Source organism: Mesoplodon bidens (genome assembly GCF_964165515.1).
Source record: "Mesoplodon bidens genome assembly, chromosome: 1".
Lineage (NCBI taxonomy): Eukaryota > Metazoa > Chordata > Mammalia > Artiodactyla > Ziphiidae > Mesoplodon > Mesoplodon bidens.
This window is the reverse complement of record NC_138176.1, coordinates 139,874,817-139,998,962: the sequence shown is the minus strand read 5'-3', so window position 1 is coordinate 139,998,962 and position 124,146 is coordinate 139,874,817. Positions and strand designations below refer to the sequence as shown.

At 42.2% G+C, this 124,146-nt stretch overlaps 1 protein-coding gene across 6 annotated transcripts; it reads left to right on the top strand.

The window, feature by feature from the left end:
* Positions 1 to 9,471: 9,471 nt before the first annotated feature.
* DCUN1D4 (defective in cullin neddylation 1 domain containing 4) lies at positions 9,472 to 79,328 on the top strand (the record flags this gene model as incomplete). 6 transcript variants are annotated; one of them, XM_081229733.1, is made up of 13 exons in its annotated part: positions 9,472 to 9,605; positions 23,635 to 23,753; positions 28,154 to 28,209; positions 28,906 to 28,976; positions 29,152 to 29,191; positions 37,710 to 37,824; positions 40,702 to 40,793; positions 48,517 to 48,587; positions 54,421 to 54,512; positions 61,248 to 61,356; positions 73,534 to 73,638; positions 75,799 to 75,901; positions 76,010 to 79,328. In XM_081229733.1, 11 exons carry the CDS (start codon positions 28,194 to 28,196, stop codon positions 76,063 to 76,065), a joined length of 870 nt encoding a protein of 289 aa, XP_081085859.1. In that variant the 3' UTR covers positions 76,066 to 79,328. The 6 variants fall into 6 exon arrangements, with proteins under 6 accessions (XP_081085859.1, XP_081085858.1, XP_081085857.1 ...); XM_081229732.1 differs by having other exon boundaries at positions 23,635 to 23,774; XM_081229731.1 differs by lacking the exons at positions 23,635 to 23,753; positions 28,154 to 28,209.
* Between the last annotated feature and the right edge of the window lie 44,818 nt (positions 79,329 to 124,146).

The following is a 124,146-nucleotide window of genomic DNA, read 5'->3' as shown; positions in this document are numbered from 1 at the left end:
GTTCCTATTGGGGAACAGCGAGGTTTGCCTTCACTCCCTAAGGATGGGCCTTGTCCTGAAAGTGGGAGCAGTCTGTCCAAGAGGGCCATCCACCAGGCACCACAGTGGAAGCTCTGGGAACCTGGGAGCGGGGCTGCAAGAGGGAGAGAAGGCTTCCAAGGGGATATGGCAAGAGGGGGGACAAGTGCACAGTTTGGAGCTGGGTTCAGTGGCAATCCTGTAACAACACTCTGCTACTTTGGGCCCTGCTCTCACACACCCCAACACATAGTCCTGTTGCCGCACCCTTGGATCTGTTACACAAGTAAGAGAATAAAATTCCATACCCTGGGGCTTCCCTGGTGGCGCAGTGGTTGAGAGCCCGCCTGCCGATGCAGGGGACACAGGTTCGTGCCCCGGTCCGGGAAGATCCCACATGCCGCGGAGCGGCTGGGCCCGTGAGCCGTGGCCGCTGAGCCTGCGCGTCCGGAGCCTGTGCTCCACAACGGGAGAGGCCACAACAGCGAGAGGCCCACGTACCGCAAAAAACAACAACAACAACAACAAAAAATTCCATACCCTGGAACTGGGGAAACTGTGTTTCATGTTACCACTAATGATGGACAGAGTGAACACAGGACATTGCCTGGACCCCAAGAACTATGCAAGATGTGACTGCCTACTGGTACTAGAAAAATCGGTACAGCTTCCACATTAGAGGCCCTGGAGTGTGTGCTGGGGGAGGGGAATGGGTGGGTAAGCAGCCCTCTGTAAAATGCTCTACAAAGATGCAATACAGCAGTGACTGAAAATATAGATCCGAAGCCAGTCTGCGAGGGTTTAATTCTCCTGGTCCTGCCACTCACTAGCCGCAAGACTTTGGGCAAGTTACTTTACCTACTTGTGCCTCTGTCCCCTCATCTGTAAGATCGGTTTAACACAAGTTTCTAACTTGTGGCATTGTTGGGAGGGTTAAATGAGTTCATACAGGTGCTAGAACAGTACCTGGTGCCAAGTGAGTGGTACTTAAGTGTTTGCCAATATTTATAGTCCCCCCAAAATTGTCTGTGGGTTTGAAATGTTTCCCAAAGCTGAAGTTATAAACTTTGAATGGAGATTTAGAACAGACTAAGGTTGTGGTGATGGAGCTTGGAAGCCAGAAAAAGTGATTGTGAGGATGGAGGGATGGAGAATAAAATGGAAGCCGTTGTAAGGGCTCGAGGCTGGACTTTCAGGGTAAACCCACCAGACCGCGCGGGGCAGTGGGGGCAGGGTGGCTGGGAGGCCTAGAGCTCAGCAGGGGCTGAAGAGGGCCTGGGGTCCGGGAGGAGGGGAAGAAACAATTAAAGGAGAGACAAGGCACTGGGCGATTGTGGGCAGGGTAGGGCCCAGGGTCTGGGTGTGGCTGGCTGCAGAAAGAGCAGTTTTGACTGCAACCAGTTTGGAACTGGAGGTGAGCAAAATCTGAAAGAAAGGAAGTTTATTTTTGGCATCTCCTCTCCAGAGAACACTGCTCCTCTTTTGCTCTATGTCTGATACCTCCACACTGCCTTGAAAATGCTGCCCTCCAGAGCCAAGCCTCCCCTGTCCCCACCTGAAACTGCTCTCCTCCCCCTCCACTGCCCTCACAAACCTCCCATTATTTGAGCGCAGGCTCCCAAGTCAGCCTGCCTCGAGGAAAGCTAACAGAGTGGAACTCGTCTCTCACTAACAAAATTACTGATAGCCACGGACTAGTCCCTAAGGTGCCTTGATTTTAAAGAGTTCAAACTCGTAAACTAAAATGAATTTCTAATCTAGGAATTCTTAATTTAGGGGGTGATAGGGTGGGCATTGGTAGGTTTCTGGCCTTTGACAGTCTTCATTTTCAATGATTCTTAAAGGGAGTCTGTGATTCCCCAAATGTTAAGGGCATTTGCTTTGACCTGTTTTGGCTGAGGCAGCGGAATAAAGTAAAACGTAAGCATTCAGCTTAGTTGGAAGAAAACAGTTTTCAATTCTGTAAGTTAGTGGTGTGTCTGTGTGTGTGTGTTGTGTGTGTGTGTGCGCATGTGTCTCCAAATGCTTTTCTGTTTTGGAACCACAGATGTTTTCCTTAAGTGCTTGGATTCACTGCTTTCCTCCCACCAACGTGGCTCCGGTGGTAGCTTCAACTGGGGTTCAGGCACGACTGTTGGGAGGTATGGGGTAGCCGAGGCAGGTGTATCTAGGTTGTAGGGCCTGGAATCGGCTTAGTCACGGGTTTTCAACATCCTACATCATCTTCCTTTCTAAAACAGGAAGTTCATACTTCCACAGCATGCTGTCATCACCAAGGAAGTGGGCATGTATTTCCGCAGCGCGCGTGCCCCTCTTCCCTCCCCCATTTCCTATTGCTGTCTGCCACTCCACCCACTCTCCCAGAATGCTTCCCTTTGCCATAATGAGATGCTCGGCAGCCACGACGTCTGGAGATGGATGGGGCCTCCTGTACTGCCCTGAGAGGGATGTTAAAGATACTGTATTCATGGAAGCAGGCTAGAAAAGGCGAGGAGAAACGAAGAGCCTCCTTTCAACAACACACAGGAGCTGATGCTGGAGTAAAATGGTTTTTCCTTCTGCCTATGCCCTGCTAGCTGGGGTAACTGAAGCAATGCTGTACTTATGAAAGTCACTCTAAAGGTCATGGATTGTTTAGATTCTACTGGAAAATTATACCTTCTGAGATTGAATTTAATGCGACATCATTAGGACTTGATTAGCTCAATGCGGTTAAGGTGGAAACACCCAATTCAGGTGTTAATGAATGTTAATGAACATGTGGTAATGAATGAATACATTTTAATTCAAATATTCTGTTAAATCTCTAGACAGGTGTGATTTCCATAAAATAAAAGGCCCTGGATAAAAAAGAGAGGTGTCGGTTTAGGCATCTTATAGTTGTGCTGGAGAAAAGATTAGTTAAAAAAAAAAAAAAGGCTTATTAATGCTACCCAAATAGTCATGTGTCAAGAAATCTTGAAGGTTAGAAATAGTTTCAAAAATAAATGAAATTTTCTCTACATCTAGGCGAGGCAAAAAAAAAAATTCATTGTTAAATGAAATTGAAACACTGATGTCAAATCTCAGTGTAATTGAAAAATTCTTAGCTTTTCTGAGAGATCCCTAAGATGGCTGCTTCATAAAGGAATAAACTAGGATCTTCTAGATATTTAAACATACAGACTCATTTTTACCCGAAATAGTCCCAAGCATAAAAATTAGCCTACTGCATCTCACAAGATTGCATTAGGTTCACACAGAAGTATGTGATGCCATCACATAATTGGTGCTCAAGCAGTCATTCCTGCTCCCCTCCTACTTTTATAAATGCTTTTATATATTTTATCTTATTTATCCCTTGAAGGTATTACTCCCATTTTTTTATAGATGAAGGAACTGAGGCCCAGACAAGTTTAATGCCGGTTCAAGGGTTTAAGTGTACGTAGGGCTTGAGTCTTAATTCAGGCTGGCCCAAGGGTAATACTTAAAGACATTTTGCCTTTGACTCTAGTATAGCAGATTTAAAATCTTTTATACCAGTAACTGTGGCTTTCAGGGAAATGTAGTATTACATCAAAGTACAAGGAAGAGAAATTATTCATTATGGGAACACAATATGTGTCTCTATTCAGGTAGAATCCCCTGTAATTTATTACGATCTGTTTACTCGTTTGGGATACCATCTTTCTATAGTCCCAGGAATTTCCTATATCCATTTGAACTTCCAGTATCAATCAGTTTTCATTAAGCAAGTTTTTAAAGAGTTTGAATGGCGGGCATTGATATTGGGTACTCACTTTTTTTCTTTACTGTATAAAGTCTCACATGTCGGTTCCAAACTAGACTAATTTCACACTGGTGGCATGTCCTAGTGAAGGACGCTCTTGTATGCTAATTCAATGTTCACCGTACTAGAAGGGAGGAAAGAAGCCCAGCTAATAGAACATAGTGACTGCGGAGTCAGGGACTAGCTCAGAGGAAAAGACAGATTTGGGATGACAAGCTGACTGCGAGGGGGAAGAGTATATTCCAGAATGTGCTGAGTTCCGGAGAGTGTCACACCGACCACAGCAGCTATCATTTATTGAGCATTACTATGTGCCAGGCACTTTTAAGAGCTTTACTTGTATTTACTCATTCATTTAATCCTCACAACACTCCTATGAAGTAGGTCCTACTATTTTCACTATTTTGTTGATGAGGAACCAATACAATTTTAATCCAGGCCATCTGGCTCCAGAAAGCCTAAATTCTGCTTCAGAAAAAAATGGCAAAAGCGCTCCAAGGCTAAAAAATGTCCAGTGTAGAGGTGGTTCCAGAAAGTTCCATCTGTTAAGGTTTTTTTATACTGGGACGCATGTTAGAGACCCAGTGGAGGCAGATGAAAAAAATGGAAGTCTCTTGAATGTGCATTATAAGCCCACATGATAGAAGCATATCAATTTTATGAAGTAACCAGTAGTGACTGTTACTTGTTTGTGTTTAATAGTCAGTGTTCTGACCTCTAGTGTAAGAGCAAAGATTGTCCTTTTTGGTAACAATGAGGAAAATGTCTACTTCTATGCTTTTTCCTTTAACCTGATAATTGGGACCTGACTATATGCAGGTGTTGAGAAATGAAACCAACATTTTTATTACCCTAATAGCATCTGGCAAGTGGCTATTTGCAAAACTGTTCTATGTATGTATGTGAAAAGCAACATATGTTATAGTGGCATACGTAATTAAATTAAGAGCTGAAACTGGTTCCCAATAACACAGGCCTCAGTGATTAAAAGGTTAATTTCAGTAGGCTGAAGAGGCTGCCCCCTCTCACTGATATATATTTATTACATTTAGTAGGACCTCATTAGATACTCTGGATAAATAACCTCAATAATAATATACCATGAAGTAGACAGCTGCTTCTGAAATAAGATCAAAAGGATAAAATAGATAAGAAAGGTGTAGTAACCTGGAAATAATCTTTCTGACTCATATTTTTCATAATATATATCTACAAAGGCAGCTTGAGTGGCTAGATATTCAACTCCAGAAAAAGGCCAGGTTTCACACACTATCTTTTAAAAGCACATTCATATCCATATTATTATATCCTTATAAATAAATCTCTTACGTATGTAGGGCATATATTAACCTGATTACGAAGAGCGAGAACTGAAGCCCAGCATGAGAACACTGTAACACAGGGAGTTTGGCTACTTAGGGGGCACTATTACTTACTAGCTGAGTGGCAAGTTATTGAAGTTCTCTAAGCCTCAGTTAACTTATCTGTAATTTGAGGATAATATTAGTACTCCATTGGGGGTGTTGTGAAGTTAGGTGGAATAATTAACAAGCAAAGCACTGTAAGAGTAGAGCTTATCACACTGGAAACACTAAAAAAAGCTGTCATCCTTTGGGTCAGCAAATTGTCAGTTGGTTATGAGTTTGGAGAAATAAACCATCCTGATCTCTATGGATATATTTACTCCTCCCCCCACCCCCCATATCCTGGAAACCCACTTAGCTGGACTTTTTGTAACTAGTGGAGTTCTACACACTCTCTCACTGTAATCTGAGGCTGAATTAATTCCTTCCTTCAGCTTGTTTTCTCATTCTCTTCACATCTCCACGGGGCACATTTATCTATTTGTCTGAGCAGGCCCAACTTTATTTCAGTCCTAAGGACTATGCCATTCTCCATTCTGTAACCCCAACCCTAATACATGCAGGAAAAGCAAGCTATAATGGAATTTGTGGAATTTGGGGAAAAGTTCTAAAATTTTATTAAAGAGCACTGCTATTCTTTCTCACTAGACTCTACCATATCAAATTTCAATCTCGGCTTAAGGTATTTAAAAATATATGATTAAAATTAATGTTGGGCAACAAATAATATGGAAAGATTCCAGTTGAATTAGGTATCAGTTGACACAAAGTAACTTGCTTTAATATTACCTTAAAGCAGCAACTGGGTGAAGCAAAATGGCACAGAGACTGCATTCCCAAATATCTCTACCCACCACAGTCCCAAGACAATTATTAACTTTTTTCTCCAAGGATATGAATATAAATGCACAGAAGCGTAACATTATTATCTCAGTAGATATACCCACAGGGATCGAGTGATTTGGGAATGCTACCAATGAGAAAAAATAGAAATGTATTATATATTTAAAAAATTCCGTACTGAACTTCATAAAAAAGAAGGCAATATTCCAGCTCTGAAGTGCAGAATTTGAAGTAGATTGATATAATAACTTTCAAATGGAAAGGGAGAGTTGTTTACCCACCTTTGGAATTTGAAGCCTTGCTAATTGGACAGTGCGGTGCAGGGGAAAGACCTGGTCTAGGAGTTGGGATACTTGAGTTTAATTAATGCTTTGCTATTAACTAGCTGAGTGACTTCGACTACATGTTCAACTCTTTTGTACCTCAAGTTTCATATTCCTAAAATGAGGAAGTTGGATTTGATAATCTCCAAAGTTCCTCTGAGATCTAAAATTACAGTCAACATTCAGTTCACTTTGAGGAAGAGTTAACTAGTGCCTACTATTTGAAAGCACTGTACTAGATGCTAGGGACATAAAGATAAATACAACAAGCTTCCTACCCTCAAAGGTTTATAATCTTATAGATTATTAAAATGACAGGGTAATATCTGCAGAATATTATGCAGTCAGTTAATTATACCTGTTTTATTACTCATAACACATGTGGGGCAGGGAGGCTTAGCAGACTATGAGCTTTGCCTCTCAATCCTCAGGCTATAGCTGACTCACTAGAAAGATCTGAGTAAATTACTATCTACATCGGTTTTTTTCTTTGAAAATAATCATACTGACCCTGAAAGTGATGCTGGAAAATCACAAAGGTTGTATATTCTATAAATTTTTATGGACCGCATGTGCCAGAGGAGTGTTGGGTGCTGGGGCAAAACAGCTGGCAGGTACCTCATGTAGATTAACCATTATATATATTATTATACAGTTTGCTGAAAATAAATCAATATAGCAAATGACTACCTAAAATTAATTGTGGCCTTATTTTAATTTAGAGGTCTCAAGAAACAAGTCCATTTCTGTGCAAAATAATGTGTCTCAGCCCTTGAAGTACCATGATAAGCAGTAAAAAGCCATACAAATATTACATATACAAAATATTATAAACTTGTGTAAACTATAAATGTTTCCTAGATGTAGAATAGGTTGAAAACACAAATGCGGTAAAGAATGCAGGAGTAGTTTTTCTGCTCAGACTAAGGACAGACATGCTGACAATTAGATCTGCCCCAAAAGATCTAATTTTTTTTTTAAAAAAGGGGTGGAGGGGGGAATCAATGGGTCTCTCTTTTATTTGGCGACAAGCAAGTGCAAGAAAGTTCATCTGTAATTTGTTCAGTTGTCTATCTTTTGCACATCTGCGTTCTGGCCGGAAGGGACTTTGAGGTTTTTCTGCAGCACATGAGCATCAGCGAGTTCTATCCTCTTATAGTAGTTCTTCTTTGTCTCAATAATCTCAAAGCCAAACTTTCTGTAGAAGTCAATTGCAGACTCATTGCTGATCTGGACATGCAGACAGATGTTGTCAAAAGTGCCATCTTAAAAAAAAATAATAAATTAAAAAAAAAAAAGTGCCATCTTTTTCACAGATGTTTAAGACATGATTTAACATTTTAGTTCCTATTCCTAGCCTTCGGTATGGTGCCAGACATCCTAGTGTCATGACGTAAAGCATCTTCTGATTCTGTGAATGATCCACCCTACAGCATACTGCACCTACTGCAATATCATTGAAATAGGCAAGTATTTCAGAGTCCAGTGGTACCTACCCACCTCTGCAGGGCCCAGCTGATGCTCTGTCAGGTTAAAGGTCACCAATGATGAGATGAGATTTTTGTCTTGTCTGAATTGAACCTGAAGTGGATAAATCAGGTTCAATTCTGAGAATCTATGATTAGATGAAGTGATCCATAAGTGTTTGAATGACAGAAACATGATAAATATAAAATTATAAGGATGTAACTTATTAATGAGACATTAGGGATTAAGAGGGATGGAGTATATTACAAGGGGAGTGGTGTGGGACAGAGGAACTGGTTTCATATTGTTCTTTCAAATATGTTGCTTTTAGTCGTAATATTTATGCCCTGATTTGAAACTTAAATTTCAGAACCCTGAAACTCAAAAGCCTTGGCTGTATAAGTCTAAAACAAAAACGACTGTTTTGTTACTGGTCGTTCTTAGTGTCATCCATCCTCTGAGGCAGGAGGGTGGATTGGCCGCGCTGCAGGATGGCGCAGGGCTTCTGCATATAGAGAAGCGGTGTTTGTGTGTTGTGGCTGGGATAGGAGGGGGGCAGTCCTCCGTTAATATCTCAAAATATCATTCCGCTACAATAATATGGTTGAGTGTGATGAGTTGGTTTGAAAGCCTTAAGAAAAAATGGTCGGAACTCATAAAAATGGTGCGTATTCTTGACTTAGGAAACTCAAATGGTCAAAAGTCACCTAAATTAACGCCTTCCTCTGCCAACTAACAGCCAGTTTTGTTTTCTGGGCCGTTTCTTGGCGTTACTGACTTACGCGCTTACGCTAATTGTCCTTTGAGGGCTGGTAACTAGGCCCCTGGATTCGCCGACGTGCCAGACTGAGCCCGAAGCTCAGAGGGTGGCGCTGGGTTTCCTGCACGCTGTCGGGGGGGGGGGCGCACATTGTGTTCACCGACAACGCAGCATTCGAAGCCTTTAGAACAGCCCATCTGTGACGAAGGAGGAAGAAATGTGCTGTCTCTGGAAAAGAAGTGCATTTCGAAAACGAGGAGAGGATGGGTTGTTGTACAAGAAAGAATTTGTTCCTCACCAGAGGGTTTGCTGGAAATGAAGACGCGGCGATGCTTTATCCAGTTTCTAGCTGTACGAAACGGCTAGCAAGAGAAGTCCCAGTTCAAGTTCGGGGCGGACTGGGCTCTTGCAGAGAGCCGCTCGGAGGCGTGGAGACAAGCAGGGGACTCCGACGCGTCGCGCCAGGCGCGAGGGAAGAGCCGATCCCCCTACTCTGTGCAGCGGGATGTAAGCCACCCCAACTGATCTTCCCCTTCTCGGTTCTTCGGGAAACACTTCGCGTGCTTTGTTTCAGACGCCAACCCATCTTTCTCGGTTGGTCTACAGCTCCACCAATCCCGCCCGCCCAGGGCGGGGCTTCAGGGTCAAGGTGGACCAATTCCCCATCCTCGCCCCTACACGCGCTTTCGGACCCCCGGGGCTGAGTGACAGTGGTCGGGTCCAACCTGCTCTCCCAGAACGTGGCCTCCGCCAGGGGCGTTAGGGAACGAGGCGTCGGGACCAATCGCATTGAACCTCGGGGGGCGGGGCCTCTTTGCCAGCTCCAGACCGGCGCTCTCCGCACTCCTTTTGCCAAATGAGAGATGAGGGGGCGGTCGCTCAGTCAAGGTTCAGCCAGTGGAGGAGGAGAGGTGGGCGGGCCGGGAGTGCCTGGCGGCGGGTCCTCAGCTCCTAGCCGAGGTGCGGCGAGCCGGTGGGGGGACCGCGAGGCGAGCGCGGGAGCCTGGGCGGCGAGCGCGGTGTGAGCTACCCGAAAATGCACTCGGATGCCGCCGCTGTCAGTGAGTAACAGAGAGCTAGCCGGCCGGGACCGGGCGGTTGCCAACACTCTCCGCTGATCTCCCACAGTCCCCGCTCTGCGCCTCCTGTCCCAAAACGCACCGGGAGCCTCTGCCCGGGAGCCACCCCTTCCCCTCCCGGGGCCGGGGCGGGCGGTGACGCTGCGGGCGGCGCGGGGCGGGGGCGGGCGTGGGGGGAAGGGGCCGGCCTGCCGGGGGAGGGCGGAGGTGAGGGGGGTGGGGGCTGGCTCCATTTCAGTGTTGGGGGAAGGGGGGGCGGGACGTGCGATGAAGGGCCGGGACCAGAGTGTCCCGGGTGAATGGAGGTGGAGGCGGCGGCGGGCGCTAGCGAGCAGGGCTGGGGGTTGGCACCGGCGGCGGGGGAGAGAGGGAGCGAGCGAGCGGAGCGCAGGGGTGAGGATTTCCTAGGGGCCGAGCGGTGCGGGCGGCTCCGTGAGAAAGGCGGGTGAGTGCTAGGGGAGCGCGGGGGCGGGGACAATGGGAAGAAGGGCTGGATGGCGGGGGTGGGGGGGGGAAACAATGGGGTGGGGGATTGGGGGCAGCGGCCGTGCGGGGCAGGAGGGCGGGCGAGGAGATGAGGGCTGATGTAATGGGAAAGCGAATGGTGGGAGGGATTGGGGTGTGATGGGATAGTTGGGGAGTCCGGCGGGCGGGAGGGCCTTAGGAAGCGTGGAGGGGTAACTGGGAGTGGTGAGAGGAGGCAGACGTCGGGGTAATAGGATGGAGCAGGTGTTGGGAAGGTAGGGTAATTGGGAGTGGAGAGGAAGAAGGTGGAGAGGGTTTGGGGTGACGGGATGGAGGTAGGGTAGAGGAGGTGCAGTGGGGGTGAAGATCTGGTTGGGAGGGAAGGGAGGTTGGGAGGGGCCGGGGCAGGGGTGAAACTGTCTTGTCCAGATTCGGTCCGCGTGGGGCTGGGGGGAAGGTGTCAGACTACGTGTTCGGGGGAGCTGTATCCTCCCCCGGATTAGGGCCTGCCTCCTTGAGGGGGAGCTCTGAGGTTTGGGGTGCTTGGAAAGGAGGGGGCGGGGCTGAGGTGGAGGGGACGGGGAGGTGCCCAGAGGTTGGCGCTGGCCGCGGTTTCCCCCGAGCGGCGGGAAGCGAGGTCAGCGCTGGCGCGGGCTCTGGCTGCGGGAGTGGGAGGCGGGGCAGGGGAGCGGGCTGCGGGTTTTCCGTGGCGGGAGCCGGAGGGGTCGGCCCTGGAGGCCAGGAGCGTGGGGCGGAGGGTGGTCCCTGGCGGTCCGTGGATTTGGCAGTCTGTGACGCAGTTGTCTAATTTCTGGTCGTCAGGTGTGGAGGCTGGTGCCTCGGGACCCGCTTCCCTGCCGGGAGGGCCGGACCACAGGGCCAGCGCAGCGCCCGTGGGAAGCGACCTCTCCCAGCCTTGCGGAGAAGGCGCTTTAGGGGCTTCCTTTAGGGTCTGGCTCCAGTCGCCGGGTGTGAGGGGAAAGGCAGTCCCGCGGAAAGGGGAAAAGCAGTCCTGCGGCATTCTGGGACTTGTAGTCCGGGCCGCGGTTGGGTTGGGTGCACGTGGGTAACTGTGGAAACGAGTCCCAGAATGCAGCGCGCCCCTCGGAGCTTCCCAGCTCTGCTAATTCGTGCTTTATTCCCCGCGGACCAGAGCGCGTTGTAGGGCGGTGCTCCAGTCCCCTGGGACCTTCTCCCTGTGTCAGCGGCTGGGGGAGAACCAAGCCAGACGCAGTCCTTTCACACTTAGGTTCTTGATCCCCGAGTTGACTACTTCCCTCTGCGTTTGGTGGCCTTACTTGTAGAATAAATGCTTGGTTTTGAACCATCTAGTACATAGGTTGTGGAAAAACATTCAAGATGCAACACAATCTAAAGCAGCGTTTAGGATGGTGTATATTTGTGACATCCAGTGTATATAAACACTAGGTTAAAATGTTCCGTCTTAGACAAATCTGGGAATGCAGTGGAGACACACGTAAACCTTGTGAAGATAGTATAAATGATGTGTTTGTAGTTCTTGGGCTGTTTGGATTGCCAAAGGATAAGGGGACTTTTGGAAAAAAGATGGTCTTGAAATGAATTGACTGTTGGAGGAGGCTTAATGGAATTGAGGGTGGCCATGGTCCCATTCCTTTAAACCAGCGTGAAAATGTGAAGATGAGCGAAGGGAATATTTGATGTCTTCAGTTTTCAGAGAAGCATGGGAAGCAAATGAGACTAGAGGAAGGTAAACTCAGTGCAGGACCTTAAGAGGTTTCCATGTTTTTTCGTTTCTGTTCTTTAATATTAGAAACCATCCATTTAGACTGTAGACTCTCCAAACATCACATCCTTTGCCAGATTTCTTTACCATTTATATGCGATGATTCCAAAACCTGTAATGATTAACTCAGAGATGACAGTGTATTTTTATGTGTTGTATAGGGTATTTTGAAACTGTTGGTAGCATGGTCACTAGAAGAGTATTATGATGACCCTAATGATAAAAATTTTACCAAGAACTCCAAAGATTTGGAAACTGTCTGGTATGGTTACAAATAAACTGAACTTGAGTACTTGTGTGATTTTATCAGGAAAAGATTTATATCTATTTTATATTTTACTTAAGCTTATGGTGAAATACCCAGGAAATCTTTTGTGATATGTAACATGGTCATGTTTGTTTGTTTGTTTTAATGTGCATGTATCACTGGAATTTGCTCCTGTAAAGGGTGAAGTGTATGAGGTTGAAAACAAGAGCTGTACAAGATGGTGTTTTTAAAGAAAATATTGGGCTAGTCATTTTTTTCCCCTTTTCTTTTTTTTCAATTTCATCCCAAAGGGCAGGTGCCCTATACACACACACATGACACTCCCACTCCCCCAGCCCCCAAACCCTGGGTTCCTGTACATAATCACCTTATACTTTCTGCTCTGGTTTTTAGGTTCCTCTTTGATTTTTGGCCTTTGGGGGAGGTTCTGTGTTTTCTTATGAACAAAATTTTTTGACTGTTTTAAACAGATGGTTCCAACTTAATGATGGTTCGACTTTCCAATGATGCTAAAGCAATATGCATTTGATAAAAGCTGTACCTCGAATTTTGGATTTTGATCTTTTCCCAGACTGGTGACATATGATAACTCTCGTGATGCTGGGCAGCAAGCGGCATCTAGTCAGACACAGCAGCTCCCAGTCAGACACAATACGCTTATTACCATCTTGTACCCAGACAACCCTCCTGTTTTTCACTTTCAATACAGTTTTCAATAAATTACCTGAGATATTCAACATTTTATTATAAAATAGGCTTTGAGTGAGATGATTTTACCCAAGTATATGCTAAGGTAATAAGAGTTCTGATCATGTTTAAAATAGGGTAGGCTAAGCGGTTATCTGTAGGTTAGGCATATTAAATGCATTTTTGACCTAGGATATTTTCAGTTTGCAGTGGTCTTACTCAGGGTAAGTGGAGGAGGATCTGTACTGGTAAGGATTTTCAGGTTATCTTATCAATAACGTTGCCAGGAAAGAAAGCCCCTCATTTTCTCCACTTCAGAGGATTTCTGTATTTGTACTCTTTTCTTCCTCAGTTCTTGCCTGCAAGAATTACCCCTATTAACACTTGATCACATTTTTTTCAAATGTTATTTATCATCATATCCTTTTCTCTTTTCATCTTTAACTGCTCCCAGAAGGTCTTATTAGCTTATTGCTTGCTTCCTGACAATAATATATGCTTGCATTTTTCTCATCTCGATAATAACAATCTTGCTTAATCAGCAGTGTAAAAATCATGGTTTCAGAAACTGACCTCATGATGACTTTTGTTGTATCAGTTAGGATGCCTCTGGCAAATAACAGTACTCAATCAAAAATGGCTTAAGTAGTAGAACTTATTATTGTTAGCAAGAAGTTTAGCGATAGATGGTTCTAAGGCTGGTGCAGAGTCCTAATGATGTCTTAAGAATCTAGGCTCTGTATACTTTTTTCTTCTCTTCTTAGTATTTGGTTTATCAAGAGCCTCAGGCTCATTGCCTAATGTTTGCAATATGGTTGCTGCAGCACCAGACATCATGCCTATGTAAGAAAAGGAGGGAAGGAACATACTTCCTTACAGTTCCCTCTTAACAGAGTGGAGTCTTTTTCTCACCTTGGTGACTTCCCCTTTAGTCTCACTGGGTAGAATTGACCTCATGCCACTGCTAGTTGTGAGGGAGGTGGAGAAAGTGAAAGTCTGGCATTTTCAGCTTCTGTTGTGGGATGTGGACTTTGCTAGGGTGGAAGAAGGGTGAGGAGAATGCCCTGGTTTGGTAGCCTGCAGTTATTTCCCTGAATCAGCTACTTTGTCCAATTGTCTCTGGGTTGGACTCAGTTTTTTTTATCTGTTGATTTATTTTCTGTTTCATTCTAAAATAGAGGTGACTTACTAAATATAGATAAAATTCTGTCGAGAGAAAGAAAATATAGATTTACAGGCTACACATAAATGCTTGCCATATGTTAGAAATGGGCCATATATTTGGCTCTGAGCTTCCTAGTAGCCAAAATAAAGAGGAAAACAAGACCAATTAATTTTATTCATTTGGTTAATGAAACTGCAGTTCATTTAATAACCCAAGCTGGAAGCTTAGACATTTCTCATCCTCTCTTTCCCTGGTCAGTAGCGAGAGAGAGGCTGTATCTCTTCCCATGCCTGTCCTTTCTTTTCCATACCTATTGCCATTGCCCTAGGTCTGATCCATTCTTTCTTATATTGTAATAACCAGTAATCCTTCTGCCAGGCTCAGCCTCCTTTTTATCCTCTCCATCACCAGTTGAATATCTTTGTCCTTATGATCCCCCTACCCCAAAACCTCAGAGGCTCCTAGTTGCTTACTGAAATAGACTCCTCAGAAGCTGGGGTTGAACCTGTTCTGTAGTTTAAGCTCAGTTTTGAATTCCCCCAGTACTGCTCCCTCCCCACTGCCTTCAGTGCTACTTCTGTGGAAGTTCTGTGTTCCTTGTTCCCTCTCTCAAGGCTCTCCTTCCATTGAATCTCCAAAGACTGTTTACTTCTATTCTCAGTTTTATCTTATTTAATAGTAGCTGCTTGTTCACTTATTTGTCCCCTCCCCAATTAGATGATAAGCCCCCTGAGATCTGGGACTGTGTCTTACTTAGTAACCACTTTATGGTCCAGCAGAATGCCTCGTTAGGACCTCAAATATGTAATGAATTGAACTTAAATGGTCAACTCTTGAGCAGTTAGTGAATTATCTGGAAAATTTTAATGTTTCCCCCTGCTATCCTGCATGCTTCCGAGGTGTCTTTCATTGTCTTTAGATTTTTCTTCCGGGCATACAAACTTCCGCTTATTCATTCTATGCCCTTTTTTGACAAAGTTGTCCTGTGCAAACCAATTTAAGTAATATATATGTTTAAATACATGCAGATACCAGTTTTGAAGAATGACTGTGGCATGGAGCAGTTCTCGGGGAGGGAGCGGAGTGCTGGTGATATGCTGAGGGGCCGAGAGCGTGCGTGACAGTACACAGCGCGTCTGCTTCTGACCTGGTGTGTAACAGGCCGCCGAGGTGGGGAAGGCTTGGGCAGGGCTTGGACTGCCTGGATGTGTCTGTTTTTCCCTTCTTCTTGTTTTATGACCAGATTCTGGTCCAAAGGGCTTATTTCTTAATGTTAACAATACATTGAGGCTCACTAAAGGCTTTCTTTCTTTAGAAAGTGAACTCTGTTAGTTGGAGGTGAAGTTTCTGAGCCTCTGACATTAATGCTAACATCTCTTCATAGGTGGTGAGCTTAAATTAGAGTTAATAGCTCTTCACAGCTTATTCTTTTTTCTTATTCTGAGAATCAAGTTTGGAGAAGTACCTCTTGAGAGTTATTCTTTTAAGCAGAATGTACATTTAAAAATATTTGTGGCTATAAAAGAGGCTATAATTTGTGGCTTATGTTTTAAATAGAAAAAGTATTGAAATACATTTTAAATAGAATCATATATTTTAGTAATCGTTGCATGACTTTCAGATCTAAGGATCTTTTTTCTATCATGTTCAGTATTCTAGTAGACGAAGTATCTGCTACTTTAGATTTTAATTGTTTTTCTTTTAATCAGAAGATGCCGTTAATGAGTTATTTTCAATCTAGGAAGGTAGGCTTGTAGTTTTTGAAACTACTAATTAATATATTGAGTAAAACACTAAATAATGCAGAAAAAAAATCCCCACCCTCCCCAAATAACATTACCTCTGGGTATGATTTTTTTTAGTTCCATCTTTGAGGATTTTTTTCCGTGTGAATATTTTTTGAAAACCTTTCATTACTTGCTGGCTGTATCAGTAGTACTTGCAGAGATGGTGTGTCATCCTTCTGTGTCCGTGATGGCCTTTGCCAGTCTTCGGGGCCCAGGCTCTTCCTCTGATTGGGGAATTCTTACCATCAAAGGCAGAGCTGCCCAGATACACCCACACCAGGGTGTGAATCTGAAGCTGAAGGCAAAACATGGGAAGAAATTGGAAGTGCCTGGGGTCCATTAGAGAGGATAGACAGTGGTGACTGCTGTTTCTAGAGGCCGTGGGAGCTACAGTCCAGGCAGGTCCGGGCTGTGTCAGTGGTGCACTCTGCAGTATGCCCTTAGGCATTGTTTTGGTTGTACAGCTGATGTGCTTGGTCCTCTGGTTTTCCTAGAGATTCTGTGAACTACCCAATAACCTTTTAAAAAAAAAAATCGCTGTTCAAATAGCTAGTTGGTTTCTGATGCTCGCAACTAAGAATTCAGACAAATCCAACATCCAGGCCCGTCATGGGTTGGTACTTGGCTGAGGCCCTTGTGGAGAAGAGCAGTGATCTGCCTTTCTACCCTGGTTGGACTCTGTTCAGAGTCCAAGAGTCCTGGCTCGAGGTGACCCAAAAGGCTAAAGGGGGACACAGGCAGTATCAGTGGGAGCTGCCTTTGCCAGTGGTCAGGCAGGATTCTGAGGCACGTATCAGTCCCCCCACCGATCGCACTCTATGGAGCTCTTACTGCTATCTTTGCCTGATTCCATCTTTGTCCCCCCGCCCCCTCCCCAAAATTCTTGAGAATATTACGTATGGAAATAATATTGGTAGAATATTTATTTTGTTTAGCCAAAATTATATCTAATAGTCCTAATTGCTTTTTAATTGACTTTATTGAGTATAATTTACATTCTATAAAATTGTACCCATTTGATAAATACGTGTGTGTGTAACCACTACTATAATTAATATATAGAATGGTTTCATTACCCCCTAAAGTTCCCTCGTATCCCCTTGCAGCCTGTACTTCTCTACCTCCCACCACAGTTTTTTTTTAAAGATTTTTTTGATGTGGACCATTTTTTTTTAAAGTCTTTATGGAATTTGTTACAGTATTGCTTCTGTTTTATGTTTTGTTTTTTTGGCCACAGAGGCATGTGGGATCTTAGCTCCCCAACCAGGGATCGAACCTGCACCCCCTGCATTGGAAGGTGAAGTCTCAACCCCTGGACCGCCAGGGAAGTCCCCCACCACAATTTTTGGCTTTTAATATATATCATCTTAGGCCTCCTCTGTGTTAGTTGATGATTTGTCATTTTGCTGTTCATGGGGATAGTACAGTATAAAAAGGTGTAATAATCTCTCTGTCTTTTTACTGAACTGTTAAATCCAAAGAAAAACTATCAGTGCTGTATAAATTATAAATCTGGTAATTAATACTTTACCACATAGAATGGGCTTGAATTAGATGACTTGTTCCCTTGAAAGATTTTCTGGTGGCTGGCTTTTCTTGCTCCTCTGTGGGCCAAAGGCATACAATGCTAGGATTTGCTCCTTGGGTACCACGATTTCTTTTAATTGTTATCTGGGTCAGGTTGAGAGGCAGGAAAGCATAGTAATTAAGTGTGGGCCCTGGTTCTGGGTTCTGCCTCTGTTAGTTGTGTGACCGTAGATAAATTACTCAACTACTCTGTATAAGCTTCAGATTCCTCATGCATAAAGAATATCTCCTGTATGGTATGGAGTTGTTTAGTCAACAGTGTTTATTGAACACCTACTACGTACCAGGCCGTCTTCTTCATCTGTCATGAAGTTCCCCTTCCAGTGTGGGGGAAGATGCAGATAATAAGCAAATAAATCATGTATTATGTCAGATGGTGAGCAGTTCATTTGAGAAAACTGAAGCAGGGAAGGGCAGTGCACAGGTGCCCCTGTGTGTGCAGGTGGGAGAGGAGCAAGAGCAGGGACGCTGTAATTGTACAAGGCTGGGTCAGGGAAGGCCTCACTAAGAGGGTTGTCAGACAACCCTCATGGAGGTGAGGGGGCATTCCAGGGAGAGGGGACACAAACTCAGAGACTGAGGAGGGGAGCAAGGCTGTATTTGAGGAACAGCAAAGAGGCTGGTGTGCTAGGAGTGGAGTTGGGGACTGGGCAGAGAGAAAGAAGTAGGAGGCAAGATCAAAAGTGATCCTGGCGTCTGGAGCCTGTGCTCCGCAACGGGAGAGGCCGCAACAGTGAGAGGCCCGCGTACCGTAAAAAAAAAAAAAAGTGATCCTGAGCATTAAATTAGATAGAACACAAAGTATTTAGAGAAATGCTGGCCCTTTTCTAATGATTACTGTGTAATGACAATTCCTTCAATAGGCTTTAAAAAGGAGACCCTTGGGAGGAAAACAGGTTATAAGAAAGAAAAGAAGCAAGTGAAGCGTTCCCTCACTTAGTCACTCACCAAACCTTTTTTCTTGCTGCTGGGTGCTGCTGTAACAGCATGACTGAGCCTGGTCCTCGTGTTTAAGGAGCTTCCTTCCAGCAGGCTTAGTGGTGGATGCAGAGAGGTCCTGGACAGTTGAAGTATGGGACAGGGCAAGGTTATTTGGATGCCCAGGGTGCTTTGGGAACAAATAGGGAGTCATTAAAATTAGACTTCAGGGAAGGGTTAGCTATTGTCATGTGGGTTTAGCTTTTGAAGTTTTATTACGTGAAGAAAAAGATAGGTGTGTGTGCCTGAGGGGTGAGGTGGGAGGGTGCTTTCCAAGCAGAGGGAACAGCCTGGCAATAGCATGGGAGTTGGATAGGTCAGAGCGAAGGGGGGCGAGGTGGAGGGATGGTCAGGAGCCACGTGAGAAGGGCTGAAAAGAGGCACCAGGGAGGGTTTATGAGTGGAAAGGAGGTGAGGGGAGAGAGAGAAGTTAGAGGAGGTGGGGTGTGGGGAGAGAAGAGGAACAAAGTGGGATGGGGAGGGGAGGGACTGACACATGTTTATACACAGTGATTATCCTTGGGCTGCTCTAGCTGCCGTGCCTGTGTTAACTCATGTAATCCTCACCACAGCGCTCTGAAGTACGTTATGTAGGTACTGTTATCCCCATTTTACAGATGAGGAAGCTGAGATACAGAAAGGTTAGCTAACCTTCTCAAGGTCACACAGCTGATAGGTGGTGAACTGAGATTCTAACCCAGGCATTTTGACTCCGGGGTTTAGGTTCCCACCACTGCCTATGAAATAATACTCACTGTTTTATCTGTGCTTTTCATTTAATCCTTATGGTAACCTGGCAGGTATATTGGAATTCCATATTTTGTCACTGTTATCTTTGTTTTGCAGTTGGTTCTTTTCTTCTTGGAATGGGTTCCAACAGGATGAGGTCTAGGATGAATTCCTCCTTTCCCACTGCTCTTCTTCCCCTCATTTCTGCCATCTCACAATGACAGTGGGCATTTAAAAATGGATTCTCGCTGGGCAACTGATTGTTGAGTATTTCCATACTTTTTCTTTACTCACTAATGAAATAGTCATTTTTAGTCTTAGATTTTATTTTAAACAGACATTTGTATTAAGAACTTTTTAAACACATAATTTTTATATGTAGGAGATACCTAACAACATTGCAGAAAAGCCAGAAAGCTTACCTTTCAGTAGAGCTACTAATGTAGCTCACATCTTTGAAATGATTCTTTCCTTTTCCTGTAGTTGAGGGTGAGTTTAAGTCTTTTTCCCCTTTAAGATCTCTTTCTACAGACTCCATTCCCAAAATTATTAGACCGCAGATTACTTGTTCTTAATTAAACAGGAAGCTGAGAAGGAGTGTTGCACATTCAAGTCCAGGCAACTGGCGATTGAAGTGAGAGTTTTAAACAAGAGTTTTCCTCTTGTCATCCCTTCTGCCCCGTCTTTACTTTTTGATCTTCTGGGTTCAGTCTGTCTTAGTCTCTTCTATGTTGAATAATAATAGGGATTAAAATAATAAACCTTCATTAGTGCACAGTATGGGTCAGCGCTGTGCTGAGTGCTTGGCATGCACCGTCTCAGGAGCCCTCACAAGCCCTTGTGAGGAGGGGCCTGCTGTTCTGGTCTAGTGAGGTTGGGTTATAGGCAGGGCCCTCAGCTAGGACGCCGCAGAGCAGGGACTCTAACCCAGGGCTTTCCGAGGCCAGAGCTGCACTCTTTACCCTAAATCTGGCCTCTTCTGACATTAGTGAGATGAGAGGGTGATTTTTACTCTGAGCAATGGAGTGGACGGATCTGTGTTCTTCCGTGGGTAGGGTGGGGTGAAGAGAATGAATCTAGGCCCCTGTGTACCTTGTCACGGTGGGAGAGCAGCCAGACTGGTTGTCCTGAAGTGGCCGACTCCGTTGAGATGGCACCACCAGCAGGCACAGGCTGTGCAGTGGATGACGGGTGCTAGGTGGCATGCCGCCTGTCTTGGGCGGGTGGCTTCTCTCCCAGCCGCTTCTACAGGTCCTGTGAGAGTTAGGAGGAAAAAGCCAGCAGCGGTGGTGTGCTTGGTTGGTTTTAACTTCAGATCTTGTGTTCTGTGAAAGCGCCGAGTCACCTGTGATGACCTGCTCCCATTCCTTGTCAGTTTTCCCCTTTCCATGCTCCCCTTTTTGGCTTTGTGTCTTATAAATAGCAAATATTTATTGATGAGGAGAATGATATTAACACCTTCCTCACTGCTACTTTGCTTCATTTAGTTTTCACCTAGCTTTTCGACCTTGAAAAGCCTGGATCTTGATCTTTTCTTCACGCTGCAGGGCTTGCAGTGAATGAGTTGAACTCTCCTCTGGCCCATGCTGAGATTGTGACGTGGATATGGATTGGCTGCGGCGGGCTGGGGATCGAGGCGAGGGTGGGGACGGAGCTCTCCTCTCTGGTTGCACTGTAGAGTCACCTGGACTGCTTGAGAAGCCTTTGACAACCCCACTCCTATTTTTATTTAGTTGGTCTGGATTGGGGCCTGGGCCCTGGCAATTATTCGCACTGCCCAGGTGACTCTGATGTGCAGCGGCTGGATTAATGCTCAGGAGCTTCCTGGGTGCTTGGGGTTTGGTTTGGGCTGGGGGGCAGAGAACTCCAAAGCTTGCGGCTGCCCGCCTCGGGCCCTGCCCTGGGTGGAGAGCACAGGCCACCCTGCTCGCCATGCAAGTGAAGCAGAGTGCCGCGGAGCCGCCGCTCAGGTGGTGCCTGCCGTGTGCCGGGCACCGTGCTGGGCACCTTGCGGCACGGGTTAGTTTGATCCTTACAGTGTCCTTAGGAGGCAAGCACTATTACCATCCATTTTATAGACCAAGAAATTCCTACTTCTGACAAGTTAGACAGGCACGTGGTATGAAGCTGACCCACAACCTGGCTTTTGGTTTTTTCCTAGCTGTGGAAAACTCGTTTCGGATCTTTGTGTTTTAATAATTTGGCCTCAAATGTGAATATGTTTGTTTTAACGAATGAGACGTGTACTTGTGCCATCTCACATAGCTAAATGACGATCAGTTGGTATGCAGAAGTGTAAATTGGTGTCTGTAATCCCAGTTGAAAATACTACTTTTTATAGCGTCAAAAGTAGACTTCATTTTATGGTAGATTTTGTCTGTCAAGTTATTTTGAGATAAAACTCATTTCTAATGACCTTTTTTACTTAAAATTGCATTTTGTATTTGTCTTTTTTTTTTTTTTTTTTGCTGTATGCGGGCCTCTCACTGTTGAGGCCTCTCCCGTTGCGGAGCACAGGTTCCGGACGCGCAGGCTCAGCGGCCATGGCTCACGGGCCCAGCCGCTCCGCGGCATGTGGGATCTTCCCGGACCGGGGCACGAACCAGTGTCCCCTGCATCGGCAGGCGGACTCTCAACCACTGCGCCACCAGGGAAGCCCGTATTTGTCTTTTAAAATGACTTATACTCTGTATGCTTGAGCTCATGTATAGATCCTCCCTGACTTGTAAGCTGACCCCCTCTTTACACTCTGGCTTCTGTAACCTTCCAGGGTACTAAGCAAATCGAATCTCAGCATTTTAAACGTGCTCCAGTCTCGCCATCGCAAAGCCCAAACTCAGCAGTCCCTCAGTCCCCCACCCGCACCCCAAAAGCCATTACTGATTTAGTTCTTCATTTTCGTTGTCATCAGAATGCATTTATTAGTACATATCTGTGCATAGTGCTTATTAAAAATTTTTATACCCGAGAGCATTGCTCACTGATTGGCCACCTGGAGCTTAGCTAATAATAAAATACTTTTGTGAATCTTTAGTGACAAGAGGAAAGAGGTGTACTTAATAGAAATAATATAGGCGTTATGTATCTTTTCTGAACCATCTTTTCTCCAAAAAAGAAAAAAAAGAAGTTGGTAGGTTGTTTTAGATTTTACCAGTTTTAGTATCTTTTTATTTAATATTAAAGTTCTCTAACTTTGTGTGCTTGCTTATTAACAACCTTGGGTGGGAAATGCTGCTGCTTTTTACCCCTGATGGAGTGTGAAGATACATGGACACTTGCTCCCATCAGAAATAAGCTAGAATGGAGGAAGGGGCTTTGGATTGGGAATTAGAAGATGTGAATTATCCCCAGCTTGGCCACAACTAGTTACCTGACCCTGCTTGGGCTAATTTTCGTAGCTCAAGGAGAATTTTTGAGACTTGGACAAAAGGACATGAAATGTTGAGCTTCCTTCTCAGCACCTGAAAGCAATCTTGTTTTCCTCCCAGTACAATCACATTTTGTGTAGAGGTTAGTTCTAAATTCCACAGGTAAAGTGAAAATCACCTGTATTAAAAATATCACTGGAAATACTTTCAGAAGGTGCCCCTCATCAGAGATTGTCTCCAGCACAGCAGTTCTTTCCTCTAGCATTGGGACAGGTCGCTGGCTCTTCAGGTGAGCACCAGTTGCAGCAGCTGGCTTATGTTTAGGGACTGTGTTTTATAAAGAATACATTTCTTTAAATACTTGACTCATACAAGGTTGTGAGATCCACGTGGCAACTGAGCCGACCCAGTGACTGTCAGATTCCTGTTGCCCAGCTCCCACTCATTAAGTAGAGGCCTTGAGGGCAGTTACTGGGACAATTGACTTTTCTTCTCTCTCCCTCTTCATTTTGCCAAGCAACTGAGTTGAATTTGTGTGAGTTGAATGTGGATGTCCTGCAATCCCGTTGTACTCAGGATGTCTTCCCTCCACTTTTGCTGCCACAGTATACCTTAAGACCCTAATCATTTCCCACCTCAGCCACTTCCAGTAGTCTTCATGAAAGGCCGCTCTAAATACAGGCCACACACTCGCGTAGGGAAGTTTATCTAAAAAACTGATTAAAACACTTTCATGGCACCCAGGCTCACAGCAGTGCTTCTCAGACTTCTCTGCCAGCGTTCTGCTATGGCAGAATTAAGGACTCTTGGGATTCTGGGAGCGTAACTTGGTCTGGTGAAATTTCTTTCAAATTTTGTGCCATAGTCATTTTTTTGTTTTCATGTGAAAACAGTTGTACATGAATTACCTTTGAGTAGGACTGATACTGCTTGAATGTGCCCTGTTTATCTGTTACATTTGCATACCCTCTGATGGTCCAATTGGAAATACAAGTCCTTAGGAGATTAAACTCTTAAGCAGGATTCAGAGCTGCCTTTTTCTGACCTTGCCTGCCTTTTGAGTCTCCTGGTACCATGCTGCTTCTCACATATGAAGATCTAATGGTGTGAATGCACTGAAATACCCTGAACATACTGAATTTAAGTCTTGATGCCTTTGTACCTGCATTCATTTATTTCTTGAGTACTTATCGAGCACCTGATGTTTCCCAGGTATTGCTTTAGGTACGAGGGATACAGCAGTGGACAAGAGCAAGCAAGTTCTCACCTTTGTGAAGCTTACATTCTAATGCGAGAGGAAGATGACACACAAATATGACATATATGAGGAGGTACTAATACCATAAAGAGAGGTAAAGCATGGTAAAGTGATAGTGAAGAATGGGTCCTATTTGTTGGGTCTGGCAAGGTTCTGTAAGAAGGTGATATTTCAGTGGCAACCTGATTAAGTGTGAGAGCAAGCCATGTTATTATTAGAGGAGAGAGTGCTCAATACAACGAGAATAGCACGTGCAAAGACCCTGAGGTAGGAGCATGCTTGGAGTGTTCACAGAATAGCAGGAAGCTCACTGCAACTGAGAAGAGTGAGCAAGGGGAAGATGAGTAAGAGACGAAATTGGGTACATGGGTAGAGGTGGAATGTGCAGAGAGAGCCCTGAGTCCATGATACGGACTTTTCTTTTGCTTTGGATGCCTTGCCCTTCCATGCTTTGGGTGAGGTTGAAATTAATTTTAATTTGTTCCACATGGTAGTTGGTTGCCCCTCTGTTTGCGAAATAATTATCTCTTGCCCATTGATTTGAAAAAAAAAAGGTAAAAGATTTATTCGATCTGAAGAGAAACCAGAGTATTTCATTGATTTGAAATGCCAGTTAATCATATTAATTATATGTGTTTATACATACTTACAGACATGCTTGCAGGCATATATACAGACATACGTTTATTAGCTCTCTTCCATTGATTTGTATTATAATTATTTTTATAATTACCTCTATACCAGGCATTGCCAAACTACAGCCCATGGCCCCAGTCAGGCCCACCACCAAGTTTTTATAAATAAAGTTTTATTGGAACACAGCCACACTCTTTTGCTTGTGTATTGTTTATGGCTGCTTTTGAGTTACAGTGGCAGGGTAGTTATAACAGAGGTCGGATGGCCCACAAAGCCTAAAATATTTAAGATCTGGCCCTCTGCAGAGAATTTACCAACCTCTGCTTTATATTATGTATTGTCTGATAGGGCAAATTCTTCCTCATTCTTCTTTTTCAACAATTTCTTGGCAAGTCAGGCATGTTTGTTCTTTTCAGATGAACTTTAGAATCAATCTGCTAAGCTTGCCTGACTCCCTTCCTTTTCCCCCACTTCTTTTTTGGGGTGGGGAAGTGGGAGGCAGGGAGAATAGGAATTTGACTGCATTTAATTTGTACTTTAGTAAAGGGTGAAGTGATCGCCTTACAATACTGGGTCTTTCCATTCCAGGAATATAATATCTCTGCGTTTTTGTCTTTCAGGAAACTTTCATTGTTTCTTCATTTGGTTGTTGCATGTTTAAGCTTATTCCTACGTGTATTATTGCTTTTCATTGCTGTTGCAATTAAGATCACCTCCCAGCTATATTTAACAAGTGACTATTTATGTCATAAAAGAAAGGTTTGGATTTTTATGTATTTAAATTGTTTCTGACCCTCTTACGGAAGTAAACTCCTTAGGACTGTTAATTCTGAAATTTGATTCTTTTGGTTGATGGTCATTGTCTGAACTTACCAATAATTGTTTTATTCCTAATATTTATGTCTCTGCCTATGTTGTGGGATTCTATACCGAGAGTAGTTTGGGGGAAGTGAATTTTGACTCTCATTGGCGTTCACTTTCTTCTATTATGTAGGTCACAGCAAATGGTAATTATGTAAAAACCCAAACAAACAAACCAAAAAAAACCCTGGAAAACTTTATGCCCAGTCAGCATTTGTTGATCATTTTTAAGAATGCCCAGAAGATAATTTAGGCAGACCATTTATCAAGCAGGCTGTGCCTTTCTGCAGAGCCATTTGTCGCTTTTAATACAGAATGTAGGGTTCGTATGTCACACAGGAGAGTCAAACCCAGTGACTACTGTGGAGGGCCTTTTGATCATGGACTAAAGTTGACTTAACTGAGCATTTATACTTTGGAATTAAAATATGAGCAGAAGGGCTTCCCTGGTGGCGCAGTGGTTGAGTCCGCCTGCCGATGCAGGGGACACGGGTTCGTGCCCCGGTCCAGGAAGATCCCACATGCCATGGAGCAGCTGGGCCCGTGAGCCATGGCCACTGAGCCTGCACATCCGGAGCCTGTGCTCCACAACGGGAGAGGCCACAACAGTGAGAGGCCTGCGTCAGCACAAAAAAAAAAAAAAAAAAAAAAATGAGCAGAAGGAGATTTTATGAATGAGTTAGTACTTTCCTAAATATGTTCTCTATAAAGCATTTGATCTTTATCCTTAACATCTATTCCTTAAGGATGTGAAATCTATTTTAGATTTCAAGGTCTGTTACTTGCCCTGAGCACTGAACAGATGAACCGTAAATTCAATATGTGTTAACCTTTGTGGATTTATCTTTTAATGCCATTTTGGTCTTTTTTTCCTGAATTTGTGTCTACTCCCCAGCTTCTTACCTTGGTGAAACTAAAGAAGAACTATTCTGTTCATGCTGCTGTTCCTTTTCTTTTTCCCTTTCTTTTTGGTGAAGCGATGATAAGGTGGTTATGGTAGTAGACGCTGGATATGGAAATAGAGAATTGCTGACATATACTATGTGACTTGTGAAATGAACCTTGTTGCTTGTGTTGTCTGTAAAGTGAAGCTTCATGTATAGAACCCGATCTTAAATGCTTTTGTATATTTTTTCCACCATCATTGTGAACGTCAGTTGGTGATATGAATATAGATAGAAATGCCATCATACACAGTAGAGATGAATCAGGCCACATGCCTCAGTCACAGAGGGAGCTCCAACTTTGAGATCTTTGATGTGCGGCTTGAGTTGGACCTACAGAAAGTAGAAACCATTGTAGATAGCTGTGTGGTGTGGAAAATGGTATAATCGAATAGAGTGATAATTGATGTCTTTTATTCGGCACTCACTGTGATCCAGGCATTACATTGGCTGTCTGCCACATCCAGGCATTGTAATCTCACTTCACAACTGAGGACATTGAAATTTAGGTTAAATAACTGGTAGGCCTGAGATTCTAATTGACTGTTAGACTCCAGAGTCAGGTTGTAAAGCTCAGTGAGTGGTATTTTGGCGGAAACCGTGTGTGTGTGTGTGTGTGTGTGTGTGTGTGTGTGTGTGTGTGTGTGTGTGTGTGTGTGTGTGTGTGTGTGTGTGTGTGTGTGTGTGTGTGTGTGTGTGTGTGTGTGTGTGTGTGTGTGTGTGTGTGTGTAAGGATTTACCAGTTTAGATTCTCCTGTGTGAATCTTGACAGTTGAATTAACATCAGGGTGGTATGGCATGAGTTCTGGAGACCTCATTGCTTCAATGATCTTTGGCATACCCCTTCTGTGTGGCCTCAGTGAGAGAGAATCTAGACCCTTAAGTTTTCTGGTTTTTTTGGGGGGGGCCCAGGAGTTTAATTAATATTTCAAGATGTTAATGTAGTATATCATTTGTCTTCCAAATTTTAAATTGAGAGAGTACAAAAAGGGGGGTTATGGCTTGGTTGTAGGTGCCAGGGGAGGGGGGCAGTGTAAGATTAAGCTCCCAAAGCCTTTGCAGGTCAGGAGGAGGCTGTTGCTTCTAGTTTTAGAGCCCCCTACCCAGCTTTATGAAACAGAAGCATAAGTAAATAAATACACACACATATACACACTCGGATACCCCAAATGGTTTTTAATCCTTTTCTGTGCAGTCGCACTAATTAAGATGGAAAATCAAGGTCTGTGCACATTATGTCATTTACCTTAAATATGGCTAAACCATTCAGATGCCAAATAATTAATAATGCAAAATAGTTAACACATGTCTATATTTGAAGCCCTGCTCTGGTTGCCTCTCAGCCAAGAACTCTGATTCTTTGGACCATTCTCGGTGGCTGTGCCTGCGGCGTGCATGTGCCAGAGCTGTGCATGTGCGCATGTACACGTGCAGCCCGCTGCTCCCAGCAGCGGCATGTGCATGTCAGGGTCTCCGCTGCCTGCTGGCCCCTCTGCCCTCCAGGCCAGCCTAGACCTGGATTCCTGGCACAATTTAGAAAAGAAGGTGAAGCTTTCTAAATGCTGGCAAGTCCGCTTGCTTTCCAGATTCGGAGCAGCAGCCCAGAGAGTCCAGCCCCAGCAGAGACAATTCGTGTTGTAGTGTCCGTGCTTTGCATCTGATATGTGTCCCACATAAAATTCCAGTGAAGGGAGATTATTTTCTTTTTTATCCGAATGGCATAACTTGGAAAGTTACAGTATCTTTTCAAGGTTATTTTCAGACTAACCTTTACTAGTCTTTATGATAGTAAAGAAAAGGAACTACTGTAAATCTTGATATTTTATGAAAATGCTTCTATTGCTTGTTCAAATATGAAATTATTCATAGACTTTTAACCCATATTCGCATAGCCTAATATGTAGGCAAGCATACTTTATAAAAGACATTTGAAATTGGAGATTCAAAAGCCTAACAGTTTAAAGTTTTATGTTGTGCAGGATTGTATGATGGAGCAACTTAATTCGCCTTGTGTGTATGATTCATTGTGCAGTTACTAGAGACGGCATGTGGAGACAGTCTTTGATTTGGCCATGTTTCTCTGCGAGTGTGAGTTCTGCCTCTGTGTTTCTGGTTCTGTGGCACATTTTACTGTTGCCATGCAGGTAACTATAGACTACATCCCAGAGCCCTGGCCTTTCAGACTGGGAGCTTGCAGGATAGTCCTTTGATCTGTCTGTGTTTGTTAAATTAGGAAGGGGAGGGGCTTAGATTCCATTTCTGCTCTATGTTATATAAGAGCCAACAAAATAAGTATATTGTAAGAAATGCTGAATGGTTGAGATGCTTTCCTATTATTTTCTTGCCAGGAGCTTGATATTGTGCTTGTAATTCTGGGGAAGAGAAAGAGAAAGTGAACAAGTTTCATTTGAGATCTGTCTTCTATTTTTGTGACTTGTTTAATTTGCTAGCATTATTGATATTTTTCTTTTAAGCTCAAGTTTATTGCTGATAGGCTATTGTAACTACTGAAGTATTTTTGTTTTACCTTATAGTTCACATGAAAATTTCATGAACTTTATTTTAACATGCGGTTGGGAATTTAATTTTATTGTCAGATTTTATTTCTAGCAGATAGGTTGGTAGTTGCATGTTGTATCTTATTTAATAAGTATCAAATTAATGGAGATAGAATTCAGTTGTATCAAACCATTTGTTTATCTTCACTTCTGAGCTTTCTTTTTTAGTAGTCTTTTTGCAATATGAGAAGTAAATAACACTGAATTTTCCCCTTTTCTTTTAAAGACTTTCAGCTGAACTCTCATCTCTCAACACTGGCAAATATTCATAAGATCTACCACACCCTTAATAAGCTAGTAAGTCAATCTTTTAAAGACAAAACTACCAGCTGTTTAAAGTAGTAGTTTTAAATGGATTTGATAAAATTTAGATTATGGATATTAAGATATCAGCTGTTTATGAAAATATTGAATTTTAAAGCTTGCTGTATGGTATGTGATTTCTTGGTAATGATGAACATATTTCTTGCAGAATCTAACAGAAGACGTTGGCCAAGACGATCACCAAACAGGTATCTATAAATGCTAACACTACTTAATTTTAAATAAACTTCCTAATATAAAGTTATAATGCATTCCATTAGCAAGTTGTTACTTGGTTGAGGGTTGTTTTTCAGGGTGTATGGAGGTAGCCATCTCACAGCTCCTTCCCTGGAGGAAATCTGTTCTAGGGCTCTGGTTTACAACAGAGTACTTCAGTTCCTTTAAAGGGGCTGGGGAGTCTCCCCAGTGGTTTCAAAATAATCATTTCTCTACTGAAGTGTTTTAGTTTATACTAAAAAGTTGCTACAGTTGTGCAATTTGGAAGGTATTCCATAAATATTGGTTGACTTGAGATGTAAAATGAGTTGATAGGTCGGTAGGGGCATGTGTGTGTATATGTTGTATAGGTCTTGAGGATTTATGAATGGGAAAACTGAAAGTTGATAATTGTAAACAATTCTCTAGCCCTGTGGTTCTCAAACTGTAGCTGGCATTATAATCATGGGGGGCAGGGGTAGTTCCAATGGATTGCTGGACTCCACCCCCAGAGTTTTTGATTCTGTAGGTTCGGGGTGGGGCCCTAGAGTTTTTGCATTTCTAACCAGCTCCCAGATGATGGTGATGCAGCTGGTCTGGAGACCACACCTTGAGAACCACTTCTCTAAACTGTAATGATCATAAAGTTCAGACACTTGCACTTGATCTGTAGTTATGAAAACTTCCAGCAAAAATGATTAAAATATATTTTAAAGTTTTTGAAAATTACTGCAGTAATACATGAATACATGGTTGTTAGAGAATTGTGAATAGCACAGAAGCAAATGAAGTAAAAAGCCACAGTCCTCCTTCACGTCTCCCAGTCCAGCCTTCCCCCAGTTTGCCACTTAATGTTTGTTCTTTCAGACATTTTTGTACCTGCATATATTTTTATAGTAGTGTTTTTTTAAATTTATCATTGATGAGCTCATACTATACATACTATATAGCATCGTTCTTTTTTCATTTAATTTTTTAACTTAATGGTGTATCTTAGAGGTTGTTGGGATTTAGAACTCTCCCCACCCTTCCCCTCCAGATTGGTTCAGGATCAATTGAAAATGAGGCACAAGATGGAGATTGAAGTAACTGTTGTATTGGAAAACACAGCTTAGAAGAGCAATAAAAATGCAGAGGCTTTTCAGTATTTCAACTTAATTAGATAGCCTTACACGCAATCACTGCCACAGCTAATTAAGCACAGCACACCTCCCGGCCCCTCTGTAACCCACCACTTATGGTGGAAGGATATCAGCTTCTGCTGGCAGGTTGATCTGAAAGGGAGTTCAGAAGGGGCTGGGCCCCTCTGCTCAGTTCCTCCCCGCCCCAATCACCAGTTAGATCAGACATTCCTTCTTCCAGAGGAATGAATGAGAGAAGGGGGAATGTATTCTAGAAGGCCAGGCCACGGAGGGTCCCTTCACCTGATCTTTCTGTTTTAGTAAATATAGGTCAACTCAAGGCAGTCAAAAACAGTTTGCTTAATAATTTTATTTATTGATTGATTATAGCTCCTTAATTTTAGAAGCAGTGTATGCACATGGTTTTAAAAGAAATGTCAGAAAGGTGTAAAGAAGCGAAGGTTGCTGGCCCATTTTATGAGCCCTAGCTCCTATCCCCACTAGTACTACACCCTTGACTCTCCAGAGATAACTCATATATTCTTGTATTTGTTTCCCAAATGATGATGATCTGTGTTTTTCCCCAAATGCAAGGAAATGTATGTGCCTCTTGTTTTTGTCACTCAGTATATCTTGGAGATCTTTTCATTGCAGCACATTTATAAAGCTTTATTTTTCAATGACTGCATGATTTTCTGTTTCATGGATATATCATAATATGTTTCTATTGATACACATTTAAGTGTGTTGAACTTTTAGCTAATTTTCAGGGCCAGTTTTAAAAGTTTAAAAAAAACCCCACATTTCTCTCTACTATTCTGGAACAATATATTGGTAGACATCAGAGATTTTTTAAACTTAAGAGTTAGTGTAGTTTTGATTTTTTAAAACTGAATTTTGTGTTTGTAAAGCCTTTAGGTTGTCTTTCCCTTGGCTAAGGTAATAAAACATCTAAGTGCTGAGTCTTGTACATTCTGTAGTTAACGTTGAACTTTGGATTTAAATGAGTATTGTTACTGTGGTAATTTCACATTTAAATATTTAACCTGAATGTGGCAATTTAATAACTATAAGCTATAATTAAGGAAAACGAAAGTGGAGAGTGTGTTTGGCCTCATGCCTCCTCTTTCACCCTTGGGGACAGTGGATGTGCCTGATATTTGGTATATGACTTGCTGGTGCAGTGCCTGGTACCTCGTATGTGCCAGTCAATGTCAATTAACAGTAGTAATTTCTCAGAGTGGTCCATTTCCCCATCTGGTTATAGCATCACTTGTGATTACCATACCTGACAGAGTATACTTTAAAAATTAAGTAACATAAAATCCATAGTGTTTGGAAATCTGAGAAAGTTAATCACTATAGTGCCTCTTTGTAGTGCCTCTTTGAATTTCTTGGCCCATCAGTAGTCTGAGCCATTTTATAACAACTGTATATGGAAGAGCTAAACTAAGTGCAAAAGAGGCCTGTATCTTCTTCCTGCTCTGTTTCCTTTAACACTTTTCTTTGGTGCTTTCAGTCTTCCACCAAAAAAAGAAGAAAGAAAAAAAAAAAAAGGAGAGAGTGTGTATGTTAAAATTGGAGAAGTAGCACAAAATACTAGGAGTGAATTTAAAAAGCCAGAGAGGACCAAAAAAAAAAAAATGATGAAGGAGGATGGTAGATGTCAAAAGTCAGTATTGTTTAGAGAGAAAGGAAAGGAAATTTTTTGGTCTTAAATAGTAGGATAAAAATTGCGCATTTGGACACTACTAGTTTTACTGAAGCAAGCAAGTAGTTCAATGCTCTGTTTAAGAAAATGAAATAAAATATTTAGGTACTGGTAAGATGTCTTAAAATGCATACTATTTACCAACTTAAATTACTATATTGTGACATTATTCAGTGAAAAGTGAGGCGAAATGGCTATATGAAAAGTATTGAAATGGCAGAATGAACATGTAAAATGTTATTAAGTGAGTCAAGGCTATATGATACAACAAACTCATTATAATGAAAATTATAGACAGTGAGATTTTTGTATTGGAACATGCATTTATACTAAGTTTGGAAAAGTCAGAAAAATTCTCTAATTGTATAAACCTCTTTGGGGATGACTAGAAACTGGGCACACAATTTAATATGTCTTACAAAAAATGAATCCTGAACAGGACCTTTTTTTACTTGAGGCCCACAGCAGGAAGATTAAATTAACAAAACAAAACAAAACAAAACAGTGGAGCAGTGACTTAGATGCCATTTATTAAGAATAACATGCTTAGTTAAATTATTATCAAAACAGCCAGCTGCATAGGCATTAAAAGGCCTTTGGTTTGATCCAGGTAAACTTAAATTGCTCTTTAAAATGGATTTTTCTGGGACCAAATATTGGAATAGATATGTTAAAAATGTTGGCGGTATTTCTAGTTGTTTAATGTAAGAAGAATAGCTATATTCATTGACTACCTGATTTATTTGAAAATATAGTCAGTTAATAGAATAATTTATTTGTTCTTCTTAAAAACTGAACCAAAAAGAAATGACCCTGAACTCAAATCATAACCTTTGGTTAAAAAATAGAAACAATTTTTATTGCCTTCCTAAGGATCATTTAAACACTTCAGCATCAAGAAAGAGCTTCTAACGATGGGAGAGGTGATTTCAGAGTCACTGTTACAATGTAGAAATATTATAGACTGAACACCAGAATGTCTATCACGATAATGTGAAGGAGCCTGAACCATAGTTTGGGGTTACTAGTTGAGATTATTCATCTCCTCCTCTTCCTACTTCTTTTTTTTTTTAATTAATTAATTAATTAATTAATTAATTAATTTTATTAGTTTCTGCTTTATAACAAGGTGAATCAGTCATACATATACATCTGTTCCCACATCCCTTCCTTCCTGCGTCTCCCTCCCTCCTAATTAAGGTAGATAAAGTGATATAAGTTCTAAAGCAGTGAAGTCTAAATTTAATGATACGAATAAATACAAATTTGTAAAACATTCATTTAGGTCTAAGTGTTTTTATTATAAAAAGACATCACAGAGTTATTTTAAGAAGCAGACATTCTAGAATATTTGTGTTTAAAAAAATCCAACCTGCCAGGAAACTTAGAATCAAGTGCTTGTCTTAACTGACAAATGGGAAAAAAAATCTGAAATGGTGGTGTATTATCTATTCATAGATGTTTCAAATTTCTGGAAACATACTGATCTCTAAGCATAACTTGATTTACGCTTGTTTTAGGAACACATTTATTCAACAAATATTTGCGAGTCTACTGTGGGACTCTCAGTACTGTATATACTGTATTACTGCTGTACTAAGATGATATATTAGCTGCTGTGTCTGCACAGGTGAACAAAGCAGAACCCTGCAAACCAAGGTGTACTTTTGTGCATGAACCTAAAAACCTGAGTTGTTGCTCTTGCTCAGGTAGAATCCCTGGAGCCATGTGGGGTTGGGGGAGCAGCTTCCGGGCCACCGAGCCGTGAGTTGTGTGCTCTTTGTGTATTTTTGTTGACTTGGTTCATGTTGGCAAATTATTTTAGGTAAACTTGTTTTCCTCAGCGTTAAAAAATTGCTTTTGAGATAGCCTGGAACTTTTCACTGTCATAATGGGTTCCAGGGTTCTACCTGTGGAGCTGTGCTGTGTCGTGCGAGTTGGACTCGTCCTTCCTGTGAGGTGGGGGGATGGCAAGAGGCTCAGTGAGCCAGTGGGTGCCTGGGCTGTAATGGGCACCGGGGATGAACAGACGCCGTTTCATTATGAAGGGTGGCCCCTAACAGTCACTCGCTTATGCCGATGATTAGAGCAGAGAGGTCTGAACGAACGCCATAGGAATAAGTGAAAGAACAAAATGCCAAATTTGGGATGCTTTGGCACTAAAATACGAGTAAGTTTTACACCAGGAAAAGCGATTTGTGGAACTTAAACAGTAAGAAAAAAAATAAAGTTGAAAAAGTTAGTTACTTTATGATGTTTGTATGTTTACCAGAAACATGATACTCTTGTCAAGTAGGAATCCGTGAAAGCAAGACATTATGCTAGTGTTTCTATGAAGAGGCAAATAGTAGAGGAGCCGGTGGATTGATCTTTATTGGTGAATATTGGTGAAGACATTATTTTATTTTATTTTATTTTTTTATTTTTATTTTTTCCCCCTTGTATACCCATGAACTCATCCAGCTTTAATATTTACCAACTGATGGCTGTCATGTTTTATCTATACCCCCACCTGTTTCACCCCATTCCATATTATCTTTTTTTTTTTTTTACATCTTTATTGGAGTATAACTGCCTTACAATGGTGTGTTAGTTTCTGCTTTATAACAAAGTGAATCAGCTATACATATACTTATATCCCCATATCTCCCCCCTCTTGCATCTCCCTCCCACCCTCCCTATCCCACCCCTCTAGGTGGTCACAAAGCACCGAGCTGATCTCCCTGTGCTATGCGGCTGCTTCCCACTAGCTATCTACTTTACGTTTGTAAATATATGTGTATATATGTCCATGTGTATATATGTCCATGCCACTCTCTCACTTTGAAGACATTATTTTAAATGGTGTTCATCTTCCCACGCGCTGAGGAGATGAGTGCATTTCCTCTGTGTTTTGCAAACGCTGGTAGGAGGGAGAGGTTCCTCCCGGAACAGATGCTCAGAACCCGACCGTGACCAGTACCAGGAGACAGTGTCTTTCCTTCAGACGTGCACGTCCAAGGCGGGAGAAGCAAGCCTCAAGGTTGAAGGCAGACTCGTTTCTGAGCAGCGTGGCAGGCTTTCCGGCAAGGCGAGACCCACTTTTTCATTCTGCAAGCCCCACCCCGAGGCATTAATGGACAAGAATAAATCTTGACCGTTGGCAGTCTGCAAAAGCTTGGGTCTCCGTGCACCTCTTCAGACCTTTCTGCACGCTTCAGTGTAAACAGGACTGCCGTTTCCCTGGGAGGACGAGCGGGGCATGTGTGGTGGGCAGCATGTTCTCTGGCTCTTTCTCTTCCTGATTTTGCTGCTGTTGTGGGGAGAGAGATACGGGCGTGCCTTGTGTCTCTGAAGAACCTCCTACTCCCTCCGTTGTTGGGCCCCGGGAAGGGTGGCTGAGGATCATCGTCTTTTCAGCCTGGTGGGCGCTGCCTCTGGCTGAAGGAGCAGGCAGGGTCCAGTACCCGGCGCTGCAGCCACGCCTCGTTCGCGCTGTCATCCTGGTTTGTGGCAGAAGAGGTGCTTTCGGCTGTTCTGTTCCTGAAGCGCATCGCCCGGGAACTTAGCGTGGTGGTGGAAGCCTGAGTATGTCCTGAGATTGAGGTTCCAGTCCCGACCATTGCACTTACCAGGTTGGGACTGTTAGCTACTGACAACTCTCTCCCTGCCTTCTGAACAGCTTTCTAGAGAGAACTGTCCACATTCACTGGGATCACACCCTCCTCTCACATCCTTCCCCAGCCTGTTGCAGCCCTGTCCCCAGCCTCTTCTGCATCTGACTGTTGCCACCGCCCTGTGCATTCCTCCTGCTTTAGCTTCCGGGAGTGCACACTCGCCCAGATTTTCTCCCCACCCAGGTCTTCACCCTCTTTTCCCAGCCCCCGAATATCCACACTCCATGGGCTCTGGCCTTAGTCCCCAGCTTCTCAGTCTCTGCTGCTGAGGCTGCGTGGAGGCGGCAGTGAGTGGTGGTGGGGAGCTTGGCCTCGCCGTTGAGCTGCTTGGGTTCCATCCTCGACTTCACCTACTGCCTTCCAGCTGCCGCTTCATCTCTCTGCCTGAGTTTCCTCATTCGTAAGAATGGGGTGATTGTGAGGATTGGGTCAACGCGGAGGTCCAGCCTGAGCACGCACCTCCCTGGTGGCACTCAGACCCCAACATCTGTCTACTCGCAACACTTGGCCACGTGAGCACGTGTTGAATGGATATTTTTCCCTCATAAAACTCCGGAGAGGTAGATCTCATAGCTCTCATTCTTCAGATGATGCACCAGAGACCCAGAATAGGTCACTGGCTGACTGAGCCACGTTGACTAGGTGAGGAGCTAGAGCTCATCCACTGAATGCAGAGCACTCAGACCCTATCACCCGGTGCTGCCCTGTCCCAGCGGCTCCCTCCCACCAAGGCACCAGCGGAAGGAGGAGGACGCGCAGTCCAGATTTCACCACTTAGCACTTCCGAGACCTTGGAAAGTCTCTTGAATGCCTAAGCCTTACTTTTTACCATCAGTCAGTAGAGATAATTAACTCTGCCCTGCAGGTCATTCAGCGTTATTGTGGGAACCAAATGACGTAATATCTCTGATAGTACTTGTGCCAAGATGGGTATTTTAATTATGTTATAATTGTCTTGTAATTTATAATGGTTTAAGACAGTCTAAAGTGAGACTGTCTGGGTTTGAATTCCAATTTTGCCCCTTACCTGACCCCTCTCTGCCTCCGTTTTCTTATCTGCATAAGCAGTAATGATTATTCTTTTTTTCTAAGCTTGTTGTGAGGTTAAGTGAGGCGTCATACGTGTAAACGTTAAGAGCAGGGCCTGGCTCACCATAAGGTTTCCATAGGTGTTCCATGTTGTTGTTACATTTTAATATCTTTTACCAAATGAAAGTTAATGCTTCCGAAAACCCTGACTGAAAGTGGCAGAAACAAATTAAAAATTTTTATGGAAGTTTTGCTCAAGATCATGTCAGGCTTTCGCCCCAAAAATCCAAATTTTGTTTTTTTTGAAATTTTTTTCTTTCTTTGTGGTACGCGGGCCTCTCACTGTTGTGGCCTCTCCCGTTGTGGAGCACAGGCTCCGGATGCGCAGGCTCAGTGGCCACGGCTCACGGGCCCAGCCGCTCTGCAGCATGTGGGATCTTCCTGGACCGGGGCATGAACCCATGTCCCCCGCATCGGCAGGCGGACTCTCAACCACTGTGCTACCAGGGAAGCCCTGTTTTTTTTTAAATCAGATATTCCTTGAAGCTTAAGAGTGTTGGGACTGATGTACTTGTATGTATTTTAGACCCAAGGTCACCAGTCGAGCTGGCCTTGCTTAATGAAGTACAGAAATGAGATAGCAGTGCAATTCCTTCTGAAGGAACATTGTCGTGTAAAGGAAGCTGGAAGCTTAGATGATTTATATTAGTATTTTTGGAGAGTAGACTGAAGTTATGATAACTTCATTTCTGGTGTGTGTTTTGGGGGGACTATTAACTTATTTGTGTCATTGCTAGGTTTATTTCTTGACTCTAACATTTTCTCAAAGAAGAACTGAAAACCAGTTTTTCACTTTTCATTTTTTCATGTTTACAGATAACGTCTAAACCCTTTGCAATGTAAGTTGTGAAAGCTCTTCTTTTAGCGCTGATGTTCTTTGGAAGGGTTTCAGTGTGGCATTCCTTACTTTTGTGCTCTTCACTCTGTTTTGTAGGAAGTCTGCGGTCTTGCAGTTCTTCGGACTGCTTTAGTAAAGTGATGCCGCCGAGGAAAAAGAGAAGACCTGCCTCTGGAGATGATTTATCTGCCAAGAAAAGTAGACACGATAGGTACGTCGCAGAGACAGTGGAACCACATTGATGGCATATATGTTGAAGAGGCACCTTTCTACCCAAGCCCAGTGTGGGTCTTCTAAGTGTACAAATGCCAACCGGAATATTGTTTTGGTTCTGCCAGGAAAACTTTCAAAGTGTAATTTTTTGTGATACTTACTTAATGTGTGGGCTCGTGAAACAAAAACAAGTTAGGTAACCTGAGTTCTTAGAAATTCAGATTTTATCTCAGTCCATTGATCCACCAGAACTGGTGTAGACTTTCCTTCTTTGCTTTTAAGAGCTTGCCCTCTGTGCCTGTTGAGGACCTCAGGATTGGTACTTATCTCTTCTTTAAGAGGGTCTCACTCACTACCTACAACTGCAGGAATCCTGTAGCTGCCTTTTCCAGGACCTGGGCTGCGTGGCTGGAGAGAGCTGCCTGCACCAAGTGCTCTAAGCCTGCCTGGAATATTAGCTGAGCTGACATTTCTTCTCAGAAGAGTGAGCATTTGTTAGAAACCATGAAAAACCAGACTGTTGAAACCACTTCTCTTTCAGACAAGTGAACTGTTAATTTTGGTAACTCTCAAGGTCCATTAGACTTGCTTATTTTAGGCATCTTTACTGTTTCACCCAGATTTTATTAGACGTTTTTTGGTTCTTTCTCTCTCTCTCTCTTTTCTTTTAAACAATGAACAAACATCATAGTTTTAATCTTTTCTGCCTTTTCCCATCTTCCTCCATTCTGGCTCTATAGGTCACTTCACTTCACTTATGTGGCCTGAATTGCCACATCGATAAATCAAGGGAATTAGATGAGATTTTTCTGCTTCTTTCTCTTTTTTTTAATAAATCAATTTATTTATTTATTTATTTTTGGCTGCATTTGGTCTTCGTTGCTGTGTGCGGGCTTTTCTCTAGTTGCAGAGAGCGGGGGCTGTTCTTCGTTGTGGCGCGTGGGCTTCTCATTGCGGTGGCTTCTCTTGTTGTGGAGCACAGGCTCTAGGCGGGCGGGCTTCAGTAGCTTTGGCACGCGGGCTCAGTAGTTGTGGCCCGTGGGCTGTAGATCGCAGGCTCAGAAGCTGTGGCGCACGGGCTTAGTTGCTCCGTGGCATGTGGGATCTTCCCGGACCAGGGCTCGAACCCATGGTGGATTCTTAACTACCGTGCCACCAGGGAAGCCCTGAAGCCAGTTTAAAAACTGGTAATTGAGTTGCAGAAGGGTGCGAGGTACTCTCATTGGTAGCATTTCATCGGTCACCTAGGGGATGGGGAGCTGCAGCGTTATCCGAGTTTCATTCTTGGTCTTTTTTGAAAAACAACTTTATTTACATACCACAATGTATACGATTTTAAGTGAACAGTTTAGTGATCTTTACGGAGTTGTTGGAGCTGTGCAGCCATGACTGCAAACCAATGTTAGAAGAGTCCCATCACTCCAGTTGGAGCCTTGACGCCCATTCACAGTCCATCCCTGTGCTTATTCCCAGCCCCAGGAAACCACAAATTCACCTTCTGTCCCTACGATTTGCCTTTTCTGAACAGTTCACGTCAATGGTCTTTTTGTGCCTCGCTTCTTTCACTTAGCATAATTTTTTTGAGGTTCATCCATGTAATAGCATGTATTGGTATCTTTTTTTTGTAATGTTATTCGATTGTCCTTTTTTATGTAGAGTATTTTTAAGTGATTCAATCATTACAGTGTCATATAGAGGTCTCCAGGATATTGACTAGTTACAGACTTTGAGCTGAGATAGGATGTCCAGGCCCAGGGTTGGAGCAAATCTGTTTGAACCCCTGGGCAGTATCCACCTTTGTTTCCAGGTGGGATGGCTACTTTTTATAGAAGAAATACAAAACTGGTGGTTTGCGGTTTCAGTATCTTAATACTTTATAACCATGTTTTGGGGGTTTTCTGGGTATTAAAACCCAGAATCTCTGATCAGCAGTGTATACAGATATTCTGGTGAAAGCCTTGATCATGAATAAATGCTCTTTTAAAAAGAATTATACATGATTTTATATTATATGCTATGTAAATAAGAACTGTATTCATAATGTTTATATAACTATTTAGACAGTTTATATATAAATACTCATAATTTTTCTATCAAAATCACTGCTTTAAAAGTACTGCTGCTTCTCCCCTCCCCAAGTAGGGCCTATCTTGGTTCTCAGCCCCGTGTCATCATGAAATAAAGAATCCCTGCCAAGGGTCACAGTGTTGGCAGGAGGAGGCTGCTGTGCTTGCTGACTCAGTTCTCCAGCTTATGTGTCTGCTTCCACAATGCTAGGGCATGATAGGAGAAGGGCAGAAGCCAAGGGTTCTCTGTACTTCGTTTTCCTGAGGTTTTTTTTCTGGAGGCTTGGACATAATTTGATGATTCTTTTTATTTGCTTGACAAGTTCCTTGGTGGTGTCTAATACTGCCAGGTTCTTCCTTAGACCATGTGCTGCCCAGCCTGACTCGTATGGCACGGGAGTCAGGAGAACTTGATGCAGAGACATGAGTGAGTCCTAGGGTCACCAGTTGAAGAAACACCATCCACATTTCTTGCTGTATCACTAGTGTTCTGTAGTTAGTTCTGGCTAGAGAGGTAGAAAGGAGACTATTAAATACTTGTTCTCTTCAGTTTTTACTGATTATTTGTTCATCAGAGAAAAACCTTTATTAAGTGCTTACCACTTAATTTTATACTGGGTGTGACTGTGTTTAAAACTATAGTTATAAAAGCTGAAGCTTCCAAATGCAAGAAGTGAAATATTTTAAATATACATGAAATAGTGACTGAATAGATGTTTGGTTGGGTAAAAGAATAAAAACTATTTGCTACTTAAAAAAACTCAGTATCTTTACTTTAAATAATTTAAAACCCCTTTCTTAATTTCTAGCATGTATAGAAAATATGATACAACTAGAATAAAGACTGAAGAAGAAGCCTTTTCAAGTAAGAGGTGCTTAGAATGGTTCTATGAATATGCAGGTAGGTAATCATTTATATCATCTAAGACTGAGCCTCATAAAAATAAGGAGTGCCTTAGAGGAGATGAAAGAATTAAAAAGGAGTACTTTTCGAATTTGGGGTGTGTGTGTGTGTGTGTGTGTGTGTGTCTGTCTGTCTGTCTCCCTCCCTGTTTTCGGGAGGGAACACAGTTGAAACAAATCACCAAATGTCCTATTTATAGCCAGCAGCTAAGCCAAAGAATTCAGAACACTAGAAGGGAACTGAAAAGATGAAATGTACTTGGGAGAAATACTTTGGATTGCTAGGAAACCTCTTGAGAATGCTGGTAATGGGTGACTATTTGGTTTATGCATCCAAGTTAAAATAAGCTTTGCTGCTTTGAACCTTTATGTAGCGCAATGGAATTTCTTATATTGTGCCTCTATTTTGAAAGATAATTTGGCAGACAGTGTTTGTTTTGTCATTTAAAATGTCTTAAATCCAATCCCATTTTTGCAACTTATTATAATTGGTTGGATAATGTAATACTGAAATAAAGGGTTTGTTTGTTTTTGTGGCTGTGTATGTGTAAAAAAGGGGGAAAGAAAAATTTTCAGACAAGTTTGAACTGAAGGCTCTTTTACCTTTCCTCTTCCCCACCATATTTCTGGCCCTATCATAACTTATCAACTTGACAGTTCCAGTGACCTTCAAACTAATTTTCTTGACATCAGCCTCTACTCCCAGTCAGGTTCTATGTGTTTCCTGTTGTATTATTTGAAAAAATAAATAAATAAACTGAACAGATCATACATGTCATTCCCTAATAATCCGCTGTGCCCTTGCCCCCCACTTAAAAATCCCTGCTACCTACAGGATAAAAGACAACTAACTCAGTGCCATCCCTTTGCCTGGAGTGTTTTTCTCCACTTTTCCATATGACAAGCTGCTATGCATCTCTTAGCTTACTTAGCTTAATAGCCTTCTTTGTACACTTACAGGAAGGACATTGTTCATAACTGGTTTTGATACCCTTTTATTGGGTATCAAAATGAGGATTCCTCCTGGGGCCAGTGTTTGCCTCCTACCCCTACCCTACCCTTTTTCTGATAAAAGTCTTGCCCCTTTGGCCACAGAGATTTTTCCAGGGGCTGCCAGGTAACCCAGGTCAGGACAATCAGATAAAATTTCCTAGGGTTTTCAGATTGAAGCTGGGAGAAGAGCATCTTTCTCTTCTGGTGGTAGACTTGAAAGGATGCGATCCTGATTCCTGTAGTTTTTTTGGATTTTTGTGAGCTACCCCAATGTCCTTCTAGTGAATTCTCTTTCATTACTTGAACTAGTTTGAGCTGGATTTTGTTTGCAGGGCACAGAGACATGGTACAGACACTAACATAGTATTAGAATTTATCTGTTTTTAGGTCTTGAGAACATGAATCTCTTGAAGACGTTTTGTGAAAGTGGCTAGCACGTTTCCAGGTGTTCAGTACTTGGGTCTGAATGATGGAACGTTTTCTCATGTTCATATCACTTTGATTATGAAGATCTCTTGCTTCCTCATATTGGTTCACATTTATTGTTATGAAATATATTATAAAAAGGAAAGTTTAAACAGAAAAAGTATACTTAATCCCACCACCGTAGCACAGCTATTTTGATATTTTTGTGTCTTCCTTTATAAGCAAATACGAATTTTTCCATAGTAAAAGCCACACTTCTGTTTTCTTTTAAAAGGAAGCAAGGTACAGTTTTCCTTCTTGTTTGCTTTTCTCTGGCTCAGAAAGGTGACATTTGGGATAAAGATTAAGCCACATTCTTTAGGTTCCTTGAGGCCCCTGCCAGGTGGTTCCTTGGGATTTCATCACTGTGAGAAGTTTATGTGGGTGTGGCTATCCCTATTTTTATTAATGCCCTCACCTTTCTTTTTTTTTTTTTTTGCTTTTTTTTTTGTATTTTATCAGGGAAAATAGCTTGAAATTGAGAACAACTAGCACCTGCTTTCTTTTTTCAAAAATTAATTAATTAATTAATTTTTGACTGCATTGGGTCTTCGTTGCTGGGCGTGGGCTTTTCTCTAGTTGCGGTGAGCGGGGGGCTACTCTTCTTTGCGGTGCGCAGGCTTCTCATTGTGGTGGCTTCTCTTTGTTGTGGAGCACGGGCTCTAGGTGTGCTGGCTTCAGTAGCTGTGGCACGTGGGCTCAGTAGTTCTGGCTCGCGGGCTCTAGAGCGCAGGCTCAGTAGTTGTGGCGCACGGGCTTAGTTGCTCCGCGACATGTGGGATCTTCCCGGACCAGGGCTCGAACCTGTGTCCCCTGCATTGGCAGGCGGATTCTTCATCACTGTGCCACCAGGGAAGTCCTCATTTTTAATATCCCAACTACATGAATAAAAACTGAAGATAAGTATTATTCAAGAAAAATGCATGGCGAGAAGTCCCTGGAAGGTTGTGCTCTGGGCAAGTCTGTGGGAGCAGACAGTGAGGCCGTGGACCCCCTGTGCTAGGGTGAGGGCCTTCCCCCCCTCGCTGTGCTCCTCTTCCCTCGGAGAGAGCCACCTGCTTTTGGTTGACTCCCTGCACTGAATCCGGAGTGCAGTGGAGGGTGGTAGGGGTCTTGTGCTGCAGTTGTGCTACACAGATGGACCTTAGTTCTTTCCAGAGTCCTCATTTCCACGCTTGCCCTGTCCTCTGCGCTCTGTCCTCTGCACTCCTTTAGCCTGAGCCCCGCTCCTCCCAGCTCCTGCCTGGCCAGTTACTCCCAGCCCTCTTTTGCACATCCTGTGCTGCAGCTTCTCACCTTTTTAAATCCCTGTCAACTCAGTTTCTGATTCTCAGAGATTTAATAAATGAAATGCTCTCCACTGGGGCTCTTGTCCTGTTCTCTGTGGTTATAGGCTTACTCCCTTTTGTACTTTGGTTCTTGAGTCCTCTGTGACTTTAGAAAGGATTGCTGGGGGCAAGATTGGGGGAGTGTCTTATTTAGACCTCCGTCTGAAACTGGAATCCCATTTCTTTTCATTAAAATAACCAGTTTTACATAAATGATTTATCTAATAACTTCCACTTTCTGAAATATATCTAAGAGTAAGAGATGAGACCAGATACACAAGTGCCAGCATTTCAGAGTCACACTGAAGCTCACACATGTAGGTCATAAAAGTTCTACAAATCCTGACTGTAGGCCTTTCATCTCTACTTTCGATTAGGTTCTATAGCAGAATTGTTTCTTGGTTTACCAAAGTGAGATTTGGAACCAGGAGTAGGTGCTAAGTGACAAAGGAGACAAAGGTTTTGCTGACAAAGGTTTCTTGGCAAAGGAGACAGTGTGGCCCCGTTTGCCCCAGAGATGCAGCATGGTGTGATTATGGAAACTCTGCCACGAGCATCTTGGGCTCTCATGAAAGGGTTAAGTATATTTAGTTAGGGGCCCCTGCTTAAAATGGCAGTGAAAGTGGGAGGACCACTTTTTTCTAGATTATTGTCAGTACATCCACCTTCTAAATGTACCTCTAGTATCTTTCACCAGGGCATTCTATAGCTTTTAAACCATCTCCCTCAAACCTACTTTTAATCCACTTTGTGTTAACCAGTGGCCTATTTATTAGATTAAGATTGTTCAATTCTACAGGTAAAATGATAATCTAGTGTAAATATACCCATAGTCCCAATGAACAACGCGATTACAAATAGATCTAAATGTGTACATGGGAATGATAATGAGAAGAAAGGAAAAGTTGTTGTAGATATCAGGATTCTGGGTAACCTTTAAGTAATGTTGACTGATAAGCTATATTTAATATTTTTAGGATAAAATATTAAGGTAATGTGAGTCATGCCATTGCAGATCATATTGTTAAAACCTTGCTCTTTTCAAATACACAGGTGCATGTGTATATAAGTAACATGACAATGGCATCGCATAAAATGTGGAAAAAAGAAAAAAGCATGGCTAACTTAATGTTTACCACTGCCCAGTGTACCTCAGCCAACCTTTGAGGGCCTGCTATGTGCCAGGCTCTGGTGTGTGGATGACAGAAGCACTGTACTCAGAGCTTATTTTCTGGTGTGGCAAACAGACAAACAAATGAGAAGCATCGTCATTGTAATGAGCACTGGCAGGGAGAGGAGGCCAGGTTGGAGGGGGTGTGAGTGGGACAGCCAGCTGGGAGACCCCAGGGCCCTGTGCACAGGCAGGGGAAGGGCAGGTGACTTGCCAGGCTCAAGAATAGGTTGCAGTAAGAGAGCTTTTTTAAATCACGAAGAATAGAAGCCAAAGACAAATTTTTTTAAGATTATAAAGTACCTTTTTTTTTTTCAGCTCTGTGCAGCCACCTGCCAATGAGTCCTATCAGTAGATACCAAAGAGTCATCTGTTCCTACAACCAAACGTCTTAGCAAAATAGTAATAGATGGATACTTCCATATGAGAATAATTACTCTTTAATGTCACAGCCTAAATACTTTACAGTAGTGGAATGAGGAAAAGAACGATGAAACATGGGATACACACACACACAGTCACCTACAGGGGGGTAATGTAAAGTATGTCAGCTAGGTGCTCTCACAGGAAGATTATCAGACACAGTTGGTGAAAAAAGCAAGGTGTAGAATTTATAGGTACAGTATGAACCCATGTGTATAGATAAACAAATTCAGGGCTACATTTCACCGTATATTTGTACATACATAAATACACAGCAAAAAGGTCTGGGAGGATACATGCCTGTCTCGTAAGGAAAGGAAGAAGGCAGTCTTTCTCTTTTTACTCTATTTTACTTGGACTTCTTTATTTGAACATTTCATCGTGTGAATGTCTTCGTATATCGTTTGTGTAATATACACATGAGTGCCCACATGCGGGGCTGTGCACACTCAAACCCAAGTGATAAAATGCTAACTGTATTTTCATTTGAGTCAAGAATGAGATAAAGATGCCCACTCTCACTCTTCTTATTTGCCATCGTTTTGGGAGTTATTAACTAATGCTGTTAGGTAGGAGAAAGAAAGAAGGGGCATGAATACAGGAAAGGAGGAGGCAAAAATGATCATTCATTGAAGGTGAAATGATTGAATTGTTGTGTACCTGGAAAGCCAAAGAGAATTGCCTGAAAAACTAAATAAATATGTATATATATTCTGCAGGTAGAATTTATAAAATGGCTTATTTGGGGAAGGGTTCTTAAAGAAATTCTTTTATTTATTTATGGGCTCTGTAGTTTGCGGCGCGTGGGCTGTCTGGTTGAGGCACGTGGGCTCGGTAGTTGTGGCGCGCTGGCTTAGTTGCTCCGCGGCATGTGGGATTTTAGTTCCCTGACCAGGGATCAAACCTGTGTCCCCTACATTGGAAGGCGGATTCTTTACCACTGGATCACCAGGGAAGTCCCAGAAATTCTTTAATAAGTGGTCGTCTCTGGGGAGTAGAGAGAAGTTAGGGGGAAACTTCTGCTTTTTTAACATTTTTATTATCAGTTTTACTTTTAAATGAAATTTTATATCATGTTCATGTATTAATGTTGCCCAAAAAACTAAGTTAAAAATTAAGTAAACTTTTATTTGATTTTCCCTCCATAATTAAGATTAAAAAATTAAGAATTCATAGGAAAACATGTAAAATAAAAGGAGAAAAAAGAAAGTCCCAGAAAAAGGTAACAAATTTGAATATGTGAAATAAAACTTTGTAACAAAGTAACACATTTCTGATTAAAAGGAAAACAACACATGCAGAAAAAGTATTTGCTCTGGCTAGATTATGTGGAAGAGCCTGAGTTTGGACTTCAGGGGAAGCCAAGGATTAGAAGCAGAAAAGTGACACGAGACTGTCCAAGGTGATTTTAATGGTCACCCTTTGTTGAGAACAACCACCTTACACTTTTATTGTGATCTAGTTTTTACTGTATTGAAATTACTCTTATGCTTTGTCTCCCTTCCTGGAGGGCAAGGACCATGGATTACTCCTCTTTAGCCCCTTCTATGGTGCATCGCTCCAGGGTGTGCCCAGTAGATAATATTTGAATGAAACTGAGACATTTTCAGATGGTGGATCCTGCTGGTCTTGGCAGCTTGCTAGATCTGAAGGCTATGGAAGATTGTAGAGTGATTCTTGTGTGGTCCAGTGGCTAAGACTCTGTGCTCCCAATGCAGGGGGCCCAGGTTTGATCCCTGGTCAGGGAACTAGATCCCACATGTCGTAAGTAAAAGATACTGTGTGCCACAACTAAGACCCAATGCAACCAAATAAATAATTTTTTTTTTTTTTTTAAAGAATAAATAGCTCTTACACTTGAGGAACTTAGAAGGAAAGGCTGATGAGTTGGGACTTAATGCAAATGTGAGAAAAGCATTCCTAGCATTGCACAGGGTCACACAAGACTGCCTGACCCAGCCTCCACTGCTGGGGGTGGGGAGATTGGGAGGACTGCCTGTGTGGTTCCTGTCTTAAAGATTGAAGAAGCTGGCATGGGAAGATGGTGGGAGGGGAGAGGAAGATGGGCTGAGGCCACAAAGAGTTAGTACTGCGTTGGGTATGTGTCAGGATGTGTGTGCATAGCAAACAATGGTTAGGTGTTTCTGGATCTTAATTTTTGTTCATTCAGCAGTATCTATTTGATTCTTTTATTTCCAAGAAACTTGATATGAAGGTGGAAAGCTATGAGGCTGAAGAGGAAGGGACGCAGTAGATCATAGAGAACCTTATTTGATATGCCAGAGACTTTGGACTTTATCCGTAGGTAGTAGGGAACTTAAAATCGAAGGAGTTTGTGTTTGAGGTGGACCCTCCAGGTGGCTTTGTAAGGGATGGGTCCGAGGGGGATGAGGCTCTGGAATTAGGGAGATCCTGAGGAGACTGCTGTGGTCATCTAAGTGAGAGAATGACATCTGAACAGGTCAGTGCAGTTAAGAAATATTTAGAAAATAAAATTGGCAGCACACTTGGTAACTGATTGGCTCTGGAGAATGTAGGAGAAGGGGGGACTCCAGGATGATGCCTCAGTTTCTATTTCTGGTGGTGCCCCCGTTGAGACGCTACAGGAGGATAATCTCAGCTACCACAGAGAAACCACATAAAATAAAGATTGACTGTGTCTACTGGATGTGGCGATTAGGAGTTTATTGGTGACCTTGGCAAGAAGAGTTGCAGTGGAGGGAGATGAGCAAAAACCAGACTGCAGTGGTTGAAGAACGAATGGGGGCTACAGTGGAGCTGGGACATGTGGACCGTTCTTTCAGGAAGAAACAGAGATAACGTGGAATGTGAAGAAAGGGGTTATTGCCTTGTCTAGAACAAGAAGACTGCTTGCTTTTTTTTCTGTGTAAAAGAAACAATTATGTTATCTCCCAGTTAATTTTTAAAAGAATATTAGGTGGTTTTTTGCTGTGTTTCCAAAAATTATTGTATGTGTTGAAATTATTACCAAACTAAGAGTAGAGATTTAAGCTACTTTAAAGAACAGGAATTGAATGCCTGTAGCCTTATCTTTAGACATAAATTATGTGTCCATCTATCCACAGGTTGAAGGACTTGACCATAAACTGAATTAAATGACTGTGCAGAACAGAGTCCTTTAAAGATAGAACTGAAATTCTAGAATATTTTTCAATATATTCTTGGTGATTTCTTCCTTCAGAAAGGATTTATGGTCTTTAAGTGTTATTTGATCTAAGTTTACTTTAATAATAAGTATTTTAACAGTATAATACTACTATAGTAGTAATAGTGTATATACATGGTTAGATTTAATTTCTGTAAATTGCATTTCATCACAGGTACTGATGATGTTGTAGGTCCCGAAGGCATGGAGAAATTTTGTGAAGACATTGGTGTTGAACCAGAAAATGTAAGTCTAACTTGCTAATTTGGGTAGATCAGTTGATCTGATTTTGTCTCTTGGCAAATAAAGCAACAATGAAGAAGTAAGGGTGCATTAGTTTTTATGAGGCAATCTAAGAAATAAGTTCCAATTCTAAATTGGTTTGTAAGCAAAAGTTTTTTTGCAATTGGTACGGTGTAACTACAGTCAGTCATTTTTTTCTCTCATTTAATTTCTTGTCTCTAAAAGGTACATTAATAAAGTAATTAAACTAGATGATTAAAAAGTGGCGTGGGCATGTGTGCCTACCATGACGGATAACTGGGGACTGGGGGACTGAGGGCTTTGTGTATCTTTGTCCCCCTCCGTAGTTGTTCCAGCCTAATGTAGAGTTTGTCCAGGACTTTGAATAATTAATTATTCATAAGAGTTTTGAATAGGTTATAATTAAAAAGGTTTTTTCACAGTTCCTTCACTTCCAGGTGAACTTAGCTCAGAAAGTGATTGCTTTTTAGTGTAAAGCCCCTAAATATTTCCTTTAAAACATTTAATTAGAAGTTTTTTTATATGCTTCATTATTTTTGCATAATTCTTATCATCATGTTATTCTTGAATATTTTTTCCTATTCCCACATTTGTCTTACTGCAAAATGAAACATACAAATGCTCTGACTCATTAACTATGCAGTTTAATATTACATCAGCCTCCAACTTAACAAATACCTCTTATATCCTAAATGAATTTATGCTCTGGAAGAGCTCTCAAGGGATCATCCCTTTCATTCAGACTGTTGGTGAGACATCTGGTACCCATGCATATCACGCTCTTCGAGACGTCACACTTTTTTCTTTAAAAAAATTTTGTTGGGCTTCCCTGGTGACGCAGTGGTTAAGAATCCGCCTGCCAATGCAGGGGACATGGGTTCGACCCCTGGCCCGGGAAGATCCCACATGCCACGGAGCAACTAAGCCCATGCGCCACAACTACTGAGCCTGCACTCTAGAGCCCGCGAGCCACAACTGCTGAGCCTGCGAGCCACAACTACTGAAGCCCGTGTGCCTAGAGCCCGTGCTCCGCAACAAGAGAAGCCCACGCACCGCAACAAAGAGTAACCCCTGCTCACTACAACTAGAGAAAGCCCGTGCACAGCAATGAAGACGCAATGCAGCCAAAAATAAAAACAAATTAATTAATTAAAAAAAATTTTTTTTTGTTACCATTTCTATGCCTCCATCCTCCCCACTCCCCCCCGCCCCAGTAACACTGTAAATTTTCTAAAGAGCCTTTGGACTGTCTTTAACTTACTACATGGATTTTAGTCTTGTATTTTTATTTTAATGTAATCTAGTTCAGGTGTCTTGATAAATTATTGAGTTTGGTACAGAGGTTTGGGGACAGCTGGGTCAGTAGTATTTTGCCTGATCTAGTCCATAGCCTGGTCATAGACAGACAAAAACATTTCACGGACTTTAAGAAGGACGTTTTCTGACGGGCTGGGCCAAGGTTGGCAGTGTTTTCTGGACAGTAGTGTAAAAGGGGCGAGAGTGAGCTGGGCCTGAGAGGAGATCCAGAGGTTCCACCCAGGGGACAGTAATCAGCATGTGATCAAAGGGGTGGGTAGCAGGGCCCAATGGTGGGGAGGCTGGGAGGCATCAGGCCGCCAGTGTGAGAGGGATCAGGTGGGCATCTACTCAGGGCCAGAAAGGCCTGTCAGGTGGGAGGAGTGCTGACACTGATTCTAACCGAGAAAACAGGGAGGTCCAGCTCTTTAAAGTTCCTCAGCCCCAAATCCCAGTACTCAATAAAAAAATAGCTACTGTTATTATCGTTTTTTGGCAATTATGAGTCTTTGGTTCTCTATTTCTGTAGCAGTAGAACTAGTCTTGAAATGTTGAATCACATAGAAGATTGAACGACTGAATTTAGACTATTATTCCAAAGTATTGATTCCTGTACTTCAATTCTAAGATGCCACTAATAGAATTTTTATTATTTTATTCATCACTAAAAAGGAAAAATGTTGTTAAGTAAATTCTGATAAGCCATCCATTGTGGATACATCCCAGTTTCAGAAATTGTTTGAAAAACCAGCACAAAAATAGTTTTTTAGAGGCTTGTCTGCATTGATGAGTGAGCACTTTAAAGTATTTAAAACCCTCACCTTGCCTGATATTTATAGCTTATGAAATTTAAGCAGGCTTGTAAAATTCAGTTCAACTTCCATTTACTAAGGTAACAGCAAAATCCTTTAAGTAGCTAGCTTCCTTTTTAGCTGTGCTAGGGAAAGGTCTGTTTGTGTAAAGAAGTACTCATTGTGAATATCTGCTTTGGCTGTTTGGCCACATTACATGCATACTTGTATGTGTGTTCCTTTACCATAACGGGTTTTTTTTTTTAACTTAACAGGTATTTATGTGGAATTTTTTAATCCTTCTGATAGAGGATTGAGTATAGATAATGTTTGAGAACATACGAAGTTTGAATTAGAAAATATGTAAATAGATACATAGGAGTCAGAGTTCCAAGAAAAGCTGAGGGATGAGGAGAAAATCCACTAATGTGTGAATAGTTTGAAGAACATGTAACACCTTCTTTTTGGAAAATCCTTCCTAGTAGGCCCCTGGTCTCTTAAGTCACCATTTTCTAACCAATTTAACAATCGTGTTTTGTGGTGATGTGCATAATATGTAGAAAAATAGGTTCAGTTATCAGTTCTAGTTATCTACCTAGTAATCTAGATTTTTAAAATCTAAAAAACCTAGTGACTTTAAAAAATGGGTAAGTACTGATTGAATTGATATTTGATTGATATGTCCTAAAGATTTACTGGGTTCTCACTGATACTAATCTCCAAAGTAGAAAACCATAAAGTCAGCACCAAGAGAAAGCTTTGCATTAATCTTCCAGTTATAAATTAAACAAAGCTGGAGATTTTTAGTCTACAAATGAGCTCATTGGCAGTTGAAAGGACAGACCTTCTGAACCTCCTGAATGCTGTTGTTCTGGAGTCCTTCATGTGCCTTTTGGCTCTCAGGGCCTAGTTAAATCATCTAAAGTGATTTCTGAATGGCTGCTTGCCTCATTATGGTGGGGAGTGTTATGCTTTTATTTTGCATTTTGTTGTTGTTTGGGATTTTATAAACTTTGGTTCTATTACAAAAAATAATATGAGGCAGGTGTGAAATTGTATTTTTTGATTCATTTTCAGGGATAACAGCCTAAAAATATGTTGATGCTCTTTTTTTTAAAAATTTTTATTTTATATTGGGGTATAGTTGATTTACAACATTGTGTTAGTTTCAGGTGTACAGCAGAGTGATTCAGTTGTACACATACATGTATCTATTCTTTTTCAGATTCTTTTCCCATGTAGGTTATTACAGAATACTGAGTAGAGTTCCCTGTGCTATACAGTAGGTCCTTGTTGATGATCTATTTTATATATAGTAGTGTGTATATGTTAATCCCAAACTCCTAATTTACCCCTCCCTGCCCCCGCCTTTCCCCTTTGGTAGCTGTAAGTCTGCTCTCTGTGTCTGTGAGTCTGTTTCTGCTTCATAGATAGGTTCATTGGTGTCATACTTTAGATTCCATATATAAGTGATATCACATGATATTTGTCTTTCTCTGTCTGACTTACTTCACTTAGTATGATGATCTCCAGGTCCATCCATGTTGCTGAAAACAGCATTATTTCATTCTTTTTTATGGCTGAGTAGTATTCCATTATCTATATGTACCACATCTTCTTTCTCCATTCATCTGTCGATGGACATTTAGGTTGCTTCCATGTCTTGGCTTGCCTCATTTTTTTTTTATTTTTTTTTCTTTTTTTGAAGATGTTGGGCGTAGGAGTTTATTAATTTATTTTATTTATTTTTGCTGTGTTGGGTCTTCGTTTCCGTGTGAGGGCTTTCTCTAGGTGTGGCAAGCGGGGGCCACTCTTCATCGTGGTGCGTGGGCCTCTCACTGTCACGGCCTCTCTTGTTGCGGAGCACAGGCTCTAGACGCGCAGGCTCAGTAGTTGTGGCTCATGGGCCTAGTTGCTCCACGGCATGTGGGATCCTCCCAGACCAGGGCTCGAACCTGTGTCCCCTGCATTAGCACGCAGATTCTCAACCACTGCGCCACCAGGGAAGCCCCATGCCTCATTTTTTTATGTTATGTCACCCTGATTCCTTTCACTGTCACCACCCTCTGACCCATTTGGGCACATGGATTGTAGTTTAATGGTTTGGGGCAGTTCTTCTGTTAGTTGAAATGAAGCATTTAGGTCCTGGGTAAAGAAATCAGATTAACTGCCAAGTGCAGAGTATGCTAGTCCCCGGCCAACTGTATACAGAAACATTTATTTTCTTCCCATTGCCTTCTTTTTTTTTATTACAACAAATGGATATATAGCCATTCAGCAGTGTATGTGTGAGCTCCCCTTTTGTACTCGGGTTCCCTTTTGTGTGAATGACTGTCCAGAGATAGCCAGCCTTGCAGAGTGGCAAAGCTTCCTAGGACGGTCCTAGGAAGGCCCTGTCTCTCTTCTTTACCTCTCTAGGAGTGACATACTTTCTTTTTTAGTTACCCCTCACCTTGTCTTGGGTCTTTGAGGTAGACAGGATGGGAGAGCTTCCTCCTCATCCCCCAATCCAGGCGGCCTCAGCTCTGTCCCGGTGTAAGAGCCCTGGAGAGCTTGCAGTTGGAGGCATCTTGGAAATGTAATTTTGTCTTTTATACCTTTAGGTATTTATTAAACTCACCATCACTGTCTCGGTGCCACCTTTTCTCTAAAGCAGCTGAGTGAAAAAGTGACAAGTGGTGCCAAAAACCCTAGTTGTCACACAGTTCCTTATGTCTGCCCAGTTTCAGAAGATGCACTGATGAAAGCAAGGATGGCGCCCCACTGAGAAGTGATTGAGTGATTGTCCGCTCATCCTGTGCTCACTGCAGGCACAGTGCTATCGAAGTGGAGTGTTGGACTACTTTAAAATCATTTCCCCAGTGTATGTAGTTGAACTCACAAACATCGAGTCCACTGTCCGTGTCCCACCACCTACCATTTGGGTTTTTTTGTAGTATGCGGGCCTCTCACTGTGTGGCCTCTCCCATTGTGGAGCACAGGCTCCGGACGCGCAGGCTCAGTGGCCATGGCTCACGGGCCCAGCCGCTCCGCAGCACGTGGGATCTTCCCGGACCGGGGCACGAACCCATGTCCCCTGCAACAGCAGGCGGACTCTCAACCACTGCGCCACCAGGGAAGGCCAGCCGTTTGGGTTTTTAACACTCTGTTCTGCACCTCACTCTTCATTTTCACTTAATAAATCTTGGAAACTGTTCCATATTTGTACTGATGGCTCCACTTCATTTGTCTCAGTGGTGACATAGTATTCTTTCGTATGGAATGTGTTTAGCAAAGAAGTATTTAAGCAGTCCCTTATTAGTAGATGTTTGGTTGTTTTCAGTCTTTTGCTACTACAAATAGTACTGTAGTCAGTCTTGTTGACTATGCAGCTTTGTGTATATGTGCAGGTGTATCTATGAGATAACTTTCCATAGGTGGAACTGCTGGTTTCAGTTTTGATACATACTGCAGAACTGCCCTCAGGAGAGGTTAATGGCTTTACACTTCCACCATCAGGCATAAGAAGTCATGTTTCTCCAAACCCTTGTCAGCAGACTGAATTATCAAACTTTTAGATGTTTGCCAAACTAGAACTCATTTTTGAAGTTAGCTTGTTCATATTTCAGTGACTAAACTACTGTGAACCGAAGCATTTGGCTGATGTTAATGTATTTAATTACCGAGGTCTGTCCTCCTTATTTGATTGGTCTTTCTGCTTTGTTTTGTTTTGTTTTTGTTTTAAACAGGTAGTTATGCTCGTCCTAGCTTGGAAATTGGATGCACAAAACATGGGTTATTTTACTCTACAGGAATGGTTAAAAGGAATGACGTCTCTACAGTAAGTCCTGAGGCTACCCCGGGGCAAGGGTTGGGGGTGGGTGTCCTTGCCCTCCCCTGGCTGCCTGCCTTCCCCCTGGGGTCTCCTCAAGCCTGGCTTGGGTGACTGGAGGACCGCCAGGGGATCTGGGCAGCCTTCACCTGTGCATAGGGGTGAAGACCAAGCCCCATTTTCCTACGATGAGGAGGGCTATAACGGATGAATCTTAGAAATTAAAGCTTTTATATAATGTATATCGTTTATTTTAGTATTCTTTAGAGCAGCTCAATAAAAATAGGCCATCCTTTTCTCATATATGTGAGCCACGTATATAATTTAAAATTTTCTAATACTCACATTTAAAAAAGTAAAAAGAAACAGGTAAAATTTATTTTAATATATTGTACTTAATCCAGAATATCCAAAATGTTATCATCCCAACATGTAACCAATATTTTTAAAAGCTGTTTTACCTTCTTTTTCATATTGAATCTTGAAAATCTGGTGTATATTTTACATTTATGGTACATCTCAATCTTCATTAGCTGCATTTCAGGTGCCCAGTAGCCACATGTGTCTAGTGGCTACCGTATTGGACAGCGCAGGTTTAAAATCAAAGTATTAGCATCTGGTTTATAATTAGTGAGAAAAGTTGAGTAAAGTATAACTTGTAAGTAAAGATATTCAATATCTTTTATTTGATATATTCTGATATTAGCTTTGGGCAAAGTTAGAACTTCATTACTCTAGTGATTAAAAAAATAATAATAATAAAGATTCTGTTTATATTACCTGGGCCAGAATTGAGGGAAAAAAATCAGTGGTTTTATGTGTTCACTTCGTGCTTACATGCATGTGTGTCTGTGCGTGTGTGTTTACCTGCGTGTGCTTGCTAAGAGTTTCACTCAAGAAAACAAATTGTCATTCTCTGTTACTCATTGAAAGATACACTTGAGGTGGATGATGAAACATTTCGAATGATATTTGAAGAGGAAGTGCTAATTCTTAATATAGTAACTGATCTAAAGTACTTGAATGGCTTCTCTTTTTCCTTTAACTAGGAATAATAGACTTAAGTTTTTACTGGATTAAAATTGGAATTGAAATGGTTTTATGGTTTTATTTAAATAATTCGTAATTTGTCAACTTTCAATATCACTGTCCCTTTGTCATTGGTAACAGTGCTTCATTTTCATTGTGCTTTAGTAGTTTTATGAGGCCTGTTCACTGTTCTTTCATTTGAGCCTCACGGCTACCTAGGCAGATCAGGCTTTACCCTGCACATTTTACAGATGGGGAAACTGAGGCTTAGAAGGGGTATGTGATTTGTGAAAGAAAGTGGTAGGATGGGAGGAAAACCTAAGACTTCTGATTCTTCAGTTACATTCTTCCTCTGACAACTATTGTCTGATGACAAGTGCGTTTTAGGTAAAAGCCAAATCACCCTTTTACAGATGCGCTTTCCTCTCAGCATGCTCTAGAATTTTAGGGTTAAGTCTCTGGAATCTCCTAAAATTGTATGTCATGTAGGGAAACACCTCCTTACAATTTTCAGCCTACTAACTCCTGCATTGTTTTCCGTGCTGCCTCCCTTTGTTGCTTTCCGGATAGAGCCCGTGATGGCTGCTCCTTTTTAAGTATCCTTGTAATGATGAATGCACAGCCAAATCAAGATTTTATTCATGGCTTTAGAGAAGGCACCATCAGCATTTCTTCAGGCACAGTTTCGTGTGTCTTAAGACGGTGTAGTATCCATTTTTGGACAGTTCTAGATTCGTTTTTACATTTGCCTTTACAAAAGAATATTACCCCGTGTGCCAGGCCTTGCCCATGTTCTGAGGATTGCGTCACCTGGGAATTGAAATAAGCAGTTCCCTGGAAGAGGCCTACGTGTATGTTCATGGGCTGGGGGGCGCTCCACAAGCTCTTCGTGGGGAACTCTGTTTGCCACTTTGTGTGACACGGGTAGTGGCAGGTGGATTCCCATAGAATGCTGCCACTTGGCCCTAGCAATTTACAGTATAGTAACAAACCTGATCCACTGTTAAGGAATTGAGGAATCTGCTTTCTTTTGTGAGATGAAACTCTGAGATTAGTTTCCTCATCAGTGAGGTGAAGATGATTACTCACAATAACCTTTAAGGTTCTTTGTAGTTCAAAAATAGTACAATTTCAAGGTTTAAGAACTTCCTCCCCCTTTCGCTCCTACCTCCCTAGATTCGTCATTTGTTCAGCAAATATTTGAGTGGCAGTGGTGTGCCAAGCACAGAATTCTAGATCCTGGGGAAACAAGAGCCATGAACAAGACAAAGTCCATTTGGGGCAGGAGCTTGGAAGCAGTGTTCAGGCAAAATATCCAAAAGTAATAAGGTCATTTCTCTTTATGCTACTTGTATTTATAAGGTATTTGCACCCAATAAATAAGAAAACTCAGAGGCTAATCCTTTATGTCCTCTAAAGATGGAAAGTAGTCCATCTTTTTATTATTATTTTTTTTTGTACGCGGGCCTCTCACCGCTGTGGCCTCTCCCCCTGCGGAGCACAGGCTCCGGACGCACAGGCCCAGCGGCCATGGCTCACGGGCCCAGCCGCTCCGCGGCATGTGGGATCCTCCCGGACCGGGGCACGAACCCGTGTCCCCTGCATCGGCAGGCGGACTCTCAACCACTGCGCCACCAGGGAAGCCCTAGTCCATCTTTTGAATGATCTATTTTGTCTTCTATTTGGATTTTTTCTTTTTTTCTCATTTTTGGCTTTATTAAACCTGTCCAGTGAAGTTTTACGGACTCAAGCTGGAATTAAAGTGTATATAACAAAACCTCTTGTAAAAAAATTGTAACTGTACAGTGAGCGCATGGTAGCAATAGGAAGCCCATGGGTTTTGGAACCAGAGTTTTGAATCGGTTCTGCCACTTCCTGGGTGTCCCTGGTAATGTCCCTAAAACCAGGAACGTTGAAGTGATGAAATGTGGCTTTCCCCAGGGCACCCAGAAATCAGTCTCCTGGATGCCATCTGGAGTTGTGTGCTTGGCCTCTCCAGTGCCATGTTTTGTGACCCTCGGAAGCAGTGACAGCAGCTGGTAGGCAACATCTATCCCCAAGTTCCTGCAGTCGTTCTCAGAGAAGGCACAGCTCTTGATTGATTGATTTATGTATTTATTTATTGGCCACACAGCTTGTGGGATCTTAGTTCTCCGACCAGGGATTGAGCCCGTGCACTTGTCAGTGAAAGCGCCGAGTCCTGACCACTGGACTGCCAGGGAATTCCCAACTCTTGTTTTAATTGACTGTTTTATTTATTGCCTTGTTCCAACATGTGGTTTAAGGTTACCTCTGATGAATTAAGCTTATAGAGTGTTTAAGCTAAACAAAACCAAACCCCAAAAAAGTGTGTTAGAGTTGTAGCTAACTTTGCAGAGAACTGATGATGGGCTGGAAAAATACCTTTGGGCTGACCAAGTGAAGGGGCAAAGGCTGTCCCGGGGTAATGGGAGAGAACTACCTTTGATTTTATAACCTGTGAGGATTATTATCCTGATTCCTGTTGCTTCGGACTGTGTTACAGCAGCAAAGTTCAAATAAGCAATGATTTCATTCCACAGTATATGCGTATTTTCTCATGGGAAAAGATGCCCCTTAGCGGTGTGGCACTGTCACTGTATGACTACCACAAGTTTTCTTATATGTGGTACACAGAAAAGCAGGGGGAAATGTATTGAATGATGTGGCTGCTTTCTGAAAAGTCTCAGGCCAAGCCTGTTTCTTCACAGGCCCTTTGTTTGAACTGAGCCCCTCTGCAGATGGCCTTGTTGAGTGGCCACTAGATGGCAACCTGCTGTTCAGACAGGGTGACTCAGCGGCCTGTCTCCCTGATGGGGGTTAGTCCACAGTCTCCGCAGGACAAGACCCCTTTTAAAGCAGATTAAACCCTTTATTGACAGTATCGTCTCTAACCCATCCTTAATAGATACATGAAGTGAAAATTTTACTTAGGGCATTTTATGCTTGACACTCCAGATGAGCTCTCTGAGCGTCTTTCAGACGTAGGGACGTCTTTGCCAGTGTGGCTGGCCTTGCTTCCAGGCACGCTGCATAACGTCATATTCACCTTGCAGCGTCTTTATTTTCTTTTAGCTATGCAGTGGTCATCTAAATGAGTGGTGCCTGCTCTAGAATCTGTTGAAACAAACAACTGCTCTTCTTCCTTTCACTGGGCAGGACTAATTAAACTAAACCACTGGCCCAAATCTGGCCAGTTTCCTGTGGTTTTCATCCTTAACCTTCTTTCCAAATGAAGAGGGGAACCTTGGCCTTAGATGTTTTGGGGTTAGCTGGTTTCCCTCCTTTTTGATCCTCCCCCATATTATTACTAATAAAATATTATTCGTTATTTATATACCTGGTAAGAAAGTCGAACCATACAGTAGGGTGCTCAGTGCAAGGTAAGCCCTGTTCCCATTCCTGCCTCGCAGGCTCTGCTTACTGCTTTCTTGTGTATCCTTTTAGCCTCCAGCAACCCTCATTTGGGTTCTGGCAGTAAATCTCTATAACTAGGCTATCAATCATTGTCTCTTTTTTTCCTTCCCTAACCTTTCTCCACAGAGATCCAGAGTAGGCTTTTCAAGATGGAAGCCTGATCACGGTCTCTCCCATGATAGGAGGTGGCTTCCATTGTTTCTAGGATTCAAAAAAACCTCCCAAAACAAACAAAAAAACCCACTATGGACCACAAAAACCCTTTGTGGTCTGGCCCTACCTCCCTTTCAGCTTCATCTTGGACCACTTACCCTCTTACTCTACCCAATCTAGTCACAGTGGTTTTCTTTTAGTCTTTGGACTTGGCATGCTCCCTTCTGCCACTGGGCCTTTGCACATACTGTTCCTTTAATGTGGAAAGCCCTCCCCTCCAAAAACATCTAGTTTCCACCTATCTTTCAGCTCTCAGCTTACATGTCAGTCCCTTAAAGAAGGGTTTTCTGACTTCTAAAATAGTCTAATTTTAATCTTTTCTAGTTTTCAAAAACATCAGGAAGAAATAAAGCACATGCACTGTGCTTTATTTCATTATAGAATCATTATTAAATGATTCTAAACTGTTGTAGACTCATAGAAATGAAATATTTACTGTAGCTTTTGACTTTTAGATATTTTATCTCAATAGATCTTGGGGAGTTTTTTGTAGATAGCTACAAAAAAAAAGCTTTCAAAATTTATTGCTAAAAATACATTAGTATGCTCTATTATGAACCATATTTTAGTTTATAAAGTATGTAAAATATTTACATTGATAATACTTGTAATATGTATTGTCAATACTTAGTAGGAGGTAAAAGCTCTACAGAGAAACGCAAGGGTACACACGCAGCATTGAAAAGCTTTAATATTGTCAGTGAAAATGATGACTCTTTGTTCTCATTTTTAAGGGCTAGATGTTATGAACAGAAAATTAGTTTGTAAAAATAACCAATCAGTCTACTTAAGAAAACTAAACAGTGTGTCTCTTACCTGTGAAAATAGATGGTTATCACTAGGGGCTCCCTGGAGAAATAGCTGATTTCAAATTTAGGGTAGAGAGAGTACAAGGTGAGCTAGAATATCGTGTGCCAGAAAGTGAGGACGTGCTCAGAGACTGACGGGGACTTGTCAGAGGGACACTGGAGCCAGCTTGAAGGGGCCACTGCCCAAACAAGGACAATTTTTGCATCAAAAAGAATGAAGAGAGTAGCAGATTATAACACTGAGTAAAAGGCAAAAATCCTTAAGTCCAGGAAGTAAGAAAGATGGTGAGTAGAACTCTTTATAGAACAATTCCAGCCTGTAAGTGTAAAAGCATGATAGAATTAGAAAAATCACCATTTTGTACCTTCAGATGTAAAACTGATTCAGGCAGTGCTCTCCAACAGATGCTAAAATGTTTCACCAGGTGAAATGTTGTTGAGGAACAGGATTGTCAGTCTCAAGGTATCATCCCCCAGATTACACACCATTTCAGAAGGGCGAAGAGTACCGTTAAGTGGAGAATCTGGTGGATGCTACCTTCACCAAATGAATCAACTTAATATCACCAGTAATGGGACAGACTGACGTTATGAGCCTCCTCACAGGGTATACTGAGAAGGACATCATGTGGAGAGTTCTTATCATGAGTACTTAATCTAAATATAATCATAGGGAAATTATCTGACAGACTGAGATTCTGCAAAACAACTAGTCTGGTCTTTTAAAAAATGACATTGTCAAGAAAGACAGAAAAAAGGCAGGACACCTTCTAGATGCTAAGGAGATAGATACCTGAAAGCAGTGCATGAGCCTTGATTGGATCCCGGATGAAAAGAAACAGCTGGGGGAAAATTGGGAAATTTGCGCATGGGTCATATATTAGCTCAGAAAGTGAACATTTCTAGGATATTAAGAGTGATGATGGCATTGAAGTGTTTAGGAGTAAAGTGGCATTATGTTGGCAACTTACTTTCAAATGGTACAGAAAACAGTGCATGTATGTGAGAGAGCGAGCACAAATGTGACAGTGCTCCTGGTGAACCCAGGGGATGGGTGTATGGTTGTGTATTTACTAGACCTTCAGCTTTTCTATACATTTGAAATTTCTTAAAATAAAAAGTGTAGGAAGAAAATAGCTCATCGTGGGCATGTTCCAACTCCAGGGTTTTTATTGTCTTTTGGTATTGTGTTTTATATTACTGCCCCACGTTAAAAAAAAACCTCGGGTTATAATTTGCCTTTATTCTGTTTTTCTAGATGTGATACAACAGAAAAACTCAGAAATACTTTGGATTACTTAAGATCATTATTAAATGATTCTACAAACTTTAAACTTATTTACAGATATGCGTTTGACTTTGCACGGGTGAGTTCTCTGGAGCCTATCCAGATGTTTCCCTCTCTCTCCCTCCCCTTTTGAGGTTTGTTTTACATACTACAGCAAGGAAGTTGAATAAGCTACTCCCAGGATGCTAGTTAGAATTTCTCTCTATGTGCACCCTTTCTACACTAACTGATTCTGGGCAAGAATGTAGTATGTCAGCAAAAAGCTCTAGTGACAGCCTATTAATAGCTCTTGAGATTGGCTTAGAAGTAACTTGTAAATGGGCATGTAATAGACACTGTTCTAAATGTCTCTTAGGTAAGCTTGACAAATCTTTTCCTTCTCACGAAACAGCAAAGCTTCACCCATTGAGTTTACTGGAATAAGTTAGATCAAAGCCAGTTTCATTTTGGGTGCTATATCGTATCTGAAAATCGTTTGAATTTCAAACATAAGCTAATTTCAGTGGACGTTATTCAAACATAGTTTCTAGTCATCATTTTGAAAAGTGATCATCTTGTTTGTCACGTAGTGAGCCAGTCCAAGTAGGTGAATAGGTAGTTCTACTGGAGTGACATAAAGCTGTATTTTTCAGCCTGGTCACCGTAGGTAGCGAATTCTGAGGTATAAGTTGGCATTGTGTTCATTCACTGTCCACGGCCCATATGTACAATTACACTTTATTGCAGAATGGTGGTTTCTGTTATGTTTGTGTGTTTGGTGGATTTAGGTGACTAGGCTTTCTTGATTGATGATTTCTTTTTAATCTTTTTTTTTTTAAGCAGAGAACTCAGTGACAAATAATACTTTTTTCTTACCTCCGTGTTGATCTTTTCACTTTTTCTTCGCTTTGGCTCTGTTAGCTCAGCCAAAGGTTCACTTGCTGATGAGTTCCGGTGCATCTATAATAACACATTAGTAGTTTGCTGTGATGTCCTCACTTGTGAATTTTTGCAACCTTCAAGTAAAATCAGGACACGCATGAAAATTTATAGATGTTAGAAGTAACATGGTGAAATTCAGTTGCAGTGTTTTACTAAACAGCATTTGTGTAATTGTATATAGAATTTGTTTGCCAGATGCTTTTAGAATAGATGCATAGTTTTTAGGATTAAATGTTTTGTTTCATGAGATTTTTTTCCTTCCAAAGTCGGCAGTGTCCTATTGTATGGGCAAAAGTTTGTTTAGAAGCATCTCGCCTTCTCACGAAAATATTTTCTAACTTCCTTGTTTGAGGGTCAAATTTTCCCACATATCCACTGCTTTAGAACTGGGTTCCATTTTCCTCCTCCCTGGCTTTCCATCCCCTTCTCGGCTGGTCACCGAGGCCCCTTCTGTTGCCTCTTTCTCGGTGCTTCCACCACAGCCTTGGGGTTGAGGCCGTGCTCCTCGCCTGTACTGCTGCCGTGGCCTCGCGTCCACATTCTCTCCCTTCTCACCCACACTCACACCGGTAGGGTGTCCTCCATCTTCCTTCATCCTGGGGCCACTCGGGCACCTTCAGCTCACCAAGCCACTGCACCCGTCGCCTCCATGTGAACGTAGTGCTTCACCCACCGTGTGGGTGGTACGGTTGCACCCCCCGCAGCTGAGGGAGACGGGCTGGTTTGTCCTCCTTCACAGGGGAGCGGGTAACTTGGGGCAGGGCTGCCTCGTTGCTCAGCAGTAGGTTCAGGACACAGACTCAGGTTCTGGCTCCAGGTCGCGTCTGCGGCTCCTCCAGGCCCTCGTAGTCCAGTCCCAGGCTTCCTCTCCCACAAAGACGCCTGTGTCGTGCTGACGTCGAACGAGCAGTTCGCTGAACCTGCCGCCTGACCCCGCCTCGCTGCTCTCTGCCTTTTGTGCCGCCAGGCTCTGCTTGGAGCCATGTCTCTCCCCCGACTGCTCTCTGCAGCGTCGGGCTTCTGGGCCCAAGCCACATGCCTCCGCTGTCACACAGGATCATCCTGCCCTGGAGAGAACATGTGCCCTCACTTACATGGCCCTCGTATCCCTCTAGCTTCGCCTTTTGGAGTTTGGGTACCGGCCCGCATTTTTTCTGACAGGTTAAGGGAGTGCGTATTTTCTTTCGTCATATCCCTGGGAGCAGCCCACAGAGATCTTTGCCGTTTAAGGAGAGTATCAGTAAGTATCAGCAAATTAAGCCCCTTTATGTAATGATGAATAACAACCACCCGTATTTAATCATTACCAAATAGATTTCAATTTAGCTAAAATATGCTCTAAGATGAGTTTGTTATTGAATCCTTTGTTTTGTTTGGTTTTAGCTGTATCCCACAAGTGTCGAGGTGTTGTGTATTCATTTGCATTCAGTTCAGAATATTTTCTAGTTTCCCTTGTGGTGGTTTTGGACTCATTGGTTATTTAAAAGTGTGTTGCTTGTGTTATTTGCCAACTATTAGGACTTTCCAAGTAATCTTTCTATGGTTAATTCTGCTGTGGTCAGAGAACATACTCTGGACAGTTTCAGTCCACTTAAAATGCAGGGAGGCTTGATTTGTGGTCCAGAATATGGTCTGCTGTGATGAATGTTTTATGTGTACCTGAAAAGAATGAATATTTTGCTGCTGTTTGGTGAAATGTTTTATAGATGTCAGTTAGGTCAAGTTGGTTGATAGTGTTGTTGAGGTCTTCTGTATCCTTATTGATTTCTGCCTATTGTTCTATCATTTACTGAGGGAGGAATGTTGGACTCTCTGACTATAATTACTTCTGTCATTTGTATCATTTCTTGTTTCATGTATTTTGAAGCTCAGGCATTAGGTTTAGATAGACTTAGTATTATTATGTCCTCTTGAAGAATTGACCCTCTAGCATTATGAAATGTTTTTCTTTATCTCTGATAATATTCCTTGTTCTCAAGTCTACTTTGATACAAATACAGCCATTTCTGCTCTTTTTTTTAATTAAAGTCTGTATGATATATCTTCTTCCATCCTCTTTAAAAACCTATTTGTGCCTTTATATTTAAAGTGGGTTTCTTATATATAGCATATGCATAGTTGGGTCTGACAATATATGTCTTGAGATGCTTAAACCATTTACATTTAATGTATTTATTGATATGGTTAAGTTTACATCTCCTAAACTACTATTCATTTCTTTTTGTCCCACTTTTTTTTTTTTTTTTTTTTTTTTGCGGTACACGGGCCTCTCACTGTTGTGGCCTCTCCTGTTGAGGAGCATAGGCTCCGGACGCGCAGTCTCAGCGGCCATGGCTCACGGGCCTAGCCGCTCCGCGGCATGTGAGATCTTCCCGGACTGGGGCACGAACCCGTGTCCCCTGCATTGGCAGGTGGACTCCCAACCACTGCACCACCAGGGAAGCCTTGTCCCATTTGTTTTTGTTCCTTTTTTCCTCTTTTCATGACTTCTTTTGCATTGAAGGGTTTTTTTAGATTCCATTTTAATCATTCTTTTCCACTATTGTCTTATTAGCTGTGTCTCTGTTTCATTTTTTTTTTTTTTTGCGATTGCTCTAGGCTTTACGGTATACATCTTTAAATTTTCACAGTCCATCTTCCGATAATATTATACCACTTCATGTATAATGCAGGAGCCTTTACAGTAGTGCACTTTCATTTTGCCCTTCCATACTTTTTGCTGCTGTGTCATACATTTTACTTACACATGTATTATACATCTCACAGTCTATTGTTTTAGTCTGTTCAGGCTGCTGTAACAAAATACGAGAGACTCAGTAGCTTATAAATAATGGAAATTTATTTCTCATAATTCAGGAGGCTGGAAAGTCCATGATCACAGTGCCAGCAGGATAGGTGTCTTTCTGCCGTAAGCTCACATGGTGGAAGGGAGGAGGGAGCTCTCTGTAGCTGAGGACCCCACCTCCTATTACCATCATCTTGGCGATCAGGGTTTCAACATACGAATTGGGCGGGGGGGCCAGACACATTCAGATTATAGTATATATTAATATCATTTTTGCTTTAAATAGGCAAAAATATCTTTTACATTTACCCAAATATACTCCACTTGTGTGCTCTTCCTTTTGTGTGGATCCAGATTTCTATCTGGTATCATTTACCTTCTGCCTAAAAAAATTCCTACAGCATTTCTCATAGTACAGATTTTCTGGTGATGAATCTCTAAGCTTTTTTTTTTTTTTTTTTTTTTTTTTTTCTTTTTGCGGTATGCGGGCCTCTCACTGCTGTGGCCTCTCCCGTTGCGGAGCACAGGCTCCGGATGCGCAGGCCCAGCGGCCATGGCTCACGGGCCCAGCCGCTCCGCGGCATATGGGATCCTCCCAGACCGGGGCACGAACCCGTATCCCCTGCATTGGCAGGCGGACTCTCAACCACTGCGCCACCAGGGAGGCCCATCTCTAAGCTTTTATTTTGCCTTCAATTTAGAAGGTACTTCTCTGGATAAAAGATTCTAGATGGACCATTTATTCTTGTAGTACTTTAATGATAGTTCTCCATTGTCTTCTGTCTTGTGGAGTTTCTAATGATAAGTCTGGTGTCATTCATTATTCCTTTGAGCATACTGTCTTGTTTTGTTTTCTGACTGCTTTTATTCTCTTTTCACTGCTTTTCAGCAAGTTGACTGTGGCGTGCCTTGGCATAATTTTCCTTATGTTTATTCTGGTTAAGGTTTGTTGAGTTTTTTAGGTCTTTGGACTTACAGTTTATATTAAATCAGGAAATTTCTTAGCTGTTATTTCTTCAAATATTTCTTCTGTTCTCCCTCTCTCTTCCTTCTGGGACTACAGTTACACCTATGTTAGATGCTTGATATTGTCCTGCAAGCTACTGATACTGTGTTCAATTTTTTTGTTTTCCCTTTGGCTAATATTTATTACTATATCTTCTAATACTAATCTTTTCTTCTGCTAATCCTAGCCCCAGTATATTTTTCATTTCAGATACTATATTTTTCATCTCTAGAAATTCCATTTGTGTCTTTTTATATACATTTCTCTAATCATGATAATATTTTCTTCTACCTTCTTGAACATCTAGAATGTGTTTATAACAGGTGTTTTAATAGCATTGTCTTCTGGTTCCATCATATCTGTCATTTCTATATCTCTTTCTCTTGGTTAAAATTTTTATCTTGGTTGTGGGCAATATGTTACCGCTTCTTTGCATTCCTAGTAGTTTTTTTTCCTTTTTTGTTGGATGCTGGGTATTGTGAGTATTATGTTGTTGGTTGCTGGGGTTTGTTGTATTCCTTTAAATAATGTTGGATTTAAATTTTTTTCTGGTATATAGTTAAGTTACTTGGAATCAGATTGATCCTTTGAAAGGACTGGTCCAGAGCAGCCTCAGTCTAGGGATGACTTAGCCCCACTAGTAAGACAATAATACCCTTCTGAGGATTCTATCCAAGGCCCTGTGTATTATGAGATTTTTTCCACTGCGGCTGGTGGAAATAGAAACCATTCCCAGCCCCATGTGAGCTCTGGGAATTTCTGCGTACTCTTCTGCAGTGATTCTTTCCCAGACTCAGGTGGTTTCCTCTCACATGTGCACAGACAAGTCCTCAGCCAGCGGCTGGGGAGACATTCTGCGGGTCTCCAGGTCTCTCTGTGCAGCTCCCCCATTGCTGGTACTTTGCCCCACCAATTATATGCCTCCTTGAACTCCACCAACTCTGTCCTTTCCAACTCAGTCAGTTGGGGTTCCACTGGGCTGGGGCTGGGTCCCCCTCCTGTGCTGTGGCCTGGGAGCCACCCCTGCACAGTATGCTGCTGTCACTGGGGACTTACCCTTTTTCCCAGGGGTCACACTCCTGTTCTGCACACTGACCAGTGCGTGAGAGCCACTGTCTCATGTATTTTGTTCAGTTTTCTGGTTGTTTGACGTGCACGGGGGTGGGAATCTGGTTTCTCTAACTCTGTCTTGGTTGGAAGCAGAATTCAACCACCCCCTTCTTCCCTCCAATCCTTTTCTTTTCCTACTAGAAAAATGACTCGTAGAGGTAATAACGCATAATTACACAGCAGACCTTTTAAAATTAAACTTTTAGTAAGAACTGAACTTTGTTATAGTTTTAATATCCTAAATATTCTCGATTGGAAATAGCAATGACATATGTTAAATATTCTGAATTACCCTTTAATATACCAGGAAAGAAACTGTAGTACCAGAAAGTGATAAAATGCCCCTTTAACATCTCTCCACCAAAATTATAATCCTAAGAGTGTGATTGTTTTCCCCTCACCTTAGAACCTTGTAGGCAATTAAAAATAGTACTTGGTTGTAAAGTTATATTATTTTTCTCCTAATTTTACTTTGACTTGAACTTATGTGTAGTCTTAGGGATGGCAGAGAATCGTGAAACTTGAAAGTTGAAAGAAACCACAAGAGGACACTTGGTCCAGTCTTGTCACAATGCAGACGACAAGGCTGAGGGCCAGAGAGGTGGGGACAACACGAGGGCCCGGGCTCTGTCCCTGAGTGCAGACCGTGTCCTCTCCATGGAGCCACACCACCTTCCTGACTCAAACTGTCCACTGTCCTGTGGTGTCCTGTTACAGGAAGATGGTGGGGTAGAGACTCAAGAGCGGAAATGGCCAGTCCCTTCTACAAGTGGAATTTTGTCTGAGTACTTTTATGCTTAGCGTTTTCCCCCAATGTAGATTTTATTTATTGTATAAACAAATATGGTTGTATGGATTCCTTAAGTAAAACAGCCGTTTTTGCCTTGAGTCCTTTAAAAGGACCTAGTGAGAATAAGATTGGACAAATAGAATGAGATAAAAAGACTAAATATAGTGATTTTTTGGATTGATCTGGGACTAGTTACTAAATATGAGTTAAATTTGTTTTTTCTACATTCTCTGGGTCAGAGACAGGGTACTGTGCTGAAAGCCACAGAGAGTCGCCTCTTGGGGTTCTGAGAAGGATGAATGTTGGGCTGAGTGAAGTGCTGATAGCAGCAGCATCTTGGCATCTGGCTGAGAGTGGACACCATGAATTGACGGTGATGCCGCTATCGGAGATCTTCCAGCGGTGCTGCATCCGACAGCCTTGGTGTAGGAAGGCGAGAATGATGGGGAGGATTGAGGCAAGGCCTCAGTGGGCTCGGAGGTGGGGTGGGGGAGATGGGAGCTGAGTGGAGCCCTCCCACGTGACTGAGGTGGAGAAGCGCTGGATGGAGAGAAGGGAGGCCTTCAGGGTGAAGGAGAGGAAGGGCAGTGAGCAAGAGAAGAATGGGAGATTCCTCTAGGGGCACGTCCTTGTTTTTCATTCCTTGCAGTAAAGCTTGAAGAAGTTGTAACGGAGGGTTTTGTGGAGGCCAAAGGTACCAGTGGGAATCCCCCCTTCCTGAGAGGTGATCCTGTGACAGTTAATCTCTTGTTACAAGTCAGTCCTCACAGCCTATCCCTTGATGGCGCCCACTTTTCCAGCTACCAGTGCTTTTATTTAGTTTCTGAGGAGGTGTTTCAAGAAAGTGTAGGAGGTCACAGGTGAAAGCTAACGTCTACGTCACTTCCATTTAATGGAATGGTTGTGGATGTTACTCATAGAATTTGCGAAGGAAAATTTTGCTGGGTCTTGTGTTCAACACCCCCTGTTATCAGAGAACTCTGCCTGGCTCTAATCTGACATCTGCTCTGACCATTTGATTCATTTTTCTCTTCTAACCTGAGTCAGTTTCTTACTTCTTAACGGTTGTGTTTGTCTGATTTCCCTTTCCACACAACCCCCAACACACCAGACACACACACGTACATACTCCTCTCTACTTCTACCTTGTACTTTCATTGTAAATTATGAGGAAAACAGAAGGTGGGCCTGGGCGAGGACAGAAGTAGGAAGAATATGTCGTCATCTAATCTGAGGTCTGTTACCCTGGACATCTTGTCAGCTTTACCTTTAAGATTACTGTTTGGTTATTGCCCAGATTTGCTCAGCAGTTGTTTGTAAAGCGAATTGGACTGTGTGTCTCTTAACATTGAGAGCTGTCTTCCCCCCTTCCTTCTCGGGGAGGTGGATTGGTGGTACACGATGAAATGCTCAGGCTTGGAATCAGACTCCTGGTTCAAGCCCCAGCTCTTATCGATTGTCATTTCATTCCTGTGCCTCAGTTTCCTTATTTATAAATTGGGGATCATAACAATGCCTATCCAAATGCGGTTGTTGTATTAAATGAGTTTGAAGTATGAGGCACTTAAAACAGTTTCTGGCTCAGTTTAAATTCTCCGTAAAAGTTAACCACGGAATTAGAAATAGTTGTTGAATTATTCTTCGCTGGCATTACTTAGGTTTCAAATAATAATTTACCTTCCAAGAGTAGTGCATACAGTAATAGAATCTATGCCAAACAAAACACTGTGGAGAGGCTACGCCTGTTGGCAGATCTTTCTTTTTCTTTTGTTTTAAAGGAATTGTCAGTAGTTGAGCTTAATCAAGTAATTGCCTTGCAAACATTGTTATTTGAAAACTATGCTGGGGTAAGTTCTAAGAGCATCATGGTTTAGTTTCACTTTTCCCAGTGGGAGGGCACTCATGGGTTTTATGACCTTTTTGCTTGTTTCTAATGTGTATTAAAAAAAAGAAAACAACTCTCATTCAAAAAACTGATTTGCTGTATTTTCAGCTTTGTAAACAACCACTTGAAGATTTGAGTTCTTTAGCGCTATTTTTGCCTTATGTTTGTTGAACTGTGGTAAGGAAGACTGCATTTTCTCTATTTTGTAATCCTGTGGTCTCAAATGAGAGTTCCATGACCTATATATTACAGGTCTTCAGTGAAGGCCTTTTGATTTCATGTACTGATTTCTGACTTGGTTGTCACCATTTAAAATGTTTGTGATCATGGGCATTTATATACTGTTTCTCAAGTTCATCTAGTCTCTCTCGAAAATCTTAAGGATTTCTTTTTGAATGTTGAAGATTTTTTCTTTATAATTTTAGTAATTCAGCATTCCCCTTTTCAAGTGCAAGTCTTTAAGCTATTAAAACTTTGTGAAAACTGGAAGTAGATCATTTGACACAAGGGTCGGTGATACAGCGTATCTGGATACCTAGCTGTTTGAAGATTAATTTTTGTAATATCATATTTATATTTGCATATTGACAATTAACTGTTTAATTACTTTGATTCAGTTTGTGTCATTGGTGCCATTTAAGAAAAAAAATGCTTAGTTTTCACATGTTACAGGAAGACCTGTGTTGGAACAGTCTTACATAAACAAAGGCAATATTTGTTTTCATTTTTGAACGTCAAATCAGAACTTGGTAAAACTTCATTATTCTCTACTCTACATTAGGTGTTAGTAGTCTTTAGCTTGAGTAGTGCATTCCATATACGAAACATAACTTCATAGAATATTCAGAGAAGGATCCTTTGGTCTTGCAGCTGCAAATAAGAGGACTGATCTCATCTGTAACTGAATTTTAAAATCTGTGTTTAAGGAAGACCACAAGGCAGAATCTAGTTGTGTATTGTAGGGGGTTAGTACGTCTTTGGTGTGTGTATAGAACCTGTTCAGTTCCTATTATTATTTGAAAAATAACATTGCTTTTTATTTTGTTATCTTAGAAAATGAAAGTTGGGTTAAGAGGTGGGCAGGGAGAAAAGTTTCACTTCTTCTCCCTTAACCTCAGTGGGCCTTCAGGGGATGCTTATTTACTCTGGACAGCCTGTCTCAAGGTCCTTTCTGCTTAAATTCTGACCTTGAGATGCAGAAATCTGCCACTCGCTCCCTGGTGCTCCACGAGCAGAGTCACAGCGTTGGTGTTGACAGTGTACTATTTGAATTTCCTGCGAGGGGGTTCTAGATAGATGTCTTTGCTGTATTCCTTGAATTTGTTAAGGTGATTTTTTTAATACTTGTAATGTTGATGGCTGCTTCATAGCATTCTGGGAGATTCATTTCACTTTTAATTGGGAAGCCCTTTGAGAATGCCATTAGGATCATTGTCAGAGAACCCCCTGGGCATGTCTCCATTTTGCTGTTTAGTAGCTGTTTGCTCTGGGGTCTCTCAGCTGTGCTGTCCCCAGGAATTCGGAGTGCTCCCAGTCATGGTCATTTGCACGTAGCCTCACATCCACCCACAGGCAATGTTGGTTATCAGCGAGATGCCACTGTTCAGATCGCAAGTGCATCCATAATATCTCTCTCTTATTTGCTAGGCAGAAGATGGTGTTAGTGATTGCGAGCTGCTGGCTGGCACCCTTGCAGAGCAGGAGTAAGTGAGTGCTGTTCAGCTTTCCAGTCCTGTGAGTCTGATGCCTTTCATCCATGTTTTGGCATCGCTGCCAAACACATGCATTGAAATCCTTCATGATCATCAGTTTGTCAGATGATTGCACTGTTTCAAAGAGTCTGTCCAGGTCCTTTGTATCTTTTTTTTTTGTCACCTTAGTGTATGTCCATTGTGACGGGGACATGGATGATGTTGGAAGAAGGCACAGTATGTTATCAGGGCAAGACTAGGGACTTTAGGTTGAGTGAAGGATTACAAACTCCTCGAAGGGAGAGCATTTCCAGAGCGCCCGTGCCCTCAGCCCAGTGCTGCCCGAGCTGTTGTTCAGCAGGTGACCTGGGGCCCGGTCCTGTGGTGCCGCGTGTGTTTTCAACAGTTCCCTCGTTTTCCTTGTGGATGCTCCATAGCGGGGTGTGCCGTTGCTGCCAGACCCACGTGACACGGTGAGAGGAAGCTTTCCGTTTCCTTGCACAGTGCACCACAGAAGCAAGAGCCCGTCCAGTGCAACAGACCTGTGAGGCTTGGTGGCAGAAGGTGGGCCCCCTCGAGGGCACCTTTCCTGCCGTCATCCTCTCCACGGAGTGAGTACTGCAGCCCTGAGCAGGATGATATGCGTGGCCGGGGACAGCAGAGCAGGCTGTAGAGAGGAGGCCCCTATTTGCACTGAACTGTGGAGTTGGGGTCCCCCGCCATCCTCAGACTTCAGTTGTGTGGCCAGAACAGGGAAGGGTGACTCGGAGCCATCTGGCCTGGTCTGTTGGTGAACGGTCGTTGTGCTGTACAACCAGGACCAAAAGACAGACCCATCACACATCTTCCCGAATCTTCATCTACTTTGTTGGCTTTTGAGTTAGGCCCTTACATTTGCTGTATTGTTTAAGTCCGTCACTTTAAAATTCAGTGTCACGGCCAGAAATTCTCTGTATACTAAAGAGCACTTCACTGTTAGAATCCTTGCGGTAACAATTTTTTGGGGAGGTGTGTGTAGCTGCATATGTGGCTGACAGTGGTGGTCACGGCATCACCCCGTAATTTGGTGAACATCTAGATTCCACCCCACGTGGGATAGCCAGGCACTTTTCCTTTTCCCTCTGTAGAAAAGTACTTTTGCAAACTTTCTTTGTAGTTGAGATACCACGAGGAGGCTAGCTCTGGATATATATAGTTACCACCTAGGGTCCCACGTCCTCTGTCCTTTTGCATAGAAACTGCCCACCTGTAGTTCCCGAATGGAAATTTGTAAGAAAGATCAGTGAGAAATTAGGATTCTTAATTGCAAGTATAAGTAAAATGAGCTTAATCTGCCCATATTCAGGTTTATGTAAATGTCTTTTCTGGATTCCTTATGCAATGTTGTCTTTCACTTGGCTGTTAGTTAGGGGTGTTCTGCTAGGAGATTTCACATCCAGCGACTCCAAGGTAAGAAGGACTGTAACAGGTAGACAGACTGCTTTCCCCCAGAGTGGGGGAGTGAATGCATCCTCTGATTTGGGAAGACCCTCCAGAGCCCCAGCGTTCATTATGAGCTCAATTTAACACCATATTTAGGTTATAAGAGAAACATTTACCAAAGAAATAAAAATTGGTGGAAAAATGATTTTTATCAAGGAAACCTGATTCCTAAGCATGGAATTAGAAACCTTTAAACTCCATTTCGTCAAGTTATGGGCTTTGGGATCAGTAATTATGATGTTGATAATAATCATAAATGTCAAACAGCAAGTTACAGATTTTTATTTATCGCATGAAATAATCATAGAGTTTGTTACCATGTAACTAATGTATTTTGCATTAGATTGATCATTCAGTTGACATGACTCTTTCTCACAGTAAAATTATATAGTACAAAACCGTTTACTCTTCCCACTGTGTCCTGACTACCTCCCCTCCCCCACCTTAGTCTGGATTGTGGGTTTTTATAGTGTATGATACATGAGCTGTTTACTAATTTTTTGTTGGAAGTAAAACAGAAATTTGGATTATTGGGATTTATTATTTGGGGGCACCTGGCTCATCCTTGTTTTTGTTTGTTAAACAGGAAAAGGACCAGCGCAGCCTAGACATAAACACTGCCAAGTGCATGTTGGGACTGTTATTAGGAAAAATCTGGCCCCTTTTTCCAGTTTTTCACCAATTCTTAGAGGTACTAAATTGTTATTTTATGGAATGTATGTTTGCTTGCTTAGAACAACCAAGTATACTTGATTTAACTCTTTTATGTAATTTTCTGTTTGTTGTACTTTTCTGCCTGTAGGAACTGTGGTGACGTAATTGCTGTCAGTGAGCACTTCCCTGCGTTCTGAGTGTGCCTGTGTGTGCATTGCATGTGCCGCATCACTCCCCAGTGCAAACGCATCAGAGACAGCGCGGCTCTGTCCTTTCCTTTCTTGTCCCCATTTTAAAAGCTTCTTTTTGTTTAGATTTCCTGCTCTTTATAAAAAGAGTAAAGCAAGATTTACTTTCTTTTGTGGCTTTAGGTGAAGTTCTACTTTTATGAAGCAAAGGTTAGAGGACAGCCACCTGCCTTCTCACTAACTTAAGTTTGTAATGTATTCTTATCTACGCTTATCTCCAAGTAACTTGGGGACCTAGATCAATCTAAGTGGCAAACTCCTTCAGACAGCATCTCCTGCAGTTTAAATTTTCTTCACGTTTGTGTTAGAAGTAATCCAGCACTTGCCTCTCTCATTGTCGTTCGTTTGCTTTAAGTATTAGTGATAGAAATTTTGAGCTGTTGGTTATTAAGAACTGGCTTTGTTGCCGTGTAATAACTCTGCAGGACCTGAAAGAATCTGAGATGTAAGTTTGAGTTACATGGGTTGTCATGTCTATAGAGCATCCTTCTTGCCCTCCAGTCCCAGGCCCCTTTAAAAAATGCTTTCTGCTTGAAAGGATTAGGGTGTTGCATCTTTGAGAAGATCCTGGGCCTTCCCCTGACTCCAGCTTCACTCTTGAAATGATCTTCCTTACAACTTACTTGGTGTAATGGTCCAGAAAAACCTCCAACTGATAGGATTCTTTGAGAACTATTATTAAAAATTGCTTTTAGCATTATTAACTGGGACTCCTGAAGGAAGGTATAAAAACTAGTTTTTAATATAAGAAGTACTTGTTTACTTGTACTTGTGACAACCCATATTTACCGGTGATCTGTTCCAGTTTCTCTGACAACCTTCAGAAGTGTTAGCTTTGTTTGGAAAATGAGTAGAAACAGGTTCCTATTCTCATAAGAGTGGGGCAGAATTTGAGCCCGGGTGTGAAGGGTTCTGTAGCTGAAGACCTTGCCGCCAGCAAATTTGACTTCGCACAGTTCCAGGAGCACCATCAACTGTTTCGGTGACTGGGTTTTGCTTTTAGTTGCTTAGAAAGTTAAACTTGTGGTCTGTGCTTTGTTCTCTCTCTTATATTAGTTTGCATTTTTCTTTGAAAAGGGCACAATAATCCTTTCATTTGAGCTTTTCTTGTGTTTGCATCCTCCATACTGTTGGTGCAGCTCTCTTTGCTTTTAAGTAGTTGTTTTGTTTTCCAGTGTTCCTGATTTTGGTGGCGAGGATTTTTAAACATTGTTGGACTGGGTTTTATACAGGAATACTGTATTTTAAAATATGCATGTGGCGTATTTCTTGTCTGGGAGGAAGAGGAAAAACTAGTTCATCGCTATTCTGAGTTCTTTTATGATCAGACTCAAGTTCTGAATTATTAGAGCAGTAACTCTTCAGTGGCTAGACCGCCTGGTCCTGAGACCGCTTGCAGCACTTAACAAGGTCTCGTTGAGTCAGCCCACCACTGCGTGCGCTGTAAGCTAACAGCTTGACAGTGAGCATGCCGTTCATGTCAGGGGATGTTAATGGGAGCAACTCTTTATTTAGCACTTACTGTGTGCCAAGCACTAAATAAAGTACTTTATGTGAATTAGAGAAGTTATCTCTTTAAATCCTTGCCACATCTCTGTGGGATAGGAATTATCGCTCTTTTACGTAAAAGGGTTTCTGCCGTTTAGAAATTTCACTTCTGGGGATGTAAAATTGTGTTTCTTTGATGTATTTGTTGTTTTGTGTTGAGCCCCCATAATATTTTTATAATGAAAATTGTCATCTGAAGCCCCCCTCTTGCTCTCTCTCACCCTTCTCCTAGATTAGTGCTGACTTCCCTGGTGGTCCAGTGGTTAGATTGGTGCTTAACGTACCTCAGATGGAAAGAGTTAACCTTCGTGAACTTTATTAAGTTGATTGTTACAGCAATTGAAACCATCTCATTTGTTAATTGGTGTGTCAGTAATTCATACTACTTTTCCCTCCATCAGCAATCAAAATATAAAGTTATTAACAAAGACCAGTGGTGCAATGTGCTAGAGTTTAGCAGAACAATTAACCTTGACCTCAGCAACTACGATGAAGATGGAGCATGTAAGTACCGGGCAGGTGTTCCCCCGCCCTCCCCCCGCCCCTGCACATTTGCTCATCTGCCTCATTGTGAGAAGCCTCATAGCCGTGTTGTTCTCTCTCTCTCTTCAGGGCCAGTTTTGTTGGACGAGTTTGTGGAATGGTATAAAGACAAACAGATGTCCTAGAACTTTATGCATAGCAGCGAGAGAGTCACTGTTACCACAGTTATGTCAACCATTAGCCATAAATTGCTGTTTGTATCCAAGCGCATGCTGCTTTTCTTGCACTGTCTCCCTTTGGCAGGGACGTGTTGGTGTATGCTATTGAATGGGCCAGCTCTGCTTGCTGTGTAGCATTGTTCTCTTGGAAGGCTGCTTTGCAGTTTGTATTTACACTACAGATTGGCGAATTTGCCAACGTCCTCACTGTGATTATGTGTATATTGCTGTTTAAATTTTGTATATGTGTATAAAAAGAAGAAGCTTCACCTAGAGATTATTTCTGCAAAAATGTATTGTAAAATAATTTTTGTGGCATATTTCTAGTCCCTTTTTTCAGATGAACCAATTATACATTTATTTGGTCTCAAATGTAGCATTTCAGAAAACAAGACAGAACAACTGTTACCATATGCAAATGTTGCCAGAATTAACCTTATTGTTTAAGAGGCCAACTTTGGAAGGAGGCGGGAGTCATAACTTTTCAGAGGCATATGCCAAATATAATTTGGTTTACTTAAGTATTAGTATTTTTAAATGATGGAAGTTAGAATAATTGAACATACAGACACATACTATGCCACAAATCATTTCCACCATGCAGGGTATAGGTTTTGATTTTCTAATGTGAAAGCTAGCATGGTTTGACTATAGGTACAGATGAACAAATTAAAATTGCATCTTTTTTTTTTTCATTGGTTTTAAACTTTTGTACACTTTTTTAGTGTTTTTTTTTTTTTTTCCTTTTGCATTCTTCTAGTCAGTGTTTGGTCTGCTGATGCTTTCTATGCCATTCTAAGTAAAATTTATTTTGCCACCTCCATGAAAACCTAATGGTTTGCTGGCAATTTATAACTGCAGAGCACTTTTAGTTGTGGCTTGAATTTTTAGTTAAGCTTTCATGGTGTTTAATTCTCTAGTTTTGAAGCGGAAAGAACTATACTATAAGTGAGAGGTGTTTTGTTTTGTTTTGTTTTCCATTTTTGTTTCTTTCACGCTAGGCTTTTACTGGCAGAATGTCCATTGCAGGCAGTGGACATGACACCACCAGCATTGAGCTAAAATCTCTATTACACGGTAGGACCTTTCCTGGAGGGGCTGCTCATCATTACCTGAGTAATGTGTACAGAGAGGTGATAGCCATTATTTATGTGGATGAGGAAACAAGAGTAAACAGGACGGTAGTTTTAGGTTTGTATTTTATGTCTTCTTTTTTTTTCTCCCCTTGTCTTACCCGTCTCAAGGAAATGTATAAATAACATGTTTCTCCCTCAACTATCTGGTGCTATTGAATGACTAATTTAGTCCCTAAAGTTTTGTGAAAACACAAAAGTCTAATGACTTAAACCAAGTGAAAGCTAATGGTGCATTTAAACAAGTGAATGCCTAGTTGTGAGCAAAATCCATGATTGAACATGCAGCAGTTGGAAGAGGTTCCGATTATTTCAAAATCTGGCCCCAAAACCTTTTGGGTCAAATATGAACCTCTAAATGGCATTAAATGAGTAAAGCACACAGACAGTGCTACTCTTGACCATGATTTCACAGTTTCTTTGCCAACAGTGTTCAGATTTTCATATATTATTTTTTTCCCTAACTGAACCACCAAAGACAGGAATTTTGTATGTATATACAGTGTGTGTGCATATACAAAATCATATGGTAGAATGAAATTACTTCCTTTTTCTACTGAATAGAAAGGTTTGGTTTGCTGTGAAATAAACCAGAAGTTGGAAAAACTCTGTAGTGATTAAGCATACTTAACCATTCCTTGTTGAGAAGTTGTAGACTCCCTTCTACCTTACACATTCATACCAGTTTGCACCAGTTTGCACAAATTCCTATCTGCAAAGGATAGAAGATGTTGAGCAAGCACTGCTCCTGAGACCAACGCGTTGAAAGGGCTTCCGTTCTGACGGGCGCCTGCTACTCCAGTGGCGATTGGCCATAGGCAGGTTCCAATCTGTTGAAAACTTGAGTCATTTTCAAAAGGATCCCATAAAGTTAACAAATTACACTTTAAAGGCAGCAGTTCTTAAATTTGATCAACTCTAGTTTTGTTTAAAGCAAATATAAATCATAGATGAAATTGGTTTAAAAGGTATCGTTAGAAACTGGAGAATTTTTTAAACACTAAAGCACAGTTAATCCTAAAATAAAAGGATTGTTACAGGGAAGATGTTACATTTTAACCACAGTGGACATTTTGATGATAGGGGTTTTGGAAAAGCCAAGTAAAAACTATTTCATGATGTACCTAATATGGAAATAAGTATTCCAAAGGGATAATCTTGCGTATTTAGAGAAGTCCAAGTAATCTTTGAACTCCCTTGAAAAATAAATCATTGTGACTGCAGAGTGCTTGCCCTTGGTTTTCTTGATTCTGTGCAGTTATTTTTAAGGGGAAGAAGAGGGGCCAGGGTAATAAGATACTTTTTCTTAAAAATGTCCCTCAGTTACATAAGCACTTGTTTATGGGTGAATGCCAAGTGAATGAGGGTGCCTTTTTCTGGTTTTTCTTTCTCACCTACGTCTCCCCACTTTCTCTTTCCATCATGTTTTGAACTCCACGTTGCAATACTCTGTCATAATAGAATGCAACTTTTAGATGTTTACTGCTGCGGTAGGTTGGAAATTTCCTTATTTGATTTGCCATAAACACTTTCTATAACATTACATGCAGCTTATTTGAAGCATGACCTCTGAATTAAGTTTTTATAAATCTGACTAGACAGACCTCTAGATTCTGGATTAACAACAAACTTCTGTTGCCTCTCAGTCTCCATCTTAACAGTGCTTTTGAAGTTTATACAGAAAGCTTTAAAAATTAGTTTGTGCCCTTGGTTTTTATTCTTACAACTGCTAAAATACCTCTGTACGCCTTATCTTTTATTCTTTCATACGTTGTATAATAAATGTATAGAATTCATTGACCAACTGAAAGGTTGGGTGTCTGTAAATGAGACCAAAACGTGGGTTGCTTTTTTTCATGAAGTCATTTCTCTTGGGGGTTACTGTTAGTGAACAGCAGCTAACCTGTAACTGTGAATGCTTCGTGTCGTCAGTATTTGCATTACCTTCATAAACGTGTGCAAGTCCTGTGACTCCCAGCTTAACTGAAATACTGTTATGCCATCTAACTTGAGTACAGCAAACTGGTTTTAGGTTTTAATGGAATTGATGTAAAACAATACCCCATAAATAAAAAGTATTTGTGTTTGGTTTCAGAACTGATGTGTCAATTCCTTCTTCTCTTCTCTGACTTTTTCTTTAAAAATCACTTAAGGTAGTTTCAGAGTATTTCATTTTTTAATCTTTTTTGCTTTTCCCCAACTTTTTATATGGAAAAATTTCAAAGCTACGGAATAAACGCAAGAATAACATAATGAACACTCATACCTATCACCTACGTTTTCCGTTCACATTTTGCCACATTCTCTGTGCCACTCTGAGTGTGTGTGTTTGTGTGTGTGTGTGTGTGTACTTCTCCCTATAGATACAGAGATGGAATTTTTTCTGAACTATCCTAAAGTAAGTTACATTATGACACTCCATATTTTGAAACAAGGACATTCTTATAACCACAATACACTGCTCACACTCAAGAAATATAACATTGATACAATACTATTACCTAATATACAGTCCAGATGAAAACCTCCCCCTTGGTACCAAGAATGGCCTTGAGAATTATTTTTAATCCAGGGATAAGCAATGCATTTAGTTGTCATGCATCTTCAGTTTCCTTTAACCTAGAATAGTTCCAGATACAGTATTTTATTTTATTTTATTTTATTTTATTTATTTTTGCGGTACGTGGACCTCTCACTGTTGTGGCCTCTCCCGTTGCGGAGCACAGGCTCCAGACACGCAGGCTCAGCAGCCATGGCTCACGGGCCCAGCCGCTCCGCGGCATGTGGGATCTTCCCGGACCGGGGCACGAACCTGCGTCCCCTGCGTTGGCAGGCGGACTCTCAACCACTGTGCCACCAGGGAAGCCCCTACAGTATTTTAATAAGACAGTACAAACAGTCCTCAGCCAAAGAGGAAAAAAAATTAAAAAATTTTAAATAAAATTAAAAATGTACTACTGTAGAGTATTTCTAAACATCGAGCTAATAACCTAGTGCTTACCATGTGCCAGGAGCCAGGTAGAAATAACCATTTTTACTATCTCCCAAGGCTACCACCCACTTAGTTTGTAAGTGTGTGTCAGCGTTGGTCACCACTTTCTAAAATTGTCCTATGCTAGAATCTCACTTCCCTGTGGCGGGACCTCCAGCTCAGAGTGGATGCCCAGAAAATGGATGAGGAAGGAAGCAAGTCACATGGCCAAGAACTGTCAGGACCTAAGAAACCTCGTGTAGAGATCAGAGAATCCAGGAAGGACTGATAAAGATGTTAAGATTTTTAGAAGCTTGAAAGCAAGAGAGGTAGAGAACAAGATTCCTAAAAAACAGGATCCAGGTACACACTTTTATTTATTTTTTCCTTGGGGGCCATTTTCTTTAACATCTTTATTGGAGTATAGTTGCTTTACAATGTTGTGTTAGTTTCTGCTGTATAACAAGGTGAATCAGCTATACATACACATATATCCCCATATCTCCTCCCTCTTGCGTCTCCCTCCCACCCTCCCTATCCCACCCCTCTAGGTGGTCACAGAGCACCGAGCTGATCTTGTGCTATGCGGCTGCTTCCCACTAGCTATTTATTTCACATTTGGTAGTGTATATATGTCCATGCCACTCTCTCACTTTGTCCCAGCTTACCCTTCCCCCTTCCCATGTCCTCAAGTCCATTATCTACATCTTCACCTTTATTCCTGTCCTGCCACTAGGTTCTGCAGAACCTTTTTTTTCTTTTTTAGACTCTGTATGTATGTGTCAGCATGCAGTACTTGTTTTTCTCTTTCTGACTTACTTCACTCTGTATGACAGTCTCTAGGTCCATCCACCTCACTACAAATAAATCAATTTCGTTTCCTTTTGATGGCTGAGTAATATTCCATTGTTTGTATGTAGCACATCTTCTTTATCCATGCATCTGTCAGTGGACTCTTAGGTTGCTTCCATGTCCTGGCTATTGTAAATAGTGCTGCAGTGAACATTGTGGTACATGACTCTTCTTGAATTATGGTTTTCTCAGGGTATATGCCCAGTAGTGGGATTGCTGGGTTGTATGGTGTTTTCATTGTCATTTGTTTCTAGGTATTTTTTGTTTTCCTCTTTGATTTCTTCAGTGATCTCTGGGTTATTAAGTAGTGTATTGTTTAGCCTCCATGTGTTTGTATTTTTTACAGTTTTTTTCCTGTAATTGATATCTAGTCTCATAGCGTTGTGGTTGGAAAAGATACTTGATATGATTTCAGTTTTCTTAAATATACCAAGGCTTGATTTGTGAACCAAGATATGATCTATCCTGGAGAACGTTCCATGAGCACTTGAAAGTGTATTCTGTTGTTTTTGGATGGAATGTCCTATAAATATCAATTAAGTCCATCTTGTTTAATGTATCATTTAAAGCTTCTGTTCCCTTATTTATTTTCATTTTAGATGATCTGTCCATTGGTGAAAGTGGGGTGTTAAAGTCCCCAACTATGATTGTGTTAATCTCAATTTCCCCTTTTATGGCTGTTAGCATCTGCCTTATGTATTGAGGTGCTCCTATGTTGGGTGCATAAATGTTTATAATTGTTATATCTTCTTCTTGCATTGATCCCTTGATCATTATGTAGTGTCCTTCTTTGTCTCTTGTAATAGTCTTTATTTTAAAGTCTATTTTGTCTTATATGAGAATGCTACTCCAGCTTTCTTTTGACTTCCATTTGCATGGAATATCTTTTTCCATCCCCTCACTTTCAGTCTGTATGTGTCCCTAGGTCTGAAGTGGGTGTCTTGTAGACAGCATATATATGGGTCTTTTTGTATCCATTCAGCCAGTCTATGTCTTTTGGTTGGAGCATTTAATCCATTTACATTTAAGGTAATTATCGATATGTATGTTCCTATTAGCATTTTCTTAATTGGTTTGGGTTTGTTATTGTAGGTATTTTCCTTCTCTTGTGTTTCCTGCCTAGAGAAGTTCCTTTAGCATTTGTTGTAAAGCTGGTTTGGTGGTGCTGAATTCTCTTAGCTTTTGCTTGTCTGTAAAGGTTTTAATTTCTCTCTCAAATCTGAATGAGATCCTTGCTGGGCAGAGTAATCTTGGTTGTAGGTTTTTCCCTTTCATCACTTTAAATATGTCCTGCCACTCCCTTCTGGCTTGCAGAGTTTCTCCTGAAAGATCAGCTGTTAATCTTATGAGGATTCCCTTGTATGTTAATTGTTGCTTTTCCCCTGCTGCTTTTAATATTTTTTCTTTGTGTTTAATTTTTGATCACTTGATTAATATGTGTCTTGGCATGTTTCTCCTGGATTTTCCTGTATGGGACTCTCTGCATTTCCTGGACTTGATTAACTATTTCCTTTCCCATATTAGGGAAGTTTTCGACTATAATCTCTTCAAATATTTTCTCAGTCCCTTTCTTTCTCTCTTCTTCTTCTGGGACCCATATAATTCGAATGTTGGTGCATTTAATGTTGTCCCAGAGGTCTCTGAGACTGTCCTCAATTCTTTTTTCTTTATTCTGCTCTGTGGTAATTATTTCCACTATTTTATCTTCCAGGTCACTTATCCTTTCTTCTGCCTTAGTTACTCTGCTACTGATTCCTTCTAGAGAATTTTTAATTTCATTTATTGTGTTGTTCATCTTTTGTTTGTTTGTTCTTTAGTTCTTCTAGGTCATTGTTAAACGTTTGTTTTTTTCTCCATTCTATTTCCATGATTTTGGATCATCTTTACTATCATTACTCTGAATTCTTTTTCAGGTAGACTGCCTATTTCCTCTTCATTTGTTTGGTCTGGTGGGGGTTATTCTTGCTCCTTCATCTGCTGCATATTTCTCTGTCTTCTCATTTTGTTTAACTTACTGCGTTTGAGGTCTCCTTTTCGCAGGCTGCAGGTTTGTAGTTCCCGTTGTTTTGGTGTCTGCCCCCAGTGGGTAAGGTTGGTTCAGTGGGTTGTGTATGCTTTCTGGTGGAGGGGACTGGTGCCTGTGTTCTGGTGGATGAGGCTGGATCTTGGCTTTCTGGTGGGCAGCACCATGTCCGGTGGTGTGTTTTGGGGTGTCTGTGAACTTATGATTTTAGGCAGTCTCTCTGCTAATGGGTGGGGTTGTGTTACTGTCTTGCTAGTTGTTTGGCATGGGGTATCCAGCACTGGAGCTCTCTGGTCGTTGAGTGGAGCTGGGTCTTAGCATTGAGATGGAGATCTCTGGGAGAGCTCTTGCCGATTGATATTATGTGGGGACAGGAGATCTCTGGTGGCCCAGTGTCCTGGACTCGGCTCTCCCACCTCAGAGCCTCAGGCCTGACACCTGGCCGGAGCGCCAAGTCCCTGTCGGCCACACGGCTTGATGAAGAAACGCCACGATGCAGTGATGGCATGACTGGAAGTCCTCACTCTTTTAATTGGTGATGCAGTTGGTTCATTCAACTATAGCTTGGGCCAAAACTATGGGTCAGACCAGGAAAATCTCTGTTCTTCCAGACATCCACAAAGACTGGAGATGGGTGGTAGATGTAGATAAAGGAAAATTCTGACCCTAAATTGATGGAAAGCAGTGGGAGGTGACAAATCTTAAGACAGGGAATTCTTAACCTGGGCTACAGCAAACAGTAGGAACTCATGAGGCAATTATCCACTAATAGAAAATAGGAACACGAGATGTATTCTCCAGGCAATACTAGTGGTCCACCTAAAAATTAACAGGAATTGAAATAAAGTTCTCCAGTAAGGTGATTGGAACAAGGTAGACTGGAGAGAGATTGTCACTAATGCCTGCTCAGATGAAAAACCCAGCTGAAGTGCATTGCAGATAGACCTATAAGGGAAAAATTTACAGGAAGGTCACTCTAAAGGAAGGGTGTTTTTAAAGATAGCTTTTTGAAATGATGGAACAAAGAGGAAAAAGAACCAAAAGATGAACCACATAACTCCCCGCCCCTCCCCCCCAAAAAAGGGAAAATTATTGAGTCGGTTCCAGGGCTATAAAAGTGAGGAGGAAAATAACTACTTCTGGACTTTCTTCATATGTCTGAACCTACGGGAAGGCAGGACCTGTTTTCCATGATGCTGTAAGGTGGGTTACATCATACTGAAATGACTCATTTGAATGTTATCCCCAAATTCTGATGTGAAAAATAGCTTTTAGGCAGAAGCGTAGAGAAAAGCTTTTGTGATTCCTTTAGAAAAGAATTGCCTGTGGAACTGTGCTATAGCTAGAAGGGAAAAAAAAAACTATCATGTGAGGAAATAATACATCAAGCTTTCTGGCCGTGTCTACGTAGCTAAGCTCGTAAGGCAGAAGATTATCCAAAATAAGGCACGTTCGCCACTTTTGGCACATTCAGCAGAAAATAGTTTGTTTTTTTTCCCCCTGAATTTGTTCCTAACATTTATCTTCGATTGCCTTAACGAAAAATCATCCCAAGTATAGAAGTACTTGCTTAGAAATTATGGTGAGTGAGTAAGTAGGCTGTGCTGAGAAGAATAATTGGAAACTGAAAAAAAAAATAGCTATAGTAATTAAATGGAAATTTTTTAAAACACCATTTTAAATGTAAATCTCTTCTCCCAAAGAAATGTATTCAGTCCTTTGAAGGAAATTCTTTTGTAATCACTCTGAAGAATGTGGATTGTGAAGAACCCTGGCCATGAGAAGGTAAGCTGAGGAAGTTTGGTTTTTTTCTCTGACACTTTCCAGCAGAGACATCTCAGAATTGCCTAAATTTGAATATCTGAAATTCAAACTACTGTTCTCTAGGAGTCTTAGGATAAATGTATGGTGATTAAAGAGAGCTGCAGCTGTACTCGTTACCAATGAACTAACTCACCAAAGAGTTTTGGACCAACTTTTAATAGTATATTGAAAGCCGCTGCATTTTGCCTCTAATTGCTTATTATTTATTTTGGCTTCATTACCTGTCATGGCTCCTACATGTTCCGTCTCAAGAGTAGGACTTGGACAAGGGTTATCCTTCGCATGTACTCCCAGAGTCAACACATAAAATAATAGGTACCTTTTAACAACCTATTCTGCGTGTCTTAAAGTGCTCGTAAATCCTTCCAAACCTTATTCCTCCTCCATCAAGGTTGATTTTCAGATTCTCAATATAATCATCTTTATTAACTTTAATTGTATGTTTAGGCAGAATTCCTATATGAAATTGGGACCATAAGCATTAAAATGTATAAGCGTGCAGAGAGAGGACCAGGGTAAATAGAAAATCAACAGACTGAAGAATTAGGAAGGACCTCTGGATGGGTGGTCTTCTGCTAATTGGGCATAAGTGGCATCAACCACTTATAAATGGTAGACCAGAAAGACACTGACTCAGTTGGAGCTCAGAGTTCCTTTTGGAGAGTTGAGCATTATAGGGACAGATGGGGACTCATCCAAGGACTATCCCTAGGGAGGTACAGCAGTGCACACAAAGATAGAGATGGAGGTGGCAGAGAGGTTGACTGAAGAGTTTGTGGTTGTCACCAAGAGATAGCAATATAATTGATGAAAAGATGCCAACAGAAGAAATCTCCTTTAATGGTAGAGCATATGGAATGTACTGAGGCAGCTGCATAAAGCAAGAGATGATAAAGCATGTTCCCTGGTGGTCCCTGGTGGAGGAACTGCTTCCCAGATCCCCAGAGTTCACCATGGGGATGTCCAGCTCTAGTTAAGTGCAAGGATTCCACCAGGCACGAGCTGCTTTCTTTGCCCTCTCACAGGAGGCAGGGGGTGCATAACCATCTGCTGTCCTCTGGAGCCTTTGGCCATAAGCCTGCCCACCCACCTGATGGGAGGAGCTGATGCAGGACACCCAGCACGTTCCCTGCAGGAAGGGGTGGAAGGCCAGTTGTCCAGGAGCACCTTCCCCAGGCCCAGCTGCTAGGCATTTCATAGGGGGGAAGACACACATGAGAGGAAGACCCCAAAGGTTCTGGAAGGGGAGTGGGGAGCCGAGGTGCTGGGAGGTGAGAAGGGTCAGACAGCACAGCTTAGTGGAGGGCACCTCCATGGAGAGAGGTGGGGAGCAATGGGAGACCAGTGCTGGGTGAGAAGCAAGTTCACCTGAGACCCAGAGCTTGTATTGTGTTTGGGTCAAACCTCCCACAGAGGCATTGACTGCCCGCATTCAGTTACAGAGAGGGCATGCAGGCTAGCAGAGATCCTGTGCTCTTCCCTCTTCATCAGAAAGGGCATAATTTTCATACAGCATATGTTTTTCTGTGCAATGATATCAAAATCTTTGCAGCTAGGCAGCTGCATTGCTGAGAACTCCCCCTGCCCCCAGCCCAACCCTCCCTGCTATTATAAAAGAATAGGTTGCTGAAGGCACCTGTAACCATCTCTTGCTCCAGAGGTGGAGATTCGGAGATAAGGGAGCAGACTTCCATGGGTCTTTTTAGGCAGAGTATTTTAAAAATTCTGACCACCATGAGATGACATTGCAGGATCCTGAACAAGAGAAAATGAGACTTTTCGTCTTTCTGGTTCATCGCAGTCATCGTCGTGACTTTAGCACACTCCAAGTGCATACGCGTGGATTTTGTTTTGAGAGTTGGTTGCCAGCAGGCTGTAGTGGATTCGAGGGGTGCAGTAAAGAAGGCCAGTTGTTGGCTTAACAACATTGTGGAGCTCCTTTCAGAAGATAAGGTGGCCAGCCAGGCAATGTGCTCTACACTGATCTACACTGAAGATCTACTAACTGATCTTCCAGGAGATCAGTTAGTCTCTGAGTAACTTGTCCTAAGTGACATAGCTGGAAGGTGGGGGAGCTGAGGTTTGAGCCCAGGTGGATGTCTCCACCCAGCAATTTGCTGGGGTGCCCACGTGGTGTGGAGAAAGTTGGCCAGGAGGCGGATGGAAGCGTGTAAGCCCTACGTGTGCTGCTTGTTTCTCTGATGGATTTACTGTTGCCCCTCTCCTGCTAATTTTATAGAGTTTTGGCCAATTTTTCAGAAGTAGGGATGTTTAGGGATTGGTTGAGCATCAGCCACGGAATTGAAGTCACTGGAGTGAAGCTGTTGCTGACTGACCAATTTTAGAAGTTTGGGGCTGGCTTCCCAAGGCATGATCTGATGTGTGGCTGTTTGCCAACATCACCAAGCAATTAATTCTGACACTGTCTACCCAGAGACAGCATCCGATCCTACAGGTTAAGGGCTCAGTCCCACAGGACTGCACCCACACTTCAGATGCTAATCCCAAGTCCAGGTTATCACCTGTGCTTCTAGCCAACTGGCTATAAATTTGCTAAATTTCCCACACCGCTTCCTTAGTTTCGATTAATTTGCTAGAGTGGTTCATAGAACTTAGAGAAACACTTACTTATATTACCAGTTTAGTATAAAAGAATATAACTCAGGAACAGCCAAATGGAAGAGATGCTTAGGGCAAGGTATGTGGGGCACAGAGCTTCCATGCTTCCTGAGCACCACCGTCCCCAAATCTTCACGTGTTCATCAACCTGAAAGCTCTCTGAACTCTGTCCTTTTGGGTTTTTAAGGAGGCTTCATAATAATAGGCCTGATTGGTTAAATCATTGGCTATTGGTGATTGAACTCAATCTCCAGCCCCTCTCTGAAGATGAGGGGGTAAGTCTGAAAGTTCCAACCCTCTAATCACAGGGCTGGTTCCCTTGGCAACCAGCCCCTCCTTAAGTTACCTAGGGGCTTTCTAAAACCCATCTCATTAACATAGCAAAAGACATAATTTCTAGTCACCTAGAGAAATTCGAAGGATCTTAGGAGCTCTGTGTCAGGAACTGGGATGAAGACCAAATATATGTTTCTTATAAATCCCAATATCACATGTGGATCCTGATACAAGGCTGTCACTGATCAATAGAGACAAGTTTAAAATGAGTTCTAGCAGTTACACGTTCCTATGGCCAATGAACAATCCACTTTTCCCTCCTGTTTCAAATCCGGAGTATTTTCAAGATAAAGAGGAGAAAAGAGATGGTGATGGAGTGAAGGACTGAAGGAAGAAGGAGGAAGGACCCCAAAGCACAAGTGGAGGTTTAGGAAAGGGACCAGTTTTCCTGAGACAGCAGATGTTTGTAAATGGGTAGGACGTAGTAAGGAGTTCTCGCCTTACGGCCTTGATTTTCTCAGGGACTGACTCAAAGATTTCTACTGAGAGGGAGAAAGAAGAGGTAGGAGTTTAAAGGAAAGAGATGAAAGTTTGGAAGGGCCTCTGGGGAGAATGAGAACAGATTATTAAGGAATAGACCTCATTGCCCTGAGAGAAATAAAAAGTAAAAATAAGACTAAGCTCTGTAACTGTGGCACAGGAAGAAGTGAAGGATCCAGGACATTAGGTCCAGGTGGCATGGCCAGCAGGCTCCAGCCCCCAGCTGGAATTGATATAAAAGGTGGCAGGATTTGGACGTTGGGCTCCTCTGACCTGGGAAACTCCTGTCTTTTTGCAGACTGCTGAGACTACCCACCTCTGCACATGCCTTTTGAGAAATAAGGGAGACCCAGTGAAGCCATGGCCCCTGACATCCTTGAAAGCTTGCATATACTTTGTGTTGTTTTCTAGGTGAAGGGATGGCGAAACAAAGTAGAAGTTTCCATAGCTGAGTTGCCATTCCTACCAGTCTTCAAATCCAGACCAGCCCTGTGGTCAGCCCTGTTCCTGTGGAATGGCCAAAAGACTGGGGCAGAGTGACCTCATGCGTAAGAAGTTAGCAGGGAAAGACTGAGGCAGGCATGAGAAACTTCCTAAGTTCCCGGAGTGGTGTAATCCAGCCAGGGCTTTCTGTGGCTTTTGAGCTGCAGACACAATGGAAGATGGCATCTCTGTGATTATTTGGGGGCACTGGAGGGGATCAGCTGGTGGATTAAAAAGGAAAAGTGGGACAAGGGGCATGCTGTGCCTCAGAATTACAATTCCAGGAATACCAGACTACTCCTTACTAATTTGGAACAAACATCAGAGGAGGTCAAATTTTTCCAAGGCAGAGAGTGAGATACTGAGGTAGAAGGACAATTAATGACCGCTTAGGTAAAGAGGACTCATCCAGTGGTGCTCCAGTGGGCCATCTCCAGGGCTAGATTCCTGCCTGGCATCTAGGAGATCTTGAAGGATGTTCTGGAGGAAGGAAGTGTAGGAGACCAAGACTCTAACTAGGTAGGAGACAATCAGTCTGGTGGGGAGCAATCTAGAAATGGAACTGACGGTCAGTGGGAGGAAATGGAAGAATGGGTCTGGTGGCCTGACCCCAGGACTATGACATCGTCATAAGCATGACAACACATTTAAGAAATATAGAAAGAAGAAACAAAGCTTGTCCTTCTCCATCATTATCCCATCCTGTACTCCCCAAATCCAAGCTGGATAAGACTAGCTGGATGAGCTCCATGGACCCAGGTGGTCCTAATATCAGGCCCATCAGAAGTTAGGAGACTGTACCTCTTTCAAGGTGTTAGTAAAGTGGAGGGGTTGGAAAACATATTCTGGGGTTTTTTTCAATATGAGAAGTCAAATGATAGCTGAATAACCCCTGTCATTTTCAAGACGTGTCTCCTATTTGATGACAAGCTGAAAGGACACATTGCAGAAGAGCCAGATTGTCTGGAACCCATTATCTGGTGGTTGTGATTGTGGGAGGCCAGCCAGAATGCATTGTGGACCCTATTCGGGAATGAGCGGGGGAGTGAGAGTTTCTTCTCTTACATGAAAATCCATGTCACAATGGTGGGTCAGGTCCACTCAAAACTTCTCACCTTACCTCAACTGCCCCATTAGTTTAACATTTTGTCATTACCTATACAGCAGGCAGAGTGGAGGAAATCACAGCCCTCATCAAAAACAAAAGTGGTGGTTGTGTAGAGGAGGATGTATATATCACACTAGATAACACTTCCATATTCATTCATTCATATTCATATTCCATATTCCATATTAAACATTCATTCAAGTGTTCACACTAGATAACACTTCCTGCACTTGGGGTCTCTCTTTGAGACAATGGGACAAGAGCAGAGAATGTGCCATATTGGCCTATGTTTTCAGAAAGCTCTTGAGAAAAACCATCAGGTGCAACAATTAATGTAAAAGTTAGCTATAAGACCTTTCATAATATGGAGGGACCAAAGACCCTGAGAAATAGGACCAATTCTTATTCTAAAATGATAACACTCTAGGGAAGTATGTGGATATCATATGAAGTTTGGCTTCCTGCAGTGGCTAAGTTGTTTTGGACAACCTCCTGCTAAGAATAACTAGAAAAGTTAGGCAAAATATTAAAAATCTGTTTGAAGGGATTGAAAAGCTACTAAGGAAGTGAACATTTGTTAGGTAAGATCTAGAGGAAGAAAGAAGCCAAGAGAAATGAGCCTAGTATCTGAGGCTCATCTTTTTCCTTTCAGACAATTGTCAATTCTGAAAGCGAAAGCAGAGGCTGAGGGGCTCAGAAGACCTTTTTGGGGTTTCACAGGGACAAGGGTGACAAAACTAGAGTTTGGAGTGTCCCAGGGAGGATGGGCTCTGGTAACCAGACTTATGGTTAGGACCCTGAGAAGCTGGGGGCATGGTGAGGTCTATGAGTAAGGATGAGCTAGAAATAGACCAGTACCCACAGGACTAGAGCTCAGTTCCAAATCAATTCAATCCCTCATGGGATTAGGTTAATTGCCTCAGTCTAACTGCCTGACAGAACCAGAAGTAAATTCTCTCTGGAAAAAATATGTCATCCACAGTGACACATATATGAAGTAAAATTCTATTCACTCATGAAAAGAGAATTAAAACGGAAAGCAAAGAGATGTAATTTATCTTCAGGAAAGCTAACAGATGAAGAAAATAACACAAAATCTAGTGATGCTGACATTGGTGTTTTCATACTAGATATGAGTATCTTTGGTTTCTGCTGAGACTTACTTCTAAGCTTGATCTTGCTGCCTTTTTGGAACATGTGAGTTCACACCTCTCCAGCTACAGTGACTGGACCTTGGGTACAAACCTGTCCCGACAGGTACCAATCCACCACCTTGGCTGAGTCTTTCATATTCTTTTCCTCAAGAATTTGAACTAAGATATACTGAATCAGTCAGGAGGAAATAGGTGAGTATGAGATCTATAATATCATGAAGATTTGGGGTAGCTTGACATTTTATACTGTTTACATGTCAATAAGTCAGAAGTAAAAGCCGTTTAGCAAAGAGCAAAAGTAAGAAACAGGTATGGGATGTACAGTTGCCTGAGAGATGGATGGGGCAGCTTTGTGCCCACAGTTCCAGGTCCACAACCCATTTTCCCAGCTCTTTGTTCTGCTTTTCAATGTCTTTTTAATATCCATAAGACTACTGAAGACTTGAAATAAACTTTCTTTTATTAGTTAAAAAAATATCATACAGAACATCATACTATGTCTACAATTTCTTGTACACAATGTTAGCAATCAGTAAAAAATAACCAGGCCTACAAAAAGGACGAGATTTTTTTAAGGGGGAAAAATCCATATAAAAAAGATACATAAGAGATTCAGGTATTAGAGTTATCTGACATGGAATTTAAATAACTATAAATGAATATTTATAAGACAGAATTTCAGCAGAGAACTGGAAACTATAAAAAGAATCAAATGGAAATTCTAAAACTGGAAAACTTAATTCGATGAAACTAACAACTCGGTGGATCGGATTTAACAGAAGATTAAACATGACGTAGACAGAATTAGTGACTAGAAGTTGATGTCAAAAAATCTAGATGAAAGCACAAACTTAAAAAAAATGTAGAAAATATAGAGACAAGTCAAGAGATTTATGACACAGTGAAAAGCTCTAAAATACACATAATTTGAGTCCTAGAAAAAGAGGAGAGAGAAAGCAGAAGAAGCACTATTTAAAGAAAGAATGTTCAATAATTTCCCAAAACTAATGAAAGATGACAAGCCCCAATTAAAGAGTCCTACAAACACCCAAGCAGGACAAATATAAAGGAACCAGACTTAAGTACATACAAGGAAAGCTTCTGAAAAAACAAAGACAGAAAATCTTAAAAAGTAGCCACACCTGTAGGTAGCAACTGTAAAATATTATAGACAAATTAAAAACAAACAACAACCAGAAGACACTGGAGAGTAAGCAAAAGCAGAGTCTGAAGGGAAGTTGATGCCATTTTTTATAGCGTTTAGTCTAGGGCATGCCAAAGTCTGTACCACGTGGGGTGAGTAAAACTTTGTTAGAAATCCTGCAATCTTTCAAATAACCAGAGGACAGATTTCAGGGCAATCATTGCCCCTAGAAGTAAGAGGGGAATCCCAGAAACAGAGCCAAAAGGAGAAAGCCCAAATTCTGAGTATAAACTCTGCCCAAATCTTCACCTAATCCCTGAACCATGCGTGTGCAGGGCAGTTTGCAAGGGGCCCAGCTCAAGATAAAACTGCTGAAATGAATTTTGAGTTGCCACACAATAGACAGAGTTTGCCATTTGAATGGAAGCAAGTTAACACTCTATGGAGGAACTTAACAGAACCCAGAGTTTCCACAACAAAACAGTCGCAATATCCAGGATACAGTCTAAAATTACTTATGAAGAACCCAGAAAATATAAATGAATCTCAAAAGATGACTATCAGCAGAGACTGGTCCTGAGATGATCCAGATATTAGAATTGGTAGACAAGAATTTTAAAGTAGATATTATAACTAGCTCAACATAAAAGAAAATGTGGTCATAATAAGGAAAAGGATAGGAAATTGCAACAGAGAAATTAGAATATCTTGTAAATACAACAAAATGAGAATTCTAGGATTAAAAATATTCAAAACTGAGGGCTTCCCTGGTGGCGCAGTGGTTGAGAGTCTGTCTGCCAAAGCAGGGGACACGGGTTCGTGCCCCGGTCCAGGAAGATCCCACATGCCGCAGAGTGGCTGGGCCCGTGGGCCATGGCTGCTGAGCCTGCGTGTCCAGAGCCTGTGTGCTCCGCAACGGGAGAGGCCACAACAGTGAGAGGCCCGCGTACTGGAAAAAAAAAAAAAAAAAAAAAAGTACTGTATCCTTTTGTGCACTTTCCTGTATGTTCTTCTTAATAAGAAGTCAACAACAGAAAAACCTTCCTACGAAAAAAAATGAAGCAAACCTTCAAGATTGGATAATGCCACCAATGAATTCTTCCCAACATTTGAGGAAAAGATTACACTAACATTTTGAATCTTGTTTTATAATCAGTGTAATCTACGAACTTTACAAGAAAGAATACTATAGGTCAACTTCTTTTGTGGCATATGTGCAAAATCTTAAAATATTACATCAAATTTGATAAAGAGTATGAAGTTGGGTTTATTCCAAGAGTGAAAAGTTACTTTTGAAAATCAATCAATGCAATCTATTATATTTACAACATGAAGGGGAAAATCATATAATAATCTCAATAGTTAAAAAAATTTCACTCAAGCATCTGAGGTTCATTAATTATGTATTTGATGATTCATACAGCTAATCATCTGAGAAATACAAATTAGAACCCAGTGAGATGCTTTTACTCAAACCCTGGAGTGGCTACGATGAAACATAAAATGACTGACAATCCCCAGGTTAGTGAGGAGATGCAACAACTGAAACTCTTATCCATGGCTGGTGTGAGTAAACTTGGTACAAATACCATGGAAAATCATTTGTCATTATCAATTAAACTTGAACATACACAATCCCTGTGATTCATCATTTCCCCCCCAGGTATAACTCACCAGACATGCTCACGCACCTGTGCCAAATGATACTGAAATGCAAGTTCAGAGCAAACCACCCCTACGTGCAACAGCATTGGTGATTATTACAATTCTACTACCAAGTGAAAGAAACAAGATGCACTTCACTCTGTAATTCCCTTCAAAACCAGGAAAACTAATTTGTAGTGTTAGAAGTCAGGACAGTCGTTACCTCTGAGGAAGAGGGAAGGACTCGTCATTTGGAGAGAGAATAGGTGGTGGGCGGGGATGAAGTTCTAAGGTTCTGGTAGTGACTTGTTTGTCTTAGGATGGGTCTTTTTTCACTTGGAATAACTCGTGGAGAGGTACACAATATTTGTGCCCTTTTTAGGTATCTATATTCTGCTTCAATAAAAGAATTTAACATAATAACATAGGAAATTGTCCATTTTACTGAAGTTCTAAAATCTTTGCATTGCCATACAAATACTATCTTGGTTTCTTTTTGTTTAAATTAATTAATTTATTTTTGGCTGCGTTGGGTCTTCGTTGCTGCATGCGGGCTTTCTCTAGTTGCGGTGAGCTGGGGCTACTCTTCGTTGCGGTGCGCGGGCTTCTCATTGCGGTGGCTTTTCTTGTTGTGGAGCACAGGCTCTAGACGCGCAGGCTTCAGTAGTTGTGGCACACGGGCTTAGTTGCTCCGCGGCATGTGGGATCTTCCCAGACCAGGGATTGAACCGTGTCCCCTGCGTTGGAAGGCGGATTCTTAACCACTGCGCCACCAGGGAAGTCCCTATCCTGGTTTCTTTTTCTGAAAGGCAGCAACAATTCATCCTGTGAGTGTATAAACCCTAACATAGCCCAAGAATCAAGCCAGTGGGCGCAATGTATGTGGAATGTGAAGCATCCAGATAGATCCCTTGGCTGTCATAACAGAGCCACAGTGCTGCCAGGAACCTCAAGGACCAGAAGATGATTTAAGAAAATCCTTTATGGGCCAAGAGCTTCGAAGAAGTCTCAGTTAACAAATATCCTATGGGCACTCTCCTCCTCTGCTGACTGGTCGTCATGGATCACAAGCAATCGAGGCATGAAAAGTTTGCTGCCAAAATTACGGCACGTAATAACTACTGAGCTCTTTTTATGATCCAGGCCCACTTTGCAGGCAATAACTTTCTTAGTCCTCACTATAACCTTATTATTCTCAGGACATGGATGAAAATATCAGAGGCACAGACTGGTGTAGCTATTCCCACAGAGTGAAGAGACAAGGTTTGAACCTAGGCAATCTGGCCACAGGGTCCCTATACCTAACTTCTATCCACGTAGCTGCTCCAGGCTAACTAGCAGCTTTACAAACTACTCTTGCACACATCTCAGTAATGGGATGGAAGGAATACAATTTTTTTTATGCACTGGTAGAATGTTTTTCCCTCCCAAAGAAAATATTATATATTTTTTCCTCTGTTGGCTGTGGTTAGAAACTCATCTGCGTGGAAAGCCCTTGCTTTAGCAGCTTTACAATAGAAAACTCACCCTCCTAGTCGAGGCGGAGGCTTGGGATTAGGGGAGGCTGCTGACCCACTAGAAGCTTCTGACCTCAGGAGAGCTTGCTGTGACAGTGAGTAACTCTACCCGTTTCTGGAAGCAATAGAAACCCTCTCTTTACAAAGCCCTGTTCTGCTCAGCCGCCTGTCCAGTTCAAACCCTAATTCTTCAGGAAGAAAAGAGATTATAGACTGTAAATCGTTTTGTAACATCAGAGTTTCCTCAGTGGAACAGTGTTTAAGTGTTTTTTGTTTTTTTGGTCTGGGCTTTTTTGGTTTTTATTTATCTCTTTATTTTGAAGATACATGAAATTCTGTGAATCTATTTTTTGGTTCTCTGATGAGCAACTGGGCCAATGTAGGAACCAGAAATCCAGATTTTGACACTTTCCCTCCTCCTTTAAGCTGTTTAAAAACATTCTGCATTTCTAAAGTTTCACATTTTGGCTTGATCAGACTTTATCTTATAGTAGCTGAAAGCTAGTTACTTCAAATTAAGTTCTAAGCAAGTAAGTGTCCCAGGATACACTAACAGCTAAAATATTATGCATCATGTCCTTATGACTCATTTCTTTCTGTAAATGTGTCTCTGGAAATAGTTGATTAAAGAAAGTGACTTAAGAGAAGATAAGTCAACCCTGACACAGTTCAGATTGTTTAGGGGTGCCGGGCTGTCTGGGAAGTCTGATTCCAGCCCAGGTAACTGTTGGGTGTCAGCAGATGGCAAAGTGTTTGCCGGGATGAAGTCTGACTGAAGCCAATGTGAATTGTAACTGCTGCGGTGTTTCTGCTTGTCCGGGCAGTGATCTCAATATGTGAGACCTGCTAGTCTGGTTCATTTCATGCAACTTAATTATATGAATACTAATTGTATGGATTCTCTTGGATGCCTACTTGGTGCCACAAACAACTCAAATGTTGTTAGTCACCAAATAGGTTAAGAAGAGTCATTAAAAAAAAAAAAAAAAAAGAAGCGGCATAGAGGACTTCCCTGGTGGCGCAGTGGTTAAGAATCCACCTGCCAATGCAGGGGACACGGGTTCGATCCCTGGTCCAGGAAGATCCCACATGCCGCGGAGCAACTAAGCCCGTGCACCACAACTACTGAAGCTCGTGCGCCTGGAGCCCGTGCTCCGCAGCAAGAGATGCCACCGCAATGAGAAGCACGCGCACCGCAACTAAGAGTAGCCCCCGCTCGCCGCAACGAGAGAAAGCCCGTGTGTAGCAACGAAGACCCAATGCAGCCAAAAATAAATAAATAAGTAAATAAATTTATTGAAGAAAAAAAAGAAGAGGCATAGAATGACAAGTTTACTATGAGCCAGCCCTTCCTGGATTCTAGTTTCTGTTTCTTGGAGAAGAGCTGATTCCAGTGTTCTCAGTGGAACAGAATTTGGATTCTGTTGTTTTCATGTTGCGTCCCCAGATTGCAGCAGCAACCAAGAACATACGACTGGGATGCTTCGCTTACTGCTTATGACCTAGTGATAAAATGTTGTCCCTTCCCTAAATTAAAAATTTTTTAAAATAATAAATGAGCATGGTTATGAATTATATATAATTCAGAGAGGATCCTAATGAAAGCCAACAGTCACCTGCATCACTCATTCATTCCCAGCTCAGTTCAAGCCAAACTGTGAAACTTTGCAAATGCAAGAATGTTCTTAACAGCTTAATATACAGGAGTTAATATGCAAGAGTTTTCTCCTGCTGTTTGATGGTTTGTTCTCCAATTTCTCTGTTTACTACTGAGTCGTGTTATTCAGTTGGTTTATCATATCTTTCTCTTTAATGTTTTGGGCCTTAATCAAATACGAGATGATGACCTGGCAGAAAATCTGCAAATTCCCTTTTCTTGAACCTATCAGAGAGCTGAGGTTGCAGGTCAACCAACTAACTTGAAATCTAGGGAATTCCCTGGTAGTCCAGTGGTTAGGACTCTGTGCTTGCACTGACATGGCCTGGGTTCAATCCCTGGTCGGAGAACTAAGATCCCGCAAGCTGCGCAGTGCGGCCAAAAAAGAAAAAAAGAAATCTAAGGAAAGACAGGCACCTCCAAGGAGGAATGGGCTGTGAGCACTTGCTTGGCCAGGGCAGATGCTTCTAGATCCAGTACAAGTTGGTAAGAAGAATTCAACTAAGATTTTTAATGAATTGCTAAGGGCTGAATGCAACTAGCATAAAAATATGAAACTCCTTGGAGCTACAGAATTTGCACCGATTTGCAGGTTCTTCACTGGAGCTCACCAGGTGCTCACAGAAAGGCTGGGGACAGGACAGTGACGATGGTTTGGGTCACGGCCAGGAGCACTGAGTTTAGGGAGTCACCTCCTTCAGAGCAAGCCTGCTCTTTGTCTTCGAGGAGGCGTCGCCTCATTCCTTGAGCTGCTGCCTGCAGACACAACCCTGAGAAGTGCCCTGGGAAAGGGGCTGAGAGCTTGCATTCTTGGTACGCCCAGTAGGAACTTGCAGGCATCCACATGGCCGAGCACCTCTCCCGACAAGGTCAAGAACCAGTCTCAGAGGACACGGCCCAGAGAGTTCTTCCACTGAATAGGGAAGATCCCTTTCCTGCCCACCAGGCCTGGGCCACGGGCTTACTGTTTGAGCAGGAGGATGTGAAATAGTGGAAATGAAAGGTCAGAACCTGCCCCTCTGGCCTTGAAGGATTGTAGGAGGGGATAAGAGACGAAGAAGGAGGAGAAAAGAGAGGTGAGGAGGGAGGGACGAGGGTTACACGAGACCAGGGGATGCTGAGGGCATCAGGTAGGATTCTGGGAGGGGGTTGCCTCAGACACTACCCCCTCCCACCGACCTGGGGCCACCAGAGCCAAACTGCCTCAGCCAGGCCAGGAGGAGGGAGCTGGAAATTAGCTTTCCAGAGCTGTTCTCTGTACCACTGTGCTGTGGCTCAGACCAGGCAATCCCGCAATGACCCAGAAGGGGGTGCACTGGACCTAACTTACGTGCCTCCCTGGATTGCTTTGGCCACGTGCTCCTGGGCCCAGTCATGGGGCTGCTGCCAGCCATACTGGACACTTCCACCCTCTGCTGCTCTTTTCTCATGGTAGGCAGCCTGGGCCAGTAATGCACAGCTCCAGCAAGCCTGTTATTGTTAGTGACCTGTTACTGACCTCACCCCATAACTGTTGAAATGTGGGCCCCATGGGAGCCATTGTGGCTGAAGCCAGAGCCCCATTTTCAAGTTCAGATGCAGCATGATTTGACAGGGATTTGGCTTCTCTGAGTGCTGAACGGAGGGGCCAGGAACACAACGCAGAAGCGCAGGAGAGTCTTGGCTTGTGAGGTAGAGTTTGAACAGGGAGGGACAGGAAGTGGAAGGAGCCAGCGGATGCATTCCTTGCCTTTCCTCCTTTCCCCTCAACCCACCCCCCTCCCCGCCCCACCTCTTGACTAGTTCATGACTCCAAGATCCAAACAGCCACTCTAGAGATGTCCATGTGCCTGGGCAACCAGCTGTGTTTCCTTGGGCATTGTCTTGTATTTACATTCCCTGTCCCTTGCTTCAGTGACCTTTTCCTCTCACTCTGGTATCCTGGGGATTGTTCTCCAGCCCCATCCCTCCCTGCCAAAAATACACTGGCTTTTAAGTTTTCCTGCATACTCTTTTTTCTAGGGACCCCAGGCTCAGGCAGCAAGTGTAGGGGTTGGTTAAGGTTTTTCCTGGGGATCTTGCCCCAAAGCAGATCATAGACGTGGGGCTGGGTGGCCCTCGGTGGAGGGCTTTAGGGCTAGAAGTGCAGGCAAGTAAAGCCGACCTCAGTGTTTGTGAGAGCCTGGGTGAGGATCGGCCTGTGAGGGACAGACCTTGACAAAGCCAAGGAAGGGACAGCCAGAGAATGACAATAAGATGTGCAGCCACTGGGCAGTCAAGGGACACCTTCTGCAAAGCCTAATGTGAGAACCCTTTCTCCCAAAAGCCCCAAAGACAGAGCGTGTCCCTCATATACCCAGACACTGACAGGAGGAAAAGAACAGAGAGGAGACAAAAATCAGAGAGATGAAGTCATTCTAACGAGGCTGCTCAAACCAGTCCTGACAGAGAGTTCAATTACTTTTCAACAGACTAAAATTTTATTCAGAAAGAAGACAATTTAGATTGGGAAAGATATAAATTTTTTTATTGGCAAAGCTAAGTTGTTCCTGCTAGCCCAGGAAGAATATCAGTTACAGATGAAAGAAAAAAATCGCATTTACTCTCCAAGTCTGCGTGGCTTTTGAATGATTTTGTGGCCCTGCTATAATTCACGGGGGTACTAGGTGAGAGCCAAGATTATAGGTCTAGGAACACCAGAAGTGGCCCTGGATGGGCAGACAACTGGCCAGCACTGCTGTTCACTAACTTCGTGATTGGGAGGTCATTCTTTCTTGTCTTGAAATGTGGCTGTTTGGCCAGATCTGTGGTTCTAAGGCAGAGGTTGAAGACTGCAGGTGCCCACAGGGGCCAGGCAGGTAATGAAATGGGTGAAGAGGACCCGGTGGGAAGTGTGTGAACTGGAGTATGTTTGGCCCGTATGAGCAGGCAGCCACTCCTCGACTCCCGCAGAAAAGAGGGTGTGGTGTTCCCAGGTAATAGCTTACATTTACTGAGGCAAATAGATGATCTCATCTTAAGCTCACAATAACCCTATGGGGGAGCTACTATCACTATCCCTATTTTTCAGATGGGGATGATAACTTGAGTTGCTTTGAGTCCTGAGGCACAGAGAGGTGAAGTAATCTGAAGGCCAAACAAGTAGAAAAGTGGCCGAGCTGGGCTTCAGACTCGAGCAGTCGGGCTCCAGAACATGACCGGTAATGAGAGCACAATTCTGCTGATTTTCCATGATTATTTGGAAATGGAGATTTAAAAAAATTTCCAAAAATGATACAAATATTTAAAAATGAACTTATTTACAGAATAGAAGCAGACTCACACACTTAGAAAACAAACTTATGGTGACCAAAGGGGAAAGGTGGGGAGGGATAAATTAGGAGTTTGGGGTTAACAGGTACACACTACTATATATAAAATAGATAATCAACGAGGACCTACCGTATAGCACAGGGAACTCCACTCAATATTCTGTAATAACCTACATGGGAAAAGAATCTGAAAAAGAATAGATACATGTATATGTATAACTGAATCACTCTGCTGTACACCTGAAATTAACACAACGTTGTAAATCAACAATACTCCAATATAAAATAAAAATTTTTTTAAATTAAAAATAAAACATTTTAGGGCTTCCCTGGTGGCGCAGTGGCTGAGAGTCTGCCTGCCAATGCAGGGGACATGGGTTCGTGCCCCGGTCTGGGAAGATCCCACATGCCGCGGAGCGGCTGGGCCCGTAAGCCATGGCCGCTGAGCCTGCGCGTCTGGAGCCTGTGCTCCGCAACAGGAGAGACCACAACAGTCAGAGGCCCGCATACTGCAAAAAAATAAATAAATAAATAAATAAAACATTTTAAATCTCCCAATTTAAATATTCAGAGTTTAAAAAAAATACTCTGCAAGCCAAAGAAGCCCAAAGTGTGGGCCAAGATATGACCTGTGGGTCGCCAGCATGTGTTTGGCCTTCCATGAGAGTAAGTTAGGCAGTGTCCTTGGAAAGCAAAGTTTTCGTTTTTTTTCCTCAGATATTCATAGCAGTGTTTAAACTTGTGTGTTTCTCTTCAGAGCAGTCAAGTTGGGCACCTACATGCTTTTACCAACAATGCTTTCATTGCTCAACACATTTCCGGAATTCTTCCTTTGGAATTGCCTTCAGAAAGGTTTACAAACCAGCTATATTATTTTGTAACCATATCTCCTTTTTTTTTTTTTTTTTTTTTTTTGCGGTACGCGGGCCTCTCACTGCTGTGGCCTCTCCCGTTGCGGAGCACAGGCTCCGGACACACAGGCTCCGCGGCCATGGCTCGCGGGCCCAGCCGCTCCGCGGCATGTGGGATCTTCCGGGATCGGGGCACGAACCCGTGTCCCCTGCATCGGCAGGCGGACTCTCAACCACTGCGCCACCAGGGAAGCCCCCATATCTCCTTTTTTGATGAAACTAGCACTTCCCTGCATGAGTCCAATCATCTCCACCAGATGTGGCTCTGAACCACTTTTAGTTATTTCCAGAAATCACATCCATTCCTAGTGCATGGCAACTTACTGCCAGGGGAATCATTCAAAATAATGTGTTTCAAAAATCATTAAAATAAGTTTATAGCCTTCAAGATATCGACATTCAAAAGGACACACCCTACAATTCACCCCTACATGTTCTTATTGGTTAAAAAACCAGCCACTAATATCAGGCTTCATCTCATTTATATTAGCTGGGTCAGACATTTGGAGAGATGATATGATATTATCCCTTGTAAATTCTGCCATATGCAATCAATCATCTCTCTTTCTTTCTCTCTCTCTTTGGTGCTAAGAATTATGACAAGGTACAGATTTAAATGGTTTAGGTCTACAACAGGATAATATCTGAGATCTTGAAAAGCTGAACAGTGTGCATTAGATTACTTTTTCTAGGCTTTTTGCTATGTACGAGGTGGCTCTGTGTAGCACAGCATTTCTAAATGCACCTGTTATGTGCAGTTTTCCTTTAGTTCCTGTGATCTGAAACAAATTCCAGTGTAGTTACTAGCCGCATAGAGAGTGCAGTTTTCCATAAGTTATTTAAATGGGAAAAAAACTACAGAGGAATATGAAATAAAGAGGAACAGCAGCAGTGGCCAGTTGGACAGATCATCCTGTTTCTGTTTAATCCATTCTCAACTCACAGCCTCCCCAGAAGTGGGGTAGGGGAGGCAGGGCGTACTCCGATTCCATCTGCTACCCCTTCTGAATTAGAGTGAGTAAGACTGGTTTCCAGCTAGGAGATGTTATTCTGTCTCTATTGCATCTATCTTAGAATCCATTTATTTTCTTTTTGTATTTTGAGCCCATCCTCTTCTTACCCTAAGCAAGTATTAGTGCATTTATTGCTGTTTCCTGCCCATTCGTTTCTAGACTTGGATTTTATGACCTGAAATTTTTCTTTTAATGGCAGGGATTGACATAGCAATGTCAACTTTTAATTTTTCCATGTAAGGATATTGAAAAAAATACCATCTATGATTGCTGCCATTTGAGGAAAGAAAGGTGATTTTAACCTTTAAAAAAGTAAAAGACACAATCCTAAAATAAAGGATGATGAAAGAAATTTATCTCTTCACACCCTACATGATCACACCCATTCTTGAAAAGAAAATAACAAGTGTTGGTGGGAATGTGGAGATATTGTAACCCATGTTCCCTGTTGGTGGGAATGTAAAATGTTTCAGTGGTTCCTCAAAAATTAAAATTTTCATATGATCCAACTATTCTACTTCTGGGTAAATACCTATAAGAATTGAAAGCAAGGTCTTGAAGAGATTTGTATACCCATGTTCATAGCAGCACTATTCACAATAGCCAAAAGGTGGAAGCAACCAAATTGTCCATTGATAGGTAAACAGATGAAGAAAATATGGTATATAGATACCAAATTATATATATATATATATATATATATATATATATATTTTTTTTTTTTTTTTGCGGTATGCGGGCCTCTCACTGTTGTGGCCTCTCCCGTTGTGGAGCATAGGCTCCGGACGTGCAGGCTCAGCGGCCGTGGCTCACAGGCCCAGCCGCTCCGCAGCATGTGGGATCTTCCTGGACCGGGGCACGAACCCGTGTCCCCTGCATCGGCAGGCGGACTCTCAACCACTGCGCCACCAGGGAAGCCCCCAAATAATATATTAAAAGAGAATGAAATTCTGACACATGCTACAACATAAATGAAACTTGAGAATATTACGCTAAGTAAAATAAGCCAATCACAAAAAGACAAATACTGTATGATTCCACTTATATTAGGGACCTAGAGTAGTCAAACTCAGAGACAGAAAGTAGAATGGTGGTTGCCAGGGGCTGGGGAGAGGAGGATATGGGAGTTGTTTAATAGGAACAGAGGTTCAGTTTTGCACGAGGAAAAATTCTGGAGATGTGTTGCACAATAATGTGAATATATTTAACACTACTGAACTGCATGCTTAAAAACGTTAAGATGGAAATTTTTATGTTTTATGTATTTCATCACAATTAAAAATAAAAAGTAAAATAAAATAAATGAAACCATCATTCTCCTCTTCAAAACAGAACAAAAACCACCCTATATGAGTGTATCTCTTGCATCACTCATATCTCAGCAGGCTGGTAAAACTTCATCACAGTTGGGCACTGATCCTCAGTGACTGTTTGGGAATCATTGGGCCAAGAGGCCTCATGCTTCTAGGAGAGAGCCGAGGTTCTATGCTAGAAACAGAGAAGGAGCAGTGAAATGTCCCTTGCCTCAACCAACAAGGGAGTTTACCTGGGACAGGGCAGCTCTGTGAGAGGAGGCTGGCTATGTCCCCCAGGCAGTGGAAGTCTGCCAGTCTCTAGACACTCAATTTCAGATGAGGAATCTGACTCTGGAATGTGTAATCTTACTTATTTCCCTTAGCATGGGGTAGCAGTCAACTATTTTAAGGACAACCATTCATCAGTGGAATGGATGCTGGCTGAGTGTTGGGGCAGGGATCTGCAGCGCCCCCTGCTGCTTTACCGGGTGCTCTGCCTTTGCTGGAGGGTTTCAGGAGGCTTGGGGAAACTGCTGAATGAATACCAGTGTTTCAATATCTTACACGTACCTCCTCCCCAGCTTTATTAAGGTAAAATTGACAAATAAAAATTATAAGTATTTACAGTATACAGTGTGATGTTTTGATATATGGATACATTGTGAAATGATAACCATGATCAACTCAACATATCCATCACTTCACATAGTTACCATTTGTGTGTGTGTGTGTGTGTGATGAGAACATTTTGCCTGACCAAATTTCAAGTATATGATATTGTTACCTATAGTCACCATGCTATACATTAGATCTCCACAATTTACTTATCCTGCATAACTGGTACCATTTTACCAACATCACCTCATTTTTCCTTCCCCACCCCACTCCCTGGCAACCACCATACTCAGTACTCTCTGCTAGTGAGTATGACTTTTTAGATTCCACATATAGGTGAGATCATGCAGCATTTGTCTTTCTGTGCCTTGCATATTTCCCTTAGCATAATGTCCTCTAGGTTCATCCATGTTATCACAAATGACAGGATTTCCTTCTTTTTTTTTTTAAGACTGAATAATATTCCATTGTATATATACACTATATTTGCTTTATTTATTCATCCATAATGGACACTTTGTTGATGCCATATCTTGGCTATTGTGAATAATGCTGCCATGAACATGGGAATGCAGATATCTCTTCAAGATCCTGATTTCATTTCCTTTGGATATATACTGAGAAGTGGGATTTCTGGATCATAGTGCCAACTAAAAATAGGCACTTGCCATCTGCTTCTACAAGGATTAAGTCACAAACTGCTGTACTGCTGACCTTCAATGCACTCTGAAAGGAGTTCAGGGTGGAGATCAGGAATGAGGCACTCTGCTCTGGGAAAAACCGGCAGAACAGGCCTTCAGATAGTTAGATATTTTCAGGAGACGATTTTATGAGCCCCATTCTTGCATCTCCTCATATCCGGAAAAGCACTAAAATCATTAATGATGACCTCTGCTCCTCGTGACTACTAGCAAGCCTCTGCCAACATGTGTGCTTGATTGCATATAACCCCCTTCACTAAAATCAGATATAATACTGACCTCTCCCCTACCTCTTTGGAGCAGTCTCTCAGAGCTATCTGAAATGCTGTCTACTGGGCTATAGTCCTCATTTTGCCACAAATAAACTTAACTCATAACTCTCATGTGCATTTTTTTTCTGTCGACAACAGATAGTTAAATTTTTAACTTTTTGAGGAACCTCCATACTGTTTTCCATAATGGCTGTATCAATTTACTTTCCTATCAACAGTGTGTAAGTGTTCCTTTTCTCTACACCCAAAACTTGTCTTTTGTCTTTTAATAATAACCATTCTAACACATGGAGGCGATACCTTATTGTGGTTTTGGTTTGTATTTTTCTAATGATAAGTGATGTTGTATTTTTTCATATATGTCTTCTTTATGTCTTTTTAGGTCCTTTGCCTTTTTTTTTTTTTTTTTTTTTTTTCTGTACGCAGGCCTCTCACTGTTGTGGCCTCTCCCGTTGCGGAGCATAGGCTCGGATGAGCAGGCTCAGCGGCCATGGCTCACGGGCCCAGCCGCTCCACAGCATGTGGGATTTTCCCGGACCGGGGCACGAACCCACGTCCCCTGCATCGGCAGGCAGACTCTCAACCACTGCGCCACCAGGGAAGCCCTATTTTTTAATAGAGTTATTTGTTTTCTTGCTATTGAGTTGTTTGGATTCCTTGTATATTTTGAATATTAGCTCCTTACCCATACAGTTACAGCTCCTTACCCTTACAGTACAGTTTGCAAATATTTTTTCCTGTTCCAAAGGTTGTCTATTTACTCTGTTGATCTCTTTGTTATGAAAAAGCTTTTTAGCTTGATGCAATCCCATTTGTCTATTTTTGTTTTTGTTGCCTGTGATTTTTGGGGTCATATCCAAAAAATAATTGTCCAGACCAAGGTGAAGAAGCTTCTCCCCTCTGTTTTCTTCTAATAGTTTTACAGTTTCAGGTCTTATATTTATGTCTTTAATCCAAGTTAATTTTTTATATGGTATGGTACAAGGGTCTAGTTTCATTCTTCTGTATGTGGCTATCCAGTTTTCTCAACACCACGTATTGAAGAGATTATTCTTTTCCTATTGTGTGTTCTTGGACCTTTGCCAAAGATAATTGCCTGAAAATGCGTGGATTTATTTCTAGAGTCTCTATTCTGTTCCACTGGTCTATTTATCTGTTTTTATGCCATTACCATACTGTTTTGATTACTATAGATTTGTAGAATATTTTGAAATCAGAAAGTGTGGTGCCTCCAGTTTTGATCTTTTTGTTTAAGATTGATTTGACTATTTGGGGTCTTTCATGGTTCCATATAAATTTTAGGATTGTCTTTTCTATTTTGGTGAAAAATGCCTTTGGAATTTTTTTAAAATTTAATTTTATTTATTTTTTTATACAGCAGGTTCTTATTAGTTATCCATTTAATACATATTAGTGTATACATGTCAACCCCAATCTCCCAATTCATCCCACCACCACACCCCACACCACTTTCCCCCCTTGGTGTCCATACGTTTGCTCTCTACATCTGTGTCTCAATTACTGCCCTACAAAGCAGTTCATCTGTACCATTGTTCTAGGTTCCACATATATGCATTTATATACAATATTTGTTTTTCTCTTCCTGACTTACTTCACTCTGTATGACAGTCTCTAGATCCATCCACATCTCTACAAATGACCCAATTTCGTTCCTTTCTATGGCTGAGTAATATTCCATTGTATATATGTGCCACATCTTCTTTATCCCATTCATCTGTCGATGGACACTTAGGTTGCTTCCATGTCCTGGCTATTGTAAATAGAGCTGCAATGAGCATTGTGGTACATGACTCTTTTTGAATTATGGTTTCCTCAGGGTATATGCTCAGTAATGGGATTGCTGGGTTGTATGCTAGTTCTATTTTTAGTTTTTTAAGGACCCTCCATACCATTCTCCACAGTGGCTGTATCAATTTACATTCCCACCAACAGTGCAAGAGGGTTCCCTTTTCTCCACACCCTCTCCAGCATTTGTTGTTTGTAGATTTTCTGATGATGCCCATTCTAACTGGTGTGAGGTGATACCTCATTGTAGTTTTTTTTTTTTTTTTTTGCGGTATGTGGGCCTCTCACTGTTGTGGCCTCTCCCATTGCGGAGCACAGGCTCCGGACGCGCAGGCTCAACGGCCATGGCTCACGGGCCCAGCTGCTCCGCAGCATGTGGGATCTTCCCGGACTGGGGCACGAACCCGTGTCCCCTGCATCGGCAGGCAGACTCTGAACAACTGCGCCACCAGGGAAGCCCCCTCATTGTAGTTTTGATTTGCATTTCTCTAATAACTAGTGATGTTGAGCAGCTTTTCATGTGCTTCTTGGCCATCAGTATGTCTTCTTTGGAGAAATGTCTACTTAGGTCTCCTGCCCATTTTTTTATTAGGTTGTATGTTTTTTGGAGATTAATCCTTTGTCCGTTGATTCATTTGACCATATTTTCTCCCATTCTGAGGGTTGTCTTTTCATCTTGTTTGTAGTTTCCTTTGCTGTGCAAAAGCTTTTAAGTTTCATTAGGTCCCATTTGTTTATTTTTGTTCTTATTTCCATTACTCTAGGAGGTGGATCAAAAAAGATCTTGCTGTGATTTATGTCAAAGAATGTTCTTCCTATGTTTTCCTCTAAGAGTTTTATAGTGTCCAGTCTTACATTTAGGTCTCTAATCCATTTTGAGTTTATTTTTGTGTATAGTGTTATGGAGTGTTCTAATTTCATTCTTTTACATGTAGCTGTCCAGTTTTCCCAGCACCACTTATTGAAGAGACTGTCTTTTCTCCATTGTATATCCTTGCCTCCTTTGTCATAGATTAGTTGACCATAGGTGCGTGGGTTTATCTCTGGGCTTTCTATCCTGTTCCATTGATCTGTATTTCTGTTTTTGTGCCAGTACCATATTGTCTTGGTTACTGTAGCTTTGTAGTATAGTCTGAAGTCAGGGAGTCTGATTCCTCCAGCTCCATTTTGTTCCCACAAGACCACTTTGGCTATTCAGGGTCTTTTGTGTCTCCATACAAAGTTTAATATTTTTTGTTCTAGTTCTGTAAAAAATGCCATTGGTAATTTGATAAGGATTGCATTGAATCTGTAGATTGCTTTGGGTAGTATAATCATTTTCACAATATTGATTCTTCCAATCCAAGAACATGGTATATCTCTCCATCTGTTTATGTCATGTTTAATTTCTTTCATCAGTGTCTTATAGTTTTCTGCATACAGGTCTTTTGTCTCCCTAGGTAGGTTTATTCCTAGGTATTTTATTCTTTTTGTTGCAATGGTAAATGGGGGTGTTTCCTTAATTTCTCTTTCGGATTTTTCATCGTTAGTATATAGGAATGCAAGAGATTTCTGTGCATTAATTTTGTATCCTACAACTTTACCAAATTCATTGATTAGCTCTAGTGGTTTTCTGGTAGTATCTCTGTGTATAGTTATCATGTCATCTGCAAACAGTGACAGTTTTACTACTTCTTTCCCAATTTGTATTCCTTTTATTTCTTTTTCTTCTCTGATTGCCATGGCTAGGACTTCCAAAACTATGTTGAATAATAGTGGTGAGAGTGAATATCCTTGTCTTGTCCTGATCTTAGAGGAAATGCTTTCAGTTTTTCACCATTGAGAATGATGTTTGCTGTGGGTTTGTCATATATGGCCTTTATTATGTTGAGGTAGGTTCCCTCTATGCCCACTTTCTGGAGAGTGGGTGTTGAATTTTGTCAGAAGCTTTTTCTGCATCTATTGAGATGATCACGTGGTTTTCTTCTTCAATTAGTCAATATGGTATATCACATTGATTGATTTGCAGATATTGAAGAATCCTTGCATCCATGGGATAAACCCCACTTGATCATGGTGTATGATCCTTTTAATGTGTTGTTGGATTCTGTTTGCTAGTATTTTGTTGAGGATTCTTGCATTTATATTCATCAGTGATATTGGTCTGTAATTTTCTTTTTTTGTAGTATTTTTGTCTGGTTTTGGTATCAGGGTGATGGTGGCCTCATAAAATGAGTTTGGGAGTGTTCCTTCCTCTGCAATTTTTTGGAAGAGTTTGAGAAGGATGGGTGTTAGCTCTTCTCTAAATGTTTGTAGAATTCACCTGTGAAGCCATCTCGTCCTGGACTTTTTGTGTGTGTGTGTGTGGTATGCGGGCCTCTCACTGTTGTGGCCTCTCCCGTTGCGGAGCACAGGCTCTGGACACGCAGGCTCGGCGACCATGGCTCAAGGGCCCAGCCACTCTGCGGCATGTGGGATCTTCCCGGACCAGGGCATGAACCCGTGTCCCCTGCATCGGCAGGCGGACTCTCAACAACTGTGCCACCAGGGAAGCCCCTGGTCCTGGACTTTTGTTTGTTGGAAGATTTTAATCACAGTTTCAATTTCATTACTTGTGATTGGTTTATTCCTATTTTCTATTTCTTCATGGTTCAGTCTTGGAAGGCTATACTTTTCTAAGAATTTGTCCATTTCTTCCAGGTTTTCCATTTTATTGGCATAGAGTTGCTTGTAGTAGTCGCTTAGGATGCTTTGTACTTTTGTGGTGTCTCTTGTAACTCTGCTCCTTTTTCATTTCTAATTTTGTTGACTTGAGTCCTCTCCCTCTTCTTCTTGATGAGTCTGGCTAAAGGTTTATCAATTTTGTTTATCTTCTCAAAGAACCAGCTTTTAGTTTTATTGATTGTTGCTATTGTTTTCTTTGTTTCTATTTCATTTATTTATGCTCTGATCTTTATGATTTCTTTCCTTCTACTAACTTTGGGTTTCGTTTGTCCTCCTTTCTCTAGTTGCTTTAGGTGTAAGGTTAGATTGTTTATTTGAGGTTTTTCTTGTTTCTTGAGGTAGGATTGTATTGCTATAAACTTCCCCCTTAGAACTGCTTTTGCTATATCCCATAGGTTTTTGGATCATCGTGCTTTCATTGTCATTTGTCTCTAGGTATTTTTTAATTTCCTCTTTGATTTCTTCAGTGATCTCTTGGTTATTTAGTAACGTATTTTTTAGCCTCCATGTGTTTGTGTTTTTTACGTTTTTTTTACTGAGGCTTGATTTGTGACCCAATGTGTGATCTATCCTGGGGAATGTTCCATGCACACTTGAGAAGAAAGTGTAATCTGCTGTTTTTGGATGGAATGTCCTGTAAATATCAATTAAATCTATCTGGTCTATTTTGTCATTTAAAGCTTGTGTTTCCTTATTAATTATCTGTTTGGATGATCTGTCCATTGGTGTGAGGTGTTAAAGTCCCCCACTATTATTGTGTTACTGTCGATTTCCTCTTTTATAGCTGTTAGCAGTTGCCTTGTGTATTGAGGTGCTCCTATGTTGGGTGCATATATATTTATAATGGTTATATCTTCTTCTTGGATTGCTGTCTTTATCATTATGTAGCGCCCTTTCTTGTCTCTTGTAACATAGTTTATATTAAAGTCTATTTTATCTGAAATGAGTATTGCTACTCCAGCTTTCTTTTGATTTCCATTTGCATGGAATATCTTTTTCCATCCCCTCACTTTCAGTCTGTATGTGTCCCTAGGTCTGAAGTGGGTCTCTTGTAGACAGCATATAGATGGGTCTTGTTTTTGTATCCATTCAGTGAGCCTGTGTCTTTTTTTTTTTTTGCAGTACTAGGGCCTCTCACTGCTGTGACCTCTCCTGTTGTGGAGCACAGGCTCCGGATGCGCAGGCTCAGCAGACATGGCTCACGGGCCCAGCCGCTCTGCAGCATGTGGGATCCTCCCGGACCGGGTCAGGAACCCATGTCCCCTGCATTGGCAGGTGGACTCTCAACCACTGCGCCACCAGGGAAGCCCAGCCTGTGTCTTTTGGTTGGAGCATTTAATCCATTCTTGTTTAAGGAAATTATCGATGTGCGTGTTCCTTTTACCATTTTCTTAATTGTTTTGGGTTTGTTTTTGTAGGTGTTTTCTTCTCTTTTGTTTCCCACTTAGAGAAGTTCCTTTAGCATTTGTTGTAGAGCTGGTTTGGTGGTGCTGAATTCTCTTAGTTTTTGCTTATCTGTAAAGCTTTTGATTTCTCCATTGAATCTGAATGAGATTCTTGCCGAGTAGAGTAATCTTAGTTGTAGTTTCTTCCCTTTAATCACTTTAAGTATGTCATGCCACTCCCTTCTGTCTTGTAGAGTTTCTGCTGAGAAATCAGCTGTTTAGCCTATGGGAGTTCCCTTGTATGTTATTTGTCGTTTTTCTCTTGCTGCTTTCAATAATTTTTCTTTGTCTTTAATTTTTGCCAAATTGATTACTATGTGTCTCACTCAGCGTGTTTCTCCTTGGGTTTCTCCTGTATGGGACTCTCCGTGCTTCCTGGACTTGGGTGGCTATTTCCTTTCCCATGTTAGGGAATTTTTCGACTATAATCTCTTCAAATATTTTCTCTGGTCCTTCCTCTCTTCTCCTTCTGGGACCCCTATAATGTGAATGTTGTTGCATTTAATGTTGTCCCAGAGGTCTCTTAGGGACATTTCTTTTTCATTCTTTCATTCTTTTTTCTTTATTCTGTTCATTTCTTTTCATTCTTTTTTCTTCTTCCTGTTCCACAGCAGTGAATTCCACCATTCTGTCTTCCAGGTCACTTATCCGTTCTTCTGCCTCAGTTATTCTGCTATTGATTCCTTGTAGTGTATTTTTCATTTCAGTTATTGTATTGTTCATCTCTGTTTGTTTGTTCTTTAATTCTTCTAGGCCTTTGTTAAACATTTCTTGCATCTTCTCGATCTTTGTCTCCATTCTTTTTCCGAGGTCCTGGATCATCTTCACTATCATTATTCTGAATTCTTTTTCTGGGAGGTTTCCTATCTCCACTTCATTTAGTTGTTTTTCTGGGGTTTTATTTTGTTCCTTCATCTGGTACATAGCCCTCTGCCTTTTCCTCTTGTCTATCTTTCTGTGAATGTGGTTTTTGTTCCACAGGCTGCAGGATTGTAGTTCTTCTTGCTTCTGCTGTCTGCCCTCTGCTGGATGAGGCTATCTATGCCACTGGAATTTTGGTAGGGATTGCATCGAGTCTGTAGATTTCTTTGGATAGTATGGACATTTTAATAATATTAATTCTTCCAATCCATGAACATGGATATATTTCCATTTACCTGTGTCTTCTTCAATTTCTTTCATCAATGTTTTATAGTTTTCAGTATACAGATATTTCACCTCCTTGGTTAAATTTATTCCTAAATATTTTTTGGTTTTGATGCTATTGTAAATGGGATTTTTAAAATGTTATTTCTTAGATAGTTTGTTGTTAGTGTATACAAATACTACTGCTTTTTGTATGTTGATTTTGAATCCTGCAATTTTACTGAGTTTGTTTATCACTTCTAATAGTTTTTTAGTGGAGTCTTTATATAAGACTATATATAAGATCATGTCATTTGCAATATTTCAATGTCTTTATAACCAGTAGGATCACACTGGTGCATACCAGCTCAATACTAGCTTGTCCATTAGTTTCTTAATAAAGGTGTTTCAAAAAATTACCAAACTCTGCTGCACTGAACTGAGGAGGGAGGAGATTTGTTTGTATCTGGAACAAGTTAGCTAAGGAAAACAAAGTGGCTTAGATCAGGTGTATGGGCTTAGTGGGGAGTCAGGGAGGAGGGATGGTGAGCAGCTGGCCAACTGGAAAATCATGGAAGAGCTAGGTAAGCTGTGGTAAGGATGTGGGCAGAAAGGATAAGCTGGAAAGAAAAGTGGAAAAACACCTCTCCCTTCCCTCTTTTCAAGCGAGTGTACAGAGCTTTGGCATACATGATTAACCTTGCAAACTCTAATAAAAGTAAGGACAGTTAATGTTTTATCTTCCTTCCACCACTCTGTTAGAGCTCAGAGCAAATCACAAAGCAGATTTTCTGAAGCCAGCAAACTAGATAAATGGCTGGTTAGTTCAGGGAAAAGTTAGTTTTTGTATACAATCAGGCTCAGTAGCTTTTTGGCATCACATGGGCACATCTCAGTGTAACCTACTTTCTCTTCTTCCATCCGGAGGTGATGATATTGACAAACGAGGAAAGCTGAAAGCCAAACAGGAAATAGAAATAGCAGCAAAAGGCCTGGAGAGCATCCATGAAGACTGAGTGTCAGGCAGCACCTTCCATCGGAGAAGCTTGACCATCACAGTTTAAACCTGAGAATCCTCCCACACTAGGGGTGGTGGTGAGCCCCCAGTTGGGAAGAGAGGCACAAAATTTGCTCCCCTTTCGCCACTGGAGCCAGCACTAGCACATCTGCTTAGAGGAGTTAGGCCACTTCCCCCAAAGCACTTCCCTGGGCACTAACAGCAGAGCCAGAGCTCAAACCGAGATCTCACCCCGGAGCTGTCCTCCTCACCAGTGCACCAGAGCACATTGTGATATATCACCCAGAGTGTAAAAAGTGTCCACTTGGAATGGGGGGTTGGGACAAAGGAGAGGAAAGGATGGTGAGAAAGATTTTTGCAGAAAGCACTCCAAAAGACAAATGTTATTCATTTTTCTCAGCCCAGCAGTCTGAAAAAGCATAGTTCAAAGATCAATGACCAATTAATATCCAGCTGCTGAAAGAAAACAGTGCTTTGACCTTAGCAGAAAGTTACATAAACTCTCCTCAGGGCAAGAGACTTCTTAGGGAGAATTAAGAGGTAGCATAAACACAGCTCATTTGGGAAGAACCGGAAGAACTTTCCTGTTTAATCCCTAGAATTCCACTGAAAGCTGCGGTGGGTGGGGCAGCCCAGAGGGGGACTCAGCAATAGCTCAGGAGATTCTGGGATTAGGGGATCAGGTTTCTAGAGGTATCTCAAGCCAAAGACAGTGGGATGGTGGTGGTGTTGGGGGTGATTTCCAAATTCTTCCTCTATGCTTCTGTGTTGCTTTTTGGACCCAAGCTTGATTATTGCAGTAAAGGCTCTGGCTTGCTCAGGGTCCCTGGCACATGGTGCTTTGTTTGATAAGCACGGATGCGGTGTGGCATGTTGGAGAGAACTCTGAACTTCTGAACTTCATTCTGGTCCCAGCCCTGAGTTATGGGCTTGCTGACCTTGGCTGTGCTACTCTGAGCTGACTTTTGTCATTTGAAACACAAAAGTGTTGGGCTTGACAAATTTTTAAAAATTCATTCCAGCTCTAAAAGGCTATGATTCTGTGACACAAATATTTTCATTTCCTAAGTGAAATGAAACTTTCCTAAGTTTCACACAGAAACTTTGATGAAGCAAATCTAACTTGCAAGTAGAATAACAGTAACAATAAACATTTGCATGGTGCTTATTACTGCCAGACATGGTTTAAACGCTTTATAAATGTTGCATCATTTAATTCTTACATCAGTCATTTGAAATAGATAATATTATTATCTTCATTTTGCAGATGAGGAAACCAAGGCACAAAGTGGTTATGTCAGCCTATGGGGTGGGTGCTATTCTTATCCCTATTCCATGGATGAAGACACTAAGGCATACAGATGGGGATGTGCTGCTAGCTTTTGGCAGAGGGTGGAAAGGGTCCAGCATGGCTGGCAGCAGCCCCATGACTGGGCCCAGGAGCACGTGGCCAAAGCAATCCAGGGAGGCACGTAAGTTAGGTTCAGTGTACCCCCTTCTGGGCCGTTGTGGGATTGCCTGGTCTGAGCCACAGCACAGTGGTACAGAGAACAGCTCTGGAAAGCTAATTTCCAGCTCCCTCCTCCTGGCCTGGCTGAGGCAGTTTGGCTCTGGTGGCCCCAGGTCGGTGGGAGGGGGTAGTGTCTGAGGCAACCCCCTCCCAGAATCCTACCTGATGCCCTCAGCATCCCCTGGTCTCGTGTAACCCTCGTCCCTCCCTCCCCACCTCTCTTTTCTCCTCCTTCTTCGTCTCTTATCCCCTCCTACAATCCTTCAAGGCCAGAGGGGCAGGTTCTGACCTTTCATTTCCACTATTTCACATCCTCCTGCTCAAACAGTAAGCCCGTGGCCCAGGCCTGGTGGGCAGGAAAGGGATCTTCCCTATTCAGTGGAAGAACTCTCTGGGCCGGGTCCTCTGAGACTGGTTCTTGACCTTGTCGGGAGAGGTGCTCGGCCATGTGGATGCCTGCAAGTTCCTACTGGGCGTACCAAGAATGCAAGCTCTCAGCCCCTTTCCCAGGGCACTTCTCAGGGTTGTGTCTGCAGGCAGCAGCTCAAGGAATGAGGCGACGCCTCCTCAAAGACAAAGAGCAGGCTTGCTCTGAAGGAGGTGACTCCCTAAACTCAGTGCTCCTGGCCGTGACCCAAACCATCATCACTGTCCTGTCCCCAGCCTTTCTGTGAGCACCTGGTGAGCTCCAGTGAAGGATTTGGTGGGGGGCGGGTACTGATTTGGAGCATTTACCTCTTTTTTCATTGTAGGCAGCTTGAATCAGTGCCTGCTATGGAGCCTGAACATGTACAGAGCCAAGTGGCTAAGTGTTTCTAGAAACAGTCAGCTATTTATTGGCTTCCTGGCTCCAGGTAATCTGATTTGTGATTTCATAAGATCTCCAACAGAGCAGTGGGAGGAGGATGAATTATTAGCTGTCCTTACTTTTAAAGTTTTTAAGATAATTTTTTATGCCAGGGTTGTACATACTTCCTTGAAAAGATATTTCAAAGTAAGAAGGCAGATGAAAAATCTCACAATTAGATGCAGGGAGGCCCTCGGTTGCTGGCTGTCCTCACTGTCCCGGGTTTGTAGACTGAGGTGCTGAGACCCATGGAGGATTATAGAAACCTGCTCCTGGCCCTTGAGGAGGAATTCAACACATCCTCCCTGATGGGAATGACGGAGATTTATAATAAAATGCTCCTACTGGGGCATGACTGCATTAGGCACATGGGTCATGTAGAAATCAAGGCGGGGGCCCGGTATGGGTGGGAAGTCAGAGCAAGTTCAGGGCTTTGGTTGAAGCACTGAAAGGGACCGAGGAAGGTATGTCAGACTCAAGAGATGAGAGTAGATACCACCGGGGACCTAGAAATCCCAAGAATCTTTACCCAAGCCCTTTTAAAATACACTCACAAGTGGCTTTCCATTTACCAAAGCATAGAAGAGTTGGGTCCAAGCAGCCCTCTTCCAAGGGTGAAAATTGTCAGAGAGATAGTACTTGGTCACTCTATCTATTGAAATTTTATGAAAATGTTTTAAGTGAAGAGAAAGTTAGACTGAAAGTCAGGGATAGTTAACATTCATCTAACTACAAAAATTTTTAGAACATGAGGATGCTTCCCAAGAGATCACATAAAGTTATTATTAGAGGAGATTGACTGCATTCTTCTTTAGTGATTTCTGCAAAGTGAACAGTCTAGGACCTCCTTCCCATCACTAACATGTGTGTCCTTTCTCATCGAAGTATGTCAAAAATCATTTTTTCTGGCTTCAGTTGAAATTTATTTGTTCAATCAAAAATGTTTATTGAGGGCTTCCCTGGTGGCGCAGTGGTTGAGGGTCCGCCTGCCGATGCAGGGGACGCGGGTTCGTGCCCCGGTCCGGGAAGATCCCACATGCCGTGGAGCGGCTGGGTCCGTGCGCCATGGCCGCTGAGCCTGCGCATCCGGAGCCTGTGCTCCGCAACGGGAGAGGCCACGACAGTGAGAGGCCCGCGTACCGCAAAAAAAAAAAAAAAAAGTTTATTGAGACACCAAGGGGGGAAAGGGGAGGTGGGATGAATTGGGAGATTGGGATTGATATATACACTAACCAATATGTATAAACTAGATAACGAATGAGAACCTGCTGTATAGCATAAGGAACTCCACTTCGCTGTACAGTAGAAATTAACACAACATTGTAAAACAACCATACTCCAATTTAAAAAAATGTTTATAGGACACTCACTCTGTGCCAGGCACTGTCCCCAGCCCAGGGAATGCTCTAGTGACCAAGACAAATCCAATTTTTGCTCTTACTGGGAAGACAGGCAATAACACAAATATTTAAATAAACAATAATTTTATAGATAATTTTAGGAGGTATGAATGTGATAATGCTTTGGGTGGGGTGTGCTACTTTATTTTTACTTTTTAAAATAAATTTATTTATTTTTGGTGGCATTAGGTCTTCGTTGCTGCGTGGCCTTTCTCTAGTTCCGGGGGAGCGGGGGCTATTCTTTGCTGTGGTGCGCAGGCTTCTCATTGCAGTGGCTTCTCTTGTTGCACAGCACGGGTTCCAGGCATGTGGGCTTCAGTAGTTGTGGCACGTGGGCTCAGTAGTTGTGGCTCGTGGGCTCTAGAGCGCAGGATCAGCAGTTGTGGTGCACGGGCTTAGTTGCTCCATGGCATGTGGGATCTTCCCAGACCAGGGCTCAAAGCTGTGTCCCCTGCATTGGCAGGAGGATTCTTTTTTTTTTTTTTAACATCTTTATTGGCGTATAATTGCTTTACAATGGTGTGTTAGTTTCTGCTTTATAACAAACTGAATCAGCTATACATGTACATATATCCCCATATCTCCTCCCTCACGCGTCTCCCTCCCACCCTCGTGGCAGCCGTTTGTACTGCTGGTGAAGGAAGCTTGTCTTCCTGAGTCTTTCCCTCTGAATTCTAAGCAGTCTGAGGGCAGGACGGCGTTGCTGTGGGTCCAGCCCTGGCCCCCATCCTCCCTCGGTGGCCCTCACTGCATTTTGCACATGAGAGGCTTTACGCTGAATGGAGGGGTAAATCCAAGCGCGTTCCCGTGCCTATGCGTGTACAGTTTAGCGAGCCAAAGCCGGCCTGCCATAAATACCATAAATACTTAGGGGATTTAAAAATGTGCCACCGAGTTAACTGAAAGTAATTCACCCCAGGCTGTTGAGTCAGCCAAAGTAAAAGCTGATACATTTTGAAGCCATGAGGTCGGGGAGTTGGTGGAGTTACGTGCGCGCTGTGACCTACCGCTGATGGTAGGATTTACCGAACGGAAGGATCTTAGGAGCTTCTCCTACGGAAACTGCAAGCTTTTACAGAACCCACTCTCCCTACAAGTAACTCTTTGCTTCTGTGCAAGGAAATGCTTTTGCATCTATTTGGTTTTATCACGTTTCCCTCCCACCCCCCGCCCTTGGCAACAGCGGGCAGGACTTGTTCTAGGTTTTCTGTTCCCTGGATTTGAGTGTGAGTGAATTTCCATTTTTACTGCTTGTAAATCATTGTCTAGGCTTTGACGAGACACTTTTGCTGGCATGGGTGGCATGTGCTTAAATGCCTCATGCAGGACATACCAGACATCTGATCACTGCCTCCGAGGCAGCAAACGTAGCTCACCAGTGTTCACTGTCTCACACCCTTGCTGGAGTTGCAGACTCTCTCAGGACCTTGTATGGAAGATATTTCAGCTCCTTTGTATTTGAATGTTAAACTAGGGTTGCCAGGTAAAACACAGGTCACCCAGTTGGATCTGAATTTCAGCTAAACAACGAAGAATATTTTAGTAAAGTAAGTCCCAAATATTGCATGAGACATACCTACATAGGAAGAGAGTATTTGTTGTTTACCTGAAAGGCAAACTCAGCTGGGCGTCCTGTATTTTTATTTGCTAAACATGGCAGCCCTAATTAAAGAGAAAGACAAATATCATATGATATCACTTATATGTGGAATCTAAAATATGGCACAAATGAACCTATCTACAAAACAGAAACAGACTCACAGACATAGAGAACAGACTTGTGGTTGCCAAGGGGCATTGGGGAGGGAGAGGGATGGACTGGGGGAGTTTGGGTTTAGTAGATACAACCTATTACATTTAGAATGGGTAAACAACAAGGTCCTACTGTAGAGCCAAGGAACTATATCCAATCTCCTGGGATAAACCACCAAGGAAAAGAATATTGAAAAAGAATATATATGTGTGTATAAATGAGTCACTTTTCTGTACAGCAGAAATTAGCACAACGTTGTAAATCAACTTTACTTCAATTTAAAAAAAGAGAATAAAAAAAAAAATCCCAATCCCAGCCAGCTCTACAGGCGGACGCGCTCCCTCTGTAAGTGAGGCGCTGAGGGGTGAGTTGATCTCACGTCAAGGTGTCCTGCAGCACCAGGTCCCTCCGTGCTGGGAGCAAGCCCGGGTGGGTAGCCGCGCCTGGGGCTGGCAGGAGGCAGGGAGGCTGCTCTCAGAGCAGACGGCCTCTGCCAGCCGGGTCACGGCTGTCTGTAGCAGGAATAACTCCAGAACACACAAACACACTCAGCTGCTTGAGTTAAAAAAAAAAAAAAAAAAGAGGGTGGGGAGCGATTTAGCAACCTAGGGCTGTTTTAGATTTTACCGCTCTTTGGGGGTTGTAGAGTGTCCCGGTTGCCCCCAAGCTGAGGGCGCCCAGCCCACCTGAGGGAAGGAGCGGGGCGAGAACGGATCCAGCCGGAGGGAGAACCATCCAGAGAGGGAGAACCACACGGCTCCCCTGGATCCGGAGGGAGCAATGAAAGGTGGGAACGAGGAAGCCTTGACCCTCGTCTGCTCATCCGCAGAATGTAGGAAGGTGAAGTTCGGGGCTGGAACTGTGGAAAGCCCAGGGCTACACCCAGCTGCTGGGTACCACCCCCTGTCCCCGTGCCCAGAGCAGCGAAGACAACAGGCGTGGTGTCTGCTGCAGCAGGCGGCCGGTCTTCTTGGGAAGGAGCATCTGGAAGATGTTGTGACATCCTGAAAAGAATGTTTTCTAAATCTCCTGGGTGGCAGGGCCCTGGGTCAAGCAACCCAGCCAGTGGGGGAGGCAAGGATAAGGATTGTCCTCAATGGTGCGGGACATCCGAAGTGAATTCTGGTTGGAAACAAGGACTAGCTGGGTGACCTTGGGCACATCAATTTACGAATCTGTGCTTCAGTTTTCTCCTCTACAACATAAGGTTGGAATCAATGGTGGACTCTGCCAGCTCTGATCCGTTATTCACCGGGAAACGGCTCCAAACTGAAACAGTGCTTCCCCGAAGTCAGGTCAGTTACCTACGCCAGCTATTAGAAAGAAGAGAATGACAAAGCTGGAACAAAAAAAAGAGGGGAAACGGATTTGTTATTTCCTGCATAATTATCAACATTATTTCTTATCATCCAGCATCAGAAGTTTATTCCCCTTGCTGAGGGATGGCATTCTGAACGTGACCAACATTAATAATTCAATGCTGAGGCAAAACAAAACTATAGTTATAGTGATTTTGGTATCTAAAGATGTCCATAGAGTCTGGAATCATAGATAATACTGTTTTACTTTAAAAATATTTGGCAGATTGAAGATATCTGTGATATTATTCACCCATGTTTCTGGAATGTATATATATGTATGTATGTATTTAGTGTGTGCATGTGCATGCATGTGAGAGAAAAAGCAAATATGGCAAATGTTAATAATTAGTGAATCTAAAAGTAGTCAATGAATGTGTATGTAACTCTAGGTTTTTCACAGGTGTATTCAGGTAACTACTATTTAACCAGTCAAAACATTGCATTTAGGGCTTCCCTGGTGGCGCAGTGGTTGAGAGTCCGCCTGCCGATGCAGGGGACACGGGTTCGTGCCCCAGTCTGGGAAGATCCCACATGCCGCAGAGCGGCTGGGCCCGTGAGCCATGGCCGCTGAGCCTGCGCGTCCGGAGCCTGTGCTCCGCAGCGTGAGAGGCCACAACAGTGAGAGGCCCGCGTACCAAAAAAATAAATAAATAAACATTGCATTTGAATGGAAAACGAGCTTTTAAATCAATGAGATATAAGAAATGACTGCAATATTTACATTAGTTATTAAGGGCATTAAGTATATAGAAAGATGACTTTACATGAATGTAAAGAATTTATGGAAGGGACTTCGCTGGTGGTGCAATGGTTAAGAATCCTCCTGACAATGCAAGGGACACAGGTTCGAGCCCTGGTCCGGGAAGATCACACATGCCAGGGAGCAACTAAGCCCGTGCACCACAACTACTGAGCCTGCGCTCTAGAGCCCGTGCTCTGCAAAAAGAGAAGCCACTGCAATGAGAAGCCAGCGCATGGCAACGAAGTGTAGCCCCTGCTTACTGCAACTAGAGAAAGCCCGCGTGCAGCAACAAAGACCCAACACAGCCAAAAATAAATAAATAAAAAATAAATACATTTATTTAAAAAAAAGAATTTATGGAAATATCTAGTCTTATTTTTCATTTTTGTTCATTTTGTTACTTTACATTTGATTTGAAAACATTGCTAATTTCTACATCACATCTTAGGCAAAAATTGCAGGAACCCATGGGTTCACTCCTTCTAGGTACATCTGCTATTGAATGAATGGGTTTCAAAGCTCCACCCAGAACTGGTCAAGGCCTTGCTAATTCTCTTTGTTTATGAGCTACCCAGATTACTTTTCATTAAAACTGAAGCATCACCTAAGTGTCCATCTACAGATGAATGGATAAAGAAGATGTAGCATATACATACAATGGAATATTACTCAGCCATAAAAAGAAACGAAACTGAGTTATTTGTAGTGAGGTGGATGGACCTAGAGTCTGTCAGAGTGAAGTAAGTCAGAAAGAGAAAAGCAAATACCGTATGCTAACACATATATATGGAATCTAAAAAAAAAAAAAAATGGTACTGATGAACCCAGTGGCAGGGCAGGAATAAAGATGCAGACATAGAGAATGGACTTGAGGACGTGGGGTGGGGAGGGGGAAGCTGGGGCGAAGTGAGAGAAGCATCGACATATATATACTACCAAACGTAAAATAGCTAGCTAGTGGGAAGCAGCCGCATAGCACAGGGAGATCAGCTCGGTGCTTTGTGACCACCTAGAGGGATGGTATAGGGAGGGTGGGAGAGAGGCTCAAGAGGGAGGGGATATGGGAATATACATATGCATATGGCTGATTCACTTTGTTGTACGACAGAAACTACCACAGCATTGTGAAGCAATTATACTCCAATAAAGAGGTATATAAATAAAAACAAAACAAAACAAAACAAAAAAACTGAAGCATCAACTCTGTGTTTAATTATTTTGATGAAATAATTCACCAAGTAAAGATTATTTGAAATCTGCCTTTTCCTTAATTTCTGTTCACTATTTAATGCTGGAATGTAGGGGTGGGAGTTATATATAAAGCATGACCCTTGCTCTCAGTGAGCTTGCAGTCCAGATGATATAGGACACGGGTTGCATAAGGACTGACGTTCCATTCTGGGGATGGAATTGGAAGCAGGGTCTTTTTTTCTCTAAATTAGAGTGGATCTTTACGCAGCCCCACGAGGTGCAGGTAAAACACCAGTAAGCTTCAATGCCATCTCCAGCCCTTCTGGGAAGAGCAAAGCTTGTTGTCAAAGAAAAGGAAGAAGGACTTGTTCTCATGGCCTGGAGTCTCCGGGTGGTACCCAGTACACCACCCAGGGCACATCCTATTGCCTTGGGCTACCCTGCAGAGAAAGTCAGGGGGCCCTGTTTACTGTAGTCAGTGATGTAGTCCTGACCATATCAAGAGAGGCCAGCTTTCAGGGCCTGGGCTGTGCTGCCATCATAGCCCACTAATCCTATAAAAATACATGGCTGAAAGTCCCACGCTTACATTTCAAACATAATATTGGGGCCTAAATTTAAGCTGCTATTTAGCAATCGAGTTTCATCAGCCAGCTTTTTGTCTCAATACATTTGGAGAACAGTCTGATAACTAAAGAAAGCAAATCTGAAGTCTTGTAACATGGTGTTGTAGGGAAGTTCCTGAAGGAGACCATCCAGGGACCGCTGCCAAGACACAGCCAGGTCAGAAAAACCATGCGGTGCAAGGCAGAGTGGAATAAAGGCTAAAGAGAATTGTAAGGTATGCGTTTGGGGAACACAGAGAGAGAAATGAGGAAGGTTGATTCTGGAAAAATCAGAAGAGGCTTCATAAAGAGGGGAGCAGCTTTTGAGGTGGGTTCTGAAGGGTGGGTGGGATATTCACAGGGAAGTAATGGAGAAACATAATTCTTGCACTCAGGAACAGCCAGAATTCCAAATACTAGATGGCATAAAATGATACTAGGAGGAAGCAATTAGCCAAATCCAGACTGTAGGTCACTCTGCAGGACAATTTACCCTGTGTCTTTAGCAAGTCAAGGGTATGGAAAGAGGTGGTAGTGGAATGAGGATTAATCTAGATTTAAAAAGACCTACTGCACCTCATTAGAGCAGAATTCTCTGCCTTCCCTTCTTTCTTCTGCTCCCCCCTTCCTCCCTCCTCCCTTCATCCCCTCATTCACGTATTTGACAAATACTCATTCAGCACTCACTATGCGACAGACACTGGTTTAGTCAATCAACTCTGTGGATTCTACCCTCATGATGTCTCTCCAGTTGGTCCTTTCAGTTCCTCTCCCTCCAATCTTCTATCAATACCTTTCCCACAACCTGTAAAGCTAATGTGAAAATTGATTTGGAATCAACAAATCCCACAGAGCCTGGACAGAGGCCATCTGCCCAGGGGAGGGCAGATGCGTGGGACCTCATGGAAAGGGCTCCATAGAAGAGAGCTCACAGACAAAAATTATAAGACATGTGGGGAAGTCACATGGCAAGAAAGACAAATAGAATGTTATACACCCCAGAGTAATATAAGCTCCTTTTTGAGAGAAATAGGGAACAAAAAAATTAAGTCTCTTTAAGAAAGGAAAATATTTTAATTAAAAGGAACTGTGAAAGACAATTCCTGTTCTGAGAGTTAAAGGAAAGTCCCTGAAGATTTTTGAAAAGAGATATGACATATTTGTTTGTATAAAACATCCCACTGAATGTAAGAACATGAGTCATGAGTCTGGATGCTTGGGCAAGATTGTAACTGGTGGAGATCAAGAGAAGGTAGTAGATTTCAGACAATCCAGGAGATAAAATGGACGAGAATTGGACAATTAGTTATGGGAAGTAAGGAAGAAAATAATAAGCAAATAATAAGCATTAATGATGGCTCCTAGGTTTCTGATTTGGGTAACAGGTGGACGGGGATGTCATCCACTCACATAGACATCATTCATGTTTTTGAAGTATAAGCATTCTAATATGTGTGTAGTTGCATGTCATTTTAAATTTCCATTTCCCTAATGACAAGT